This window comes from Pelophylax lessonae (genome assembly GCF_965119305.1).
Source record: "Pelophylax lessonae genome assembly, chromosome: 9".
In the NCBI taxonomy this organism is placed as follows: domain Eukaryota; kingdom Metazoa; phylum Chordata; class Amphibia; order Anura; family Ranidae; genus Pelophylax; species Pelophylax lessonae.
Genome location: NC_138776.1, coordinates 213,035,384 through 213,179,562, shown reverse-complemented (window position 1 = coordinate 213,179,562; position 144,179 = coordinate 213,035,384). Strand labels below are relative to the sequence as shown.

Sequence of the window (144,179 nt, the reverse complement as noted above, 5' to 3'; positions counted from 1 at the left end):
TACTGGCCTATTTTGACTTACTTACCATAAGGTATTGTGAGTCCATATATTGCGGTAAGCGCATATTATTACATCAGTATGAGATTTCCCCATCTTCATCTGTTTGCAGTGGCTTGAACTTCACACCTACAACAGAAGTTACACCTTGCTGGCTGTACTGTGTGTTCTCATTTGGTTATATTGATTTGTATGGACTCATTGATTTACATCACTTCCACATGTGTAGACCAATTTATGTTACTTCATTTATTGGTCTCTTGAATCAATCTTTTAATCACAATTGTAAATTTTTCACTATTTACTTTTTAGCGCTGCACTTTTTTTTTTTTTCATTATTATTTATAAAGATTAGACAAGACCTTATCGAGAGAATTGTCTCAAAGCACAGACTCTAGATCCCCCTCCTGCAATTTGAGTTCCACAGTACCAAACTGAGAATTATATGCAATGACAGAGCTGCAGATAATGAAAAAAGTGAGAGTTAGGCAATTTAAATTTGGATTTCAGAGCATCAAACTGCAGGAGTTTACCATTCTCAGCAACATCTCCCATCCTTTTTATACCAAATTTGGTCCATGTAATAGGGTCAAAGTATGAATAACAATGTGATAGCTGGAGATTTTTCCATAAAGGTGTGTTGGAAGAAATTATTCGGCGATCCCCTAATTCAGCCTTAATAGTCACCATCCATGCTCTAAATAGTGATGGGGTATTGAGCCCTTCTTCCTCGATAAAAAAGATGCGCCATTGCTTTATAGGAGCCCGCTATTGCAGCCTCTAAAGCGATCGTGGCATCATCATTCGGGAGAGTTAGCCACCTATGAACAAAAAACAGTTGGTCTGCCAGGAATAACGGGCAAAGTCTGGGACCGCTAGCCCCCCCCCCCCCCCCCTGTTTCCATGGTTGCTGGAACCTGCAGTTTAATCCTGGGATTTTGCCCTTTCCACAAGAAGGCTGATACTATGTGATCTATGTTCTCAAATATATATTTTGGAATCCAAACAGGTGAGTTCCGAAATACATACAGGAAAAGGGGCAGGGATCTCATCTTCAGCAAGTTATCTTACCAATGAGCATTAGAGGGAGATTTCGCCAAGCTTGTAGCCTGCTCTTTAACTTTAGTGGAGTGGCGTTTAAAGTGAGGAAATCAGAGACTGAACTAGTAATATGAATTCCCAGGTATTTAACCCTATCAATCTGCTGCAATGGGCAATTCGCTGGAACCCTGCAAGAAGAAGGTATTTTAAGTGGAATAATCTGGGACTTACTCCAGTTCACTTTCAGACCAGAGAATACAGCAAAGGAATTCAAGATAGACAGAGCTGCCGTTAAGGACTTATTAGAATCGTGCAAAAATAGGACCATATTGTCCGCGTATAATGTCTTATCTATCAGGCTTCCTACTTGAATATCCCGCAGACCCGCAGAGCTACTGCCAGTGGTTCATATACTGCCAGTCTACAGAATCGAAAGCTTTTTCTAGGTCTAGAAAAACCAATCTGCCTCCACCAGAGGTATCTGGTCCCAGCTGCGTGTGGGTAAAAACCCTACGTAGGTTAATGTCTGTGCCTTTTTTTGGGCATAAAACCCATCTGATCAAGGGAAATTAAGTGTTCTAAGACAGGCATAGTCTAGTAGCTAACAGTTTGGTAAGTATTTTGAAATCCATATTAAGTAGGGATATAGGTCTGTTGGAAAAACATTGAAGGAGATCCTTATCGGTTTGGCCAATAACATTTTATGTGCTTCGTAAAAGAAGAAGGAAGGGAGTCGTTCTGAAAACAGTCATTATATAACCAGAGTAATCTTGATGAAAGAATATCAGCATATTGTTTATACCATTCAATCGGTAGTCTGTCCAGGCCCCATGCTTTTCCATTAGGAAAGGAACCTATCACTTAGGTCACCTCCTCCTCTTTAAAAGGAGCATCCAATGTCTCCCTAACCTCCTAAGACAAAGTAGGAAGATTTAGGGTGTTGAGGACAGTTATTAGATCCTCTGTATTATGGGATGCTATGGGCGAATATAAGCCTCTATAAAGGGAAGCAAGCGTCCGTAGTATGTCCTCCCTGTCTGTGAATACCTCTCCCGATTATGAGAAAATGCAGGGCATCACTGTCGGGGGTTTAGCCTCAGCTGTCAATAATGCTAACAACTTCCCGTTTTGTCTCCTTTTTCAAATACACGTTCTTACTTTGTCTCATGGAACAGTGAGCAATGTCCTAGTAGTGGAGGTATAAAGTCCTCCTAGCATATTGTAAATTCACCAATGACTTTGGGGAAGGTGCATCAGCATGCACCTGTGCACATTGCCCTTGCTGCCTTAATGGCTGATATGTACAACCCTCTGGTTGTGGCCTTAAAGGCACCCCATTCTATTTGACCAGTAACTGACCCCTCATTAGTTTGCCAGAATAATTCAATGTGTGATTTTACTATCTCATCCACTACGGACTCCCCCACCCAACCAGGTGACAAATTCCAAGTCCCTTTGGACCTTTGAGGCCCAATCTGTAAAAAAAATCTGTAATGGGGTGTGGTCTGATATATCCCCAGGGAGATATGTAACCTCAGTCACCATAGGCAGTGAGGCCTCATTGGCATATACCAGATCTATTCTGGATGAGGAGGTGTGTACTGGAGACAAATAAGAATAACACCTGTCTGTAGGATATTTCCACCTCCATAGTTCAGTGAAACTAGCAGCCCCAGCCCAGTGAGATGAGTCATGATTGGGAGCCCTTTGTGGATTTGTAGTATCAAGTTTGAAGTATCAAGATTATAGTCTAGGATGCTATTAATGTCTCCTGCAATCAATAACTTAGACAGAGAATAAGGTGCTAACTTTTCTAATATGTCATATAGAATGGCACTGGAAAATGGAGGAGGAATGTATACATTCACTAACGCCAAGCGAAGTAAATGGATCACGATCAGTGTTGGGATAGTTACTCAAAAAATGTACGGTAATTAGTTATTAGTTACTAGTTACTTCTGTAAATTGTAATGAGATTACTTTACTAGTTAATGCATTTGAAAAGTAACTTCACTACTTATTACTTTACTTTCCTCTTTCTTAATTGACCGTGTAGAAGAAGATACATGGACAAACATTTTACTCTTTCTGCATAGAGTTTATTGTATAAATATTGTATAAATATTGAACCATATGAAAGAACAATATCCCCTTCTGCACAAAGAAATATGCCTCGCTGTAAAATCCAGAAACAACAGGATAAAAAGGCCATTTTAAAATGATCAAACAACAAAGGAACTTCCAGCGCTAACTGTGATATCTCTCACTCTCAGGAATGAATAAAGTCAAATTACCGTGTGGTGCTGCTGCTAATTAATGCTGATTCAGCATAAGTCAGTGAATGGGGGGGAGGGGCAGCAGCGCTATCCCACGGTACATAGTCTACAATGTAACTCAGGCAGGCTTGATGGAGAACCTTGAAAAGTTTATTTATAAAAATTATATATAGTGATGATGATTAAAACATAATAAAATGTATTCCAAACCAGATCTGTGGCCTTGCTGGGGGTCACAGGATGACCGAGCCGCTGGGTGAGCCGGAACTGTGTAGATGATCACAGCAGGGAACCAGGCATAAGGGAGAAGGATCTTATGTGCCAAAAGCAGACCGGACCAGCCGGTAAGGTGGCGTGGCTTCCTCCCACCCGATAGCGTGGCTGCTCGCACTGAAGCAGTGTAGACGTGCCGCGGAGCCGCCAACCAGAGGTATCCACAGCGGAGGCCGCTACTCGTAAGCGGCGTCAGCAAGCGTCGGGACCTGGCCTGGAAAGCATCAGAGTTGCCGTGACGACATGTTTCGCACTGCTGTGCTTTGTCAAAGTCACGGGAGGAACAGCAACCTGAACATTTAAGGTGGAGGAGGGGGCGGGCACCCAGTGTCTCGATATCATCATTAACCCCTCAACATCCACTCTTATAAAAGATTTTTTAAAAAGGAACATAGATAAAAGCAATTGCTACTGCATAAACAGTTGGTAATGCTAGTGGACATATGCATTCAGTACTGGTACAAACATAAAACTGCAGATATGAGAAAGAATAATAAAAAAAAAAAAAAAAAAAACGCATAATAAAAACGCATAAAAAAATAATAAATAAATAAATGCAAAATAGAAACAAAAATGATCGGATGCAAGGACAACAACAACAATGATGAAATATATGTATAACAAAGGAAAAAAAAAAAAAAAATTCATAATAAAAACGCATTAAAAAAAAAAAAAAAAAAAAAACCACAGACAGATTACACAATTGTGTGTACCTCCAACTCCTCATTCAAGCCCCCAGGGGCCAAAGACCCAAATTTAAATATCCAAAAAGTCTCCCTCTTACATAGGAGGGAGAATCTCTCATTGTCAGTCAAGGTGCCTTTAGGGATGGATTCTATAGCCATTACCTCAAGCGCCTTAAGATCTTTTTTGTGGGCTTGTAGGAAGTGGTGAGGGACGCTATGTTTATCGCACCCTTTGTGGATTAACCTCCGGTGTTCACCTATTCGGGTTCGCATTGTTCTTATAGTCCGTCCTACATATAATAAATTACATGGGCACTTCAAAACGTACACCACATAGTCAGTGGAGCAAGTGATGAACTGCTTGATCTGGTATTCCCTGCCTGACCCATCGCAGATCATGGTCCGTCCATGTTGGATGAACTGGCATGTTAGACAGCCCCTCTTCCTGCATTGGAACACCCCTGTTCGATTGTCAAAGAATGTTCTAATGTCCGATAGGGGGCCAGTCGTTGTGCTCTTGAGTTTGCTTGGTGCCAGAATGTTTTTTAACGTTCTGGCCCTGCGGAAGGTGATCTGAGGTGTAGGTGGTAAAAGGGGAGCCAATCTCTGATCTAATTTGAGAATGTTAAAATGTTTCTTTATAATTTTACCAATTAAAGAGAATTGGTCATTGAAGGTTGTGATAAACCTAACGCCATTGGTGTTCTTATTGGACGCTACAGATCCCTTGGGACGGCTGGAAACAATCTGTTCGTCAAACGCCTTCTTAACCAACCCAGATGGATACCCTTTCTCTAGGAATTTTTGAGACATATGGACTCCCTGAGAGAGGTACTCACTATCTTTAGAACAGTTTCTCCTCAACCTATTAAACTGGCCTCTCTGAATGTTATTCTTCCATGATGGGTGGTGACAGCTGGAAAAATGGAGGTAAGAATTACCTCCCACCGACTTCACATGATTCTTACTGATGATGTTGCCATCCTCATGCGATAGGACCAGATCAAGGAACACCAGCTCATCCGCATCCAGAACATGGGTAAAAGTCAAACCCATATCGTTGTTATTGCAATGGGCCACAAAGGAGGAGAAGACATCCGGACCTCCATCCCAAATGAGCAGGACATCATCTATGTATCTGCCATAGTACACGAGATGTCGAGCAAAGGGATTGTTGGCCCAGATGTACAACTCCTCCCAGTGGCCCATGGTCAGGTTGGCATAACAGGGGGCAAAATTAGCCCCCATCGCTGTTCCTTTGAGTTGGAGATAGAAACGGTCCAGGAACGTAAAATAGTTATGTGATAAACAAAAATCCGTGCAGTCAACTATAAAATTGGCCTGCTCGGAATTGATGTTACCACAGCTAGTTAAAAAATGTTGAATAGCCCTCAGACCTATGTTGTGCGGGATCGAGGTGTACAACGAGGATACATCCAGGGAGGCCCACATGTAGTTATCCTCCCACTTGTAGTGGCTCAGGGTATCAATCACTTGACTGGAATCCCTAATGTAGGATGGCAGGTAGCTGACAATCGGCTGAAGAAAATGGTCTACATATACTGACAGACCCTTGGTAAACCCATCCGTGCCCGCTACTATCGGTCTGCCAGGCGGGTTTGTCAAAGATTTATGGACCTTGGGCAGGTGATAGAAATACGGAGTACTAACAACAGGGGGAAGCAAGAATGCTCTCTCTTTTTTGTCCAAAAGACCCTCTCTCCATGCTTTGTTGACCAAGGTCTGGATTTCAAGTTGAAAGGCAGGGAGGGGATCAGATCTAAGCAACATATATGTATCAGGGTCTGACAGCAGACGATAACTTTCCTGTATGTAATCGAGTTTATTCATGACCACCAGGCTGCCTCCCTTATCTGCCTGCTTGATAATGATGTTTTTATTAACTGTAAGGTTTTTAAGTGCTTGTTTCTCTAGGTTGGTTAGATTTGGAGATCTTCCATTCTTGTGCGAATCATCACACAGCTGGGCTAGGTCTCTATACACAGCCTGATAGTAAGTCTCTATATAGGGACCCTTGGAACGGGAAAGAAAGTGGATGCAGGCTTGAGATTGGTGTGAACAACCTCTGGATCCAAACTAAACTCGAAAGAACCCTCTACATTCCCTTCTACCCATAGTTCCTGTAGGACGGACAAAATTTCATTATCATTTACATTGTTAGGCTCTGTGATTACCGGAATTTCTGATGGTATATCCTTACCTTTCCCATATTCAGAGTAATGTCTCTTTAATGTCAAGGTACGGATGAATTTATTCAGATCCTTAAACAGACCAAACTTGTTTGGTGCTGCTGAAGGGGAGAAACTGAGTCCTTTTTTCAGCAACGCCAGTTCAGCACCTGTAAGAGAATACGATGAAAGGTTGTAAATTTTCATCGTATTTTCTATCCCTTCACCTCTGTTTTTTCTTTCTTGCTTCCTCTTTTCTCGTTTACCTCCTCGTCTACCTCGTCCAACTTTCTCCATTTTTCCAGCTGTCACCACCCATCATGGAAGAATAACATTCCGAGAGGCCAGTTTAATAGGTTGAGGAGAAACTGTTCTAAAGATAGTGAGTACCTCTCTCAGGGAGTCCATATGTCTCAAAAATTCCTAGAGAAAGGGTATCCATCTGGGTTGGTTAAGAAGGCGTTTGACGAACAGATTGTTTCCAGCCGTCCCAAGGGATCTGTAGCGTCCAATAAGAACACCAATGGCGTTAGGTTTATCACAACCTTCAATGACCAATTCTCTTTAATTGGTAAAATTATAAAGAAACATTTTAACATTCTCAAATTAGATCAGAGATTGGCTCCCCTTTTACCACCTACACCTCAGATCACCTTCCGCAGGGCCAGAACGGTAAAAAACATTCTGGCACCAAGCAAACTCAAGAGCACAACGACTGGCCCCCTATCGGACATTAGAACATTCTTTGACAATCGAACAGGGGTGTTCCAATGCAGGAAGAGGGGCTGTCTAACATGCCAGTTCATCCAACATGGACGGACCATGATCTGCGATGGGTCAGGCAGGGAATACCAGATCAAGCAGTTCATCACTTGCTCCACTGACTATGTGGTGTACGTTTTGAAGTGCCCATGTAATTTATTATATGTAGGACGGACTATAAGAACAATGCGAACCCGAATAGGTGAACACCGGAGGTTAATCCACAAAGGGTGCGATAAACATAGCGTCCCTCGCCACTTCCTACAAGCTCACAAAAAAGATCTTAAGGCGCTTGAGGTAATGGCTATAGAATCCATCCCTAAAGGCACCTTGACTGACAATGAGAGATTCTCCCTCCTATGTAAGAGGGAGACTTTTTGGATATTTAAATTTGGGTCTTTGGCCCCTGGGGGCTTGAATGAGGAGTTGGAGGTACACACAATTGTGTAATCTGTCTGTGGGTTTTTTTTTTTTTTTAATGCGTTTTTATTATGAATTTTTTTTTTTTTCTTTGTTATACATATATTTCGTCATTGTTGTTGTTGTCCTTGCATCCGATCATTTTTGTTTCTATTTTGCATTTATTTATTTATTATTTTTTTATGCGTTTTTATTATGCGTTTTTTTTTTTTTTTTTTTTATTATTCTTTCTCATATCTGCAGTTTTATGTTTGTACCAGTACTGAATGCATATGTCCACTAGCATTACCAACTGTTTATGCAGTAGCAATTGCTTTTATCTATGTTCCTTTTTAAAAAATCTTTTATAAGAGTGGATGTTGAGGGGTTAATGATGATATCGAGACACTGGGTGCCCGCCCCCTCCTCCACCTTAAATGTTCAGGTTGCTGTTCCTCCCGTGACTTTGACAAAGCACAGCAGTGCGAAACGTGTCGTCACGGCAACTCTGATGCTTTCCAGGCCAGGTCCCGACGCTTGCTGACGCCGCTTACGAGTAGCGGCCTCCGCTGTGGATACCTCTGGTTGGCGGCTCCGCGGCACGTCTACACTGCTTCAGTGCGAGCAGCCACGCTATCGGGTGGGAGGAAGCCACGCCACCTTACCGGCTGGTCCGGTCTGCTTTTGGCACATAAGATCCTTCTCCCTTATGCCTGGTTCCCTGCTGTGATCATCTACACAGTTCCGGCTCACCCAGCGGCTCGGTCATCCTGTGACCCCCAGCAACGCCACAGATCTGGTTTGGAATACATTTTATTATGTTTTAATCATCATCACTATATATAATTTTTATAAATAAACTTTTCAAGGTTCTCCATCAAGCCTGCCTGAGTTACATTGTAGACTATGTACCGTGGGATAGCGCTGCTGCCCCTCCCCCCCATCCATTTTAAAATGATGTCAACACACACGTTTCAAAACACAGGCTTTGGGAAACATGAGAACAAAACCTGAAAAATTACAATAAAACATAAAGTGCAACAAAAAGTCATAAACTTCATCCCTCTCTATTCTTCGAAATAACGATTGTATTGCATAAGTAAAAGCCTTTCAAATCTTTTATCCGACAGCCTGTTCCTCCTTGGGGTCAGAACAATACTGCCCAGGCTGAAAAGCCTTTCCACCGGTGCACTTGACGGTATTGGAGTGTTGTACTGCTTTGCAATTTCCTTAATCCTGGGGAACCTGGAGAGAACCTCCCGGTCAGATCCAGGCATTTTTAAGTACTCCATGACTTTAGTCTCTGCGGTGTAGGAAAACTCCTCTTCAAATTCAAAAAAGTCATTGTGACTGGAGGTGGCAGGGCTCTGAACTGCTGGTTTCATCAGTGGCTCTTCAGGAATCCGGGCACGACACTCAGCAATTAGCATGGTTTTAACAGCATCTCTTCTCTTCTCATCTTTGAGCCAGCGGACCTTTAATTTGGGCATTGTGGCAGCAGCCATCAGAGCATCCTTGCTGTCCAAGACAGATGCAAATCTGTCTTTGATTGCCTGTGATATGAAATAGTAGGCTACATTAGACAAACATATACAGTTTAATTAACAGCTTTTACAGCCTCATAAATGATTCAATATGTGTTTACCTGTACAATAGCACCAGGCATGCCTGCTGTCATCTGGGAAAGGCCATCCTTCAACACAAGCAACTTTGACGTGAGAATCTCTAAGGTTGGCAGGAGGGTGCCATAGTAGCAATCATCTTCTCCTTGTAGTATATCTAATGCAGCAGCTAGAGGACTTAACACTGCACAATATTCCTTCAGGAACTGATACTCTCGCTCAGTTATGCTCTTTACACTCAGTCTAGAAAAAATGGTGTTTAAATCTCTGATTGGGATTTCTGTGATGAGAGACAAGGCGTCATGAGTTGAGTTCCAGCGTGTAGCAATGGGTATGATGAGCTTTCTTTTTAGCACATCCTCAACCTGGTCTGAAGCCACAGTAGAGTGACTAGTTTTTGTCCAGAAAGCTGCACACTTGGCAAGAGCACTTCTGTAAACTGCTTTACAGTCATTGTTACTGGTCAGCCATTTCTCCAGGTCATTTTTTGTGATGAGGTTTAGTGTATGTGATGCACAGCGCAGATGAGGCGGCAATGAAAATGTCTCATCCGATTCTGTGGAGAGTGCTTCGGCAACATCAGTAAAAGTGGTAAAAGTGCAAGTGATGTTGGGACCGGCGCTACCACATAAATATTATGTCTGTGTAATTCCATAAACCGTATAATTCATATAAAAAGTGCATATAGTGCTTGAACCAAAGTGCTGCGTGCTAAAAAACTTTTAATACATTCGCATGGGCTGTGCTCAGTGTACCATATAAAATCACATGTGTACATATAAAGTGCTGAGTGCTATTGATAGCGTGCTATAACAAAGTTTGGCGCCAGTGGGTGTACCACCGATTGCACCGTTGCTTACCGCACTCTTAGGAAGGTGGCTCAGCACTCCCTGGTCACTAGAACAGAAAATAAGCCTCCATTGCGTAGTATATACTTGTTAGAGTGAAACAACGTAGCATCCACTCACATTTAGGGAGTTCACTATCAGCTTGAGGTGTTCGCCGGGTCGCTTCCGCGTTCCACCGGCTCAAACCACCGTTCCCGGAAGTGACGTACTGACGTACGCAAACCACGCCCTACGCGTTTCGTCATACGACGTCATCTGGAGCGTGCCATCTATCGCTACTCCCGGTCTTTTTATAGGCTGGGTCGGCGCCATCTTAGTGTACCAATTTGAGGCCGGACACGGCGGCCATCTTGGTGCACCCATACCGCAGCCTGAACAGTATAACTCATCATGTGAACTCCCTATTTGCTGCGTGTGCCGTATACATAAACATACATTTTATTTAAAACTTAGAATACGACTCCACATATTAAAACACTATAATATGTTAAAATACATTATGTTTTGTGCCATATTGTGCGAACCAGTGATGTGTCTGATTTGATCGTAGTGAGCCGATAATCAGTGCTGCCGATAAAACTTGTAAAATATGTGAATAAATAGTTTAAGTGATACAGTGATTAAGTGATAATGTTGACTTCTTCATATTTAATAGTGGGCCCAAGTGTCTGTGCGATAAATAATAGAAATATAAAAAATATTATAAAAAGTGCCCATACATGTAACAATAATATCGGTGAGATAAAAATCGTACAAAAAAGTTTTTAATTACTAAAAATTAAAAATGATAAAAACTTTGTAAGAGGAGGTCCTCTATACAAGTCCATCCATAGATATAAGTCCATATTGCTCCTGACTTTGTGTTTCTGGGTTTGATCCCATATTTTATGGGTAAAAACAAATGCAGTTCCAGACGAAAAAATATATATTAAAATTAAAAGGCTGAAAGATGAGACCCAATAGGATGAAGGATGACATAATAAATTGGTGAAACCGAAGGTGGTGGGATACTTGCAATTGGATATTCCCATGAGGATATTTTTCTTGGAATGAGGAATTTTCAGCGAGAAGTTAGATATATGTATATTAAATATGGCAAAAAAGGCTTCACTTCATATAAAAACTTGGAGGATGATAAAGTTAGATGCGTTAAAACATGCATTAATTGCATTAAAACTGCATCTAAAAATATTGAAGTCGAATAATTCAAAAAATTCCAAGAAATTACAAAAGATAAACGATAAAATGGGAGTGTGTTGATACTAGAAATATTTCTAAAAATATTTCTAAAACTATATATCCAAAAAAACATTTCTAATAAGGAGGATCCGAAAAAAGGATCTAAAAAAGGTCAAAGGAGACTCCTAAAAATTAGGGATCCTTTAAAACCAATAAGATCCTTTAAGATTCATAAAAAAGGCTCTTAAAAAATGTTCCTTAAAAAGGTTCCTTAAAAAAGGGGGGTCGGAGAGGTTTCCTTAAAAATCGGTGATGAAACAGTTCAAATCGATATCGATATTCAGGCCTTTAGGCTGAAGGGTCTGCATCAGATATATCCACTTCGTTTCGTTTTTAGATACATCTTTTTTGGATATATAGTTTTAGAAATATTTTTAGAAATATTTCTAGTATCAACACACTCCCATTTTATCGTTTATCTTTTGTAATTTCTTGGAATTTTTTGAATTATTCGACTTCAATATTTTTAGATGCAGTTTTAATGCAATTAATGCATGTTTTAACGCATCTAACTTTATCATCCTCCAAGTTTTTATATGAAGTGAAGCCTTTTTTGCCATATTTAATATACATATATCTAACTTCTCGCTGAAAATTCCTCATTCCAAGAAAAATATCCTCATGGGAATATCCAATTGCAAGTATCCCACCACCTTCGGTTTCACCAATTTATTATGTCATCCTTCATCCTATTGGGTCTCATCTTTCAGCCTTTTAATTTTAATATATATTTTTTCGTCTGGAACTGCATTTGTTTTTACCCATAAAATATGGGATCAAACCCAGAAACACAAAGTCAGGAGCAATATGGACTTATATCTATGGATGGACTTGTATAGAGGACCTCCTCTTACAAAGTTTTTATAATTTTTAATTTTTAGTAATTAAAAACTTTTTTGTACGATTTTTATCTCACCGATATTATTGTTACATGTATGGGCACTTTTTATAATATTTTTTATATTTCTATTATTTATCGCACAGACACTTGGGCCCACTATTAAATATGAAGAAGTCAACATTATCACTTAATCACTGTATCACTTAAACTATTTATTCACATATTTTACAAGTTTTATCGGCAGCACTGATTATCGGCTCACTCCGATCAAATCAGACACATCACTGGTTCGCACAATATGGCACAAAACATAATGTATTTTAACATATTATAGTGTTTTAATATGTGGAGTCGTATTCTAAGTTTTAAATAAAATGTATGTTTATGTATACGGCACACGCAGCAAATAGGGAGTTCACATGATGAGTTATACTGTTCAGGCTGCGGTATGGGTGCACCAAGATGGCCGCCGTGTCCGGCCTCAAATTGGTACACTAAGATGGCGCCGACCCAGCCTATAAAAAGACCGGGAGTAGCGATAGATGGCACGCTCCAGATGACGTCGTATGACGAAACGCGTAGGGCGTGGTTTGCGTACGTCAGTACGTCACTTCCGGGAACGGTGGTTTGAGCCGGTGGAACGCGGAAGCGACCCGGCGAACACCTCAAGCTGATAGTGAACTCCCTAAATGTGAGTGGATGCTACGTTGTTTCACCCTAACAAGTATATACTACGCAATGGAGGCTTATTTTCTGTTCTAGTGACCAGGGAGTGCTGAGCCACCTTCCTAAGAGTGCGGTAAGCAACGGTGCAATCGGTGGTACACCCACTGGCGCCAAACTTTGTTATAGCACGCTATCAATAGCACTCAGCACTTTATATGTACACATGTGATTTTATATGGTACACTGAGCACAGCCCATGCGAATGTATTAAAAGTTTTTTAGCACGCAGCACTTTGGTTCAAGCACTATATGCACTTTTTATATGAATTATACGGTTTATGGAATTACACAGACATAATATTTATGTGGTAGCGCCGGTCCCAACATCACTTGCACTTTTACCATTCTACTACCTCAGTGGTAGGTTGGGGGCAGCTTACACCACCATTTTTTGGTCCAAATAAGTCCAAAAAAAGTACTGAAACTCCATAGCGCTGGTATTTAAACCCTTTACATATCAGTAAAAGTGACCTCCTCCTCGCCTTCCTCATCAGATGGCTCGTCAGAGTCAGACCCATCATCAGGATGACATTCAAACATTCTAAAGGCTTTTACAAAATTGCTGCCATTATCAGTGACACATGCTGTTTCTGTACTTTATGTGATAGTCCAAAGGATGAATGAACCTGTTCTATTTCGCTAGCTATGACATCGTAAGTGTGTCTTCCTCTCACTCTCTTGCAGGCAAGAGCAGCCTTCTTGCGTTTTAAACTAATGTTGTCTATCCAGTGCACCGTCATTTCTAAATAGCTTTTGTTGTTGGCGGACCAAATTTCCGCAGTGGTACACACATGATCCAGGGACTCGAACGTTCTTTTAAGCTTCGATTCCATGTTGGAAAAACACTTATCCATGTAATGTGAAAATGTTTTCCTGTCGGACGTTGGCTTGCCACTGCGAGCAGTGGGTATTTTATCTAGTATTTTTCTAAACCTGGGAGATTCAATGGTTGACAGGGGAAGCATGTCTTCTACAATGAACCCTGCAACTAGCCTGTTCATTTTGCTTCGTGTTACCTGCTGTGCTCCAAGGCTTGAGGAAAGCTTAGCTTGTTTAGGCGGGGTCGGCTGAGTGACTCCTTCAAGTGACCGGTGAGCAGGATCTTATGCCACAAGTTTTGTATTGCCATGCTGGGCTGACAAATGCTTAGAAAGGTTGCTCATTGAGTTGGCAGCAGATGAAAGAAACTTGTCGCCTGGACATAGTGTGCATTTCACACGAATATTTTTGTCCTTTCGAGCAATAAACTGAAAGTAGTGTGAATATCGCCAGTGGTCGAACCCACCTGTCTCCGTCTCCATCTGATCTCCATTCCCTACCCGATCTCTACGGAAAATAAAGAAAGTTTGGGACTTTAAATGAGAGACATGACATGACAAATATGAAAATACCACATTTATTGATACATGCAAAAATGAATAGACATGATGTATGAAATACAGACATGAGTAAACTGGATGGTAAAAACTAGTAGATAACCCTCAAAATGGAAACTGGGGGGGGGGGGGGAATCCCCACATAACTTACACAGTAGATCTGGCAGTGAGGGGGCATGTAAAGTGTCTCCCACGGGAGCTGAGGGTGCATGGGGCCCGCAGATGGGGCGAAAAACGCCACACACAGAAGGGAGTGTGGATAAAGGTTGGATTGTTGCTGGTGGCCAGTTGGCCACATGGAGGCATGTATCTGTGTGAGATTAATGAAATAAGTATAAAGTAAGTAAGCATGTATATAAATATTATATAAAACGCTTCATGCCACTTGCATACTGACACTGTGAATGAGAAAGTGAGAGCATGAACTGATAGAAAGGGAAACTGGGAGGTAAGGTAAATGCAGGCAGTGTATGAAGAAAGTAAGAAATGAGTGATCATTCAGACTGGGTGTGAAAAAAAACTGAAAAACGAAGGAGGTGTCATAATCGACTAAAATAAGTGCCATAAAGAAAAGGAAGGGGCAGGGAAGGGACTCAAGGGAGTAAGTGATAAAGAATACACCCAACTAACCGCAGTGCCTGCCTGGGTTGTTACGGAGGAGGGGAAACTGCATAGAGAAGACCGGCAGGAGATGAAAATGAAGACTTACCAAGAGAGTGGATGATGATCATGCCAAGATAAGTATTCTGGAATCTGGATTCGCCACAGCAGGCCGCTGACCCTGATGCGCCCAGTGTCACTTCAGCGCGAGGTGCCAAACTGTCCAGCGGGCTGCCTCAAATGCACTGGGGTGGAAATGCGGCTAGACGGAGTGTTGGCACCAAAATGACGTCACTCGCCTGTGCAGGGCGTGGCACCGATGTGCGGCGGCGCCGCCCACCCTATCCCCCGCGCTCAGAGGAGATGTCAGAGGAGATGTCGATCTCTATGGCAACGGGCGGCGGCACACGCACCACGCGGCTTGGGTAACGCAGGAAAGCACGTTCCTATAGCCTAGTAAAGTAGTGTAGTTACCAATATTATTATTGTAATGCGATACGTTACTTCGTTACCCAAAAAAGTAATGTAGTTACGGTAATCCGTTACTTTGTAACTCGTTACCCCCAACACTGATCATGATGATCACCATCACATAGCGACCCCCGGGATCCATAAGCACAAAACATTTATTAAACAAGGTAAAGACTTATGCAAAAAAATTGAAAATTCTCTAGTGTAAGAGGAAAATTAAGCATGTATGGCTCGTTGGATCCAAGGACGTCACATGGTGGGTCTGTATATATTTTAACACCAATGCCCTTTTATATTTGGAATTGAGGTCTCTGACATTCCAGGAAATGACATTAACCAGTTCCGGACTGCCCCACATACATTTACTGCAACAGGGCAGCCTGGCTGCGCAAAATGATGTACAGGTACGTGATTTGTGCTGGCGGATAGGCTGTCCCCTCAGCAATCTGATTCAGTTCAGAACGGATCAGTCATTAGGTTCAGGCCAATGATTTATGGCCTGGACCTGCTAAATTGGTTCTGACCAATGGAAGAACCTCCTGTAATGTAAACACAAGCACATGAAATGATGCAATCTCCCCTCCTGGAGTCGTTTTTGGTTCCAGCAAGCGAGGAGAGAGCATCACAGTGAGTACACAAGCACTACACTGACACCAGTACGCATAGGCACACTTTCCACCCCCTGATCAATCTCCCCCCAGTTAACCCTTTCACTCCCTGTCACAATGTCACTATATGCAGTGTACAGATAATTTACTGATCACTGTATTGGTATCATTGGTGACGCCAGTTAGTGTCAGCTGAAGTTGGTGGTAGTTAGCGTCAGTCCCAGATAGGTTTAGGGTCCCCGCCATATATTCCCTAATAAAGGTTTAAACTCTTGATCACCCCCAGTTAACCCTTTCACTCCCTGTTACAGTTTCATTAGCACAGTGTACAGACTTTTTTTCTGATCTTTGTATTAGTGTCACGGGTGACGCCGGTTAGCTAGTTAGCATTAGTGTCAGTCTTAGTATAGCATCAGGGTCCCCCCACATATTCCCCAATAAAATTTTAAACCCCTGATCACCCCCAAGTTAACCCTTTCATTCCCTGTCACAGTTTCAGTAGTAAAGTGTACAGATCTTTTTTTCTGATCACTGTATTAGTGTCACTGGTGACACCAGTTAGCATCTGCATCAGCGTCAGTTACCGTCAATTCCAGGCAGCGGCAGATTTTAACCCTTGATTGTCAGTAACACTAACACACAGACACACACTATATACCTTCATTACTAGTATAGTTAATAAATATAGGATGGATTACTGCGCTTACTAAGAAAAAAAAGAGGCTGCAGGCACTCCAATACAACAATGTTGTTACTAACTTATTTAATCCTTATATGTGCCTCACTCAGAATTTAAAAAGTCAGATTCCTCCCACTTGTATAGCAATTATTAAAGTGTAAACACTTAAAAAAAAGTGCTGAGTGCATAAAGTATACATCAAACCAACATATGTATCATCGCATGAAAGCCTATACTATTCCTGGGTCAGAAATCCCCCTATTTACATGTAACGATGATATGTTTGTAAACAAATGAAAAAGTGCTTAGTGCAAACTGTGCAAAATAGGAAATAATAAAGTGCAAAATTAGACAGCTCACACAATGGCAGTGTGAATATGGTATTTCCACCAAAACAAATTAAAAACCTATGTTGAAGTGCAGTTATAAAGTCCACTTAGTGAAGAAAGAGAGTCCAAAGGGTGAGAATATTAATCTCCTAGTGTATGAAGTCCACCAATTACCGCAAGTGTATCTCCAAGGGAAAGAACTGGTAAATCTCCAACAGTGTAGCTGCCACCACAATAGACTCAGGAGCACTTACCGGAACATTTTGACTCTTTATGCCTTTGGCACAGAGTCATGCAAGCAGTAGATTAAAGGTCTCATAGGAAATGACCATCACCGGTAACCTTCTCCTCTGGTACGCCAAATTCACTCAGATTTGTGTCCTTTCCCCCAGGACTCAGGTACTCAGAAAACAAAAGAAAGATCTGCCTTCTATGGACATGTCAGTCCTACGACAATCCCTCACGTAGGGGACCTTGTCCTACCATCCACTGGCACCAGCAGATGACACCTGCCCTGACACCTGCCAGCACCTGCGTTTAGCCCCTCCGACCAGCCCACCCAAAGAGCCCACCCAAACAAGAGCAGTATCAACAGATCATTGTCACTTCCAATACACAGCACATAAAACCGCAGCGTTAGAAGAGTGAGGCCTGATCTCTGCTAGCACTAGCAGTTCATTTTTTTTTGTAGCGGTTCAAACAGTCCTCAACAACCAGGTGTTTTTTTACCTGTGAATCACACTAGGTATCTGTAAATTTAGTGGCCAAAATGTCAAACGAAAGGTACACTAGTGAAGAGGCCTATAGGATACAGAGCATGACAGATAAGAGCGATGGGGAGTCCTCTCTGTCAGAATCAGGTCAGAATACGAACCTGTAGGGAGCAGCAGCACCCTGACAGATAGTTCTGACAATGGAGTTAGAGGTCCCTGCTAAGGTCAGGTGTACCTGACCCCGTTCCTCTGTTGCTGAGGTGCAAAGACCGCATGATTCTTGTATGCAGCAGAGTGCCTGTACCAGTCTTCTGGTGAACTAGTGAGCACCAGCGGCCTAGTACACCCTGGTCATAGACAAACCAGCACTGCAATATCACTTGGTGAAGTGACGAGTCCCATAAGGGCAGTTCAACCTGGTGCGGTGGCTAGCATAAGTAGTGGCCGGCAGCCACCAAGAATTCAAACGCAGGCACGTAGAGCCCATAGTGCCCTTCCTGATGTGCTTGCAAATCCTGATTGGCAGCCCACAGATTCTGCAGCTCCTGTACTTCCCCCATTCACTGGCCAACCCGGGAATTCAGGTGGAAACAGTGGATTTTACTCCCCTTGATTTTTGAGCTGTTTTTCACGGAAGATCTGTACAGATCGATTGTGGACCAAAGCTATTTGTATGCTAATCAATTTATCACTGCAAAACTAAAATTTGACCCTTGCCAGACAATTTGGCTGGAAATCTATCACGGTTCCTGAATTAAAGACCTTTATGGGCCTATCCATCATGATGGCATTACTAAAAAGAGTTGCGGTCATATTGGTCTACTGACCCAATTTATCGTATGCCTGTGTTCTCTGCTGCCATGGCCAGGGTTAGATACAAGTAAATATTGCAGTTCATGCACTTCAGTGACAATGAAATCTGTCATTCTCAGGGTGACCCTGAACATGATACGTTCCACAAAATGCGGCCCTTCATAAACCACTTCAACCAAAAATGTGCAGCCTTGTTTATCCCCCACCAAGATGTCTGCATTGACAAGTCCCTGACTAAGTTTTCTGGCTGCCTTGCTTTCAAACAGTTTCTCCCCAGCAAGCATGTCAGATAATGAGTCAAGATGTATAAGCTCTTCGACAGGGCAACACTTTTTAGACACCTCTTTCAATTAGGAATTGTCACATGTGGCCATGTACGATCTAATCGCCTGGGTTCCCCCAATGGCTTGTATTTGCCCCACTTAGTCAGGGAGAGAGAGCCTGCTTGAGGTGCAATGAATTGCTTGCAGTGAGGTGGAAGGACGCAGATATGGCAGTCCAAATTACAACGGCGACTGGTCTTGTTGTGAAGCCCCTCTGTGTTCACCCCTACAACCGTAAAATGGGAAGGGTGGACTTCAACGACCAGATGATGGGGTCGTACGTAGTTTCCCGTAAGGCCAGACGCTGGTACAAAAAAGCGTCTGTATACTTATTCCAATTGGCACTTTTCAACGCTTATGTACTATACAAAGCATCAGGAAGAAGTCGATCCTTGCTAAAATTCCAGGAAGAGATCATCACAGCCTTTCTGTATCCAGGAGGGGCTGTGCCCCAATTTCCCAATCAAGATACAGGGACCCGGCTGCATGAGAGGCATTTTCCAGATGTCCCCCCTGATATACTTATCCAAAGAGCACCCCCAAAAAGATGCTGTGTCTGTAGCAAGCATGGATATAGGCGTGACACCCGCTATTTTTGTCCCTCCTGTCCTGGCGAACCTGGTCTCTGCATCGGTGACTGTTTCTGTATAGGGTACAGTACAGCACAGTCAAGGGCACACTTTCACACAGGGTCTCAAAAGATGTTAGATGGCTATCACATTATTAGAGACCCTAACCTGGAATGTTTATAGTTACAATAAAAGTGTAAAAAAAAAAACATAAAAAATGTAAAAAATAAATAAAAAAAATAAAAAAGCCAAAAATAGTTGTCATTTTATTGTTCTTACTGTTCTACTGTATTTTATGCTATGCTGTAATGTTTGTTACTGTGTTTTATTGTTAACCATTGTTTGCTTTGCAGATATGTCATTCTTCTGTTTTACTGTACTGTTACTGTGTTTTATTGTTAACAATTGTTTGTTTTGCAGGTACGCCATTCAGCTGCAGCACTGATTTGTTTATTTTGATAGCAACAGGGTTTGCTCTTACAATATGTAATATTAGCGACTGCAGCACTGTAGGAGACGATTTTACCACCACAGTTAAAAATAGAGCATATATGGCGAAGCATATTGGCTGGGGTGGACACAGGGGTGGATATTCCCTATGCTTCACCATATATTTTTTACTCTTTTTTGGCACAGATTGCAAAAAAAAAAAATTGTTTTATTGAGTTAATGTATTAAAGATACTGTGCCGTTGTTTGCTTTGCAGGTATGCCATTCAGCTGCAGCACTGATTTGTTTATTTTGACAGCAACAGGGTTTGCTCTTACAATACGTAAATCCATGACTCCAGCACTGTAGGAGGTGATTTCACCACGGCAGTTAAAAAAAAAAAAAAAAAAAAAAAATATATATATATATATATATATATATATATATATATATATATATATATATATATGCTGAAGCATAGGGGATGGGGTGATCACAGAGGGCAGATCTCCCCTATGCTTTGGAATATATTTTTATTCACTTTTCTTGGCAGAGATTTCTTCATCCACATCAATCAATGTTAATGGACAGAACATAAAAAAGAACAGTGCATGAATGCCCATCATTAGAAGTGGGTGGATGCAGGGCAGTATTCAAATGGTGGGCATACCACTGATCGATCAATGTGAATGGAGGAATCTGTTAGGTTCTCTTTTTTCATTCAGCCCACAGGCAGCATGGAAAAAAAGAACATTACAATATATGCCCAACAAGGACCAGCAACGTACTGAATGATGCCTGCAGGTTTAGACATCATCTTGTTGCAGAGTGCGATCACTGGGTGCAGCGGAGTCCATTCAGATCAGACATTGTGGAGTAAACAGGAACTGGCTTCTTTATTGGAACATAACACAGATATTAAAGATGTCACCTCATCATTTGTAATAAGAACAACAGGCAGGAAAAGATAACCAACAAGTACAGTGCAGTGTACAGGAAATACTCATCATAGAAAATGCATAGCATATCACTTAGCATTAGCGACATCTACTGTCCTATTTGTGAACTGCAGTTTATCAGATAAGCTGAAAGCTGTTGTATCTCCAACACCCCTTCTCAACAGCTAAGGCTTAGTCTATTAAACCCACCTTCTTTGTAAGCCTTGAGTGTCTTTCAGCGGTCAGAGGCTTTGTAAGGATATCTGCTGTCATATCCTCGGTTGGGCAATAAAGTAACTCACGAAGACCTTGCTCTTGAAGATCCCTAAGAAAGTGGAACTTCACGTCAATGTGCTTGGTTCTTGAATTAACTCCTTCCATGCCCGCAAGTGCAAGGCATCCTTGATTGTCCTCATAGATTTCTGTTGGTCCCAACTGTGGTAGACCCAAATCTGTTAATAGCTGTCTCAGCCATATGACTTCTTGACTTGCCTGCGCTTCAGCAACGTATTCTGCTTCAGTAGACGACAGTGAAACAGAGAGTTGCTTTTTACTAGTCCAACTGATGGCACCTCCTGACAGAAAAAATAAGTAGCCACTGGTAGATTTCCTGTCGCTGGTGTCTCCTGCCCAATCAGCATCCACATATCCTGTTAAGGTGCTTTCGTTACCTGCTGGTAACTTTAACTTGTAGTGCAAAGTCCCTTTTAGATAGCGAATGATTCGCTTTACAGCATTCCAGTCCTTTTGACTTGGCATTGAAACCTTCCTGCATAGGATTCCAACAGTTGCTGCAATGTCCAGCCTTGTAGCAGTGGTAAGATACAGCAATTTCTCTTTTGCCTTCCTGTATTGAGTATTGGTAATGGGTTATCTTGGCAATTCATCTCCTTTAGGTAGTTGGTTTCCATAGGAGACTTTACTGGTTTGGCGTCTTCCATTCCAAATGTTTCAATTATTTCTTGTATTTTGTGTCTTTGGTTCAGAAGAAAGCTGCCATCTTCCTCTCTCTCGATCTGGATGCCGAGGTAATTCTTTATGTTGCCAAGATCTTTGGTGTTGAAGTTCTGATTTAGTTTTTCTAGTATTTCTGCTTCATCCCCTTCTTGCTCAAAGCAAATCAGGATATCATCCACATAAATAAGCATATAGACCCATCTGTCTGCCAATTTCTTTGTGTATAAGCAGGGGTCTGCTTTACTCCTCAGAAAGTTTTTATGTGTAAGCACTTCATTTATTTTTATATTCCACACTCTGGCTGCTTGCTTTAGACCATATATACTCCTGCGAAGTTTGCAAACTAGGTCTGGTCTTTGTCTATCTTTGAACCCTGGCGGCTGTTCCATGTAAATATCTTCTGTTAGCTCGCCATGTAGAAACGCGGTTTTCACATCAAAATGTTTCACTTGCATTTTCCTTGTGACGGCTATTGTCAGTAAAGTCCTTATTGTAGTGTGCTTGACTACTGGTGCAAATGTCTCGTCATAGTCCTCTCTGTATTTTTGAGAATAGCCCTTGGCTACTAGTCTTGCTTTGTATCACTCAATTGTGCCATCTGCATTGTATTTCACTTTAAAAGTCCATTTACAGCCTATGGCTTTCCTTCCGGGCGGTAGCTCTGTAAGTGTCCATGTTTTAGTGTCAAGCATGGATTTTATCTCTTCATCAGCAGCCTTTATCCATTTACTTGCTTCTTGTTCTGAAAGCTGAGATATTTCTTCCCAGGTTGCAGGTTCGTTGATACTGGCAGTACTTGCTTTGTATGAGAGACGTACAGGTGGTTTACCGTTGTTTTCTCTTGTTGAACATCTCGGTTTTGTGTCTGAGCCTTCTTGTGTCTGCTCTTCAGTACTGGTAGAGTCTGCACTCACTTCAACTGTTTGTTCAGAAGTTACAGAGATGGGCTTGTCAATGTCAGTTTTCCCTTCTATTCTTTCTTCTACTGTTGTCATTACATTGTCTCTAAAATCTTCAACAAAAGTTATGCTGTTGCTAATGGTAACCTTGTCTGTTTTGGGATTAAGGATTCTGTAACCCTTGACATTGTCACTGTATCCAACGAAGATACCTTCAAATGCTCTGTTTTGGAGTTTGGTGCGTTTTTCTTCATGTATGTAGATGAATGCTTTGCATCCAAAAACTCTTAGGTGTTTTACATTTGGCTTCTCATTGTGCCAAAGTTCATATGGAGTTTTCTCTATTGTTCTGGAAAGAAGTCTGTTCTGCAAATATGTAGCTATTTTTGTGGTAGTCCAGAGTCTGTCAGCATACATCTGATCATTTCAGTCAGAGTTCTGTTCTTTCTTTCAGCTACTCCATTTTGTTCTGGTGTATATGGGACTGTCTTTTGATGTTCGATTCCATTCTGTTTTAAGTACTCTTGTATCTTATATCCTGTGAATTCACCTCCATTGTCACTCCGAAGTATGAGAGGCTTCCTCTGAAACTTGTTACTGGTCTTTATTATATAGTCTTGTAATTTGTCAAAAACTTCACTCTTGTGTTGCATTAGGTAGGTGACTGTGTATCTTGAATAGTCGTCTATGAAAGTCACTATGTACCTTTTGCCTCCAGGTGTAGTTGGGTTTAGGGGACCACACACGTCACTGTGAACTAAGTCAAGTGGTCTTGAAGATCTCTTCTGACTGACTTTAGGAAGTGTTGCTCTTGTAGCTTTGGATTTAATGCAACATTCACACTTAACAGTAACTGGACAAGGGGATATTGTTAGATCCCTTGTCAGATTCCTCCTCTGTAGTTCCTGTATGCATTCTGGGTGTCTGTGACGTAGATGTCTGTGCCATATATGTATACAGTCATTGTGCTTGTGTGTACATAGTCTCACCTTTTCCTTCACTGTAAAACAAAATACGGTGTTCAATGGACTGGAAAACCAGCCACGGAAACACCAAGGTAGTGGGACTTTGAAGGTGAATGGTTATGGCACAGACAGAACAACAAAAGATTGAGTTAAAAATACATTTTATTAGTTTCCATAATACATTAAAAAGATACGGGAACCGTATCCAATAATTTGTCAGCAAAAATTATTCCATAAGGAAAGAAATACAGTTGATGCAAATACAAATACTGTGTTGTTGTGAACCGAGGAGATGTAGGGGGTCACCGGGGTCCTACATGTTTTGCCATTTCAATGGCTTCGTCAGGGACCAAGTGACTGTGCCATAACCATTCACCTTCAAAGTCCCACTACCTTGGTGGTTCCGTGGCTGGTTTTCCAGTCCATTGAACACCGTATTTTGTTTTATGTTTATATTGGGGATGTGGTGTTATTGGTTAGGCAATAGGTGTACCCCTGTCAGTCACCCAATCTCATTTTGTCTTTTCCTTCACTGTGTTGAGGTGATATAGATGATCATCTAGCTTGGCACTTGCTACTGTCTGGTTGCCGTTTCGGATTGAACACTTGTCACCTTGGAATTTTACAGTGAGTCCTCTGGCTGTTAGACGCTTCACAGATAGGAGTCCTCCTTCTAGATTAGGAACATAAAGCACATCTTTCACTGGTATGGCTAGGTTGTATCCCGCATCATCAGGGCATACAAGGGTTCCATGCCCATATCCTTCTGCATGTATTTTGCTTCCATCTGCAAGATAAATAATTTCTTTGTTGTTCAGATCAAGTTCTGTGAAAAAACTTCTATCACTCGTCATGTGACTGGTTGCCCCCGAATCGATGCACCAGCCTTGACATTTATTGTTGCCTGTCACTTTAAATGTGGCATTCCAGTTTCCTTCCCATGGATCATTGATTGTGGCTTTGACCTTTTGTTTAGCATAAGATGGACGCTGTCTTATTTGCTCTGCTTTCCATATAGTACAGTCTTTCTTTATGTGTCCCTGTTTGTGACATCTGAAACACACTCTGGTCTCTTTCCTGTGTAACCTTGCGTCTGTAGCTTTAAGAGCGGTTCTGGTGTCGGTTTCTGTGGAGTCATGCACTAATTCCTTTCTTCTCTGATACTCATCTATGAGCCTGGTTTTTTCAAATGATAGTGTCAGATCTGTCTCAGGTCGTGTCTCCAGTGCATTGATCAGTGCAGTATATTTTTCAGGCAAACTGCACAACAACATTGCTGCTGCGTGGCTGTCTGTTATATTCTCCCCGATTGATCTGAGTTGTGCAATCACTTCCAGCATTGCATTTATATGCGCCTGCATGTCCTGTTCTCTGCTAAGTCTCATTCTGTAAAGTTTCCGCAGTAGAAACAGCTTGCTGTTTAAACTGGATCTTTCATGCAGTATTCTTAGTATGTCCCACATGCCTTTCGCTGTGTCCTCATGGCGTATATGTATGAGCTGATCATCCTCCACTAATAAGCTTATGGTGGCCCGTGCCTGTCTGTTTTTCTTGTCCCAGTCCTGATTATTGTCCTGTGGCCTCTCTGTAGTGGTAACCTCCCACAAGTCATCTCTAGATAATAGCATTTCCACTTTAAACTTCCATAGCTGATAATTGTCATTGTTCAGCTTGGCCACTGAGAGTTTAAGTTCTGAGTTTCCGGCCATTTTTCCCTCCTTTATATATGAACAGTCTTACTTGTCTATTGGAGATGTCACTGGAAACCTTCCTTATGTCAATCTCCGCATCAGTCACACTGTCTCCCGTTCAAGGCTTTGTTCTGCCTGGGCCGCACCTGGTCATAAGACTTTATCCGGATCCTGGGCCCATAACCTGTTGCAGAGTGCGATCACTGGGTGCAGCGGAGTCCATTCAGATCAGACATTGTGGAGTAAACAGGAACTGGCTTCTTTATTGGAACATAACACAGATATTAAAGATGTCACCTCATCATTTGTAATAAGAACAACAAACAGGAAAAGATAACCAACAAGTACAGTGCAGTGCACAGGAAATGCACATCATAGAAAATGCATAGCATATCACTTAGCATTAGCGACATCTACTGTCCTATTTGTGAACTGCAGTTTATCGGATAAGATGAAAGCTGTTGTATCTCCAACACATCTTGGTATTTTTTTTTTTCAGTTGATGGTTGGCTTTCATGTAAAAGCAATCCTAGTGACTAATTAACCACTAGGCTGCTTTTACAAGCAGTGGGAGGGGACATCCCCCCTCCCCTGCCTTCCATGTTTTTTTTGGGCTCTCCTGTCCCACCGGGGAACCTGAGAATGCAGTCGGTGGTTCCGCCAGCTCACCATAGAGCTGATTGGAGACCAGAATGGCTCCAATCATCTCTATGGCCTAAGAAACTGGAAGCTACGAGCATTTCATGACTTCAGTTTCGTCGGATATAAACAGCGCCATTGGGAAATTAGGAAAGCATCTTATCACACCGATTTTGGTGTGGTCAGATGCTTTAAGGGCAGAGGAGAGATCTAGAGTCTAATAGACCCCACATTTTTCAAAAAAGTGTACCTGTCACTACCTCTTGCTATCATAGGGGATATTTACATTCCCTGTGATAACAATAAAAAAAAAAAATGAAAGGGACAGTGTAAAAATAAAATAAAAAAGCGAAATAAATAATAAAAAAAAATTAAAGCACTCCCCCCCCCCCTCTCCCCCCTGTGCTCGCTCAAAGGAGATTGTAAGCTTCGGTCTCGTGTCAAATGTAAACAGCAATTGCACCATGCATGTGAGGTATCAGGTCGAGGGAAGTAATTCTAGCAGTAGACCTCCTCTGTAAGTCTAAAGTGGTAACCTGTAAAGGCTTTTAAAGACTTTTAAAAATGTATGTAGTTTGTCACCACTGCACGGGCGTGTGCCATTTTAAAGCATGTCGTGTTTGGTATCTATGTACTCGGCAAAAGATCTTCTTTTATATTTTACCAAACATTTAGGCAATATCGTGTGTTTTTGTGCATTACAATTCCAAAAAGTGTTTTATTTTTCCAAGAAAATTGCATTTGGAAATTTGCTGTGCCAATACTATAAGAAATAAAAAAAAATGCAATACCCACCATTTTAATCTGTACGGCCTCTGCTTTAAAAAAATATTTGCTGAGAGGCATGTTGAGTCCATGGAATATTTTATATTTTTCCACAAGTTTCGGGAAAGTTACAAAAAATGTCTTCTTTTTTTTTTTATACAAAATTGTCACTAAATGATATATTGCTCACGCATGCCATCTGTATATTTTGGGCAGTCTAGCTGCATGCAGGTTCCCAAAAACCAATCACCGCCTTCAGGTATTCTAATTGTTGATTTCACTCCTCACTACCTATCACAGTTTCGGAGGCCATGAAATGCTTTAACCTTTCTTCCTGTCCACTAAACTGAACTGAATCTGCATGAGCATAGATAGACCCAGGGAGGGAGCCCTGGGTCTGGTAAGAGACTTACATTAAACAAATTATTCTGTTGTCTGCTGGGAACTGTTATGCCGTCTTAAAGGGCCCCAAATTTTTCAAACAGCTATTTTTTTTCTTTAATCATTCATCGGTCAGTGTGACAAAATGGAGACTTTTATAGCAAGTTAGAACTGTCTATAAATATGCTGTTGCTAGGTAAATGCAGTTCAGCTCTGCTACTTACTTACTTATAGGCTATGCTTTGCCTAATACATGTTTTTAGATACCTCAAGGTGTGTCAGAAAATGCTGTCATGTTCAGGTGTGCAGAGGAATTACAAAGCAATTCAGCTACATCTGCAATCTCAGACCATCTCCCCCTGTAGCATGTCTGCAGTTTCAAAATCTGTCTGAAACATTACATTCACTGCATATTACGTGCAGCCCTTTGGTGATGTCATGGGCCAAACTTGAAGCAAAGTATCACGCGATTTCAATATACATTCAAGAAATAATCTGAACTGAACAAACTGCATCATGAAGGCCAAGGAAATCATAAATCTAGGATGAACAAATATACATACAGTATTTCATACAATTGTAAACCTCAAGTAATTTCCTTGTTTTTCCACTAGAGGGCATCTATGCTAAACAGTAAGATTACGCTATTAGTATGCAGAAAAGTTTGCATATGTGGCATCTGACACTAATATTGTACACTTACATTTCTGTTTTTTTGTTTACAAATCAATTTTCATGCAGTTATTTATATTATGGGCCTGCGTTATGATTTTTTGGTAACATACACCTAATGCTAAACATTTCTGTTCAGTCCTTATAACATCAGATATTGGCATTTAATTAATCAATTAGGGAAATGTTTCAGATTTTACTTCTGCCATGAATTTCTAAATGGTTCGTCCCGTCACATGACTTGACAAGGCGCAGGCATGCAAAACATGTCGTCATGGTGACGGGACCATTCAGAATTGGCTTGCCCTCCACTGACTTCACTGCTTCTGTGGCATAGGCCTATCTTCCTGGCGCAATGAGTGACGTAATCACCGGTTGCCTCCCCATAGAAACTGTCATCCAGTTTCTATCCACAGCCTCCAAATGCCGCTGCACCTCCCTTATCCAGCTTCTTCACCTGCCGTATTGCCACCCACACTTTTAAGGAGAACCAGTGGCTTTCTGCATGGAGCTCCAGCTCAGGGTGTGATACAGTATATGGTCACATACCTTCATCGGTTGGGCAAATAGACAAGCGCAGCCACAGTGTGTTGTTTTTCCATCCAGTCAGTGCCTCAGGGTTACAATAGCCCTGTTTTCCAAGTGTTTTAATGTTTTTATGGCTATCTATGGTAAATATAAACTTAGTTTTACCACACGTCTTGATGTGAAGTGTGGAATGTCCATATTGATCCTTGATACAGTGAATAATTAATTTATCTTTATACAAGCCTGACCCTAAGCACTTTCTGCTCTTGATGCTGACTTTGTGGCTCTCCTTCCTAAGAGATTTATATGAGCAGCTATGGATCCCAGGCTCTAAATTCCACCAGTTCCTCTCTACCAGACGCTTGATCTCTTTTGTGGACTGTGACGAAATCCCATTTGCTGGGACGTTCGCCACGGGCTACTGGAGGAGTGTGGAGGCCAGCCTCCTGCCCATGGACTACAGGCCCTGGCTTGTAGGGGAGCGCGGCTCTGTGTGGGGGTGTATGCTGGGGGACCCTTGGAGTACTGTTACTTTAAATTCAAGTCCCTGTCACCCCAAGTGACACAGACTCTAGGCCTAAGCTGCCTACAACCAAGGACTTTACACAATGAGAGACTAAACAGATGCTAATGACATAAGACTCAGCTATGGTATACTGGGGGGGATGTGAATGGACACTTATAATAAGGTGAGTTGAAAATGGAGATGGGCAGTCTGCGAGCCTATGTCTTCTGCTTTCATCTGTTTAGAGGTGGTGTGTGTTCACACTTCTAGGAATGCGTATTCGGCTATGTTTTGGGCTTGTTGTTTGTTGAGTCAATTATGATAATGCTAATCCTGTCTGAGCCTGCCATGTCATTCACCTAAGACTGTATATATTGGAAGTGAGTTGTTTAATAAAGAGTCTTTTTTTTTACCCTTCATCGAGCTTAGGCTGATGTTTGGGGGGGAATTGGGGGCCATAGTCACTGCATCACGTGGGATTCGGGAGACCTAAGATGGAAATACTTGGTCGAAGTATTGGGGGTCTGTTACATGGACTATCTTGGACTATCTTATTGGAATCGTAAATCGTAACAATCCCACCTCATACCCAAGCCTCTGGAAGAGAAATGAGGTAAGTCCCACCAGGAATTTATTTTAACTCAATTTTAAGGCACAGAAAACCTTGCAGCATGTTCCCAAATTTCAAGGAAGCTGCTTTCATTTTTCACCCTCAGTATTAACATCAATATGTGTTTATTTGTTGTATTTTGTTTAACTGTCTGTGTACCAAAAAGCCCCCGCGTCAGCACATTCGTAAACTGATCGTGCCATCTTTTAAATGTAATTATTTAATCACTTGTGCAAATCGACAGGGAAATTAATTATAGTGGGTCACCTAGGTGAGAACCAGACCATGGAGGATGGGGTGGGTGCCACAGCTGGTGTGACACTCAACTATAGTAAAAATAAAAACTGATTGGATGCTTCAAAAATACATCAGTGGCTCTGAAACAGCTACACCTGACTTATGCCAGACCACCCTATAATCATACTTACCCAGCAGAGTTTGAGTAGGAAGATTGACGATTGCCTTCAGAAAGATCTGGAGGGAAAGTCTGAAATCCAGAAGTTGACCCTGTGTGTCAGAGGTTGCGCTGGGACATGCAGGGTTAATAGGAAGGAGCCTCCTGCCTCAAGTGACACAGAAGCCATTTCAGAGAATCTGAGGCATGTCACTTGGGGAGGCTGTAACTGGTATTCAGGCTGAGGCAGGGATGCAAAAAGTTAATTTTGCAAAATGACAGCCGGGTGGGATTGTTGTCGTTTTTGGTGGACGTCAAATAATGTCCTCCCAACACGTACCTATCGTGCAGCCACGCTGTGAGCATGATTTGTCACCCTTTGTGACCACTGGACACAGTCGATGACAGATCACTCTACCAGCCTGCTGCCGGTACCATGTGATCAGTGCGACCAATCACAGCAGATCTCACAACAATTGAAAATAATGGATTGCTTCCTTTCATGCCATTTATCATGTGCAATTATGTTGCTAGCTGTGATTGGTCACGGTGATTACATGGTACAGCAGGGCTCAACAAATCCCAGGTGCCAGGGCACAATTGCGACTAGAAATTGTGTCTTGGCGCCTGGGCTTTCTAGCCCATTCACTGTTCTGCGCCCACTGTCCTGACTCCTGAGTTTGCTTTGTGCTCTTACTCCTGGCTTTCTGAGCAGCCAGCACCGATACAGCTTCCTTTATTTGGCTGGCGGAAGCAGGTGAGTGGGATGTCAGGGTAACGTGACTGCTGGTGGGGATGTCTCTTTGCTGCATTGGGCTGTCTCTTTGGTGCATTGGGCTGTCTCATTGCTGGAGGGGGTTGTCTCTCTAGTGGAGGGGATGTCTCTTTGCTATATTAATCTGTCTTTTTGCTGGATGGGGATGTCTCTTTGCTATATGGGAATGTCTCTTTGCTGAATAAGTTGTCTCTTTGCTGAATATATAGGGATGTCTCTTTGCTGGATTGGGCTGTCTCTTTGCTGAATATATTTGGCTATCTCTTTGCTGAATATATGGGGATGTCTCTTTGCTTGATTGGGCTGTATCTTTACTATATGGGGATGTCTCTTTACTATATGGAAATGTCTATTTGCTGGATTGGAATGTCTCTGAATATATGGGGCTGTCAGTTTGCTGTCAAATTCCCCACCCCAACACCCTGGAAATGCATTTCCTGGTGCCTGCCTCCTAACCTTTTTTGCTGGCTCCTAGATTCAAAGCAAATTTGTCAAGCCCTGTGGTACAGGCAGGGCCAATCACAGCCCATCTGTAGGAAAGAAAATGAAAATCTTTCTTTTTCATACAAAGTTGTCAATTAATAAGATATTTATAGCAAACAACAAGGACATACTTGGAAATACACCCTAATGGGCCATACACACTATAAGATTTTCTGAAGACTTTTTCCTTTAGACTTACCAAAACCATATAATATGAGGTCAAACCTAAACACTTTCAATTTGTATGCAATCTGGCAGGCCCTTGCACTACATAGAAAAGGTAAGTCTGAAGGAAATCTAACCACAAAAGTTGGATAGTGTGTATCCAGCTTAACCACTTACCCCATATCAACGTACCGATACGTCGGTACACTTTGCGGGTTTATACCGGGATGATGCCTCTAGTTAGAGGCATCATCCCGGTACCGTGGTTTGAAGCCGACGGTCGGCTTTCCGTCGGTAACGACCGATGCGGCTCGGGAGCCGCTCGATCGTTACCCGGGGGGCGGGAGGGGACGTCCCCCCCCCCTCCCGCCGCCTTCCGTGGCTTTGCCCGGGGCTCCCGTCCCACTCTACCTCTAAACTGGTAACCGTTAAATAAATTTAAAGCGTCGCAGATTGAGATCTCTATTGACCGTAGTTTTTCGCCATCCCACGGGGGGGCGCAATTTTAACCACTTAAGCCCCGGAGGATTTTCCTGCTAAAAGACCAGGGGGTATTTTGCGATTCGGCACTGCGCGACTAACGGACAATTACGCGGTCGTGCGACGCTGTACCTAAACGAATTTGACGTCCTTTTTTTTCCACAAACAGAGCTTTCTTTTGGTGGTATTTGATCACCTGTGCGATTTTTTGATCACGCGCTATAAACAAAAAAAGAGCGACAATTTTGCAAAAATAGCAATATTTTTCAAATTTTTTTATATGAAATTCCCCCCAAAAAAAATGTAAAAATCAAAATTTTTTAACATTTTTGGCCAATTTGTTTTATCCTACCTATGTTTGGTAAAAAAAATCGCAAAAAGCGTATTTTGATTGGTTTGCGCAAAAGTTATCGCGTTTACTAACAAAGGGAAAGATTTTTGTCATTTTTGTTGTTTTTTTTTAACGCGTAATGGCGGCGATCTGCGATTTTTTTTGCGGTACTGCGACATTGCGGCGGACAGATCGGACCCTTGACTGACATTTTTGACACTTTTGGGGTTACCAGTGACATTTCTACAGTAATCAGTGCTATACATATGCACTGTTACTGTAAAAATACACTGGCAGTGAAGGGGTTAACTTTATTTGGGAGGGAGGGGCTGTGTGTGTCCCTAGGGGCGTGATTCTTACTGTGATTGGCTGTGGCTCTAGCTGTAAGGACACTGATCAACGGATCTACATACTAGATCCGTGTAATCAGTGTCTTTACAGCGAGGAGAATGACAGGCAGCTTGTTTACACAAGCTGCCTGACATTCTCCCTCTTCCCCCGACGATCGCAGAGTGGCCGGCGGACATCGGGTCCGCTGGTCACACGCGCGGGGGGGTGCGTGACCGCGCGGGAGCGCGCCTCTGCGGGCGCGCGCTCGCTCCCCAGACCCTCCCAGGCTAGTGACGTTAATTAACGTCACTCTGCCTGGTAGGGGCTGACCGCCGCAGTAAATCTACTTGCGGCGGTCGGCAAGCAGTTAAACCGTAACATGTTGGGTATCTATTTACTCGGCGTGACATCATCTTTCACAATATACAAAAAAAATGGGCTAACTTTACTGTTTAGTATTTTTTAAATGCAGTGAAATGTGATTTTTCAATTTTTTCCCCAAAAAATTGCGTTTTAAAGACCGCTGCGCAAATACCGCTTGACAAAAAGTTTTGCAATGACCGACATTTTATTCTCCAGAGTCTTTACTAAAAAAATATACATAATGTTTGGGGGTTCTAAGTAGTTTTCTAGGAAAAAATACTGCTTTTAACTTGTAAACAAAAAGTGTCCGAAATAGGGCTGGGGCTTAAGTGGTTAAAACACATTCTACTACTTCTCCTGAGTGTGGCAATACCACATGCGTGAGACTTGTTAACAGCCTAGGCACACGGAGGGGCCCAACATCCAGGGGGCCCCTATCATATTTTTGGAGACCCTGGAGCACCAGAACAGAAGAAACACTCACAAAATGACCCTATGTTGGAGAGTAAACACCTCAAGTAATTTTTATAAGACATGGGGAGTCTTTTAAATACTTCATTTTTTTGACAAAAGATTTTGAAAAATGCAGGAATAAAAAGAAAATAATTGTTTTTACACAAAATTGTCAATTTAATAAGATATTTATCACACATGGCATGGGCATACTTAGAATTACACCCCAAAGCACATTCTGCTACTCCTCATCAATAAGGGGATACCACATGTGTGAAACTTTTTCACAGCCTAGCCACACAGGAGGGACCAACATCCAAGAAGCACCTAAACCACTTCCAGTCTGGGCCAATTCTGACATTGCTCTCCTACATGTATAAAACATCACTATGTAGAACCCCAAACACTAAACATTTTTTTAAAAAGAGACCCTAGAGAATAAAATGGCTGGTGTTGCACATTTTTACGTCAGACTGTATTTGCGCAGTGGTTTTTCAAATGCAGATTTTTAGGAAAAATTACACATTAATGAATTTTAATGCACAAAAACACAATATTATACCAATTTTTTTTGGTAATATATAAAAGATGATGGTACACTAAGTAAATAGATACCAAACATGTCATGCTTTAAAATAGCGACTGCCTGTTGAATAGCAGGAAACGACAGGACCTAAAAATCCCCATAGGCGACACTTTACAGGTTACCCATTTAGGGTTACATAGGAGGTCCGGAGCTAGAAATATTGCTCTCATTCTTGACATTCCCATCAATACCTAACATGTGTGGTGCAGTTCCTGTTTACATATACATTCGAGACTAGCACACGCATTTGCATTTGTGCATTAGCATGGGCGGACAGGGGGGCTTTCCTTTTTTTCCTCATTTTATTATTTATTTAATTTATTTAAAAAAAAACATTTTTACATTGTCTCTTTACTTTTTTTTTAAATCAACTTTATTGCTACCACAAGGGATGAACAACATCCCTTGTGACAGCATGGGCTGTGACAGGTCCTCTTTATGGAGAGATCTGGGGACCCCAGACCTCTCCTCTGACCTTCAATGCAGCTGATCAGACACAGATAAGTCTGATCAGCTGCTTTCCTGGCCGGTAATGGCCAGATAAACAAAGACCCAAAGCTCAATACACCGTTCATACATAGCTGTATGTCTGCTGCACTGTGTATACTGACATGTATGGAGGGTGTACTGAGCTGTATGTGTGCTGCACTGTGTATACTGACATGTATGTATGGTGTACTGAGCTGTATGTGTGCTGCACTGTGTATACTGACATGTATGAACGGTGTACTGAGCTGTATGTGTGCTGCACTGTGTATACTGACATGTATGAACGGTGTACTGAGCTGTATGTGTGCTGCACTGTGTATACTGACATGTATGAACGGTGTACTGAGCTGTAAAAAAAAATGAAAAACAGAATCACCGAGTTGGAAAAGATCACTCCCCCCCCCCCCTTTTATGTCAGTATTTCGTTGGACCACCTTTTGCAATGATTCCAGCCTTTAGTCTGTTGGGATTTGTCTCTACTAACTTTGCTCATCTAGACTTTTCAATATTTGCTCACTCTTTCCAAAACTGTTTAAGTTCAGTTAAATTTGATGGTGACCGTTTGTGGACTGCAGTCTTCAAGTCATTCCACAGATTTTCAATGGGGTTTAAGTCTTGGCTCTGACTAGGCCATGCAAGGTCATTCACCTTTTTCTCCTTTACCCACTGTGTGGTCATGTTTGCTGTGTGCTTTGGGTCATTGTCATGTTGGAAGGTAAACCTTCTTCCCATTGACAACTTTCTGGCAGCAGATGGACCTTCCCTCTGGCCCCTCCCCTGACCCTGCCTCAAAACAAATTGCAGTTTTATCTTTAAGTTGGGGGGGGGGGGGGCATATGGTGAAACGGTTGTGGAAGTGATTGGGCGGCTTCAGAGCTGCTCATATCACTTCCACTTAAAACCTGACAGTTTTCTTTATAAATATACACATTCCTCCTGACAGCTGACCCCTGCCAGGAATGTGTGTGTGTAAAAACACGTTTGCTATGTGTATTGTTACTGTAACCCTAACTCCTATTTCGCCATACTTATTGATCTGTATGATCAGAACCGTTACTGTTTTCTATGGCTCACAGCCACACTCCCTACTTTTATACATTGTTGATTACATTTGAACATTTGTACAGGTTATACCATGGATCTTTCTAAACTTTAACCACTTACCTCCAAATCACGTACCTGTACGCCTCCACCTGCCTCTCTCTTGTTACATTGTTGGTTACTCCATTGTAAGTACAGACATGCTGGCACTAAGAAACTTCATATGCACTACTTAGAGATAATTGTCTTCTATTGACATTGATTGTACTATTTTCATCTCATGTAGAACAAGTCAGTTTATTCTTGGAGCTCCCAAAGAAGCATGTCTGCGTGAATCAGGTCGAGCAGGACATCAAGCTGGATCTCACGCCCATTTAAGTGGTTACCCCCCCCCCCCCCCCCTGTACCAGTAGGTCTGGATATCATATCCTTATATCTATTCTATCTTTTTGGGGAGTTCCCCTCTATATTGGGGTTGATGGTGGCAACAAGACATTTTTTAGTTATGTGTGATGTAATACGCATATGAATTTTTAAAATTAATAAATTATTTAAATTTTAATGATATTTGAGTTGTGTTGTGCCATTAAAGTCCATTTTTCTTTACTTCAAACTCACACTATTCAATTTAGGACGAGGCGCTGTTTACATATTTATGTGCACAGTACCACTGTGTTGACATGAAACATTCATCTGATTAGGGATAGACCGGTTTTGGTCACAAAATATCGGTATCGGCCGATATGGACCGATATTTTGTAGATTTAAAGTTTTGAAAAATAAAGACAATTTTTTGACACAAATCTGGTACTGAACATGTTAATGTTTGTTTATTAACATTTGTAACATTAAAGGCTCGTTCTTCACACCTTACCTGCATGAAAACTGATAGGAAAACTGCACAGCTTTCACTCGCGGATAAATCAGTTTCACATCATGTAAACGAACGAGTCCTAGAAGAGTGGACAACTGTGAAAAACAAAGTGTTGGGAAAATAATAACTAAAGGTTTCCCAAAACAAAATTTACATAAACTGCTGCAGTAGTGCACTCACTGTCTGCAATGATTAAATCTAGTAGCTGCAGTGCAAAAGACAGTGGACTGAACACTAGAACTACTCACTTTCAATACTCCCAGTTAAGTAGAACAATATTATAGTGCAGAAAGCATAACATTTCAGCATGTTCACCAGTTAAACGGCTTCTATTTTTTCCATATATTGCTGCCACTTCACTAAAAACACGCTCACTGGGTACAGAGGAAGGAGGAGAAGAAAGGTATATTCTAGCATGAGAAGCAAGTCTTTTGTAGAGTGCCTCATTTTCTTTCCACCACTGAAGAGGATCACAACTTCTTCTGTCAATTACTGGTTCCTTCAAATAGAGATAAAGTTCATCATAGAGGGTAATTATTGCAGATTCAGAAGATTGCTCTGCATGAGGCCCCAATAAAACACTGAATATGACATCTATTCGACCACAATGTTTTTCTTCTTTCCGTTGTCTTTTTGGACATTTTTCTCTTTTTGCAGCATCCTGCTCTTCAAGATTAGAAACCTGTTCTTCCTGACTTGTCTTTTCGGCAGGAACCTCCTGCAACTCCTGTTGAATATCTTCTGTCAGCCATTGTTTTGCCTTGGCCAATATGTCATCAGAAGATAAAGCATGATTCTTGTATCGAGGATCCAAAAGACATGCAAGCAAAACATTTTTATTCTCTTCATGCTTCTCAAAACATTTGCTGAGACTGTCCCTCATGGCTTACCTATATGTTTTAGTGCCACGTGTGTTGGGTCCTTCATTCTCTTGAAGAAGCATCTTCAGCACTCTCACACATGGGATGACAGATGACACAGATGAGTCATAATGACTCACCTCTAGTGTCCCTTCCTCTATGGGGAGGAGGGTCTCAATGACATTGGCTACAATGTCCCACTGATCAGCAGTAGGACAAGAATATGCTCCATATTCACCTGAATAGATGGTGGGAGCTCGCTTCTGCTCCAGCATTCTTTGCAGCATGTGAAGTGTTGAGTTCCATCGTGTTGGAACAGTGTTAAACCAGTTGTTTTTGGGTAGGCCAAGGTCTTCCTGAATGCACCTCAGTCGCTGCTTGGCAAAGTTTGAATAATGGAAATGGCCTGCACAGCTCTTCAGCATGCTAATTATATCAAGAAAAGCTCTCTGGTTTGACAGACCATCATTTACCACAAGTTGGAGGATGTGTGCCATGCAACTGAGGTCTGATACTTCAGCAAGCCTCATTCCTTTCACCATGTTCGCTCCGCTGTCTCGAAGCACAAGCATCACTCAGTCTTTGGTGATTCCCCAGTCTTCAAGCATGCCTAGAAACCTTTCTCTAATGTACTCCCCAGTGTGGGATCCTTGCATAACTTTTGTATTTAACACCAAATGCCTTCTTGTCCATCCGCTGTCAATGAAGTGGCTTGTAAGACTCATTAGTGATTCTGTTTGTCCTGACCAGCAGTCCGCCATGAATGAGAGTGAGTTGCCAGCATTCTCTGGTTTCAGCATAGCCTGTACTTTCTCAATAACCTTTTGGTGAATCTTTCCCAGCATTTCGGTTTGATAATACTTGTTACTCTTCAGTGTGTACCTTGGCTCAACTATGGACATCAACTGCTTAAATTCAAAGTCAGACACCATTGTAAATGGCTGGTTATCAGTGACCATCATCTCTGTGATTATTCTGTCCAGCGGTTGGGATCTTCCATCCAAATTTAGCCACCTGTTTTTTTTTCTGAAACATATCTGTTATTGTTGCCTGGGATACTGGTATTTCACCTTGTGATTCATTGTGTTTTTTCTGTGCTGCATGATATAATTTAACATGACGAACTCTTAGATGGCCCACAAGATTTGACATATTTTTAGTTTTTGCAATTGCTGATTCCATACTTACATTGTTTGTGCACGTGTTGCACACTGCTGCTTTTCCTGGAGATGGAGACGAGAAATAGTCCAATATCACACTTTTACTTTTTCTATCTGCATCCATCTCCATTGAAATTCAAAAGACACTACTAAAATTGAGTATATAAAGTTAGAAAAAAATGGCTGGCTGGAACCCTGTGGTGATGAGTGGCTAGCACCCTGTGGTGGGTGGCTGGCTTGCTGGCACCTTGTGGTGGGTGGCTGGCTGGCTGGCCCCCTGTTGTGGGTGGTTGGCTGGCTGGCACCCTGTGGTGGATGGCTGGCTGTCTGTGTGGTGGGTGGTTGGCTATCTGGCAACCTGTGGTGGGTGGCTGGCTGTCTGGCACCCTGTGGTGAGTGTCTGGCTGGCAGTGGCACCCTGTGGTGGGTGGGTGACTGGCTGGCATCCTGTGGTGGGTGGCTGGCTGTCTGGCACCCTGTGGTGGGTGGCTGACTGTCTGGCACCCTGTGGTGGGTGGCTGACTGTCTGGCACCCTGTGGTGGGTGGCAGGCACAGGGGTTGTGGGTGGCTGACTGGCTGGTACAGTGCCTGGCTGTCTGCCACCCTGTGGTAGGTGGCTGGCTTGCTGGCACCCTGTGGTGGGTGCCTGGCTGTCTGGCACCCTGTGGTGGGTGGGTGGGTGGCTGGCTGGCACCCTGTGGTGTGTGGCTGGCTGGCTGACACCCTGTTGTGGGTGGGTGGCTGGCTGGTACAGGGCCTCTGGGTAGCTGGCTGGTACAGTGCCTGTGGCTGTCTGTCTGACACCCTGTGGTGGGTGGCTGGCTTGCTGGCACCCTGTGGTGAATGGCTGGCTGGCTGGCACCCTGTGGTGGGTGGCTGGCTGGCTGTCTGATACCCTGTATTGGGGGGCTGGCTGTCTGGCACCCTGAGGCAGGTGGCTGGCTTGCTGGCACCCTGTGGTGGGTGGCTGGCTGGTTGGCACCCTGTGGTGGGTGGCTGGTTGTCTGGCACCCTGTGGTGGCTGGCTGTCACCCTGTGGTGGGTGGCTGACTGGCACAGTGTGGTAGGTGGGTGGCTAGCACAGGGGCTGTGGGTGGCTGGCTGGTACAGGGACTGTGGGTGGCTGGCTGGCTGGTTCAGTGCCTGTGGCTGGGTGTCTGGCACCCTGTGGTGGGTGGCTGGCTTGCTGGCACCCTGTAGTGGGTGGGTATGGTTTTGGCTGGAATCCTGTGGTCGGTGGCTGGCAGGCAAAGGGGCTGTGGGTGACTGGCTGGTACAGGGCCCTCGGGGTGGCTGGCTGGTACAGTGCCTGTGGCTGGCTGGCAGGTATAGGGTCTGTGGGTGGCTGGCTGGCTGGCTGGTACAGTGCCTGAACTGTGGCTGGCTGGCTGGTACAGGGCTTGTGGGTGTGGGTGGCTGGCTGGCAACAGGCTGCTGTGGGTGGGTGACTGTACGGCTGTGTTACACTCCTGACTAGTCCCGACAGTTAGGCCCAGTGCACAGAGGCATGTGGCGCAAGATACGCAATGACGTCACGACAATATCAGCAAGTTTCGGGGCCGATACCTATATATATATATATATCGGGAAAAGTGAATATCGGCCCTCCGATAATCGGCTTTGCCGATAATCGGTTGATCCCTAGATCTGATATTTCTGTCTTCATTGTTCCATTTTCATGTATGACATACTATTAGAATGTTTCCCGGGTGTAGTCTGATGTAATTCAGAAGCAAAGCATTGCAAAAACAGACAAATTGCATTTACATTTTATATAATGCATGCATTTTAATGGTGTCACTTTAGAATGTACACCTACAGTAAAATACATCTGCCCACTAATATATTGCCTCCATTAAAAACAAATAATGTTCAACCTTCAGCCAATATTTCAGTCTACATCCGCAACGTGGTACTAAACTGTAGTTTGGATGCAGAAATTCTCTTAGTAGTTTTCAAAGCTGCACTCAAGGCAACCAGCTAAATACACTTGTAAAATACAAAAATATGAATGGGTTTACCTGCCACAGTATTTGCATTTCTGCCCAGCCAGTATGTGTATAGCAAGCTCAAAGACAGCCACATATGGCTATTTTTTCCCAAATGATGCCATTGTAGTCATTCATCATTCTCTGTTATAGTTGGGCAATATAAAGCTATCTGAAAGAAACACAAACCAGAGCGCTATATGGAAAATGACCACAAGATGGTGCTGTAATGTCTCTATGACAATCCTCTGTGGTAAGATCTCACAAATAAATAAAATGTTCAAACAATTCAAGATTAGATTAAAAGTTTATTAGAATTCAAAGACGGCATCATAAGAATGTAGGGTAAAATAATTTAAAACTGTAAGCTTGCGTAAGCCTGTATGATGCAGGAAGAGCATAAGATGTTGCATACCAGCCCATGGAGGTGGAGGAAACCCCACCTATGACCTAATGTAATGTAATGTAACCTGGTAGCATGGCATCCAAGCCTTGTTTTGGTCCAGCTGGTGTGGCATCCTCCCAACTCTCCAGCAGTTCCTAATTGGTCGCTTCAAGCACGCTGTGACATCTCCAGCGCTTCGTGGGTCGGCCACTGCTATTCTTATCCATCCATCCATCGGTGAGAACCCCCCCTGGAGCCCCCATCAAGTTTCCCTGGGCATATCATCGATAGAATCATACAACTGTCCTCCTGGGTTTCCTCCACCTCCATGGGCTGGTGTGCAACATCTTATGCTTTTCCCCCACCATACAGGCTTATGCAAGCTTACTGTTGTAAATGATTTTACCTTACAAGGCTTATGATGTAATCTTTGAATTGAAATTAACATTTTGTTTATTTTTGAATTATTTGAACATATGATTTATTTGTGGGATCTTACCAAAGAGAACTGTCATAGCGAGACATTACAGCACCATCTTGTGGTCATTTTTCATATAGCGCTCTGAGTTGTGTGTTTCTTTTGGATTGTCATTCCACAACTTCATGTGGAATAGTCTGAGCAGCTGGGTTAGTGACCTTTCTTCGGCTACATACCCTCAATCACATCCTCTTAGCGCCTGGATGTTGGTAGTTTCAATATAGAGATATATAGAAAGTAACTATCAAGTATCAAATATTCTCATTACTTCTCCCAAATGTTTTTCAACAGGTGGCATACCTCCCAACTTGAGAATGAGGGACACCTAGGGATGGAAAAGACATGCAGAGTGCACCGCCAAAAAATGGGCGTGGCTAAAATGCGCTGAATATTGAGATGGCTTAAATGAGCATGGTTAAATAGAGTCTAAAGCGCTATTAAACCCAAAAGCAAACATTTAGTATATTTTTGCTTACCAGTTCTTAGAAGTGATGGCTGCATTTGTTTTTTTTTTTTTTTTTTTTTAGGCTTTATTTTATTTTCACCTGGTGAGCCAGCCAGTACATCTTTAATTTTTCAAAAGAACAAGCTGCCCTGCAGATGTAGCAGTTAGAGTGTTGAGACAAACTATTTACCACTGACAGGGGTGCTTACAATGATCAGCTTTTATTTATTTATGTAAGACCTTTATCCTAAAAGAAAAAATCAGTTTGCTTCAACTGCTTATAAAGTGTTAGTGTATTTAAATCTGCTACTCCATCTAACACTCCCCCTCCCCCCATATTGACAATGCTGCTGTCCAAAGGTGCCCCCGGAGCTCCTTCATTCAGAGTGGGGGCACTTTAATACAGTGTGTGAGGTGTGTTACTGTTCAGATCATCAGGTGAAAATAGAGGGAAAAAGCCTAAAAAAGGAAAACGAATGCAGCCGCCAAATTTAATGATTGGTTAGCTAGAATATAATACATTTTTTATTTTTGGTTTAACCACTTCTGGACCGGAAGATTTTCCCTCTTAATGACCAGGCCATATTTTGCGATTCGGCACTGCATTACTTTAACAGACAATTGCGCGGTCATGCAACCCTGTACCCAAATTAAATTGATGTCCTTTTTTTCCCCACAAATAGAGCTTTCTTTTGGTGGTATTTGATCACCTGTGCGACTTTTATTTTTTGTGCTATAAATAAAAAAATAGTGACAATTCTGAAAAAAAAAAAAAAACAACAACAATACTTTTCACATTCTGCTATACAACATCCCCCCCCCCCCCCAAAAAAAAAAAAAAAAAATAATAATAATTTTTTTAACATCATTTTAGGCCAATTTGTTTTCTGCTCCATATTTTTGGTAAAAAAAAAAATCACAATAATCGTATTTTGATTGGTTTGCGCAAAGGTTATCGCGTCTACTAACTACAGAAAAGATTTATGTCATTTTTATTGTTTTTCTTTTTTTACTAGTAATGGCGGCGATCTGTGATTTTTAGCGGGACTGTGACATTGCAGCGGACGGATCGGACCCCTAACTGACATTTTTGACACTTTTGGGGGTACCAGTGACATTACTACAGTAATCAGTGCTAAAAATATGCACTGCTACTGTAATAATGACACTGGAAGGGAAGGGGTTAACACAGTGGGTGATCAAGGGGTTAAATGTGTACCTAGTGGCGTGTTTCTAACTATATGGGGGTGGGGCTTGTGAAATGATCACAGAGACCTGTGATCCTATATAGAAGGATCACAGGAGCTCTGTGATCATTCCAGGGAGAAGAACGGTCAGCTGTGTTTACAATAGCTGACCGTCCTTCTCTCTCAGCGGGGAGCAATCGCGGGTGTTAGGCGGCAATCGGAGCCACCTGCCCTGTGCATCGGAGTCCCCGCTGATGAGCAGGGGTGGGAGCGCGCCGCTAGCAGCGCACACGCGCCCCCTAGCTGCAGGTGCGCGACCTACATATACCTACGTTGGTTCATGCAGGATGGGCTGCCTGCCACAGTATAAGTTCAGTGGGCAGTCCGGAAGCGGTTAATACAGCTTTAAGTCTACATGTGGCATATACTATACACAGTCGGCATTCCTTGTACCCACAAAACACTTCCTAATTTCTGTGCAATGAGTAAGAGGCTAGCTGACATAAACCTTCACCATGTATACATGTTTACACTCAGATACAGTCAAGTACATCAATAGTTCCCCCTTACATCAGAAGACCCTCCACATCAGGAGTTTCTTCCTTCAAATCAGAACCCCCAACCATTCACATCCATAGTCCTCTCTTACATCAAGAGTTCCCCCTTTACATCAGGAGGCCAACCCCTTACATTAAAAGCCACCCTTTAAATCAGGTGTTTCCCTTTCACATCAGAGTCCCCCTTTAACATTGGCAGTACCCCTTTACATCTGGAGCCCCCATTACATTAGGTGTCTTCCCTTCACATCAGGAGTCCCCCTATGTATCAAGAGTGCCCCTTTACATCAGAAGCTGATTAGCATCAGGAGTCAGTCCAGAACTGGGCCAGGGATCCTTAGCCTAGGATGCAGACAGCTAAAAGGGAGATAGTGCAGGCTGGATTCCGGTGTTACGTGGAGGGAGTTGGGCTGTGGACAGGAGAAGTATCTGGGGAATGCAGGAGGTGGGGAGACAGAGCAGGCATTCAGGGAGAGAGAATGGATGTGTGCTGTGTCAGGACAGGAGTGACTGATGACTGGGAAGGGGAGATGTCTATCAGGTTCGGAGATGCTGCCGGCAGGGGAGGAGAGCTGTGGGACTAAAGTCACTGATTGCAGAAAGAGGAGTAGCGGAGCTGTCAGTGGTGGGAAAGGACAGGAGGAAAGCAGACAGGAACCCGGAAAGAAGAGCTTTTACTGCAGGGAGGAGAAAGTGTGTGGGTGCAGGGGGAGCAGAGTGATCAACCACCTGTCAAATGTCACAGAATCGGCACGTCGGGCAGTGGATGTTGGCACCCAAAATTGAAAATGACGTGGTGTGAGATACTGACAGACAAATGTGGAGGCGGGGTTATATTGTATGGTTGGCTCTGGGTATTCTGATTGGCATGAGATTGGCTGGAGGGATTGAGAATTGGGGGCAAAAATTGTAAAACACCTGAATTGTGGCAAAGATAGAGAGAGAAAAAATGGCTGTCACTTCTACTGCCTTGTATCTAATGTGCAGGAGAAGAGTGAGCGGGGCAGTGGGAGTGATGTGGAAAGTTGCTCAGCTGAGGCGGACTGCGGGACATATCTCAAAATCCGGGGCTGTCCCGCAGAATCCGGGACTTTTGGGAGGTATGAGGTGGGGTTCAATGAGAAACAATTACACCTCTGCCAGACAGCACAGCAGGCTTTTATTATGCATTGTTAAGGCTTTAAGCTAGCTCTGGGCAGGGCAAACCTAAATCCTAATGAAAGTGTAATTTAAACAATCTGCTAGCAAGCTTCAGCAAGCAACCACCATTTTCCTAAACAACAAGAAATGTGCTGAAGCTCCCCCAATTCTACTAGAAGCATTTTTAATGTGACAGTTAGCACTCTGTGATGTGTGTTTCACCTCTCTAAACTGGAGTGCTTTAAATGCATCAATAAAGCTGCTAAAAGTTGGGAAGAAGTTTGCAGCTCATACTGATCTTACTCAAGCTAATGCCTGTGGGAACAAGTCTTAAGCCAAAGGTCCCCAAACTATGGCAAGGTGGTTGCCATAGACCAGCCCCTGCGAGAAGGCCCTACGTGCAGAGCTTTCTCATTGCAAGCTACTGTATTCAGAAAGTGGAAGGCAGATCGTTCCAGCACCTGGAATAATATCAGACACCCTTAGGTGGTGTGAACTCCTTTCCAATGGTGCTTATAGGCCTGGTTGTGACCTCCCTATGAGGGAAAGCACAGAGCATGAAGTCTGAAAGTTGAGTCTCATAGAACACCAATGCTGGGCCACCTTTTCCAATTAACACAAGGACCCCATTCCTTCCACTGACATAATGGCATTCATAACTCCTATTGACCACTGATCTGGAAGTACTCAACCCAGCCTCAGTCAATGTCAATAACCACTTGAAGACCAGACCGATTCTGACAGTTCTCTCTTACATGTAAAAGTCTGTAATTTTTTACTAGACCCCCAAACATTATACATTTTTTAGCAGAGACCATAGAGAATAAAATGGTGGTTGTTGCAATTTTTTATGTCACAGGGGATTTGCACAGCAGTTTTCTAAACACAAGTTTTCGGGAAAAAATACTATTCAATAAATTTTAATGCAGAAAACACTATAGCCCAATTTTTTTGAAAAAATATAAAATATGATATTGTGCTGAGCAAATAGATACCTAACATGTCCTGCTTTAAAACTGCGCACGTTCGTGGAATGGCAACAAACTACGATACCTAAAATATCTCCATAGGCAGGGATAGGTGGCGCTTTAACATTTTTTACAGGTTACCAGTTTAGAGTTGCAAAGGAGGTCTAGAGCTAGAATTATTGCTCTCGTTATAACATTTGTGGCAATACCTCACATGTGTGGTGCGAACACTCATTACATATGCGTGCGCGACCTACGTATGTGTTAGTGACTGAGGCTGTTAGTGGGCCCTGAGGACCAGGGTTGAGGACCACTGTCCTAGACCATAGAGATGATCGGTGACATTCTGGTCTCTGATCACCTCTATGGCCAGCATAGCACCTCTATGCATCAACTGCCGGATCAGATGCCGGGCTCTTCGGAGGGATAGAAATGCCCAGGAAAAGCACAGAGAGCAGTAGGAGGGGATGACCCCTCCTGCCGCTTGTAAAAGCAACCAAGCTGCTAACTAGCCACTAGGATCGCTTTTACAGTGTAGTACATCCCAAAACAAAACAGTACTGGGATTATGGCTGACAGCTGCAGCCATGGCACCAGTATAACCGCTTGAACACAATGACATACATGTACATGACATCAAGTGGTTAAGGTCCTGTTCACATCTAGCAATCGCAGTGATTCTGCCCGCAATTCCAAATCACACTTTAATGTTTGCATGCTGGCAAAATGCAGCACATGTGTTTGTGTGGCAATTATTTTTTAAGGCACCTAAAATGTGGTCCATTTTGGCACAATTATTATGTGATTTATCATGCGGCAAGCAGCATCATGTAAAGCTTGTCGCTGAAAAAAGGAGCTTCTTTTTAGCAACAATCACAGCAAAACCACACGATTTGGTGCCATAAAAAATGAATGGCACAAATATGTATGCTGCGTTTTACCAGCATTGCAATGAAATTTGAAATCCACCCGCGATTCCAAATCGTTAGATGTGAATGGGGCCTGACATAACAGCAATGGAAGACTCATTCCAGCCTCAGTCACTAACATCGCCAGATGCCACACAATCTCTCATGGTTACCTAGTCTCCACGGCCAAATTGCCTGGGCAATAGCTGGTGTAGTCACTTCTATCATCACGGCACCATGGTTGGTATGGGCATTATTTTTATAATTACATTGTAATATAAAATGAAATAGTTCAACTCGCCATGCTACCAGATGCAGCTTGTCGCTCTGAAGAAGAGGAATTCCCTGAAATGCGGCAGTGACTGTTATATCCATACGTGTTGATACATTGGATGGAATTTACTGACACCTGTGATGCACAATTTTCTGTTGCCTTTGTGAGTACAATACTGACAGTATTAGGACAGGAGATGTACCAGGGGATTGGAAGAAAGCTAACGTGATTCCGATATTCAAAAAGGGCCAGAGGCATATCCCGGGAAATTATAGGCCTGTCAGTTTGACATCAGTAGTATGTAAACTTCTGGAGGGGATGATAAGGGACTATATCGTAGAGTTTGCGAAAGACAACAACATCATAAGCGGTAATCAGCACGGCTTTACATATGGGCGTTCTTGTCAAACCAATCTCTTAACATTCTACGAGGAGGTGAGCTGTGAGCTAGATAGGGGGAGACCAGTGGATGTGGTGTACTTGGATTTCGCTAAGGCGTTTGATACAGTTCCCCACAAGCGCTTAATTTATAAAATAAGGTCTGCAGGTATCGACAGCAGGGTTTGCTCTTGGATACGGAACTGGCTAAAAGGGCGTGTCCAAAGGGTGGTAATAAACAGCGCATACTCAGACTGGTCTGAGGTGGTAAGCGGGGTGCCCCAGGGCTCAGTCCTGGGACCAACCTTGTTCAATTTATTCATAAACAGCATTGAGGACGGGATCAGTAGTTCGATATCAGTTTTTGCAGATGACACAAAATTGGCCAGGGCAATAACTGCACAGAATGAAGCAGATATCCTACAGAATGACCTGGACAAAATAACGGTGTGGGCAACGACATGGCAAATGAGGTTTAACGTAGAGAAGTGTAAGGTTTTGCACTTGGGGACTAAAAACATAAAAACACAATACACGTTAGGAGGGGAACCCTTGGGGGAATCAAAAATGGAGAAGGATCTGGGAGTCTTGGTTGATGATAGATTAGGCAACAGCATGCAATGTCAAGCGGCAGCTGCCAAATCCAGCAGATTATTAGCATGCATAAAAAAAGGGATGTATTCCAGAGATAAGACTATAATCCTTCCACTTTATAAAACTCTGGTCTGACCGCATCTGGAGTATTCTGTCCAGTTCTGGTCGCCAGTCCTCAGGAGGGATGTGTTGGAGCTGGAGAGAGTCCAGAGAAGGGCAACTAAACTGATTAGGGGATTGGAGGACCTTAACTATGAAGAGCGTCTGCAATCGCTCGATTTATTCTCCCTGGAGAAGAGACGTCTGAGGGGGGACATGATAGCAATTTATAAATATCTTAATGGGGATCCCAGCTTAGAAAAAAAGCTGTTCATTCGAAGGGATTGCATGAGGACTCGAGGGCATACAATGCGATTAGAGGAGAAGCGTTTTAACCTCAGGCAACGAGGGGGGTTCTTTACTGTTAGGGCTAAAAGATTGTGGAATTCTCTACCACAAGAGGTGGTTTCTGCGGGTAGTATGGTGGCTTTCTAAAGACTCTTAGACTTACATCTCAAGGATGAGAACATTAAGGGCTATGTGAGATGATTACAGCCACACACACCTACACAGGTTGAACTGGATGGACTATTGTCTTTATTCAACCTCACCTACTATGTAACTATGTAACTATGTATGTAATACTTACCGTGTTTTTATACAATAAATCATTTGCCTCGGGATAATGCACTAGGTCGGCGCGCCCTCTGTGTGTTTTGTATAGTTGCAGCTTGTCACTTGTCACATTGCCTGCCACCAGATGCAGCTTGTCACCGATGCCTGCCACCAAACGCAACTTGTCACCGACATCTGCCACAAGATGCAGCTTGTCACTTTCCACGTCGTCTACCACCAGACGCAGCTTGTCACCGATGCCTGCCACCAGGCACAGCTTGTCACCGACGCCTGCCACCAGATGCAGCTTTTCACTTGCCACCAGATGCAGCTTGTCACTTGCCATGTCGCCTGCCACCAGATACAGCTTGTCACTTGCCACGTCACCTCCACCAGACACAGCTTGTCACTTGCCACCAGATGCAGCGTGTCACGTGCAATGTCACCTGCTACCAGATGCAGCATGTCACTTGCCATTAGTGCTCAATGCTGCCTGGTGGGGTGGGTGGAACCACGGGTGCCTCTAATGTTGTGTTCAAAGCTGCCTGGTGGTATAGACCTGTGTTAGCCAGTCTGAGCCTGGCAGCCTGGCAGTGAACAGCATGAGCTTGGCATGTGCCCAATCATCTATTAACCCTTGCTGTAGCACTACACATGCTACACTCTTCCACTGACAGGGACACCGTGTGTTTTCATTTTTGGCAGGGGGCTCTGGGGGGGTTCAAACCCCCCTGACCCCCCCCCCCATATCAACGCCCCTGCAGTCAAAATTACGTAAAGCCTTATATCAAGTTGAAATGGATAAGATTTGGATGCTGCTGCATTTAAGTCAAACTAAATGTAAAAGTTTATAATCAATTACACATCCAAAATATGTGATGCAAGAATACAGTTCTGTTAGAATCCTAATGTGACATAACAACACATAAAGTCTAAAGGCATCTCCCAGGCATGTCATATAAATGAGGACCCTGTCCCCTCTGTACAATATTTAATAAAATGTTTTTCTGCTCTGGTACATGTTCCTCATGGTATTACCCACCAGTCTCTTGCCATTTTACAATCCTTTGCCAATTAAACCTCAAAATGTCCATTATTTTCAAGTTTACCACCTCCAGGACTTTTTTAGGGTTCAATTTTTATATTTTTTGATTTCCTCCCTCATTTCTCATAATTCCCTCATCCTTAGCAATCAAAATCAGGTTTTTTAAAGTAACAGACATTAAAGCGGTAGTAAACCATATTGCATACTAGCACATTATGGCAAACTTACATGAAAACGAAGCCCTCCAGCGCCGTGTTGTTACTGCTGTAGGTGCTTCCATCTTCACCTGGTCTTCTTCCCAGGTTCACTTGCTTCAGCGATATGACTGGCAATGAGGTCACTCCTGCGCATACGCGCTGGAGTTACTGTTTATGGTAGAGCACAGGTATGCTGTTCCTTCAGAGCGCATGCGTCGGTGATGTCATCGGCTGCATCTGAAGTAAATATCTCCCAAACGGTGCAGAGTTAGGAGATATTTATTGTACCTATAGGTAAGCCTTACTATAGACTTACCTATAGGTAAACATCATACGTGGGAGTTTACTCCCACTTTAATAAACACATTTTAATTTGTTTTTTATGGTTTATTGATTATCATCAGTGCTTATATGTTATGTTTATCATGTTGCTTTGTTTTATTTATTTATTTTTCTGCACAGTGTATGTTTTCAAGGCATTACCATCATCCTCTTGTTCATTGGCATCCATGTGTAAATTGCACAAATTATGAGCATTTCTAGTACAGGATGTCCTTTGTGAATGGGCTTCTTACAATCCACCAGTGTGTGTTACTGTTTGAGAAGCTACTTTTCCCTGTAACTGATTGCCAGTGAATAGATCCACTTTTTTTTATTTAATCAAGTGCCCTGAAATACCATGCAAACACAGAGAGGTTTAGGTAGCGAGTATAATCTACTAATCCTTCATCAGCTTTAGAGGGTTTATTCATGCAATAGATTAATGTATGCTATAAATGTATGTAGGTAGGAATTTGAAGAAAATACACCACTACAGTTTCTTGTGATTCCAGATAGTTGGTGAAAAACTCTGGTTTTCCCTACTTTTTTGTTATGAGCTGGCTCTATTGAGTGGCAGCTAGATGAATCTTAAAGGGATTTCTCTGGTTGTTTTGTGCATTTTTTATGTATTAGGATCAGAACTTAAAAATAAAACTTTGTTCTTTTTCAGGTAAACATGAAATATTGGATTTTAACCACTTCTGGTCCGGCAGGATTTGCCCCCTTAATGACTCGGGCATTTTTTGCGATTCGGCACTGCGTTACTTTAATGGACAATTGCGCAGGCGTGCGACGCTCTATCCAAATAAAATTATTGTCTTTTTTTCCCCACAAATAGAGCTTTCATTTGGTGGTATTTGATCACCTGTATGATTTTTATTTTTTGCGCTATAAACAAAAAAAGAGCGACAATTCTGAAAAAAAAAAAAAAAAAAAACAATAATTTTCACATAATGCTATATAACATTCTCCAAAAAAAATAAAAAATAAAAATCAAATGTTTTTAACATTTTAGGCCAATTTGTTTTCTGCTACATATTTTTGGTAAAAAAAAATAGCAATAAGCGTATTTTGATTGGTTTGCGCAAAAGTTATTGCGTCTACTAACTATGGGAAAGATTTATGTAATTTATAGGTTTTTTTTTACTAGTAATGACGGCGATCTGCAATATTTTGCAGGACTGTGACATTGCGGCAGACACATCGGACCCCTAACTGACATTTTTGACACTTTTGGGGGGACCAGGGACATTACTACAGTAATCAGTGCTAAAAACATGCACTGTTACTGTAATAATGACACTGGCAGGGAAGGGGCTAACACAGTAAGTGATCAAAGGGTTAAATGTGTACCTAGGGGCGTGTTTCCAATTGTATGGGGGCGGGGCTTGTGAAATGATCACAAAGACCTGTGATCCTACAAAGAAGGATCACAGGCACTCTGTGATCATTCCAGAGAGAAGAACGGTCAGCTGTCTTTACACCAGATGACCGCCCTTCTCTCTCAGCAGAGAGCGATTGCGGGTGGCAGGTGGCAATCGGAGCCGCCTGCCCTGTGCATCGGAGTCCCCACTGACAAGTGGTGGTGGGAGCGCGCCGCTGGCAGCGCACACTCGCCTCCTAGCTGCAGGCGCACGACCGACATAGACCTAAGTCTAAGGTGGTCTGGAAGTAGTTTAAGTGTAACTAAAGTTCAACTGTAAGAAACAGTAAGCAAGCAGGCATTTATTGCAGAAGAGACATGCAATGTTTCTTCTGCAAAAGAAAATGCCCCTACATGCCTGCTCTCTCTCTTCTCCAGTGCTGTAAACTGAGCTGGGCATGCCCAGCTCAGCTTACAGCCCCATGCCAGTCTCTGAGTGCTGAGATAACTGGCTCCTGCGCACGGGCAGGTGTAACATCATCCTATACTAGCCAATGTAGCGGTCTGAACACCAGCATTCAGAAGAAGGTGCTGGTGATGGACTGCTGCTTAGGTGAGCATTCACCCTTTAGTTCCGCTTTAATATTTTGCAATTTTGGCCTGAAGGTGGAGCTCTCAGCTTCTTACATTTATCTCACAATCTCTCTTCATAATTTAAGCTGCAATTTATATCATGTACACTACTATACAAGTCACAGCAGTGACACAGTGAAGTGAGTCATTCCTTACTGGATGGCCTAGTTTACAGATTCAGTCAGAGAAATGGAGACCCTAGCTAAACCACAGTGCTCTAGGAATCATTTGTCATGTATTAGATGTTTATTTGTAAAATAAAGATACTGTAACATTTAAGAAACTCAAAACTTTAAGTGCCGGTTCACACTGATCCGACTTGTCGCGCTCCCATTGTTCGGTACAAGAACCGTTCTAATAGGACAGACACAAGTCTCTCCGACTTAGAAAAAGGGTCCTGTACTACTTCGGGGCGACCTGGAGCGACTTGCATAGACATTCATTTTATGAAGTCCGTGCAAATCGTACCGAAGTCGCGGTGCACGCGACTTCACAGGTGGCCCCCGAAGTCGTGCCGCTGTAGTGTGAACCGGCACTAAAACAAACACCTTAAATCAAATGGATCCAAAACCATTATATTTTCAGTTTAAAACTGAGTAGGCACATTTTAATTGAGCCAAGGCAAGAGTTTCGAAAGCTAATTTCCTAAGAAAAAAAAGAAGAAAAGAAAGAAGTTAAATAAGAATAAGATTGTGAATATTGCACAGATGGCACCTTTAAAGTGCCAAGGCATGTGACAATGATCCCACCTTCCCAGTGGCCTCCAGCTCCCAGATGAATGTACCTATCTTTTGGAATTGCGCCACTTTTATCACCAGGTGTCTTCTTTACCATCTGGATATATGTATTTCACAATTGTATTAGACATTCCATAAATTTACTACCGATTTTACACTTGACTGTGACCATACATTTGTTGAAGCAAATATAATATTTTACAAGACCCCGTGCACGAGGAAAGCCAGTGTGCCTTGTTGTTCACAGAGGTCATGATTTCAATTGTTTGTTACAATTTTATTGTTTCCTATTCCTTCCCACATTGTTATATACTGTAGCTAAGCAGGGTGAACAAAGAAAAATATACATTTGAATGTCCTTTGAAAGTAGCTTAGGAATTGCTTTTAACATTTGGTTTTGGAATTAATGGACTTTACAGAACGTTAACCACATACACTGTTAGAAACTTGTACATTTTAGAAAATGTTTAGATCCTACGCCTTTAGAGTTTCTCATTCCTGAGGTCAAAAACAAATGTCATTTTGACCCCATTATAGATAAAAAAAATGAATGAATGTTTCTACAACATTCTTATAATGAAAAATGTCAAACAAAATTCTACTAGTGTATACTAAGCTTAAGACTATCTTTTTTCATACTGTATCTCATAGGTCTCCTTAACCATTTAAGTACTACTACATGTTTTGCTTTTTCTATTGCTTTTTCTATTGAGCTGCAGGACCTATTTTTTATTAACTCAAAAAACTTCAAATTATGAAAACGTATTAACATAATATATAATGTGTGTATATATATATATATATATATATATATATATATATATATATTGTGAGGGATTAGCTCGGTAGCAGGTAGCAGTTGTTTCAGTATCTCCTCCATTTTGGGTTTACTTTAACTGCCCGCGGCACTGCACCATATGTGAGGGATTAGCTCGGTAGCGGGTGTGGATAACCCCTTTGGGGGGGGTTCGTCACACAGGGAGATAGCCGAGGAGTGGTTAAAAACAACAGTTTATGGTTTATTCTTCCAATTTCTTCAAACAAGTGCATGCATCAAAAACATAAAAAATCAAAATAAAACACAAAATAAATCCTGGCCGCTGTGGGCGTCTACCTTCTCACACACCGGAACCTACCTAAGAAGTCCTCCCAACCTACTGTTGGGCAGGCACTGCTGGTCCTACAGCAGATACTCAAATGTCCATTTGTGTTTTTTTTACACAGAAAAAGTTCAACACCTCACCTTTAGAAGTCTCTCATCTGACTGCTCTCCCCAGCTTACACAGCCTCAGGAGACAGCAATCAATAGACTCCCTTTGGACAAATTATAGAGGCCTTAATTGCCTCATTCTGAACAGCTGAAAGTTTTCTCAACTTCCGTACACCTTCCTGACTACCTCTGCAGCCGACACCTGATAGTAATTGGTGAATTGTCTAAACCAAGCAGAAATATATCTCCCGTCTGTGACAACACCCATAGATTTACCTGACTTCCTGTCACAATATATATATATATATATATATATATATATATATATCCTTTCTTTTTAAAATACCTAGGCGTTCAAGCACAAATTTTACATTTACATCACAAAGAAAAAAATCTACTCATGATCTCACAAGACTGTTGGTTCAGTTCTGAGGATCAAAATATTGCCACTCACAGAACCAGATCACATGTAGGTGTCTGAACACATTTTCCTTAAATATCGCATGCAATCCTGAAACTGTCAATTCACTATACCATTTTGCGGTATTTCCTGCAAAATGCTCAAAACTGTCAGTAAATACTGCATGAAAAGAGGTAAAGTCAATTCACAGAAGGAAATAAATAATTAATTGCATGCAGTGATTAAGTTGTGGTCCGGGCATGCAGTATTTAAAAAATGTAAAAATATAATAGCCAATTTTGAGTAGTCACTGCTTTTTGAGAACTGATCCAAAAAGACAGAAATGGATAAAAACCTAAATATGGAAATACGGAAATCATTGGGGTTGATTTACTTGGATTTTAGGTGCTGAAAGCGGTACCATTATTTTGCATGTAATTCCTGTGAATGAGCAGCCCAAACCAACTGTATACATTTATTATATATATATATATATACATATGTATGTATATATATATATATATATATATATATATATATGTATATATAAATATAATAAATGTATACAGTTGGTTTGGGCTGCTCATTCACAAGAATTACGTATATATATATATATATATATATATATATATATATATATATATATATATATATATATATATACAGGGCCGGCGCTACCTGTAAGGCGACCCAGGCACTCGCCTAGGGTGCAACTCAGCAGGGGGCGCCAGCATCCTGCTAGCTCCACTGGAATTAGTATGCCGGTGGGTGCGGGCGGCGCCCCTCATGCTGTGCTAGCCTAGCCTGTGTACCTGTGCCGGCACGGCGGCGCCCTCGGCTGCCTCTGCGCTTTTGAGCTGACTGAGTCATATCTGTGTCTCTCGCAGCCTGAGCGCCGGAAATCTTCCCAGCAGTGTGCCGCGCATGCGCATTAGGTTTCTCCTGCCGATGACGTCAGCCGGCAGAGGAGACGAGGTGGGGGAGTGGAGACCTAGTGTGCATTCGCGAGTCAGGAGGACAGCGGGAACAATTGAATCAGCGCCGACTTCGCCAGCTGCCAGGCCCCGAAAGAAGGCAGTAAAGTAGAAGAGGACCTGTGCTGAATGAACACATGACCACTGTGTATGGTGAGTGAAAATGGTCATTTTAAAATGGGTAGTCAGAAAATTTCTATTTTCATAACAGCGATCGGTGAGAGGGGAGTGAGGGAGGGGTTACATTTATCCTGGGGATGGAGTATAACTTTTTAGTATGGCTGTTTCTTGAAAAAAGTCTTCTCTACTTCTCCTGTGCTCCCTGTTTGTATTCTGCCTTTTTCCATGTTGCATTGCTATGCGTGTTTTACACACATTTTTAGGTGCGCTGCCATTAAACTCTATTAGAATGACCTTTTCATTAAAGTGCGTTATTGTCCTGCATGCTGCATCTTTGATATACTTTCATAAAACATGTGTTCTAATACAGTTTAATGGCAGCGCACCTAAAAAATGTGTGTAACGCTCATAAAAATGTGACATGGAAAAACCACAGCGCACAAATGTGAACCTAGCTGTACTGTAACCTGTAATAACTAAGCAAATGTGTCTGTCATAATATGGGCAGATCATATGGGTTTGTGATGTCACATCGTGGGACGAGCATATGGGGGGGGCGTAAATTTTTATTTTGCCTTGGGGCGCCAAAAATCCTTGCACTGGCCCTGTATATATATATATATATATATATATATATATATATATATATTTACAAAAAAAGTACAGTAAAACTGCAGGAAAGGGCACTGGGGGGCGAACTAATGTGATTTTTTTTTTATTTTGAATGGTATCAGTGTGTTTGGTGTGTTTTTACATTTGAATTTGCTGCCGGTTCCACCCCCCTGCGAACGTCACGTCGCAAGAGATGGAAGCCGGATCACGGAGAGGATCGGGAGGAAGAACCGCCGCGAGACACCGCCGGGACACATCGCTGGATCCCGGTGACAAGGTAAGTAACCTCTTTTACAGGATCCAGCGATGCTTCTGGCGGTACCCCGAGTGTGGCTTGGGGTTACCGCTTTTGGCTCTGAAATTTAACCCCGAGCCACGCTCGGGAATACCACTAAGAAGGTTAAAGCATAAATAAAGGAAAACTTTTTTTAGTTTTAGATAGAGTGGAGAGGAATTGGAACACCTGTCAGGTTTTGGTTGTTGTCCATGCCCCCATTAGGAAGATTCATGTTCTCGATATTTGTCCTGTTTACCATTGTCATTGAAAGTAATATTAAAAGAAAATCCCAAATTTTGAGGGGAATCTTCCAATAGGACACAGATGGCAAAAAAAAAAAAAAAATCCCAAACATATATGACAGGGGTTAAAACCCTCTTTATCCAAAATGAAAAAAAAGGTGTGGTTGCAGTTCTACCTTAACCTCCTAGGCGGTATTCCCGAGCCTGACTCGGGGTTGATTTTTCATATCAGGAGCGGTAACCCCGAGTCACGCTGTGGATTGCAGAGAGCGCAGCAGTGTTCTCTTACCTTATCCTGGCGATCCAGCGATGATCTCTCATTGCTGAGATCGCCAGCCGAGAGTCCCGCCGCTCCTCCGTCCCAGAGGCGTAACTAGAACCTTCAGGGCCACGGTGCAAGAAACCATGAAGGGCCCCCCAGGCCCCTGGCCGGGGCCCTTCCCTTCAAGCCTGGGGCTCTTCCCACTGATCCTGGGGCCTTTACTCTCGTTGAGGGGCCCTTTATTACGGTCCCGCAGTGGGACCCTTTCACAAGTTCTGCACTGGGCCCCCTTCCTGCAATCTTGGGGCCTCCCCACGGTGGTGGAATGCCAGGGCACGGTCACAAGTGTGACCTTTGCAATCCTGGAAGTTCACCCACTGGTGTCAGTAGTTTTTATTTTTTGGTATTATAATTGTATTCTTTTTTATCATTTTATTTTATTTTTTTACAATGTCACCGACTCTGTCCATTCAGAAAAGGAAGGAGCTGGTAAATTACATATTTACCGACCCCTTCCTGGTTCTCTATTGTGACACATCCCTTGCAGCAGCTGGCAGGAGAGGGGAGGGAGCACAGTGGGGGGACCAGGAGAGCACACAGGGGCCCAGAGAGAGCAGAACACAAGTAAACTTGATAGGGGGAGTGGCAGGGGCAGCATACAGAGGAACCAATCTCCTCCATTTTCCTCCTGCTGCTACAGGAGGAAAAAGGAGGACAGTGATTCCTCTACATGCTGCCCCCACCACCCCTCTTATCCAGGTGTACAGGGGAGCTGCATGGGCCCCCTGGAGCATGGGGCCCGGTTGCGATTGCAACCCCTGCAACCCCTGTAGTTACGCCCCTGCTCCGTCCCTCCGTCGGTCTGATCACTTCCTAGTTCCGTTCCCTGCAGCAGCAATGCTGCATGGGAGCGGAACTAGGCAGGGAAATTAAAAAAAAAAAAAAAACGTTGCACAAAACACATTTTATATTATATATATATATATATATATGCACACACACACATATATATATATATAAAATTATATTATTGATTCAATTATAATTCATGCGTTATATATTATATATATATATATATATATATATATATATATATACACACACATATATCTATATATAATATATAATGCATGAATTATAATCTAATCAATAATATAATTTTATTATATATATTATATATTAAATAATAAAATAATATTATTGATTCGATTATAATTCACGTGTTTGTGTTTCAAATTTATCACATCTGGGATGTCTACTAGAGTCTTGTTTTGGTCAGGTTTAAGTCAGTAATTACTAAGAATTGTAGGCCTATAATACATAACGCCAAATTTCCATGAAAAGAATTGTACCGCTTTTGGTATGTAATTCCTGACAGAATCATACCGCCAGGGAGGTTAAGGCAAATAGACTGTACAATATGCAAGTTGCTCCAGAGCTTAGTAAATGAGGTAAAGCTTCACTTTACAATGAATACCCAATCACATGCAAGGAAAAAAAAAAATGTTGTTTTCCTTTTTCCTTGCACATGATTGGGTGACAGAAGTCAGCAGAGATACTCCTCATTTACCAAGTTCTGGAGTAACTGTACTTGCAAAGTCCTCAGTCTATGTGTCTTTAATAAATCCATCCCATCACATGTAGTAAAATATATCTATTTTCTTCGGTAATTTTGCCAGATTTTGGACTTTTGTTTGTGAATATACAAGTATATATATATATATATATAATTTGCTGCAAATCCCTTGTTAGAACATGTCATATGTAGTTTGGATACTTTACTTATTCACAATTATTTTTAGAGATATCTTTGGCTCAAATATTTGCAAGAGAGAATGGGATTAGGAATAGACAAGTATTCTCAAAAAAGGTGTTAAACGTGAGCTGTTAGGAGAGGGGTGTCATCAATTTGAAGGTTTGACCAATGGATACCAGAGTTACACGTTCAAGAACATCAGAGAATGACAATGGCTATTTTCTTACAAGCAAAAACAGACCTGTCCAAGGATATAGCAATGACTTTGCCAAATAGCACAACAAAAATTACTTTAACCTCCCTGGTGGTATGATTCTTTTGGATTTTAGGTGCTGAAAGCGGTGCCATTATTTTGCAGGTAATTCTTGTGAATGAGCAGCCCAAACCAACTGTATACATTTATTAGATGTATTAGATGTATACAGTTGGTTTGGGCTTCTCATTCACAAGAATTACGTATATATATATATACACACGTAATTCTTGTGAATGAGCAGCCCAAACCAACTATATACATTATATATATATATATATATATATATATATATATATATATATATATATATATATATATATATATATATATATATATTATATATATATATATATGTGTGTGTGTATATATATATAATGTATACAGTTGGTTTGGGCTGCTCATTCACAAGAATTACGTATATATATATATATATATATATATAAGTGTATATATATATATATATATATATATATATATATACATAAAAAGTACAGTAAAACTGCAGGAAAGGGCACTGGGGGGCAAACTAATGGGATTTTATTTTATTTTGAATGGTATCAGTGTGTTTGGTGTGTTTTTACATTTGAATTTGCCGCCGGTTCCACCCCCCTGCGAACGTCACGTCGCAGGAGACGGAAGCCGGGGCACGGAGACGATTGGGAGGAAGAACCGCCGCTAGACACCGCCGGACAGATCGCTGGATCCCGGTGACAAGGTAAGCAACCTCTTTTACAGGATCCAGCTATGCTTCTGGAGGTACCCCGAGTGTGGCTCGGGGTTACCGCTTTTGGCTCTGAAATTTAACCCCGAGCCACGCTCGGGAATACCGCTAAGAAGGTTAAAGCAGAGTTCCCCAAGTAGGGTTCCATGAAACCCTAGGGTTCCTGCAGAGGTTACCAGGGGAAAATAGTATAAAAAATTACACGCATATATAAATACCCTTCTTCCACCAAATGAAAGACAACATTGTATTTTTTATTGGCGGAAGAAGGGTATTTATATACGTGTGTCATTTTTTATACTATTTTCATTCAGTGTCGGTCCACACTATTCCGACCCGAAGTCGCCCCGACTTCGGGCAACTAATGAAGTCACATAATGGAAGTCAATGCAAGTCGTTCCGACTTTGCAAAAAAAAGGTGCAGGAACCTTTTTCTAAGTTGGAGCAACTTGAGTCACTCCTATTAGAACGGTTCCATTGCACAGCATGGACCGCTACTTGTCGGGCAACCAAGTCGCCTGACAAGTCGGAACAGTGTGATCCGGCACTAAATGTTTGACATTTTTAAGGAAACTGTATATTTACTTAATTGAACATAGTTGTTTTTGATACACTACGTGTGTCCTATGAAAGCGGCTTCCCTTTGGTAATCTAGTCTCCTTTTTTCTTTTATATTAACCACTTGCTGACCAGCTGCCACAGTTATACGGCGACAGGACGGCAGGTTCCCGTGAATCGCAGCACCTGTACAGCGGTCCGCAGGAGCAATACTGGGGCCAGCGGGGAAGCGGATCCACGGGACCGGCAGCCGCGATTGCTGCCAGGCACCCGCGATCACTCCCCGTGAGGAGAGAATGGCGGTCCGCTGTTGTAAACACAGCACACCGTTGTTCTCTCTGCTATCAAGACAGAGCCCCTGTGTTCCTCATATTTAGGAACGCAGGTCTCTGTATTAATTTCACAAGCCCATCCCCCTAGGCTCACACTTAACCCTTTGGTCACCACTGGGTTAACCCCTTCCCTGCCAGTGTCATTATTACAGTAACAGCTTATATTTTTAGCACTGACTACTGTAGTAATGTCCCTGGTCCCCCCAAAAGTGTCAAAAATGTCAGTTATGGGTCCGATCTGCTAGCAATGTCGCAGTCCCGCTAAAAATCGCTGATCGCCGCCATTACTAGTAAAAACTAACTAAATAAATAAAAATTAAATAAATCTTTCCCCTAGTTTGTAGATGTGATAACTTTTGCGCAAACCCATCAAAATTCGCTTATTGGGATTTTTTTTACCCAAAAATATGTAGCAGAATACAAATTGGCCTAAAATTATCAAAAAATTTGATTTAATTTTTTTTGGGGGGGAATGTTAAATAGCAGAAAGTGAAAAACATTGTTTTTTTTTCTCAGAATTGTCGCTGTTTTTTTGTTTATAGTGCAAAAAAGAAAAATCACAGGTGATCAATTACCACCAAAAGAAGGCCCTATTTGTGGGAAAAAAAGGACATCAATTTATTTGGGTACAGCATCACTCAACTGCACAATTGTCTGTTAAAGTGACGCAGTGCCGAATCACAAACAATGGCCTGATCATTAAGGGGGAAAATCTTCTGGTCCAGAAGTGGTTAATACATATGCTTCGGGTACCACACTGACTGGCATATTTCTATGGTTTATACCATATTACCACTTTATTGGCAATAAAAACTGACTGGGGTTTTAATTCTTCTCCACTGTATCCATCCCACTGGATGGCACATGAGATATTTATCATGCAGTATTTTAGAAGCGTTTTTTTGTGAATTGTAGAAAATGCTATGAGCTATTTTACCGCAAGTTTTAAAGAGGAAAATACAGCTTTGTGAATGGAGCCCACTGTTGTTTATAGGTATTCTGCTTATTTATGGCTATATGGTCAGTGTTCTTATGTGGTATGTAAATTTTCTTTTCTTTACTTGTTAAAAAAATAATGTTCTTGCCATTTCAGTTTTAGGTATGCAGTCTGTGTCATTGCTGTTTGTGTTATATAGAGGGTAGTGGTGATTGCCCAGAATAGCTTGACAAATCCTTAGTCATGGGTAATCTATTATGGCAAAGAATAGAATTGACTCAGAATAGATTCATGCCAATAGCAGTGGAATGAAGCAGCAGACAGAAATGACACTAAAGCCCCGTACACGCGTACCGATTGTCGGCCGAACGATCGGCCGTCTTTTGTCCAGGACTGTCGTGTCTGTTGAAAACTGCAAAAGACTGCACACGAATTTTGTCGGCCAACAACAGCCGACTGCAGAAGTGATGTCATGTGATGGTTAACTTTCCTTGTCTTTTTTCTTTTCTGAGCATGCCCAGTCTTGCAAATCTGCTGTCTGTCTGCCGAATTCTGTACTGACTGGCGAACAATCGGCCGTTCTGGTGTTGGCCAACAAAAATTTTAATGCTTGCACGACAGATTCTGTTCGACCAAAAATGCGCTGTCGGCTGTTGGAAGCATCATACTAACAAGCCTACAATCGGCCAATCGGTCGTCGGCCGAATATTTACGGCCGACAATCGGTACGTGTGTACGGGGCTTTAGGCCCCATGCACACAGGGCGTCAGAAAAATCAAGCTGCAGAGACACTTCTAACGGCAGGAAAAAGCAGCTGTAAAAACGTGCTTTCAGTAGCTTTTTCCATTGGCGTTATTGCACGTTTGGCCACGTTGCTTTTAGCAGCATTTTTTCTGCCTCCATTCAAAATTAAAAATTAAATGGTTCTCTATGGGAGCCTATTGATTTGAATGGAAGGCGCAACGCAAGTCGGATCATCCTGATCCAGCTTGCGGTGCGACTTGCGCTCTGAGAATCTTGAGGGGGAACTCCACGTCAAAATGGGAAAAAAACGGCGTGGGGGTCACCCCCCCAGTTTCCAAACCAGGCCCTTAGGGTTTTGTATGGATTTTGAGGTGAGCCCCACGCCGAAAAAAACGGCGTGGGGTCCCCCCAAAATCCATACCAGACCCTTATCCGAGCATGCAGCCTGGCAGGCAAGGAAAGGGGATTAGCGAGCGGCCCCACCCTCCATGGACCATACCAGGCCACATGCCCACAACATTGGGGGGTTGGGTGCTTTTGGGCAGGGGGGCTCTGCACCCCCCCACCCCAAAGCACCTTGCCCCCGTGTTGATGAGGACAAGGGCCTCTTACCGACAACCCTGGGCGGTGGTTGTGGGGGTCTGCGGGCAGGGGGCTTATCGGAATCTGAAAGCCCCCTTTAACCCCCTCCCTATGTGAATGGGTATGGGGTACATTGTACCCCTACCCATTCACCCCATAAAAGGCAGTGTATGTAAATAATGACAGAAGACGTTTTGAAAAGTTTATTAAAAATCTTCATCCAGTCTTCTCCAGAGTCTGAGGTTTTATCTGAGGTGTATACACATTTCCCATAAAAAAAATAAGGGGGTGGTTATAACTAGTTCACATTCAGACTTTTAATGGGTACAGTTCTAAATACCTGAAGGCTTGGGTATAAGTGTTCCCTGAGCACCAGATTACTTGAGACCTAATGACATTATAAAGTAGGGTATCTTGATAAAATGAAATGATGCTAGGGTGGATAACAGTCGCCTGGATAGGTAGACTGTAATGTTTATGTATTTCCTGACTTCCTTTTTTGCTGTGATATGGCTTTCCTGAGCCCTATAGATGCTGATTTAGTTATATACTCCTGCCTGTTTAATGGCAGATACTTTTCTTCTGATCTTCATTCATTGCTCTGCCTTAAAATATTTATGCTGTTTTTTTGGGGGTTTTTTTTGTACATTTTGTCATCAGAAGTCCAAGTTTCACTGAAACTCTGCTTCCATATACATGAAATCTGGTCCCATTACTTTTTTCTCAGTTTCTCATGAGAGCTCAAATGTCACATTGCTGAACTCTTCTTAAGGATAGTACAGTGGCAAAATGGGGAAATCCAATAGATACAATTAGCTCTAAGCCTATCAATGGCTATTATTAGCTGACACTTCCTGGATTAGTTCCCTTAGCTGTGAATGAAACGGGAAAAACAATGCATAGAAGTGTCCCCAGCACCAGACGGGTTAAGGAAGCTTCTCTGATCCTGTGACGCATATGCTTCTGCATCATCTTTTGTTTTTACCAACACTTAATCACATTAAGTTCAGTGGGTTTTTCCTCCCTCCTACTTTGGCTAATGAAAGAAAAGCAACTAAGTCCAGGGTATACTCTGAACTGATCAAATCCTTTAGAGCAATACATAATGCTGTCACCTGCTAAGCCTTCTCTTACCTCATTTGGAACTATATTAGAAGGTCACAGAAGCAAGAACTGACTTCATAAAGATATGAAGGCATGGGCTTTGTGCTTTTCTGCAGGCCATCTAACTTTTACTTATGTATATTATTCTGTGTATTGGGCATATTTCAGAATTAAATAAAGATTACTTATCATAAAAAGGTGATTCAATTTGTTTTTTCTCCAAGTGAGGCAAGTCCTAGCCCCTGAGGAAAGGCAGGAAGGAAAAGTCCATCATTTATGACAGCAAATGTGGAAAGCAAGCTTTCTTCTCAGTATCCAAAGCAGAATGTTTTCAAAGCCCAAATAATTCGGATCTGAGAAGCAAATGACACAAAATATGTGCTAGACAGCATTTGCTAAAAAAAAAGTGTGCAAAAACAATATAAAAAACTATTACTGTATTTTAAACTTCAATAGTATGTGTTCAGTCTAAAATAGTGTTACTCCTATTACAGGATCCAAAAACAGCAATAACAGTCTGTGAAAGAGTGAAGATAGTGCTTGTGTCTGGATACCCCTTGCTGCAATATTTCACCACCTGCCCATATAAAACAACCCGTACTCACCAGATTGGGGATTATTTCATATAACAGGGAACAAAATTAACTAAAGAAGAGAGATCCTTTTAGGCTACGTTCACATCTCGGCGTTGCTATTACAGGCGTTTTTGCAGGCGTTTTACAGGCGTTTTTTGTGCAGGCGTTTTTAGATTGACTAGAGACCAATGGAAAACGCCTGTAATCTGCCCAAAAAGAAGCTCATGTACTTTTTTGAGCGTTAGGCGTTTTGCTCACGGCGTCAAAATGCTCAGATGTGAACAGGGGCCATTGAAATGAATAGTATTTGTCTTGTTGGGCGTTTTGAGAGCTGATCCTAGAGCAGAAAAACTCCCCCAAAACGCCCCAAAACGCCTACATGTGAACGGAGCCTTATAGTGTGAAAACTGCTTGTTTATTGATTAACCACTTCCCGACCACCCGCGGCAGGGTGGTTCTCCTGCGCAAACCGTTGTAGATCTACGTCAGTTGCGCGCGGGAAGCTAGGGGGCGAAAGCCGATGCGCGGGTCAGGTGGCTCCAATTGCCGCCTCACACCCGCGATCGCTCCCCGCTGAGAGAGAAGAACGGTCGGCTGTTGTAAAAACAGCGGACCGTTCTTCTCTCTGAAATGATCATAGAGCCCATGTGATCCTTCTATATAGGATCACATGTCTCTATGGTCATTTCAGAAGCCATGCCCCCCACAGTTAGAATCACTCCCCTAGGCTCACATTTAACCCCTTGATCACCCACAGGGTGTCATTATTACAGTAGCAGTGCATAGCTGAACCTGTGATATCTGTCTGTGTCACAGAACCCCCCCCCCCACACGTCCGTAAGCATGAGGCATACATTTAACTCTTTGATCACCCATATGGTTAACCCCTTCCCTGCCAGTGTCATTATTACAGTAACAGTGCATATTTTTAGCACTGATTACTGTAGTAATGTCACTGGTACCCCCAAAAGTGTCAAAAATGTCAGTTAGGGGTCAGATCTGTCTGCTGCAATGTCGCAGTCCCGCAAAAAATTGCAGATCACAGTTATTACTAGTAAAAAAAACAATACAAATGACAGAAATCTTTTCCGTAGTTAGTAGACGCGATAACTTTTGTGCAAACCAATCAAAATACGCTTATTGCGATTTTATTTACCAGAAATATGTAGCAGAAAATAAATTGGCCTAAAATGTTAAAAACATGTTGATTTAAAAAAAAAAATTTGAGAATGTTATATAGCAGAAAGTGAAAAATATTGTTTTTTTTTTTTTTTAAATTGTCGCTCTTTTTTTTTGTTTATAGCGCAAAAAATAAAAATTGCACAGGTGATAAAATAACACCAAAAGAAAGTTCTATTTGTGGGAAAAAAAGGACATCAATTTTATTTGGGTACAGCATTGCACAACCGCGCAATTGTCCGTTAAAGTAACGCAGTGCTGAATCACAAAATAGGGCCTGGTCATTAAGGGGGCAAAACATTCCAGTCTTAACCACTTGCCGACCGCCCACAGTATATTTACTGTGGCATTCAGCCTCTCCTGGGCAAACCGACGTAGTACTACGTTGCTCACCCAGGAGCCTGTATGGGGCAAGCGCGCGCCGCCGGGGACGCGCTCCCGCCCCAGCTCGCTTATGGCCATCCCCGCGCGAGTGACCGGCGGCTCCGATGTCCGCCGGCCACTCGCAATCTCCCGCCGGAGAGGGAGAAAGGCAGGCGGCTAATGTAAATAAAGCCGCCTGTCATTCTCCCTGGTGTAACTGCAGAGATCATACGATCCTGCTATGTAGGATCGTATGTCTCTGTAGTTACATCACAAGCCACGCCCCTTGATAGTTAGAATCACGCCCCTAGGGACACACTTAACCCCTTGATCACTAATAAAGTTAACCCCTTCCCTGCCAGTGTCATTTTTACAGTGCATATGTATAGCACTGATTACTGTAGTAATGTCACTGGTACCCCCAAAAGTGTCAAAAATGTCAGTCAAGGGTCCAATCTGTCCGCCGCAATGTCACAGTCCCGCAAAAAAAAAATCGCAGATCGCAGCCATTACTAGTTAAAAAAAAAACAATAAAAATGACATAAATCTTTCCCTTAGTTAGTAAACGCAATAACTTTTGCGCAAACCATTTAAAATACGCTTATTGTGATTTTTTTTACCAAAAATATGTAGCAGAAAACAAATTGGCCTAAAAGGTTAAAAATTTTTGATGTTTACATTTTTTTTGGGAATTTCATCTAAAAAAAGTGAAAAATATTGTTATTTGCATTTTTTTTGTTTATAGCGCAAAAAATAAGAATCGCACAGGTGATCAAATATCACCAAAAGGAAGCCCTGTTTGTGGGAAAAAAAGGACTTAAATTCTGTTTGGGTACAGCATCGCACGACCGCGCAATTGTCCATTAAAGTAAGGCATGTGCCAAATCGCAAAATAGGGCCTGGTCAGGAAGGGGGTAAAATCATCCGGGGCTGAAGTGGTTAAAGTCTTTCTTTATAGCATCGAGAAGGAAAGACTAAAAACTGACATGTTGTGTAAACATCTAGACAGGGCTGAGAATCATCATATCCTGTGAGCACGTAGACACAACAGATTTATCATATCCTGTGAGCACAAAATCTCTGACCCTGAACATAGTTTAAAAACATTTAAAACTACACATATACTCAACCCAGATAAATATATTTCTTTACTTAGGAGATCACATAGTTGGGGGAATATATGTGTTTTGGGGGGTATTTTGCATTTTTTTTTTAATGTCTGCTACTTATCGGTTAATTTATTTTAATCTTTAATACAGGAAATAGTTTTTGGGAGGTCATCTTTAATTGCAGCTGATTATAAGTGATTATTTACATACTACTCGTGCAACTTACTCCACAGGGACCCATTTGTTTTTCTAAATTGTAGAAACCCGTCTTCACAAAGGTCTGACCACTTAGAGTGCTAGCATGTTAGGTGACTTGGCTGTGTGATTTAGCCAACATAAAACTTTTGCTACAATGCATGTGCATGGAAAGCCACTTTATAAGACTTACATTTTTAAGAATTTTAAAGTAAGTTTCATGTAGTCCACAAATGAGTGCCTTTATGGATATTTTGGAGAGCTCTAGGTACTCTGCACATACCACAATTACAACAGTCAAATTTGAAACTTTTCATTTAAAACGTACTAGCCACAGTCTATCTGTATATTGGGTTATTGACTTTAAATATCATTTAGATATTAATTTGATGCAAGAGATTGTCTTGCTTCCTCCTTGGATATTGGTATTGTGTAAAGCCCTAAATCTGAGCTTGCAAAAATGCAGGCAAGCATATTCCTTGATTTCAAACATCACCCTTTCTAGCTTTTATATAGGGACGTTGCTTAGCACAAAAACATATAAGAGAGAGCTTCAACCCTCAATAGAAACACTGTTAAAATGTTGCTAAATCTAGCTCAGATCACCAGTATATTGATTGGAAATGTTGACTTCCTGTCTGGAGTTGCTTCATACAGCAAAAAATATATTACCTCTATTTAAACAATGTAATAGAAAAATAATCCTTTTCACTAAATTATAAAATACTGTGGTGAAAATTAAGACGTTCATGGTGTTAGGGTCAATTCTGACCCAGTTATAATATAGGATTTTAGGACACTAATAAGTGCCAAAACTGAAATCATAAACACTCTCTCTGCTTAGTAACACTGACAGCCAATCACCTCTCAACCCTGTGAGCTGTAGTTAGGGAGGGGCCTATCTCTTTTCCGGCTTGTCTGCTTCTCTAAATAAAGTGAAGAAACATAGGACAAATTCATTTCAGAGTTGCTGACTTTATTTTACCATTTTTTCAATTTGACAATGAGAGGTATGCTATCAAAAGAAAGGTCTAAGGGGTCACACCAAAAATATTAAAACCAATATTTTCAAGGATAAAGAAGCCTAACAAGGTAACCAAGAGGTAAGAAACAAATTGGATGATAAATAATTGTTCACAGGGTATTTTATGGCTGATTTAAAACACGGGTCAAAACTGACCCTAACATCATGGATAGTAACGGAATTCTAACATAAGAGGAGGGTTAAGAGAGTATTTTTTTGTGTGTGCATTGGCCTTATACCTGTACTTTTTTAATGTCTTGTTTCTGCTTTTTTGTGTGCTTGCTTAAAATGACAATGACAATATTTTACTCACACAATACTTTTACCAATACAACATACAGCTGATCACAAATCTAGTATTATCTTAGGTATCTATTTTTACAGCACATAGCACCTTTTTATTTTGAAAAGTGAACACAGATTCCTAATATGGAGTATAGAATTGCACATTGTAAGTATTGTAAATCTAATTCATACATCTCATGAAAACTTAGCATGTTATCTTCATTTTAGAGGTTTCAATATTTTTAAATCTACATCTTTAATGAAAACAGTACTTGGGGATCCTACCTTGAATGTCCTTGTTCAGGCATTTTCTGTAATAGGATGACAACCCTTTATCCTTGTCCCTGCTTGGTCACTCTATCACACAGGCTTCCAATAAAGGTATGGTTCAGCCTCCCTCCTGAACCATACCTGGCCACATGACCTTAACATGGGGATTCCTAGCCGGGGGAGCTTCCATGGCAAAGCACTTTATCCCCATGTTGATGAAGGAAAGGGCCTCTTCCCCACAACTCTTCCCTAGTGGTTGTGGGATTCTGCAGCTGGGCGGCTTATCAGAATCTGGAAGACCCCTTTAATATAAAGGGGATCCTAGATATCATCCCCATGTGAGTGAGTAAGGGTTACTCTACTCATTCAAACAATATTTAATGTGTGATGGTGGTGTAATGGTGGGGGGGGGGGGGGGGGAGTACTGCACTTCAAGGGTGGTAGATGTGTCATAAAATAAACTCTTAAGAGCCCATTCACACTAGCGTGGCACGATTCTGTACTACTTCGGGGGCAACTTGTGAAGTCCCGTGCACCGCGACTTCGGCGCGACTTGCACGGACTTCATATAATGAATGTCTATGCAAGTCGCTCCGAGGTCGCCCCGAAGTAGCACAGGACCCTTTTTCTAAGTCGGAGCGACTTGTGTCGCTCCTATTAGAACGGTCCTGTAGCAGTCAATGGACCGCGAGGGACCGCGACTTGTCAGGCTGACAAGTCGTCTGACAAGTCACGGTAGTGTGAATGGGGGCTAAATATTCACTAAATATATGCTAATAAATATGTGTACTAATATGAAAATATATAACACTCAATAAATAATCAATAAGATTTAGACTGTAAATAAAAATATCAATAGATGATGTGCAAACTTGATTAAAAAATTAAATGTGTACCTTGATTCATGTGTGACAAATCCTGTATCTTAAATAAATATATAGTGCAATAATATTCCTTATGAATAAATAATAAGGTGCACGTGCCAATAAATAACTTATAGTGTCATTATTCCACTTTCACATAACATATCAGAATAAATCAATCAACAATAGAAGAAAGGGCTTCAGTGTCCAAATAAATGTGACAATATCCCAATCTACTCCTGTGGATTAGAATAGATTTCTTCCACCTCTCAACCTTGTGATTAATAGTGCTCTTCAGTGCCAGCCACTTCTAGGTGTGCTAACCACTCACCTTAATGCTGTGCTAACCGCTCACCTTAATGCTGTGAATAATACGCTTTTGGTATCATAAGCCCGGTCTATTTTCCACTCATGTCACAGCTCAGCCTAGTGCTGGGATGTCAGTGCTCCTTTCGCCTTTCCGGGGTACCTCAGATCCTTGTACACCGGTATCACCTTTCCTCTCCCTCGTATCTCACAGCATTAAGGTGAGTGGTTAGCAGACCTAGATGTGGCTGGCACTGAAGAGCACTATTAATCACAAGGTTGAGAGGTGGAAGAAATCTATTCTAATCCACAGGAGTAGAAGATTGGGACATTGTCACATTTATTTGAACACTGAAGCCCTTTCTTCTATTGTTGATTGATTTATTCTGATATATTATGTGAAAGTAGAATGATGACACTATAAGTTATTTATTGGCACGTGCACTTGGAAGAATCACTATTATTTGCACTAAGATTAATAGAAATTATATTGGTATTATTTCACAATCCCACAATGTTTTGAATTCTAAGCACCTTATTATTTATTCATAAGGAATATTATTGCACTATATATTTATTTAAGATACAGGATTTGTCACACATGAATCAAGGTACACATTTAATTTTTTAATCAAGTTTGCACATCATCTATTAATATTTTTATTTACAGTCTAAATCTTATTGATTATTTATTGAGTGTTATATATTTTCATATTAGTACACATATTTATCAGCATATATTTATTGAATATTTAAGAGTTTATTTTATGACACATCTACCACCCTTGAAGCGCAGTACCCCCCCCCCCCCCCACCATTGCTTAACTAAACTGTTGTAGATACCAGTTACCGTACGAGCAGCATCAGGGGTAGAGAAACATAGAGCATTCCCACGACAGCGCAAGAATCATTTTTACAAAATATAATCTCTATATTTAACCGTTTGCCGACCGCCACATGACTATTTACTGCGGCGGTCAGCCCCTCACAGGATAAGCGACGTAGGGCTACGTCGCTAGCCGGTGAGGCTCTTGGGAGCGAGCGCGCACCGCCGGAGGCGCGCTCCAGCTCCCGCTCGGTCACAAACTCTTCCGCGCGTGTGCCCGGCGGACCCGATGTCCTCCGGGCACTCACAATCGTCCGTTACACCGGGAGAAAGGCAGGCGGCTAATGTAAACAAAGCCGCCTGTCATTCTCCCCTGTGTAAGAATGGAGATCACACTGTTCTGCTATGTAGGACCGTTGATCTCTGTTCTTACACCAGTAGCCACAGCCAATCACAGTTAGAATCATGCCCCTAGGGACACACTCAACCCCTCCCTCTCAAAAAAAGTTAACCCCTTCACTGCCAGTGTCATTTTTACAGTAACAGTGCATATGTATAGCACTGATTACTGTAGTAATGTCACTGGTAACCCCAAAAGTGTCAAAAATGTCAGTCAAGGGTCCAATCTGTCCGCCGCAATGTCGCAGTCCCGCAAAAAAAATTGCAGATCGCCGTCATTGCTCGTTAAAAAAAAAAAATGACAAAAATCTTTCCCTTAGTTAGTAAACACAATAACTTTTGCGCAAACCAATCAAAATACGCTTTTTGCAATTTTTTTTTTACCAAACATATGTAGCATTAAACAAATTGGCCTAAAATGTTAAAAAATTTTGATTTTTACATTTTTTTGGGGGAATTTCATATAAAGAATGTGAAAAATATTGTTATTTTTGCAAAATTGACGCTCTTTTTTTGTTTATAGCGCATGATCAAAAAATCGCACAGGTGATCAAATACCACCAAAAGAAAGCTCTGTTTGTGGGAAAAAAAGGACGTCAAATTAGTTTAGGTACAGCGTTGCACGACCTTGCAATTTCCGTTAAAGTCATGCAGTGCCGAATCGCAAAATAGGCCCTGGTCAGGAAGGGGGTAAAATTTTCCGGGGCTTAAGTGGTTAATGTGTAAACAAAGACAGAAAGAGTCTTTTATTTTTTAAAAAATGTCCTATGATGTACAACCACCCTCAGTAATGTCATCCAGCAATTTGGATCCACATCAAGCACGATGCCAACCAGTCATCCCAACGAAAAAACCTGCCACTCACCATCCCATTGCTTGATTCCCGCAGAATGACACATCCAGCAGAGGGTGACTGATTTAATCAAAAGGGACAAGGTCTCCCAGGCGATGCCATTGACCATATAGTGACATGACAATATTTGATCAATTTGGTCATGGGGATCCCTGTGAAGTAACTGACCATATATGGATTTTGTATCATTTTTTGGTTGTTGTGAAGGATTTTTGTATCTGGATCTTTGTGTACAGTTCCCCCTTAAATTTAATTGATCCATAATTTGGGAGGGCAATAGCCTTTTTTGGTGGGGTCCTACTTAAAATTCATATCCAACCTAAAAGGCATAATACAAACCATGAGGGAGCCCCCACAACTTTATTTGTTTTTTAACTATACTGGATTCCTTTGATCATCCCTAATAAATTCCATGTTTACTGATTGATAAATAGTAAATTGATCCTTTAGGATCATTTTTTGTAATAATGGTGTTTAAAACTCGTTTTATTTCCAAGCCCACAATCCTTTAGTTTTTATTGTGTGAATAACAAATAAAGTAAACACTATGGAGAGACAACAAACCCCAGCAGATCCTTGTAAGTACCACTAGTATTAGGCTGTACCTTTGGCTGAAAACATCCTGTACAAAGAACAACTTTGTGAAAGACAAAACATATTCAAAACTTAGTGTTGCTGCTCTCCTAAAATGCAATATGACAATGTCTCCAGGCCTCTCAGTTAGATGAGGCACTGCATGGTGGATGCAGTGACAGAGTATACCTAAGCATTGCTTTCAATAATTCTGCGTAAAGTTTAAAGCTGAGTTCAAGGTATGGATATTTTTACATGCTTACACGCTTGAACCAAGTAATTATGCATAAGCTATACCTGGCCAATCCCCCTGGTACTGGAAATTCACTGTAGTAAACCCTGGTAATACAGTGATCTTCACTAACCTCTGGGTCCCATGAGGAGAAGCTACACTGCGGCTTGCTGAACACAGAAGGTTGCCCATTTGGCACAGGCACCATTTGGAGAACATTTTCCATTTTTTCAATTAATGTAAAGTTTTTCACTAGTTGGACAAGGTGGAGATCAAAACATCCCTGCCTTGCCTTTTCACCTTTTCCTATCGCAGAATGCTTTGCATACACTGAGAAAATGCAAAACGTTAACTAAATGGCACCCATGCCAAACGGACAACATCCTGTTTGCACAATGAAGCAGGGCAGTCACTTGGTGTTGGACCCAGAAGCTAGCGGAGATCACTATGGTAGCTGTGCCTACTACAGGGATTTCCAGCTTCCAGGGGTATCAGATAGGCATAGTTACATTGTTCAAAGCTTGACCAATGCAATTGGTCAAAATGTATGTATGCATGTATGTAAAAATATCCATAACTGGAATTCATCTTAAAGTGGAGTTCCACCCTATTTTTATACTTACCTCCATCTTCTCGCTCCGGGTCACCTGAAAAAGAAATGGATAATCGCATATTTTTTTTTTTTTTACTTACCTCGTAGCGAAGAAAATATACTTACCTTACTTCCTTCTTCCTCCTTCCTCGGCCGCGGCCCGTCGTCACTTCCTGGCTCTGCAATGATTCCTGGGAGCTGGACGTCATAGCTCCCAGGAATCATTGCGCCTGCACCGGCCCCGACGTCAGTTCCGGGTCGCGCGCGTCATCCCCTTCTAAACAGCTTCTGGGCATGCCCAGAAGCTGTGGAGGGATGACGCGCGCGACCCGGAAGTGACGTCGGGGCCGGCGCAGAGCATCGTGGGACCAAAGAAGGCGGAAGAAGACGCCGAAGAGGACGCGCTGGCTTCAAGCTGCCCACATCTGAGATAGCAGCGCTGGACAAGACGTTTGCAAGGTAAGTATTTGTCCTAACAGGTAAGTGCAACCCGGGACAAATCAGAGGCTAGCCATTGTGGAATGCACTAGCCCTGACTGTCCCGGGGGTATTAAAAAAAAAAAATCCAGGGTGGAACTCCGCTTTAAGGGGTGCTGGAACTGTATTTTATAAGCTGATAGCATTGCCCGCATCAGCCAGTCCCTGTTGTCCTGCCACGAACACACGCGTCAAAATTCGGCCGGGAATTTTCGTCCGACGACCGATCCGCTGATTTTTGGCTTGTTAGTATGATGCTTCCGACAACCGACTCCGACTTTTCGGCCGAAAAAATTCTAGTGTGCAGGCTATAAAATTTTTGTCCTCCGCCAAAACACGGCCGATTTTCGTGCAGTCAGTACAGATTTCAACAGGGAAAAATCTTATGAGCAAGACTGGGCATGCTCAGAGAAGAAAGAACACAAAGAAAGCAAACCAACACATGACAACACTTCTGATGTAGAATTTTGTCGGTCGACAAAATTCGTGTGCAGTCTAGGCACATTCCAACCAACAAAACATCACTCTGGACAAAAGACGGACGATCGGGCGGCGGAAATTCGTTGCGTGTGTACTAGGCTTTAGATTGGGGCCAATACAGGGTCACTTTATTTAAAATCTGGTCAGCTAATTATTGGAATGTAATTCCCATGCCTCAAGCTACATTATTTATTGAGTGCAAACTTTGAGTTAAAAATATAATGCCTAGTGACAGTTTTTGTGAATCTTCTGTTATAAGGTTTTTTAATTGCTTGCTGTAAGGTCAAGAGTTCATTACAGACAGATTTCCGCTAGCTAATTCTAGGGGGATGAAAGGCAAAATCTCAGCTCTTTGTAAATGACGCTTTACGTAATACTGAGAACTAATTCTTATACAGCAACTACTTTCTTGCCTAATATATCCACCGCCTGCCAGATTTCCTTGTTGTCACATGTCTTGTATGTTTTAGGAATTACAGGAACTCCCAGGTAAACAGGTTTAAAAAATTCTAGTTTGCAGCTCACCTCTGTTAAAAATGTTTTTTTTTTTGTTTTTTTGTTTTAAAGCTGGGCTCCCCTTAACTTCCTCCACCCCTTATAACTAATTGCTAACATAAATAAAAATGAAATCCAATTGTTCCTTTTACAGAGTGCTATAGAACAATAGAAAGTGCACAAGCATCATGTGACACCTTCATATAACCTTTATTAGAAATAGAAAAATTCGGTACTCACAAATTTTTTTTAAAAGATTTGCTATAACACATAAAACGGTATCTAGGAAGACACCTGCTCAACCCATATAGCACAGAAGAAATCTCTGTAGTGGATCCTGTTAGAGAATATGCAGCTTCTGTCTTTAGTATGCATAACTGCTGACTGGTTTTAAGGGCAGATGAAGAGGGTCAAGAGCAATGATATTATTATTATTATAATTATTATTATTATAATACAGGAGTTATATAGCACCAACAGTTTGTGCAGCACTTTACAACATGACGGCAGAAGGTAGAGTTACAATAAAATTCGATATGGGTGGAATCCGAGGGCCCTGCTCATTAGAGCTGACAATCTAAGAGGGAGGGTCAAGAGATAGAAAAGGTAATAGCTGTGGGGGATGAGCGGATGGTAAAAATAAAAGTACAGTTGTTAGGTGGGGGTAAAAGATAAAAGAACGGAAGGGTGAAAAGGAAATTATGGAGTCTTACCTAAAATGTACTAGTAAAAAGGCAAATCCCTGATATGAATACAAATTACCAGGAAAAGACATGCATATATGGAAGGAGTGCCAGACCAAAAGATAAGAGTCCAAATTCATTTGATGATATTGTGTTAAAAGACAGTCAATGAGTTTCGGGGGTCAAAGGAACTCCCCCTTTATCAGGGTTTCAATTAAAAATGAGAACCTTGACTGGACTCAAAGTAAGGCTTTCCTGTATAAAACTGTGCAGGGAAGCTGACTTCTGAATTAAGATTCCTGTCCACAAGTATCTGAATCTGCAGTCAAAATAAGACCTTATAATAGTTGTGTATTTTTTCAACCTAGGTAAGGTAGGTAGCATTGCGGTCCGCTTCTGAGCTTTGGCAGCCCACTCAAATAAATGAGATGTTCTATGGCAACACACTTTAATATGTAAAATATACATTAATGCACTAGACCTGAAAAGTTTAAGTGGAGTCAAAAAGAAGATACAGGTTTATTTTAATATAGTAATGTCTTTAAATTCATGCTTCACATCATTAGAAGCTGCACAGATTCTGATGTTATTAATCAGACAGCTTCTGTCTGGTAGACCTGGAGTAAAATAGGAGGATCAGCGGCCGAGCCTACATATAGAGAGAACAAGAAGATATGCCCATAACCATGACTTATTAAAAACATGTATAAGAACAATTTAAAAACCTAAAATACACATAGATTGTTTATTATTTTTAGGGACCCCTTCACACTTTTGCATCCTAAAAGTTATGCATGTGTTTTTGTACACTGAGATGTGTTGCATAAAGGCACACTACTTCAGAATGGTCCATCAATGCACCTAAAAACCTGGACTACATTATTTTTGATAACACAGCGCACCACTATGACACGTGCTTTATGATATGCTGTAGCAACGATGCTTTGCGTATCTTTGCCTTCTTCTAGATCAACTGTGAGTATAGAATTGTATGTATGGGCGAACCTTCTGGTCCAAAGTACACGATACCCTGTCTACCATGTTTGGCGCCTCTCTTGCCCCTGACCCGGCATCTGCTCTCCTGAATCGCAAGCCACCTAACCTCACCCACCGTCAATTCAAACTCTACCTGTATGTCACGACTTCTGCTAAGCAAACCATCGCAAAAGTATGGAAAACCCCCACGCTCTGTCATCTGGCTATGCTACACAGAGTTACCCAAGCCATGCTACATGCTAAAATGGAAGCAATTTTGTTGGATAAACTGACCCCCTATGAACGGCTCTGGCGGCCCTGGATTGACCATTGCCTACCACCAGGCCTTGACGACAGCCTTGTACTCACCTGATTTGGCATCCTCATTACTGGCCCTCTTTTCCCACCTGGGCCCCTGGGGGGGTTCGAGGCTCTCTCCGGGCACCTGCTCTTACCTCCCCCCCACGACCCTCTCCTACTTACCCTGATTTCCTGTCAACCCAGCCCCCCCCTACACCCGGCCCCCGGAATACCTAATTAAGTGGTATACCTTTGTTTTGGCTGAGACCCCTTCTGTGGGGTGGTTCATCCACGCATTGAGACCTAGGCCACACCTACAGTTAGTGCGTACCCTCAATGCTTCTCAGACGGGACGCCGGGTCGATCCCATATACGTATCACATTGTTACCTGTTGCTTGATTGTTATATGCTGCAGTTCTATATTTCAATGCGACTTGTTTTATCACGGCATGTACCTAATCTTTCCACCGCATGTTACTGTACCGTATTTCTTTTGCTTTCAATAAAAACCGTTTAAAAAGAAAATAATTGTATGTATGGAGGTTTTATACTAATTGTCCTTTTTTTTTTTTAACCAGATGGACTTGTATCTATGCAGGCACCATATTTGCTTTTGATTAGTTCCAGAAATGATTTTTGTTACCTTTTTTAAAGGTTTAAATAATCTGTCATGTGACCGTACATCTCTTTTTCCTGATAGTGGGAAGGAGGGTTACAGGACTCTGTGCCGACACCCAGTGTGCATGTATTCTATACTCTATTCAGCCTGAGGCAAGATGCAGGCTGTGCTTGAGCTGGGGGCATGTTCATGAAGCTGGCTGGTTGGGGGGGGGGGGGTATTGTGGCTGAACAAACGACCCAATACAGGCATGCTGTGTGTCTGCACAGTGACCTAAATGGCCAGCCAAAGGATGAAAACTGGCCATGTTAACATAGATCAGCTTCTTTGCTTTGTGTTGTAAGTTTAGAAAAAGGAAGTAAGGTGACTGGTGGGATCTACTGGATACTTCAGATGGGAGAAGTACATGAAAATGATAGAGACTGATTTATAAAAAACACATATATGAACACACACTCAGAAAAAAACAATGAGGGTAACATACATTTTGATAATTCCGTATTACAATATGCTCAATATTGCTTTTGCACTTGTACTTGTTGTTGGAACACAATTATATGATAAACAAACTGAACACTAGTTCAAATTAACCACTTGCCGACCAGTCACGTTGACTGTACTGCGGCAAAGTGGTTTGTTATCGTCTGGCGACGTAGACCTACGTCATTAGACAATCCCCTCTCTCGGCGGTAACTGTATTCAGTTACAGCGGGAGTCGGGCATGGGGAGGAGCAGCGGTGATCACCGCTGCTCTTCCCCGATCGTCGGGGATCTAGTGTGGAAATCCGCCCGCTTATGTAAACAGAGCGGGCGGATCTCCTAAGTGACAGGCAGGGTCAGATTGCAGGGTTCAGCATAGCTGAACCTGCGATCTGTCCCTGTGTCACTCAGTCTCCTCCCCCCACACACGTCAGTAAGCACCAGGCATATATTAACCCCTTCCCTGCCAGTGTCATTTTTACAGTAACAGTGCATATGTATAGCACTGGTTACTGTAGCAATGTCACTGGTACCCCCAAAAGTGTCAAAAATGTCAGTCAAGGGTCCGATCTGTCTGCCGCAATGTTGCAGTCCTGCAAAAAAATCGCAGATCGCCGCCATTACTCGTTTAAAAAAAAAACACCAAAAATGACATAAATCTTTCCCTTAGTTAGTAAACGCAATAACTTTTGCGCAAACCAATCAAAATACGCTTATTGCGATTTTTTTATACCAAAAATATGTAGCAGAAAACAAATTGGCCTAAAATGTTAAAAAAATTAGATTTTTACATTTTGGGGGGGGGGGGGGGGGGGGATTTCATATAAAAAATGTGAAAAATATTGTTATTTTTTCAAAATTGTTGCTCTTTTTTTGTTTATAGCGCAAAAAGTAAAAAATTCACAGGTGATCAAATACCACCAAAAGAAAGCTCTGTTTGTGGGGAAAAAAGGGACATAAATGTACTTTGGGTACAGCCTTGCACGACTGCGCAATTGTCCGTTAAAATAACGCAGTGCCAAATCGCAAAATATGGCCTGGTCAGGAATGGGGTAAAACCTTCCGGTCATAGGTGTCCTTTTATGAAATGGAGATGATCCTGCTAATCACAGCTCATTTCCAATCATTCTCAGTTTATGAAACAGAAATGATCAGCGGAGAACATGTTCTTCGCTGATCATCTCTTCACATGGGAATCTGTCATTGACTGACACAGAAATGGCCAGGTCATGAAGCTGCGATCTCCGCACTTCACTGGCGATCTGTGCCAGAATTCACACTCCCGGATTCACCAGCCTGGAGCTTGTGAAGCGGGGAGTGAAGACCAAATCGGGGGAGAACTGAGGGGGAAGAAGGAAGATTATCGACTTCCTTCTTCCTCGTTCAGACCCCCCAACACAGTAGTCATGTCCCCCTGCCATATTTATGTATATATATACATGTATATATATACACACATACATGTAGATATATATTTAATGTGTATATATATATATATATATATTTATATATATATATATATTGTGTATATATATATATATATATATATATATATATATATATATATATATATATATATATTGTGTATATATATATATATAATGTATGCATGTGTGTATTCAGTGTATATATATATATATATATATATATATATATATATTTATGTAGGGGGACTATTATTTATTAACATTAGTGGGGATCGTGTACTCAGCAGTGATAATTTATCACTGCTTGTTAACCTCCCTGGCGGTATGATTCTTTTGGATTTTAGGTGCTGAAAGCGGTACCATTATTTTAGGTGCTGAAAGCATGTAATTCTTGTGAATGAGCAGCCCAAACCAACTGTATACATTTATTATACATATTATATATATATATATATATATATATATATATATATATATATATGTATGTATACATATATTATGTATACATATATTATATATATATTATATATATATATATATACGTATATATATATATATATATATATATATATATATATATATATATATATATATATAATGTATACAGTTGGTTTGGGCTGCTCATTCACAAGAATTACGTGTATATATATATATACGTGTATATATATATATATATATATATATATATATATATATATATATATATATATATATATACATATATATATATATATATACATATATATGTATATATATATATATATATATATATATATATATATATATATATATATATAATATGTGTGTGTGTGTGTGTATATATATATATATATATATATATATATATATATATATATATATATATATGTATATGTGTATATATATACGTATATATACATATATACTGTATATATATGTATATATATATATATATATATATACATATATTTACATAAAAAGTACAGTAAAACTGCAGGAAAGGGCACTGGGGGGTAATGTAATGTGATTTTATTTTATTTTGAACGATATCAGTGTGTTTGGTGCATTTTACATTCGAATTTGCCGCCGGTTCCACCCCCCGGCGGACGTCACGTCGCCGGAGACGGAAGCCGGGGCTCGCAGACGATCGGGAGAGAGCTCCGCCGCCGCACACCGCTGGCAGTCTTCGCTGGATCCCGGAGAAAAGGTAAGTAAAACCTCCTCCAGCATCCAGCGATCTTCTTAGCGCTACCCCGAGTGTGACTCGGGGTTACCGCTTTTGGCACTAAAATCTTACCCCGAGTCACACTCGGGAATACCGCTAGGAAGGTTAAAGCGCGCCAGGGATTTTCAGACTAGGTAATCTCGCTTTGTCTCACGAGATTACAGGCGCTTCCTTTCACTTCTACACAGATCTCGGCGAAAACACTTCTCCTCTGATCACCCTGGGAGAACTGAAGTTCTCTGCTTCATAAAAAGGGTGCCAGAGGAGATCATTTTCCCCAGAGAACTGTAGAGAAGCGAACAGAGAAAAAAATTCACCCTTTCATAAACGTACACCATAAAGCGGTTAAAAATACGCTCATTGAGAATTTTTTTGTCAAAGACATGTAGCTTAATACATTTTGGCCTAAATATATGACAAAAATGTAATATATTGGATATTTTTTAACTGTCAAAGTAGAAAAATATTGTTATTTTTTCAAAATGGTCACATTTTTTAATTAATATTGCAAAAAAATGAAAATTGCACAGGTAATCAAATGCCACCAAAAGAAAGCTCTGTTTGTGGGGAAAAAAGACGTAAATTTCGTTTGGGTACGACGTTGCATGACCGTGCAATTGTCAGTTAAAGTCGCACAGTGCCGAATCGCAAAAAGTGGCCTGGATGTAAGACAGCAAAATCCTCCGGTGGTAAAGTGGTTAAAGCGGTTACAGGGCAGCCTGAAGGGATCCAGGGATGAAACATTTTGTTCAATTTGCCACAATTCATCATTACCTAAAAGGCCGTTGTATTGTTTTTCACAACTTGTTTTAAAAAAGCTTATTGATGATTTTTAGGAACAGAACAAAAAAACATCTTACTATGCATAGCTTGCTTAAACAGCTAATCCTTGTAAAAGTGATATTTCAATTATGGGTGGAGGTTGCTAAATCACCTTCTGCCATTTGAGGACACCTGTCTATTTTCTGACAGTAGAACACATGCTGGTGACAGTTCCATAACACATACTAAAGGCAGCCATTTCATAGAAACATCACTATGTTTCAGAGTCGTGTTTCAGATGGAAATACATTTTTAGAAGCTACTTCCAAGGTTATTTCTCCTAAGCAAAGCAATAGTAATTTAAAATGAATGCCTCACTTATGTCATTACAATTTCTCAACATTTTCCCACTCAGAACGATTGATTTTTTTTTTTGTAAAGCTGGTATTGTGGTATCTTGTGAAGTGACTGATTGAATATTAGAGTAGTATTTGCACTTTGCCACTAATTGGATGTTGAGAAAGCTCTCTTTGTGAGTCGACGTACGCAGTTTGACAAAAAGAGCTACAATCCTATGAATCCAATGAGAGCAGTCAGCTGCCTGTAGCACATGTCTCCCCACTTAACAATCCAGCATTGTTCACAGCATGTGTGATTCAATAAGAACATCATCCAAAAGCATAAGAGGCAGGCTCGGCTCTGATCCTCATGATAGGCATGTAATGGGATTTCACTGCGTTCTGGGATACAGGACAAAAACAGAATGGCTTTGTTTTCAATCACTGTTTCTAATCCAATTTGACATAATTTAAATATCCTAATATGGTGTCTTTATATTAATCAACATGGTATTTAATGAGAAACTTATTCAGTTTATTTTATGTGGAATGTATTTAAACCCATGGTGTGGATAAAAGAAATGTGACAGATTCATTATTTAATAAGGCAGAGAAGAATGGAGTAACAGCTGCAGTAACCCATAAAAGACACTTCGATATGGCTTGCCTTCAAAGGATCAGTAAAAAAAGTAAAACTTGTATTCTTATGGAATATTGCACTTGGTCCTTTTTAAGATTTAATGCATTTTTTGTATGATATACGGATAAGATAGTAAGAAAATTATGGAGTTGAATTTAAATATTTTACTTGCATCCTTATAGCATAATGATCAGACATGAAATACCAAACCCTATGAGATTGGATGTAATGAACAATCAATCTAGTTGATTTTAGTTATTTAGTGATGTGTACATTTGTTCGGTTTATAAGATTTATTGTATGTTAAGCCTTGTACACACGCAACGATTATCGGCCGACCGATCGGCCGTCTTTTGTCCAGTGTTGTTGTGTTGGTTGAAATGTGCTCTAGACTGCACACAAATTTTAGCGGCCAACAACAACCAACTTCAGAAGTGATGTCATGTGCTGGTTTACTTTCCGTGTGTTTTTACTTCTCTGAGCATGCCCAGTCTTGCTCATCACATTTTTGTCTGCCGAAATCTGTACTGACTGACGAAAAATCGGCCGTTCTGGTGACGGCCAACAAAAATTTTATAGCATGCACACCAGATTTTGTTCGGCCGAAAAGTCGCAAGTCGGTTGTCGGAAGCATCATACTAACAAGCCGAAAATCGGCCGATCGGACGTTGGCCGAAAATTCACGGCCAACAATCGTTGCGTGTGTACGAGGCATTAGGAATTGCATGCATGACAAACCCTGCTCTGTACAAGCTGTTAAGAAAAAGGTACAGATGACTAAATGTACTCTACTATTGTATATAGTACAAAAAATGTTCAGTCTTTTTAAACAATGTTATTACTGTAAGATGTGCTACCTACCTATTGCATAAAGTATATTCTGTAAAATATATATATGGATAGTTTAAATTATATGAGTGTTTGTAAATGCACATTATACAGTATTTATGGTGGTTCCACTTCCGAGTTGTGCCTTGCTGGTTCTCTTAGGTTACTGCAAGACTCTTTGACAAGTGAAGGCCTCTTGATTCCTTTGGGAAAGAAACCCTTGACTGATGGCACATGGCCAGGACATGGGTGGAGGAAGGAGGGATTAGGTGGTTGCAGTGGATTGGTTAAGGGGTGTTTTGGGCTGGGGCCTGAGCTCAAATGTCCTGTGCAAGGGAATTCTGGCCCTTTTCATTACACGTGGATGAAAGAGATACCCACCTTCCTGCCCCCTTTATGGCTGGTCTGTCACAGCTTTCACGGCGGTTCTTTGACCTTGCCAGCACTCTTAGGTTGCTGTAGTTGGATATGCCCTTGATTTGAGAGTGGAATTGGTCTGTTTGTCCAGCACTTATGGTAAGGACAGGTCCTCTTGGAATTTGACCAGTTAACGTTAAAGCGTGCTCACAGTACAACTGTGACTTGGCACTGGTTAAACGTGTTATGTGTTGGAAGTTAAATAAAGCTGTTGCCTTGCCCTTTTTCAACTTGATGGTTGTAAGTGTGGTTTATTATACTGGAGAGCAAGGGGTGTTAGAGTATGTCGACAGTGGTCTTTTTTGAGTATTTGCTCCCCAGCTGTCATGGCCAAATACCATGTGTTATAGTCTTCTGACTTTAGATCATATAAAGGAGTTTTTCTTTTTCACTTATGACAAAATATTTCCCACTCAAAATTAAAAAATTGATTTAGCGATGTTTGCATGTGCCTAATTGTTTCATGAGAAGTGTGAATTTAAATTATACATTTAGTTTAAGAAAAAAACAGCAACTAGAAATTCTACTTGTAAACGACAAATCAATTTGTTTAATACTTTGTAGGCATTACAGACCAAAGACTTTAACAAGGAAGGCTGATTCAATGAGGTTGATTTACTAAGGCAGTTGAGAATGTTCACATGGGGGTTGATTTACTAAAACTGGTGAGTGCAAAATCTGGTGAAGCTCTGCATAGAAAGCAACCAGCTTCCAGGTTTTTTTTGTTAAAACCTAATTGAAAAAGCTGAAGTTAGAAGCGGATTAGCTACCAAGCACAGCTGCACCAAATTTTGTACTCTTCGATTTTGGTAAATCAACCCCATAATGTGTAAATATTCACTTTATTTATTCATGCCAAAATTACTGTTTTAATTTATATTTTTTCATCTGTACATGATAGGCTAACTAAAGTGAATATTTACTTTAGTTAGTTAATCATGTAAAAATTACTGTTTTAATTTATATTTTTTCATCTGTACGGGATAGGCTAACTAAAGTGAATACTTACACCATTTTTGTGTGTGAACATTCTTAACTTAATAAATTGGTGTTTTGCTTTAGCATTAATTGGGTATATTTTGTCATTGATGGATAACATTAATAAATTATTAATTAATACAATTAGTAATGTTAATTCTAGAACTGACATAGCAACTTAAATGTTAAGACCTGTGTATCTACATAATTAATATTTGCCCTAAGATGTCTTAGCGGATTATTCCAAAGATCTGCCTGTCGAATCTTTTGCACTAGTAATTTTCTGTGGCGTTTAATCCCAGCTTAGCTGACCTTTAATTGTGGTCTGTGAAGAAAATAAATCCCTTTTTCTGGAGAAAAGGATACCACTACTTATTGGACTGAGAGATTTTCTTTTTTTTTTCTATGCATTTCTAGTGCTTGCAGGTACTAGGTACTACCGCTCATATGTAATTCTCTTCATTAGGTTATTAATTCAGATAAGAATCCTTTGAATTTGCTTCTAGTATGGAAACACTAAGATTTTTATTTTGCTTGCTCAAGCATAGGTATATGTTATTTTTATAAAAATAGGTCTGTTATAATGGCAGAAAAAAGTGACATAGGAATATTTACAATCAAATTACTTCCCTTGCCATATTAATTCATTCTGCAGCAACTTATAACACCATAATATTTTTATTACAGTGCTAGGCAAGGCAAATTATCTATATTTGATAAAAAGTCTCTTCGGTAAAAGTGACAAATACATGGAATTCAAAAAGCTTAATGAAACTCATGCACTGCACTTTTTTTTGCAAATTATATTTATTTGTCCATGACATGAAATATAATACTTTAACAAACTAGAATTAATTTAATGCACATAACCCAAATATTAAATATCAAATACTCTGCCTTAGCTAAAAGCTTGAAAGGCATATGTTGTATCTGAATTATTGAAATATATATATCTTTTTTTCATCAACTGTGGGAATATAAAGCGGAGTTCCACCCGTTTTGGTGTTTATTAAAAGTTAGCAGCTACAAAAAGTGTAGCTACTGACTTTTTCAATAAACACACTCACCTGTCCCAGGATCCAGCAATGCGGCCGGCAGGAGCCTCGGTTCTCTCCCTCTTCTCCCCACAGCGCCGGCATCTCTAGTGTGGGCACCGGGCTGTAACAGATTGCAGCTTCACAGCCGGGCACGCACTGCGCATCCTCAGTGGACAGGCAATCTTCTGGGACCTGTGACATGTCCCAGAAGATTGCAGGGAGGGAGGGGGAGAGGATAACTTCTGCTCGAGCCGCCTAGGCTGCCCGAGCGGAAGTGGAAGCGGGTACCTGTCAAATCTAGGTACCCGCCCCCCCCTAAAAAAAAAATGACATGCCAAATGTGGCATGTCAGGGGTCAGGAGCACTTAAAGAGGAAGTTCCACTTTTGGGTGGAACTCCGCTTTAAGTATCTATGTGTATCTAAAGGTATACATTACTATAAGTAGCAATATCCCATCAACTGAGTTTATGCTCTCATGCATGTAATTACATTTTTTAAAGCAGAGCTTATGAGAAGCTCCTTTTTAGACAGTTATCCTACAATTTGTTACAGTTACAGATGTTGTGTCTGGTGACCTCCTTTTTGTGTCTAACCCATTTCTTAAACAGATGGTAACGCACAGACTGTTCGCAGCCTAATCCATCGAGAACATCTGCAAATAAAAAGTTCTTGGTTAAATATGTGTTTAACCTTGATTAATAGATCATATTATTTACTTTGTGTGTAGCTTGACAGTTTTGACATATACTTTAAAAACACATACCATATATTATACATGTGCAGTTTAATCATTAATGTAGTATATGTCTGTTTTTTTTCACTTTTCTATAGTTTTTTTTGCTATTAGTTAAAAAAAATGAAAATGCCTTTCACAAAGTCTTGTGACAAGTTCAAGTCATAAAGGTTTTCATAGAAGCAGAATTATTCTATATGTGATTGCATTTTGTTCTGTACATTAGGATCCTATTAGGAATATCTGTAGCGAGGACAGAAAATTGTCAGCCCTGACTTAAACCTTTATTATGCCTCTTGGTTACAACTTTCCATACAACAATAAATGTAAAGTCATATAGAGCTTTCTTTATTTTTATCTCTCTGTGCCCTATTTTGACCAAAAGGTCCCTATATTTGGACTTTTGAAGGAACAGATTATACTGCTGTATGGTGGAGCATAGGTGTATATGGGTTAATCTGATTGTGGTTATGGTAAATTAGATCCAGAATTTATAATTGACCGTATTCAAAATATCAGAACATCGAGCAATATGCACCCTACTTCAAGCAGAAACATGTGATGTTTTGGTTTTAGTGGCAAAATAAAACAAAAGAGCCCTCAACAGAAGAACTTTTCTTAGCTGTTGGTAATGTTTGTATAGCCATGAAGATCCAATATATAATAAGGTAACAAAAATTGTAGTGTGTAGAAAACTGTTCTTCGAAAACTGAATTGAAGGGTTCACAGCAATAAGGAGACTAACTTCTGGAGACTAAAAAAATGGTTTACATTGTTTTTTCAACTTGAGTTTTAAATATTATTTACTTGTAGTCTATGTATTACCACATGATTCAGCAACGTAACCGTATAAAAATATATTTTTTTATACAGCAGGGTGAAATTTAAAATGTTGGAGCTAGCTCATTCTTCCATCCAACATTCTAGATAGGAAGCTCCTTTTTTTAAAGGAACATGGGAACCAATGCAGAGCTTCCTAATTTTTGCACCAATTAAAAGCGCAGATTTTTCGGAACAAAATAGAACAGATCTATACCAAAAAAAGGTCAAAAAAATGGAGCTGCCTTCTTTTTGCTGAAAACCCTTCATTTGATATTTTAAGACTAGATTGATTGCATATTGGCAAAAATGTGCAGCACACAATGAAAGATCTTAGTGAACTGAAAATTGGTCAATCCAGTATTGTTTGCTAAAAAATGAGAACTGTGGGAGGATAATGACCCTATAGGATTGACTTGGACAGTCCTGATTTAAAATATTTAAAAAAAGTCTTCTCTTTTTCATTAATATTGGAAACATTTAGATAAAGCACGTAAAAAAAAATTAAGATTTTTAAATATGTTTGGGAAAGTAGTTTGACTGCTGATGTTTTAATGCAAAAAGTTAATTTATTTCAGTAATTCAATTCAAAAAGTGAAACTCTTATATTTTATATAGATGGTTTACGCACAGAGCGATATATTTCAAGCATTTCTTTCTTTTAATTTTCATAATTTTCCAAAAATTTTATGGCTTGAAGCTAGTAAAAATCCTAATTCAGTATTTCAGAAAATTAGAATATTATATAAGACCAATAAAAAAAGGATTTTTGATACAGAAATGTTGGCTTACTGAAAAGGATGTCCATGTACAGTATAGTATGCACTCAATACTTGGTCGGGGCTCCTATTGCTTGAACTACTGCATCAGTGAGGTGTGGCATAAAGGCAATGAGCCTGTGGCACTACTGAGGTGTTATGGAAGCCCAGGTTTCTTTGATAGTGGCTTTCAGCTCATCTGCATTGTTGGGTCTGGTGTCTCTGATCTTCCTCTTGACAATACCCCACAGATTCTCTATGGGGTTTAGGTCAGGCGAGTTTGCTGGCCATTCAAGCACAATGATACCATGATCATTAAACCAGGTATTTGTTCTTTTGGCAGTGTGGGCAGGTGCCAAGTCCTACTGGGAAATTAAATCAGCATTGCCATAAAGCTGGTCAGCAGAGGGAAGTATGAAGTGCTCTATCATTTCCAGGTAGAGAGCTGCACTGATGATGGACTTGATAAAACACAGTGGACCAGCACCAGCATAGAGGCACACAATCCAAGTTGCATGAGGTCCAGTGTGAAGTTTCCACAGTCAGTGATGATTTGCGCAGCCATGTCATCCGCTGGTGTTGGTCCACTGTATTTTATCAAGTCCAAAATCAATGCAGCCCTCTACCAGGAAATTCTAGAGCACGTCAAGCTTCTCTCTGCTGACCAGCTTTATGGGAAAGCTGATTTCATTTTCCAGCAGGACACCTGCCCACACTGCCAAAAGTACCAATACCTGGTTTAATGATCATAATATCACTGTGCTTGATTGGCCAGCAAACTCATCTGACCTATATCCCATAGAGCAGTGGTTCTCAGCTCCGGTCCTCGGGGCCCACTAACAGGCCAGATTTTAAGTATTACCTTGGGGAGATGCAGACTAGAATACTGCAATCACTGAGCAGCAAATGAGATCACCTGTGATGTCATTTAGTTATCTTGCAAACCTGGCCTGTTAGTGGGCCCCCAGGACCAGAGTTGAGGACCACTGCCATAGAGAATCTGTGTTGTAGTGTCAAGAGGAAGATAAGAGACACCAGACCCAACATTGCAGATGAGCTAAAAAGCCACTATTAAAGAAACCTGGGCTTCCTTAACATCTCAGCAGTGCCACTGGCTCATCGCCTCCATGCCACGCTACATTGATGCAGTAATTCATGCAAAGGGAGCCCCGACCAAGTATTGAGTGCATACTATACTGTGCATGGACATACCTTTCAGTAAGCCAACATTCCTTTATTAAAAATCCTTTTTTTTTTTATTTGTCTCATGTAGTATTACTATTCTAATTTTCTGTGATACTGAATTTTGGGGTTTCACTAGCTCTAAACCATAATCATCAAAATTAAAAGAAAAAAAAATGCTTGAATTATACTTTTTGTGTGCAACACATCTATATAAAATATTTGAGTTTCACTTTTTGAATTGGATTACTGAAATAAATTAACTTTTTGATGATATTCTAATTTTATGAGATGCACCTGTATATACACATTTCCAAGTAAATAAGGTAGTTTGTGTTCTTAACAAGATTTAAGTAAACTATACTTCATAAACCTATCTTAAGATATATTTCTTCAGTAAAAGTGCTATGATGAGTGCTAAACAAAATATTGAAGACCAAATATATCCGTAAAGTGAGAGTAAAGCAAAACTCCAGGGAAACAGCTAAATAGGCAGACAACATACATACAGTATTATATGTAAAATCTGAATTACCTATCATAAATGTTGTATTTCTGTTAATCCAGTTCAAAAATGTACACTGCTCTTCCACCCAGCACAGCCCTGTCTGTCAGGACAAGATACCTGTTTATTTTCTGTTGTATTTCAATAAAAATTGTAGATCCTGTCACTTTTCTAGCTTGTGACTGGACAGAAAATGAGAAACAGCAGACATCTGAGCTTATCTCTCTGTTACTTTCATCTCTCCTCCAAATAGCATTTCCCTTACTAGCATGAGCACTGCAACATAATGAACTAGGTCCTTGTGCTATTTTTCTGTCTCCTGGTCTGAGCTCTGCTTTCCACCATTGGCAAAATTCTGATATCAGGTGAAATTAAGGTACTTACGCTGCTTGCATAAAAAAAAAAATATATATATATATATATATGTATAAACATGTATATATACATATACATAAATGTATATACACACATTTAACAATATTTGAATGAATACATAACTGCATTCATTTGTGTATATTATATGAGCCTAGAGTTCAGCTATAATTAATGTTGTTCAATGATTGTGGTCTTTTTCATTACTTGTTATTATTACATGCCTAATTTTGTTTATTTTTAAGGATGTTCATCTTTTTTTAATAAACCACAGTATATTTTGATTAAGGCACATAGTCATTCTTACATAACATTAATATATTACCCAAGCACCCTTTTTATTTGTACATATTGGTTGTCTTTTAGTTTAAGATACAGAAACATGATATGAAGTAAACTGTAAGTAGCTCCTCACTGGCGGTAAAGTTGCACACTACAAACTGTTTCAAGGCACAACAATCCAAACACTTTTATAACACTGATTTTTGTCCACTACAGTGTAAAACAGAACAGGGGCTTAAATATATGTTAATTAGCTTTATTGTCAGTTTCTGTTTTTTCAATTTTTTGTCCAGTGAGGAACTGCCAAATTCCTCCTCTGTAGTTCTCATTTCCAAGTCCATACACATAGGCATTCACAGCAGGGGACATCTTGGCCAAAAGAGCAGGCATCTGCAAAAAAAAGATGCGACCTGGGCTTAGTTTGAACAAAATAAAGTAACAAGCTGTTTTATATGCTATAGCAAATGTTGTCAATGTTTAAAGAAAAAAAAAAAGTCTTACCTACCATTGATTTTATCAGTGTTGGATTGGGTTACCATCATCCCTTGAATTGTAGAACTTATTGTACAAAACCTCCTATTTGGGACTTTTACACAGCAACCAAATATAGCAGAAAACAAATGGATATAAAAATATAAATGTTTATTAAGGTTTCCTAAAAGGAAAACCTCACATGAGGCTTTGTCATTAAAATTACAAGCGGACCTGAACAAAATAATGGGGTGGGCAACTACATGGCAGATGAGGTTTAATGTTGAAAAAGGTAAAGTAATGCACCTGGGTGCCAGAAACTATAAAGCAAGCTACTCACTAGGGGGCAGGGGGGGGGGACCTCTGGGTGAATCTAAGATGAAAAAGGACCTGGGGGTACTGGTAGACAACAGGCTTGGCAGTGGCATGCAATGCCAAGCTGCTTCAAGCAAAGCCAACAGAATACTGGGATGTATAAAAAAGGGGATTCACTCCAGAAATAAAGAGATTATTCTCCCGCTCTACAAGACTCTGGTCCGGCCACATCTGGAGTATGCTGTCCAGTTCTGGGCACCGGTCCTCAGGAAGGATGTGCTGGAACTGGAGAAAGTCCAGAGAAGGGCAACAAAAATAATTAGGGGAATGGAGGACATCAGCTATGAGGAAAGACTACAAGCACTGAACTTATTCTCTCTGGAGAAGAGACGATTGAGGGGGGATATGATATCAATGTACAAATACTGTACTGGCGACCCTAGCATAAGGAACAAACTATTCAGAGAAAGGAGATACAATAAGACACGTGGCCACTCACTAAAACTAGAGGAAAGGCGGTTTACCTTAAAGTACGTAGGGGGTGTAAAATCAATGGAAATTGACATTCAAGATTGACATGATATACATATGATTAGTGGTAATACCCTATACCGGTGATGGCAAACCTTGGCACCCCAGATGTTTTTGGAACTACATTTCCCATGATGCTCAGCTATACTGCAGATTGCATGAGCATCATGGGAAATGTAGTTCCAAAACATCTGGGGTGCCAAGGTTCGCCATCACTGTTCTATACCATAGATGGCTGCACACTCTCCAAGGTAAGGTCAGCCTTCCTGAGGTAGATAACAGCTATGCATGGAAGTGGCAATCCAATGCCGTTTTGAATGTATTCATCAGGGGTAGTAATCACCACCCTGGAATGGAAAATATTCTACCATAGTTTACATTCTAAATCAATATATTCCAGTAGAACAAAGATAGTTTGAAACTGTACTTACATATTTTTAAATATGTTGCTGTTCTGCCATCTTTGCTTACAGTTCCACTGTATGTATTTTTCCAGGGAGGACACTCTGCTCTGCCTCAATAAATAAGCCCCACTTTTGATTGAGGACTATATATATCCTATACTTAGATATAACTAAAAGATATGTGGTCCTGTTGGGTTCTTCTCTGTCCTGGCCTATTTGAGGGCTGCTGACCCCACAAGGAAACTAGCAAATTATTTAAACATATGTAAGTATAGTTTCAAACTATCTTTGTTGTACTGGAATATATTGCTTTACAATGTAAATTATGGTAGAATCTTTTACATTCCAGGGTGGTGATTAATATCCCTGATAAAGACATTCAAAACTACCTTGGATTGCACCTTCCATGCATAGCTGTTATCTACCTCAGGAATTGTGCTTACCTTGGGGAGTGTGCAGCCATCTATTGTATAGGGCAGTGATGGCGAACCTTGGCACCCCAAATGTTTTGGAACTACATTTCCCATGATGCTCATGCACTCTGCAGTATAGTTGAGCATCATGGGAAATGTAGTTCCAAAACATCTGGGGTGCCAAGGTTCGCCATTACTGGTATAGGGTATTACTACTGATAATATGTATAACATGTCAATCTTGATTGTCAATTTCCATTGATTTTATTCACAAAGCCTCATGTGAGGTTTTCCCTTTAGGAAACCTTAATAAACGTTTATATTTTTATATCCATTTGTTTTCTGCTATATTTGGTTGCCGTTTAAAAGTCCCAATAAGAGGTTTTTTACAATAGGTTCTAAAAAAAATCCTAACTAGCAGTTTTAACAGACAAGGTTAATTATGCACTTGAAAGTTTTTTATTGTGTGCTCAATATTGGGGTTCTCTGTCCACAGGTAATGTAAAATTACAGTAGAACATAGCATGATATTTTTTTGTCCCAAGGTAAACAGTCTGAAAATAAAATTTGCTACCTCCGAAGAGTTGTGCCCTTAGAGGGTGATCTAAATTACTAGTGCGGTTTTGTTGAAATCTCTGTTCACTTGCATTTTCAGTCTTTCCAATTTTCTCAAACTTTTTGGCCGGTTTTAATAACTTTTTTGCTTTATGGCAGGTGTGTGTGTATATACATATATATATACACACCTGCCATAAAGCAAAAAAGTGATTAAAACTGGCCAAAAGTTTGAGAAAATCAAACACTTTTTTGCTTTATGGCAGGTGTGTGTATATATATATATATATATATATATATATATATATATATATATATATATATATATACAGTATGTCATAAACCAGTTAGTTGGGATAGTACGCAAAGTTTACCTTATTTCGAGGTACATAACCTGTGAGTTTGGACTTCGTTTATGGTTCCATATTTAAATATCTTGAACCTCAGAGTGTTAGAAGTGTGCATTACAATTTATTGATAAATACACTTGTGAATAAAATGACATAGAGGTGAAACCAGTACACTAACATTTATAGAATACGTCAAACCAAAATCTTCTTTGAGTGGGGAAGGAATAACATTCAGTCTGGCCCTTACTGCTATCTGGGGCTCTGTTACAGAAGTTCTCCCTCACTTTCTGACCTGTTGACAATTAATTATTATTAATTAATTAATTATCAGACATGGAGTGAGGAAAAATCAGCAAAGGGACATTTTCCCTACTCTACTCTACTACAGAAAAGTATTTTTTTTTTTAATACATGTCTGTGTTGATGTTGGAGAGTTCTGTTTTGTAAAACATTGTCAGCAGAACAGAAAGGGAAATCGCTCTGATGGAGCCCCAGATAACAATAAAAACCCCACTAAGGCTGCATTCACATGTCAGCGTCTGATCGCAGGCAGAACCGCCGCGGTTCCGCCCGCGATTCGGAGATTTATTGCAAATCGCGGGACGCCTAGCGTTGCCCGTTGATTTGCAATAGCCCCCCAAACGCCGAACGATGTTGCCGCGATTTACGCCCGCCGAATCGCGGCAACATTGCGCAAACAAAATCGCGGGACGCAATACGCTCCAAAAAAGTACAAGAGCTTCTTTGGAGCGTATTGCGTCCCGCGATTTTGTTTGCGCGATGTTGCCGCGATTCGGCGGGCGTAAATCGCTGCAACATCGCTCGGCATTTGGGGGGCTATTGCAAATCAACGGGCAACGCTAGGCGTCCCGCGATTTGCAATAAATCTCCGAATCGCGGGCGGAACCGCGGCGGTTCTGCCCGCGATCATACGCTGACATGTGAATGCAGCCTCAGAGTTCTAACCTACCCAAAACAATCAAACAGTAAACAACATGCTTTACAAATACTTTAAGGATAAAAAATAAAAAAGATTAGAAGAAATGTTTAAAAGCATTGAGAGAGACAGTCTGAAGAAGACACATGCACATTGTTTGGACCCCCTTTAAGTCCTATCCATGTTCCTTTACCAGCAAGCACCTTGGTCAGTTTATGTTTTCATAAACTGGAACTTGATTTGGACTATTGAATGTACAAGTTCCTCTCCAGGAATACCTCTCTATAATGTCTATGCTACTTGCCACCTCATGTGTGCAAAATAAAATATGAAATAGTGCTCCCTTTTACTACTATTGATTTACTTTTAACATGGTTTCCATCGCCTAAAAAGCTAAACATCTAGTCCTTCCATAGCCCATGGAGCATACCTCCCCCCTGCATACCCTCCCCCCGTTTCACAACTTTCTAGGATCTAAATGGTGCACTTTTTCACCACCCTGTGTAGCTACTTCTTATCTAAAGACCCTGTCTAATGACACAGGCATTGCATCTACCACTAGGAAAAATGCTTATTGCACATTCCCTCAATACATACGCGATATTGTCAAAAGTATTGGGATGCCTGCATTTCCATGCATATTAACTTTAATGGCATCCCAGTCTTAGTCCAAGGTCCATAAAGACATGGAGGAGCGAGTTTGGGGTGAAGGAACTTGACTAGCCTGCACCCTGACCTCAACCCAAAAGAACACCTTTGGGATGAAGTGGTGACTATGAGCCAGGCCTTCTCGTCTAACATCAGTGCCTGACCTCACAAATGCGCTTCTGGAAGAATGATCAAATATTGCCATGGACACACTACTAAACCTTGTGGACAGCCTTCCCAGAAGAGTTGAAGCTGTTATAGCTGCAAAGGGTGGGCCAACTCAATATTGAACCTTACGGACTAAGACTGATGTGACGTGAGTCACTTTGGTTGGGGGGCTTGTGCAACTCAGATTACTTTAGAGAGGTCAGGAAACTCCTTGTCCAACTTCTCTGGCCCCTCTTATCTGTAAGTCACCCTGTGTCTATTAGGGTCACAGGGTGACTAAGAACCCCAGTCGGGTCTGCACTAATCAGACTCGCTGTACAACCACACCGGACTCAGTCTTTCATGTTATCCTGGGTTCTATATGTGTGGTTTCTGTTGAAAGAGTGAGGGGCTCTTTCACTTGGGACAATAATATTTCTGAACAGGTCTTTCAGGAAATATATGAAGATGAACGGTTTGACTGACAGTTTGCTAGAATATTGCAGGAGTGTCTCATAGGACCTTGCTAGATAGTGAGGTGGGGTGGGGTTTGTTATTGTTAAGTACCTGTATTCCATTGTTCTATTGTTTCTGTCTGCCTTAAGATCAAGTTATTATGGGATGTATATGTGTATGTGGATTGGCTGCTAAGGGGGCGGGGGGATTGTCCCACAGTGTATATCTTTTTGTGATTGTGTTTCAATAAACAGTTGTAATTCTGGTTCACTCCAAAGCTAGAACTGCTTAGTTCTTGGGGTAACTACAGCCAGATTCATGGGTCTAATGTTCCAGAGCTTAGGAAGCCGCTTCTAGGTGGAGATACCCAGTTGGGGTGTCCGGAGTCCATCACAACTGAGATGCCGTTAAAATTCATGTATGTGTAACGGCAGGCATCTTCTTTTGACAATATAGTGTATTATTCCTTGACTGGTCCCCATCCTTAACAGTCATTTGTTATGTCTACAATCTCTATAGAACCATTACTTGTAGTTGTAATACTTTTTAATATTATACAAAATGTTTCAAGCCATTTTCTTACCATCCGTAACTTTGGCGAAAGGATTGTTGCATCTTGAATAATTGCATAAAAGCACAGCAGTGAGTATGGCCCCCAACATATCATCAGTGATTTTACTGGTAATCCAGAGCTCATCTGTAAAAAAGGAAAATGTATTAATTCTAAGAATTTATAACTATGCAATACATTGTTACATCAAGTAAAATTTTAGTTTTAAAAACCTGGATCTTATTAATCATTTGACATTTAGGTTCACTTGTTGCTATTCTTGAAACTGCATATAATAGAGTATTGATCATTTACCAATGCAATAAGCTAAGCCAAACTTGTATTTCAACATTTCTGAATAGCAATTCATTCTAATAGTTATAACTATTTATTCTTCTTTCCAGTCTGTTTAAATGTTGAATTTGAACATTTGAATGAATACAAAGTGCAGATTTGCTTTGCAACAAACTTGTGTTGGAGCAAATAAGTCACTCTATAGGGTTTTTTTTTTTTTTTTTTTTGCCGAAATCACTTTGCGGTACTGATTCATATTGTGCATACCTTCCTCCCAGTGGAACAGAAATAAACAGTGGCAGTCCTCAGCACACCATCACATCAGAACATGATCATGTATATGACCTCCTCATCACCTTGTTTTTCTAGGAACAAGCTTATATTTGATAACGTGACCATCAAATTCAATTTACTAGGGCTTACAGCTAAGCTATAGCAAGCAATTTTGTCTGAATTTTAAGGTACTCTCAAATACATGAATCAAGTATATACCTAAAGTTATACATTATATATTTTCCTGTTCTTGTTATTTCCCTGCACACCATTCGGCTACAAGCCCCCTCTGCCCCCCCCCCAACCCCATTTTTTGCTATTTTCCTATAAAAACGTCCTATACTTACCTTTTTCTTTGCAGTCTCTTAGCTGAAAAATGTTGTTGTCTTTGATGGGAAAGGGAAGCAGTTATTCTTCCTGAACTGAGCAACGCATGATAATGTACCCCTAGGGAGTGCGTCATCAATTGCCTAGGCTCAAAGGAAGAAAGTCGAATGACACTGTGACTGTCTTTCAGCCTGGATAAGGACCAACAGCATTGGGCAAAGGGAGAATATAGAGGCACTGTTGGCCACATCATTTTAATGGGGGGAGGGGTAGTTTTTGGAAAAACAAACATTCTGGAGTTCTACTTTAACCACTTCAGCCCCGGAAGGATTTGCCCCTTTCTGACCAGGCCCTATTTTGCGATTCGGCACTACATTACTTAATGGACAATTGCGCGGCCGTGCGACGATGTACCCAAATAAAATTGATGTACTTTTTTTCCCAAAAATAGAACTTTCTTTTGGTGGTATTTGATCACCTTTGCGATTTTTATTTTTTGCGCTATAAACAAAAAAAAGAGTGACAATTTTGGAAAAAAAAAACAATATTTTTCACATTCTGCTATATGACATTAAAAAAAGAAAAAAATTAAAAATGTAAATTTTTAAACATTTTGTTTTCTGCTACATATTTTTGGTAAAAAAAAAAAAAATAGCAATAAGCGTATTTTGATTGGTTTGGGCAAAAGTTATTGCGTCTACTATCTACAGGAAAGATTCACGTCATTTTTATTTTTTTTTTACTAGTAATGGCGGCGATCTGCTATTTTTGCGGGACTGTGACATTGCGGCGGACAAATCGGACCACTAACTGACATTTTTTACACTTTTGGGGGGACCAGTGACATTACTACAGTAATCAGTGCAAAAAATATGCACTGTTACTGTAAAAATGACACTGGCAGGGAAGGGGTTAATACTGGGGGTGATCAAAGGGGTTAAAAGTATGCCTCTATGCTTACTGACTGTATGTGTGTGGGTCAGGTTCTGTGACAGGCACAGAGATAGAGCTTAGCTGAAACTTCTGCTCTCTCCCTGCCTGTCTGTGAGAAGATCCGCCTGCTTTGTTTACGGTGGATCTTCTCTCCGTTTTTCAGACGATTGCGGGAGGGCAGTGACAATCGCCGCCGCTCCTCCTGCGGCCCGCCTCCCCCCTGCTGGATTCACACATACAGTAGTACTACGTGACTGGATGCAGCCGAGTCGCCCTGCCACAGTAAAAAGCCAGCAGGCGGTCGACAAGTGGTTAAGGTAGTTTCAATACAGGGCACTTTCACCCCCCTTCCTACCCAGACCAATGTTCAGCTTTCAGCCCTGTCACACTTTGAATGACAATTGCGTGGTCATGCAACGTTGTACCCAAATTCAATTTTTAGCACTTTTGTCCCACAAATATATTTAATCACCACTGGGTTTTTTATTGTTTGATAAAAAAATTAAAAAAGACTGACATTTTTGAAATTTTGTTTTCCTCTTCACTGACAGGCACTGATGAGGCTGCAATGACAGGCACTAAGGGGGCAGCACTGATAGGCACTGATGAGCTGGCACTGATAAGGTGGCACTGATGGGCACTGATGAGGAGGCAGTGGCGTACCAATGGGGGTGGGGGGACGGGCCGCCCCGGGTGCCACGCACTGGGGGGGGGGGGGTGTCAGACCGCTCAGGCCGGCACACATCTCCCTGTGAAGGCAGCTGTAATAGCAGCTCCTTCAGTCTGCACTGCTCACAGGGGGTGGGAAGAAGGTAAGTGCTATATGCTGGATAGGAGAAGTGGCCGGGACAGCTGCATAAAGAGGAATTGATCCTTTCATATATCTCCTACGCCCGTTGAATGCCTGATTCTCCTCCTCTCCCTCCTGCAGGCATTCAACGGACGCAGGAGATATATGGAAAGATCAATTCCTCTTTATGCAGCTGTCTTACCGGCCCTAATATACAACAGCTGGCCCCCCAGTGCTATCCAGCATCCCCCCCACCCCAGTGCTCTTCAACTCCCCCTCTCCAGCCCCCCCTCCCAGTTCTCTTTAGCTCCCCACAGTGCTTTGCAGCTCCCCCAATGCTCCCTGGCTTCCCCAGTGCTCTCCACCCCCCTGTGCACCCTGCCCCCCCTCAGTGATCTCCAGTTCCCCCAGTGCTCTCTACCCCCCTGTGCACCCTGGCTTCCCCCCCTCAGTGATCTCCAGTTCCCCCCAGTTCTCTCCACCCTTCTGTGCACCCTGGCTCCCCCCATCAGTGATCTCCAGTTCCCCCCTCCCCCCAGTGCTCTCCACCCCCCCTGTGCATCCTGGCTCAAATGCTAAAGATCCTATGTCATAGGCTCTTTATCAAGATTAGAGATGCAGTTTGTCAGAGCAACATGCAGCACCACCGATCACCACTCTGGACACCCCCCCCCCCGGCGGCACGCACAATCGGCTTATCCTGCTGAATGTCATATGATGCCCAGTCAGGATAACTGAGCAACCTTGCGGACGTCATTCGGCAATAGGCTGGTAGGAAGTGGTTAAGGTAGTTTCATGAACTGATATACAGTGTCTTTAATTACTTCATTGTTTCCTATCTCATCACAATTATTTAATTATAATTGTACATTGAATTAATTTTCACATAAATGTTCCCACAAGAATTTGAATAGTGGGGTAGATATTTACCAAGTCTACTTTCCATAGTTCACAAGCCAGGTGGGAAAAGAATCAACATTAATTTTGCGAATTGTTAATTTGCAGCCATATGCAGTAGTAAATAATTTAAATCACAGGGACAAATTTCAATTCTAAAAAAACTGTATAAAGTAAAATTGGAAATAAAAGGACTGTTGTTTGTAATGTAATCATTACTTATTTCATTTTAGGGAATGTAAAAAAAAAAAGAAACTATTGGACACTATCAGATACAGCCCCATTACTGCTCCCCTTTACTTTTCTCTATTTTTTTTTAAATAAATAGTTCCTGTGTTAGGAATTAAAAATCTTCCCAACACAGCTTACAAAAAGTAAAATGGCAAACACAGAATATGCAGTTTGATCCCAAAACAGACTGGCAATATTTAGTGTAGTCTCACAACCCTAACTCCAAACATTACGTTGAGACCTTTACGATGGTGGGTATGGTAGATGGGGGTAATTCCATCTTCTACAACATGACTGCAAGTTTTACTCTGGAATAGAGCACATTTGGATATATTCATACATGTCTGCCAAAAATAATTACCACCAGTAGAACCTTGGCCCGTGGTCAGACCATGATCCCACTATAATGTTATTCTGGTCTCTAATATGTAAACCAAGAAACGTCCACATAGTTGCTGAAAGATTCCCTCTTTTCTTACCAGGAAATAGTCAACAAACTCCAACATCTCACTACTGACTACTTCAACCTTAACACTAACTTTGCTGATTCTTGGATCATATTGTGGGAGTCATATATAAGGCGGTGCTTGGGGGTCATGTAACACATATGATAATAATAATAATAGCTTCCCAATGCTGTTGGAAATAAGATAAATGCCAGCTTACACTGTTCCTTTAAGTATAAAGTGTCACAATGATGGAATCTCAGTGTAGATAAAACAACATCATATAAAGCAAAAAGATATAGTCAAAAGACTGTTAAGCACCAATTGTATAAAACTTAATTTTATATACCGTATATATTGTTTTACAGTATGCTGTTTAGTTATGCTTTAAGTTCTCTAGTGGCCTTGCCTCCCCCACCTACCATTTGCTAGTATAGTAAATTGTCCCCTCTTTTCCCCAGCCCATAAAGATTTATTGACTTTTCAAAGGTGGATATGTAAAGAAATACATTTGTATGTAACTTGCTTACCATTGATGTAATTAAATCAATCCAGTACTTACATGACAAACTGCACATGCCATCTGCTCTTTCAAGCATACATTTACCCATATAATCTCAATAAGCTTTGTTATATGGCAAAATGTGAATCAGACTTTAGAGTAACACAAGACTCCCCAGTATGAAACCAAATATGGATGGCCATAGCTAAATGTTCACCTAACACAAAAGCCCAGGAAAATGCCCAGAACTTAATTTTATGCTTGTGCACGGTCCCATCACTCATTGCTAAATGTATTTCAAATTACTCATTGACAAATGAATTAACATTGTTTTAGTGGGTGTAAAACCTTAATCTATATTGACGTTATTAATTGCAAGCTCCTGAAAGTTTTCAATCATCTAACTTTCCTCTGTAATCTGTGGACCATAAAAACTGTCTGGAAACACAGTTTTTTATTTGTGCTTTTAAAATTATTTAACCTCTTCTGGTCCATGCTATAGCCGAAAGACTTCTACAGCATGGACCTTAATTGCCGGGAGGGCATCCATATATGTCCTCCCGTGCATGAGCTGCCTGCGCACTCCCTGCAGAGCGCGTGTGGCTTGCTCTGTGATCAGTAAGTCCATGAGGGTCCCGGCCCCTTACCACGTGATCAGCTGATCATATGATGTAAACAGCAGCCGACGATCAGCTGTGTTTTTCTTCTCACACTGTCAGTGAGTAAGGATAAAAAAAAAAAGCCGATCGCTGCTGCTGTCAGAGGGACATCGGTCCGAAAGAGGAGAGGGGCATTTGTGCCCACCAGTACCACTTACCAGTGCCCACTAGTGCCATCTACCAGTGCCCACCAGGGCCACCTACCAGGCCCCACCAGTGCCACCTATCAGTGCCAATCAGTGCCCCATCATGAGTGCTGCCCATAAGTGTCACCTACCAGTGCCTATCATTGCCCATCAGTGCCACCTATCAGTGCCCATCAGTGCTGCCTATTATTGCCCTTCAGTGCCACCTACCAGGTGCCCTTCAGTGCCGCCCATCAGTGCCCATCGGTGCCACCCATCAGTGCCACCTATCAGTGCCCATCAGTGCCACCGTATTAGTGCCCATCAGTGCCGCCTTATCATTGCTCATCAGTGTCGCCTATCAGTGCCCATCAGTGCAGCCTATCAGCGCCCGTTAGTGCAGCCTATCAGGGCCCCTCAGTGCCGCCTCATCAGCGCACATCAATGAAGGAGAAAAATTACCAGTTTGCAAAATGTTATAACAAACTAAAAACTGTTTTTTTTTTTTAATTTTCGGTCTTTTTTTTGTTTGTTCAGCAAAAAATAAAGACCCCAGTAGTGATTAAATACCACCAAAACAAAGCTCTATTTATATGAAAAAAATGTAATTTGGGTACAGTGTTGCATTAACGCCAAATTAACATTCGAAGTGCGACAACGCTGAAAGCTGAAAATTGGCCTGGGCAGGAAGGGGGTTTAAGTGCCCAGTAGGCAAGTAGTAAAAATATAATAAAGATATTGTGGAAGAGAGATTAGTCTAATAAAATTATATTGCTTGATTTACAAGCTTTTGTTGATGATTAAAAATCTACACCCTTCTTCAGTAAGGAATATTAATGCTATAGTAGCCATAGAAGCACTCTACTGAAAAAAAACAATACAAGATGATTACTAATTAGTTGCCCTAATATAAAAAAATCTTTATTTAATTTCCTCTGTCAATTTTTTTTCTATGTCAGAAAATCTCCCTAATAGGGGTTTACATACAACTCTGTTAGAAGCAATGTGTGCAGTGTTCTTTACCCAACAAAATAATGCAACCTCGAGTCTGGTCACATGTGTTGGTAAGCCTACAATAAGATTTCCTTTCTATTTGTAGACTCTCTTTATCCCAGTGTAAGATTCATTGCCATGCTTTAAAAAGTCTTTTTTTTTGCGCTTTTCTATTACTTTTTAATTTAAACCTTTAAAGTAGTTGTAAAAACGGAAGGTTTTTTATTCTAATGCATTCAATGCATTAAGATAAAAAGCCTTCTGTGTGCAACAGCCCCCCTCATACTTACCTGAACTCATCTCAATGCAGCGATGTTGCAGGAGTGTCTCGGCTGGCCGGGGACTCTCCCTCCTCATTGGCTGAGATGGCAGCACAGCGCCATTGGCTCCCACTGCTGTCAATCAAAGTCAGTGAGACAATGAGGACAGGGCAGGGCCAGCCTGCGGCTCCGTGTCTGAATGGACATAGGGAGCTGCGGATCACCTTGGGTGCCCCCATAGCAAGCTGCTTGCAGTGGGGGCACTCGTCAGGAGGGAGGGGCCATGAGCATCAAAAGAGGCACCCGAGAAGAGGAGGATCGAGGCTGCTCTGTGCAAAACCAACTGCACCACCCATTACCTCTGACATATCAAATCCTTATTACCAGAGTGACTCAGGTGTCCTCTTTCTTCTTATTTCTTCCTCTCTTTTTGCAAGATAACAGATCTAATGTGGGCGGAAACATCCCAGGGCCCACGTCTATGTTTATTCTCAGTTTATTGCGCTTATTACATGCCATGTCTTTTAAAATTTGAATATAATTTGCAAAGTTGTATGTAATGACGGTGAACAGATGTGTAATCTACCAGTATTGGGCCATTGTTGTTGGCTCCATTTTCTATTGTTCTCCTATTGTCCACCGCTACTTTTTATGCATACCGTTTGTAGTTTTGTTGACTTTGCAAGAATAAAATAAAAATTAAAAAAAAAATGCACAGAGGAGGTAAGTAGAACATGTTTTTGTAAGTAGAACAACTGAGACTTTGGCTACGTTCACATGTTAGCGTAGCGGATCGCAGGCAGAACACCACAATTCTGCCCACGATCCAGAAATCATTGCAAATCACGGGACGCCTGTGTATTGCCGTTGATTTGCAATGGCACTGCAAACGCTGTGCGATGTTGCCACGATTTCCGCCTGCCGAATCGCGGTAACATCGCGCAAACAAAATCGCGGGTCGCATGACGCTCAAAAAAGTTACAAGAGCTTCTTTGGGGCATCATGTGACCCGCGATTTTGTTTGCCGATGTTACCGCGATTCGGCAGGTGGAAATTGCATCAACATCGCACAGCGTTTGGGGTGCCATTGCAAATCAACGGCAATGCACAGCCGTCCCGCAATTTGCAATGATTTCCGGATCGCGGGCAGAATCGCGGTGTTCTGCCCGCGATCCGCTACGCTAACATGTGAACGTAGTCTTTAGTATCACTTTAAGTCATATGAGATGCTCTGTGGTTGAAAGATATTTTGTATTTATTTCCGAACAATAAACAGATGAAAATGCAATAAAATGGCCAAAATATATCAATAAACTAAGCCAAATAATTATCTTTTCATTCTTATATCTCTAATTTTATTGATATACAATTATTTATTATAATTACTGTATATAACTCCCGGTTTCTGATTTATGAGAACCATGGCGTATGACATTGGATTTGTTAAAATTGGTAAATATTTTTGTTTGCAATATGACTTAACCCTCTACTACACTAACCTTTCATATAATGTCCCTTTTATTGAAAAACAGCTTTCTAATGTAGCAAATGATCTGTAGATAGAAGTTCTCCTTTGCAGTAAAAACAGTATCCTAGCATGATCTAAATATATTTTGACATAAATCTTTTTAGCCATAATTTTTAAACATTCACTAGATAAAAAAGCTATTTGAAGTTTGCTTTAATGCGCTGTCATTTTTTTTTACAACAAAACTTTAGCCTTTCCTTACCATCCTTCTATCTCCGTCTTTTGTTTTCACATGAATAGACAGAACATCTCAAGAACCGCTCAGCAAGCCAGCTGGCTGAGTGTTGGTCAGACTTTAAAGTCATTTTATTCTGAGCTGCTATTAGGATCTAAAACCACATTCAAAGCTTTGCTTAAATGAACAAGTTACATAAATGTTCCAGCTATTACATCAGCATAATTTCAGATGCTTAGAAGTTTCTCAGTAGAAACAGTTGATTGTGTTCACCTAATACAGAATCAGGGATAATCCCTTGATTTCCCAACAAGCTTATTATGAGCTGCCCCCAAAATTAGGGGCCACATTCAATGTGAGAACTTAGACCAGTTGAGCATTACCTTGATCTGGCCACTTTTCTTCAGCTTCTGATGTATGGACTGGTAAGCAGTCATCATAATAAACAGAGGGATTAGATACTCAAAGAATGCCAGAGGGAAAAGGAAAGAGATAAAATTTCTGTCGAAACAAATGTTTGATTATTTTTTATTGATGAATTAATGATCACAGTAAAGCATTATAGTCACATTTTATTTCTGCATCTCTCAAAGAACATATCCATATCTTTTTGCTTATCCATATAACGATATTCTCATAGAAGTAGAATTTGGGAAACTATTTTGGCAAAATTAGTACATTTGCTTTTAGAGAAAACTCACAAGTTCCCAAGAAATAGTCATACCTTATGGCACTTTTCCACTGCAAGTACCGGCTCGGCTCTACTCGCCCCTGCTTGGCCCGGTTTGCTTTTCCACTGCTGGTACCGCATGGTACGGTGTTGGAACGGTTCGGTACGGTACGGTACGGTTTGCTTTTCCACTAAAGTAGTACTAAAGTTAAGTGGGTGGGATAACACAGGGTGGGTAGGATTCTCTGACCAATCAGTGGCTAGTAGTGACTGTATGCAAAGGATTGTGGGATATGGTACCGGGTATGGTACCTCTTGGAACCATTATCGAGGTGGTACTGTTTTTGAGAGCCTTACCGTTCGGTTCCATGCAGTGGAAAAGCACCGCCGTACCACACCTAACCGTTCCTACACCATACCATGCGGTACCAGCAGTGGAAAAGCACAAAAGCGAGCCGAACCGTTCGGTTCCATGCAGTGGTGACCTGAGCTTCCTGATTTAGATTGAGCTCCTGTTGCAGCCCAGCCATCCTGTTTTGTAAACCCAATGTTTCATATTCCTGAAATGTTTCTGCTGTTCCATGTACTTGTATATAAAAAAAAAGTATCCTGCTGTCTTTGTATTGCTTCCTTTGTGTGAAATCCCTGGTGTTCCTGCCAGGCCCTCTGCATTCCTACCCAGAACTGACCACACTCTGCAGGAGATCACAACGTGGTCAGTTCTCTAGCTGTGCTGGAAACTCACTGTGCTCTCCTCCAATGTTCAAACCTCTGCCCCCCTGTCCCGCACAGCCATTAACTGAGAAGATCAGTGTTCTGCTGTTTCTCCTCCCTGAGCTCATTATACAGCTGAACAGAACAGAGGTTATGTGATCACTATTTTTTTATATATAAATATATGCACAAATGTTTTGCCTTTCATTTTTATTTTAAACTTAATGGTTGTTTTACGAAGTAAAGGTTTACATATACTTTATTAGTTGTTAAAGGGGACCTGACCTGGGGAAGAAAGGAAAAGAAAAGAAGAAGACAAATAACTAGTCACCAGTATTGCCTGTAGTTTCCCGAAACCAATATTTTCCCCATTTCTGTTGTAAAATGCCTTTCTCCACACTGTGGTTCTGTATGGAGATGGCAGTCTTGGTAGAGGCTATTACACAAACACAGCAACACCGGCTGAAGTCGGTGGATCAGCACTCACTGGTACATACAAATAATGGTAAATGTATAAAAACAGATGGGCAAGAAACAGATAATAAGTGCATCAATGAAAACCATAAAAACATGAACATGAATGTAAAAAACAAGGCTGGCAAACCTCCAAACCAAGACAAATGGAGGGGGGAGAAGATAAGTATCTATTGATAAAATAGTCAAGGGCACTATCAGGATACAGTGCATTGCAAAAGTATTCAGCCCCCTTGAACTTTTAGACCTTTTGCCACATTTCAGGCTTCAAACATAAAGATATGTAATTTTTTGTGAAGAATCAACAACAAGTGGGACACAATCATGAAGTGGAACGAAATTTATTGGATATTTCAAACTTTGTTAACAAATAAAAAACTGAAAAATTGGGCGTGCAAAATTATTCAGCCCTTTTACTTTCAGTGCAGCAAACTCTCTCCAGAAGTTCAGTGAGGATCCGATGTTGACCTAAATGACTAATGATGATACATAGAGTCCACCTGTGTGTAATCAAGTCTCCGTATAAATGCACCTGCACTGTGATAGTCTCAGAGGTCCGTTTAAAGCGCAGAGAGCATCATGAAGAACAAGGAACACACCAGGCAGGTCCGAGATACTGTTGTGTATGTAGCTCATACAAGGTGAAGACTGATCAGAGATGCAGCCAAGAGGCCCATGATCACTCTGGATGAACTGAAGAGATCTACAGCTGAGGTGGGAGACTCTGTCCATAGGACAACAATCAGTTGTATACTACACAAATCTGGCCTTTATGGAAGAGTGGCAAGAAGAAAGACATTTCTTAAAGATATCCATAAAAATTGTCGTTTAAAGTTTACCACAAGCCACCTGGGAGACACACCAAACATGTGGAAGAAGGTGCTCTGGTCAGATGAAACCAAAATCAAACTTTTTGGCAACAATGCAAAACGTTATGTTTGGCGTAAAAACAACACAGCTCATCACCCTGAACACACCATCCCCACTGTCAAACATGGATGGAGATTTGTCTTCCAACAAGACAATGATCCAAAACATAAAGCAAAATCTACAATGGAATGGTTCACAAATAAACATATCCAGGTATTAGAATGGCCAAGTCAAAGTCCAGACCTGAATCCAATCGAGAATCTGTGGAAAGAACTGAAAACTGCTGTTCACAAACGCTCTCCATCCAACCTCACTGAGCTCAAGCTGTTTTGCAAGGAGGAATGGGCAAAAATTTCAGTCTTCAGACTTAAAGCTGTAATCGCAGCAAAAGGTGGCGCTACAAAGTATTAACTTAAGGGGGTTGAATAATTTTGCACGCCCAATTTTTCAGTTTTTTATTTGTTAAAAAAGTTTGAAATATCCTATAAATTTCGTTCCACTTCATGATTGTGTCCTACTTGTTGTTGATTCTTCACAAAAAATTACAGTTTTATATCTTTATGTTTGAAGCCTGAAATGTGGCAAAAGGTCGAAAAGTTCAAGGGGGCCGAATGCTTTCGCAATGCACTGGATATCCAAAGGAGAGATGTAGGTGACCGGCAGCTCGTATGAGAGGTATGGGATCCCTCCGGAACAAATATGCAATAAAAGACAAAGGGTGCCAGGTCAGTAGAGGAAGTGATAAAAGCACATCTTTAATTTGCGCACTTACATTAAGAATGACACGAATCGGTGTGGTAACAGGCAGATCATCTTATAACACGAGATCCCCAGGTGATGTTGTGGGCTGGAGGGTGACACAGAGATCATAGTGCCAGCACAGGCAATGCTGTGTGCAAGATGCCGAATGCAGCAGCAGGAGGTTGTATGTACAAATGGCACTGTATACTGCCGTGTCTCCCCCCCAGAGACCTGGCGCTCTATGTCTTTTATTGCAGTCTTGATAGAGGAGCAGGGCTGAACTATGAGCTTAGAGCTCTGCATTTTAATGCATTTATTTACTACTACTGTTTCAATGGTACATTGCTGTTACATATTTCACAAAATTATAACAGGCTCAATGGTGACTTACCTGTCAGCTTTGGAATAATCCAATGTACAACAAGTTCTTAAAGGTTCGTAGTCATATTCACCCCAACCAAACAATGGCATCATAGACCAGAATGCAGAGAAACCCCAGACAAACATCACCACTGTAATTGATGTGCTCCAGTGTAGTTTGCTACCTGAAAAATGATAACTGTATTTTAAATGTTGCTTTTACTTTACCGAAATAGACATCAATGCAATTTTTACAGGAAGTCTAATGTACAGTTTTTTGAGATAAGGAATGCTGCATTGTCATGGTTATACAAATGTTTTTCACGTGATCCCATACACAGGCCAACAGCAAGACTTTTTTGGGTGTACAAAAATACACAGTGGTCATTTGTAAATGCTTTGGCACATAATGATTCACTTGTGTTCATGTTCTCTGGGGCAGTGACTACCCAACATGCTGCCACAGTACTGTACAGACATGAAGGGGCCATCCTTAAACATATATGCAGGCTTGAGCGTGAATGCATATACTGTACATGGGTGTGTCGGAGTATGTATTTGGGTGTGAGTATTTAATATGTATATAAGTGGGTGTGGTGTGCTGTTTAAAAGCCTCTTAGAGAGCACTGCTTTTGTATAAATAAAGGAGTTGGAAAGAATTATAGGGTTGCTGTACACAAGTACATTATTCACTCATGACCTCTGCTATCTGTACATTACACACTCCTCCCTCGATCACTCTGTACATAGTTAATAATGTTAAAAAATAGCACAGGTCCATCTGATTTAACCAATAAAAGACCCAATACCTACAGTTGATCCAGAGGAAGGTAAAAAAACATAAAAAACGGTCCAATTTGCTCCAGCATGGAAAAAATTCCTTCCTAACGCCCCAAGGCAACATGATATAGTCTGAATCAACAATCTCTGAAGGTGTTACCTTTAAAGGGTACAATTCAGTTATATTCAGTGTATTTAGGAATGCATTTAGCTCTTTTTAAATGAATGAACTGTGCCGAGCAGGACTACCTTCTGGGGGAAGTCAATTCCACATTGTTCAAGCTCCTACTGTGAAAAAGTCTTTACATATGGGCAGGTTAAAACACTTTGCGGTTGAGTTACTAAAACTGGAGAGTGCAATATCTGGTGCAGCTGTGTATGGTAGCCAATCAGCATCAGATTCAGCTAACTTCAGTTTGCTCAGTTAAAGCGGAGTTCCACCCTCAAATTAAACTTACCTCCATCTTCATGCCCGGGGTCACCTGAAAAACAAATGGATAATCGCAATTTTTTTTTTTTTTTTACTTACCTGGTTTAGAAGAAAATATACTTACCTTACTTCCTCTTCCTCCCCTCGGCGGCCACGGCGATTCGTCACTTCCTGGCTTTGCAATGATTCCTGGGAGCTGAACGCCATCGCTCCCAGGAATCAATGCACCTGCATCGGCCCCGACGTCAGTTCCGGTGCGGGCGCCGTCATACCTTGCTAAACAGCTTCTGGGCATGCCCAGAAGCTGTGCAGGGATGACGCTGCGGCACCGGAAGTGACAGCGGGGCCGGTGCAGTGCATCGTGGGACCGCAGAAGACGGAAGAGGAGGCAGAAGAGGATCGCGCTGGCTTCAAGCTGCCCACACCTGAGATGGCAGCGCTGGACAATACATTTTCAAGGTAAGTATTTCTTCTTGCAGGTTAGTGCGACCCGGGACAGATCAGAGGCTAGCCATTGTGGAACGCACTAGCCCTGACTGTCCCGGGGGTATTTTTATTAAAAAAAATGTCCCAGGGTGGAACTCCGCTTTAAGTTTTGGCGAAAAAGACTAGAAGCAGATTGATTTCTATGCAGAGTTGCACCAAATTTTGCACTCTCCAGTTTTAGTAAATCAACATCTTTGCCTATTGACATTAGGTGTCCCCTTTTGTCCTTTGTATCGACTTTAAAGTGAATAACTCTGCACCAAGTTCACTATGGGGTTTATTTACTAAAGCTAGAGAGGGCAAAATTAGTCACAATTCTGCATAGAAAGCAGCTTCCAGGTTTTATTGGCAAAGCTTAATTGAACAAGTTGAGGTTAGAGGCTGGCTGGTTTCTACACAGAATTGTGACTAATTATGCCCTCTCTAGCTTTAGTAAATAACCCCTATTTGACATTACATTTTTCATCTGCAGACACAGAAATGGTGCTTTTAATTCTACAGTCTATATAATTTTTAAATAGGTTAAACATTAAGGGCCCCAACACTGAACCTTGTGGTACACTACTAATGTCCTTAGACCTTCCAGCATATGAACACAGTCATTTAGTCAGTTTTCTATCCATTTACAAACTGCATTTTTGAGGCCTATAGACTTTAACTTACACATTAATCCATGCGTGGGAAACTATGTCAAATGCTTCTGCAAAATCCACATATACTACAGTGGCAAGTAACCGTATGTGTACCCTTTGCAATTAACTGTTTTTCTTCAGTAATTTGCCAAAAAAAGGGTTTGATTCTCATCTAAGTAACAACAATATACAAACACAATGTGCTTAAGCTGAAAATGCACAAACAATTCTAAATTCTCATGTCTTTATTGAACACATCAGGTAAATATTCACAGTGCTGGAGGAAAAGATAAGTGAACCCATAGATGAATTACTTCAAGTCCAAATCCAGAGATAAAATGGCAATCCTGACACTTTAAAAAACTCTGGTTTAGCTACATCTTGAGTATTCCATCCAATTCTGGTCACCAATCCTCAGCACATCCTGGAGAGAGTCTAGAGCAGAGCAACAAAATGACTAAGCGGACTGGAGGACCTCAATTAAGAGGAACGACTACAAGCATTACATTTATTCTCCCGGGAGAAGAGACGCTTGAGAGGAGATATGACAACTATATACAAATATCCCAATGGTGATCACAGCATAGGAAGAAAACTCTTCAGTCTCAAGGAGTGTAGAAAGACATGAGGCCACTCAATGAGATTGGAGGAGAAGCGGTTGAAACATAAACTGCGTAGAGGGTTTTTCACTGTCGGGGCAATAAGAATATGGATCTCTCTTCCACTATCGATGGTATCAGAAGGAAGTATTGAGAGTTTTAAAAGACTCTTAGAGGTGCATCTTAGTTAACATAATATAAAGGGATATGGAAAATGATTATCCACATGTAAAGATCAGCGCTCAACTTTTTAACAGGGGGACCACTAGATCTAATATAAATGTATGTAGAAAAGACGTGCCTTAAAAGAATATTGAATGGTGATCAAATTAATAAATGTGTCAATAAAAGTGTGTTCAAAAATGCTGAATGTATAGAGTGATGATAGAATAGATAAATGTATACAAAATAAATCCAATCAAAGATGCAATGCTGAGTGACTGTTCAAGTAAACCAAACTCATATGCGACTCTATACGATAAAATAAATCCAACTCGTAAAAGTGTAGAACATAAGTGACAGTGACAAAAATAAAAACAACTAAATATAGCAATATTAAGCTAAAAAAGTGCTTCAATAGTCCATAAAGTGCGTATATTAATTTAACAAATATTCATGATAGCAGTCCCAAATGAAGTAAATAAAGTGCAGTGTGCCAAAACAAATCTTTCTATATATGGTGATCTTTCCAATCAACTCAAAGAAGTGAAAGGTGCTCTTCAAACACAGCAAGGTGAGTGTATCCTGGTGAGCATACAATCCAGACACCGAGTGCAGTGGCCGCTCACCTCCACAACACTCAGATTGAGCGTTAGATATAACAATCCTGGCAACCCTTTTCAACTTGTTCGCTAACAACCCAGCGTGCTCCAGCAGCAATGGATACAGTAATGGAGATATCGCAGCATAGGAAGCTCAGAACTGCCTTAATTCCTGTGTTGGTAACTTAAAAAGAGAGGCTCTCATGGTGCAGAAACGTAGGGTAGTATTTATTAACAAACAATAGTAGTGCAGGCTACTCACATTACAGTCGATAAAACAAAGCAGGTAGTGTCACAAACCGCCGATGCGGTGCAATCCGAAGCTTCCGGTCACGGCCGAAGACCGGAAGTGACGTCGGTACGGCTTACCCTGACGCGTTGCGCTACGTTATTTGAGATGGAGGGGTTAAGTGTGTCCCTCGGGGCGTGTTTCTAACTGTGATTGGATGTGGCTACTTGTGTAAGAACAGAGATCAACGGTCCTACATAGTAGAACCGTATGATCTTCATTCTTACACAGGGGAGAATGACAGGCGGCTGTGTTTACATTAGCCGTCTGCCTTTCTCCCACTCTAACGGACGATCGTGAGTGCCCAGTGGACATCGGGTCCGCCGGGCACACGCACGGGGGGTCCGCGAGCGAGCGGTGCGCATCTTGCTCCCCAGAGCCTCACAGGCTAGCGACGTAGACCTACGTCGCTTTGCCTGTGAGGGGCTGACTGCCGACGTAGATCTACGTTAGGCAGTCGGCAAGTGGTTAAATGAAATTCAATGAAATTAAGTTATTATTAAATGATTAATAAATTATTATTAAATGAAATGAAAATAAAAAAACAATGGCTTGTAATTAATAGAGCTCAACTCTTTGAGTACACGTGGGTGTAAGCAATCCGGTCTACCTATTTACCTTTATTTTTTTTAACCATATCAATTTTGATACATACTGCCTGTGCAACCTCTATAGGGTTCAGGTATCGCCTCATGCTATCAGTAGTGACACTGATCCTAGCCAAATGCAAAACTAGTGAAAAACAGTCAGAAAAGATGAAATTTTAGCAAAATGGACTAGCCTGCTGCATCATTTTTTCATGTTGATTTTTGAGGTGTCTTTGAATTTAGCCCGCTGTAGGTTGATAATTTAATTTCCATCAAATGATGTGGCATCCTTTTCTTCCTAACACATTACCGAGTCCATATCAGTATAATTATCCAGCATTATATTTTTCGCCATTGAGATTTGATGTGTTTTCAAAGTGTTCAATTGTGTTTTTTGAGCAGTGTATATTATATCTTATCTGTGTTATACTGGTTGATGTCTATCACTATCATAATTTAAATGTTACAAGGAATATAACAGAATATGTAAAAAGGAAATCAAGGCTGCAAAAATTCAAAACGAACGACAGATTGCAAATGAAAGACCCCAAAAATTCTTCAAAAATATATTAATAGTAAAAAGATCAGGTCTGTGCATGTTGGCCCTTTACAAAATAATCTAGAGTGGGTAACTGGGGACAAAGGGGATACAAATTTCCTAAATACCTTCTTCAGCTCTGTGTATACAAAGGAGCATGGGGGAGCTCATGTCCAAAATGTGGATGGTATTGACACAGCCCCAAGTGATCCACAACGGCTCAAAATTGATATAGTCCAAAAATATTTAGACAGAATAAGGGTGAATAGAGCACCTGGATCAAATGGCATCCACCCACAAATCTTAAAAAGAATTAGGCTTTTTCGTTTCAAAGCCATTTTCTAATTTTTAGGAACTCTTTAATGACTGGAATATTACTACTGGAATGGCATAAGGCAAGAGTGGTATCTATATTTAAAAAGGGTTCAAAGGTTTTACCAAAGAACTACATTAATAAAAGACCACATAGAAGATTTATCGCTAAAAAAAAACATTTTAAGCAAAAGTCAGCATGGAGTTATGAAAGACAGAACTTGTCAAACAAATCTGATTTCTTTTTATGAGGTGGTCAGTAAAACTTTAAGCAGAGGGGTAGCTGTGGACATAGTATACTTGATTTTTGCAAATTCCCCACACACAGCTAATGTGTAATGTAAAGTCTACAGGCTTGGAAAAATCAGTTTGTAATTGGATAATAAACTGTCCAAAAGACCAAATTCATAAAGTAGTGGTTAATGATTCATACTCTGAATGGCCTAAGTATTTGGGGTGTACCCCAAGGTTCAGTGTTGGGACCCTTACTTTTGAATTTATTTATAAATAATATAGGGTCTGGAATTAAAAGCATTGTTTCAGACTTTGCAGATGACACCAAACTACGCATTGGAATAACGTCCTTCCAGGATATCTCCAACTTACAAGCCAACCTTGATGCACCGTTTAATTGGACATCTGTGGGGCAAATGGGGTTTAAAGGTTGATAAATGTAAAGTTATGCACTTGCCACTTGAGGGCTAAGAATATGCATACATTATTATAGGGAATATATGGTGGAGAAGGATCAGGGTGTTCTGGTAGATCATAAGCTTAACAATAGCATGCCAAGCTGCAGTTTCCAAAGCAAAATCCTTTCTTGTATTAAAAGAGGTATGGGCTGCAGAGAGAGAGAGAGATAAAATTTTGCCCCTGGACAAATTATTGGTAAGACTTCCTCTCTAATACACAGTTCAGTTTAGGGCACCAGTTTACAAGCACCAGTGCTCCCCCAGTTCTGCCTGCTGCCTGGCTCTCTGTGAGTGAGATGGAGGAGCAGCAGCAGATCAGAAGTGAATAGGGGGTGAGCACAAGTGCAGTGCATAGCTGGCTGTGTCTGTGTCCCTGGATCTATCCCATGTGCCCGGTCCACGGGCCCCTTCTTTGCGGTATCGACTCCCCCCAGCCAAGTGAATGTCCTGCTACCCAAATCATAAGTACGAGCTGCCCGCCTCTCTGCTCTGCCCGACTCCTCCTGGCTCTGATTAGCACAGACAACTTTGATCCATGTTCCCTCTGGCCATACAATTTATCTGCACCCTGCCCCCATCTCCCACACTGTCCTCTGCCCTCTACTCCCCTTCTGACTCTATGCAGGAGCCCTCTCCTCTTCCTGCAATACTTTTAAAATACTTTAAATCTCAAGTACCATCCTTTGAAGTACTCAATATTACTGATTATTTTCTAGGGTTTACTGTATATTGCATTAGGCGTAAAGCTGGGCTGTCACAGTTGGGTTCCTCTCAGTAACTCAGTAACAGCATAATACAAGTTTCATGTAGGTTAAATGGATCTCCCAGAAACCACAATATAGAGCACAAGAGCACTGACGGATGGGCTTGTGGGTGGAGTGGAAACCAGTAATGATTGTCCATAAGGTTTTAAGCCGAGAGGAGATGGTCCTGTTACTATGGCAACATGTTTCATGCGCCTGCGCCTTGTCAAGTTGGTTTCTTTTTGCTTTCTGGTGCGGTGATTGACGTCATCACAGCGCACTCCCTGGCCTGTTATGGTCATCCAGTGCATTCCACGGCTGTGGAACGCAACCCGGCTTCTTTACATCTGACTTCCGGCTTTGGTCTATCTGCCGCTCGGGTTCCCCCGGCAGAACCTGTGCATCCCCCAGCCAGAGCCTTGCATCGGTTCCTGCCCCCACATCGGCCCTAGTGGACAACCATCTCCACCACTGGTAAGGATGCACACAAAGCCACAGTGACAGAGTAGGTCTTTGAGGCTGTCATCTTATATTTTATTGACCCATTGACTTTCTTTAAGCGTTTTATAATAAACACTGGTTTCTTATGACAAACTGTGTAGCTCCTGCCTGTCATTTACAACCTTATAGACAATCATTACTGGTCTCCACTCCACAAGCCCATCCGCCAGCGCTCTTGTGCTCTATATTGTGGTTTCTAGTTACTGGCTCTCCTCCCCATCATCTTTTCAGCAGGCACCAGATCTATTTTCTGTGGAATCAGATTGAAACGTCTGACCATCTTTGCCTATCTACAAACAGCTAGTGTGATTAAAAAGGACTAAGCTGTGCTCAGGTGTTCATATGCATTTTAGCAATGCAGTTTAGAGATTCATACAGATACACCCAATTATATACTGCTGAGGCTTTATATCAAACACATTATTACTCTCATGCAGCTATCAAGTAAAGACATACTGAGTTGAATAGAAACAAGCAAATATACTGACTATTATATAGTAAATTTCAGCAGGGGGTCTTGCTGGAAAGAAACTGTAAAAACAAAAAAAAGCGAGTGCTGTTTTAAACCCAACACTTACGAGTACAATATTGGTGATAGCGGTCCCATGCTATTGCAGCACATGAGCTTATACTGGAGAGAGCTGCAACAAATCCCTGGAATCCATGAATCTGACATCCTTCTGATCCATAGGGCCAATATCTGTTAAAAAGGTGTTTATAATGTAAAATAAAATAAAATTGTTATTGTAAAATACTGCAATATGTAACAATAACAAAACTCAGAACAAGGTTGACTGGAAGCAGTTTTCACATTGCCCGCATATACTGAGTTCAGAGCCATTCTGCAAGTTTAGATAATATTTTCTGTCTAGGTAAAAGCTCTCAATGAACTACTAACTTGACAGTATGCCAGGTTTTTGACTGCAGTAACAATTACATTCAGAAATAGCTGTGGTTGAAATTGGCTATTTGGATTTTGTTGTGACAACAGGCCTACAATTGTAAGGCTCAGAATAATTATCTGCTGTGGAATATTGGCAAACAGGGGCACAACTGTAGCTGTCTGCTTTTTATATTTTGAAACGGTGGTAATTTTGTGGTATTTAATTGTAGTAAAGATGGATTTTTTCACTATGACATTGATACGAATACTCTGGCAATGATGAACCTATTGATCATGGTAGTTACTTGTTCCCTGGGTTCATGAGATATGCATTCACACGCCATGGCCATAAATTTGGCCTGATTGCTGTTCTTAGGGATTTTTTTTTTTCAGAAGGAATGCAGTGGTATGCCGTTCTGACACCTCCAGCACTGAAGCTATATACTGGCAAGGGGTGCTTGGGCATGCTGGAGTGTCTGTTGTTTCTATTGGGGGATCTATTGTTGCTGGGGGGGGGAGCTTATGTTGCTAAGAGGTATACTGTGTTGGGGGAAATTATTGATAGCTTCTGGAGGACCAATTGTTGCCAGGGGTAGTCTATTGTTGCTGAGCATCGATTGTGGGCATGTTTGGGCATCTATTGTGGCTGGAGAGGATCTTGAGTGGTCTACTGTTGTTATGGGTCTATTGGGAGGAGAGTAGGGGGAAGGGACAAGGGATAGTGTTTGGAGTTGGACTGGGAGTGGGAACAATGGGTGATTTGGGGGAGGTACCTGCACCTATTCTCTGGGTATAAAAAACCCTGGTTGCTCTACTATGTTTAAGTGTACAGTATCTATAGCCAAAACATTTATTCCAGTTTTGAGTAGAGTTTTTGTATATATAGAGGTATCTTCTCTTTGGGTGGGATTTTTAGGGCAATTATATGACAATATGTATAAAAAATATATCTCTTTATTGTTCACTTTAGAAAAAAAAATGTTAAAATATTATATCTATTTCTTTTCAATGAAAAGTGAACTTTTTACACATATATTTGGTATTTTTTTTACGTATCTTTGACACAATTGTTTCTAAGGCAAAATTGTTCTATTTTGCAGAAGTGGATACAATATCCCTGAGGAAGAAGTTATTGATGTTTAACAAGAAACGCGTTGGATACCCCCACCTATTGGAAACCATCCATGGTTGTAACTACCACCAAGAAACGTAACAAGCAGTAGTTGGAGAATACCACTTCTTTGGCAACCTAAATATTTCATGATCTATGATGTGTAATTACAGGTAGTATAATATGGTGTATGCATTGTTTTTAAAAAAGATTTCTAAAGTGAACGATAAAAAGATACATTTTTTATACATATTGTCATATAATTGTCCTAAAAATCCCACCCAAAGAGATTTCTCTATATATACAAAACGTCTATTAAGGGATGTTGGCAATTGCAGCCTCAACCATCTGAGAAATTTCAAAAGTTTTGAGAAGAGTAGGAAAGGGTTAAAACCCCTATCATATTTGTATTGCTGTCTATGTCCTCACTGGGACTCACCCTCTCTATATGTCCTGTGAAATATTGCCACAGGGACAGAAAATGTTACTGTTTTCCCCAGAACAAGAACTGTAGGCAAATAATCCAGTAAGGATATTTGTTCCTAATAAACGGTCTGAGAATGTACTTCCCCTCATTTTGGAAAGTCGCATATCACAGCTCTGTTTTTAAAAAGAGGGAACCTGATCTTTTGTTCCTGCAGTTTTAATTAAGTTCCTCATCCACACCCCCACCATGTGACTGGACAGTGAAAAGAGAAACAGCACACTGATGAGCTCTTCTCTCTGTCTCTCTGCTCTATCAGCATGTTTCGGCAATTCTGCACACCTTTGTAGCTTCTTAGGTTGTTTCTTCATTCCCTTGTCTGAGCTTTAGGTGTGCAGTAGACTTCAAAGGGTTGATACCAAGGCATATTAAGGTACTTTGACTTGCATTTTAAAAAATAAATACATTTACTGATAAAAAGCTGCATTATTTGTGCCTTATATATCTGCATAGTATTCAGTCTGTAATGATTATGTCTAGACATTGTAACAATCCCATATCAAACATCTAGAACAGCTTGAAAAATGTATACCTAAAAAAAAAGAAGATATGCATAAAAACAAAATGCTTTGGAAATAGAAAAAAAATACTTTTCACATGTGATATATACAAGATTATTGCAAGATTTCAAAGCTAAGCATCTGTTGGACAGGATTGTGCTGAGAGTTTGAATTTGCATTTGTAATACTATTATTTTATGTTCTTTATGTCTGCCCTACAGAGCCCTGATATTCTTTTAAAGGGGTTGTAAAGGCAGAAGGTTTTTTATCTTAACACATTAGGATAAAAAGCCTTCTGTGTGCAGCAGCCCCCCTAATACTTACCTGAGCCCCATCTCTATCCAGCAATGTCCACGAGTGCTTCAGACATCTGGGACTCTCTCTCCTGATTGGTTGAGACACAGCAACAGCGCCATTGACTCCAGCTGCTGTTAATCAAACTCAGTTAGCCAATCAGGAGAGAGAGAGGGAATGGGGCCGAATTTGTGTCTGAATGGAACAAAGGAGCTCCAGACAGGGACCCAAGATAAGGAGGATCTGGGCTGCCCTGGGCAAAACTACTGCACAGAGGAGGTAAGTATAACATGTTTGTTATTTTAACCACTTGCCGACCGCCTCACGACTATTTACTGCGGCAGTCAGCCGCTTACAGGCAAAGTGACAGATCTATGTCACTTGCCAAAGAGCCTGTAGGGGGCGAGCGTGCATGCTCATTCCCTGCCTAGTCAGTGCGTGTGACCGGCGGCTCCGATGGCGGCCGGCCACTTGCAATCTCCCGCAGGAGAGGGAGAAAGACAGACGGCTGATGTAAACACAGCCATCTGTCATTCTCCTTGAAGTAAGCACAGAGGCTGTGCGATCTTGCTATATAGGATCTCATGTCTCTGTGGTTACTTCAGTAGCCACGCCCCGTAACAGTTAGAATCACTCCCCTAGGGACACACTTAACCCACTGATCACCAATAAAGTTAACCCCTTCCCTCCCAGTGTCATTTTACAGTAACAGTGCATATTTATAGCACTGATTACTGTAGTAATGTCACTGGTACCCCCAAATGTCAGTCAGGGTTCTGATCTGTCTGCATTCCCGCAAAAAAAAAACAATCGCAGATCGCCGCCATTACTAGTTAAAAAAAACCAATAAAAATTACATAAATCTTGCCCGTAGTTAGTAAACGCAATAACTTTTGCGCAAACCAATCAAAATACGCTTATTGCTATTTTTTTTACCAAAAATATGTAGCAGAAAACAAATTGGCCAAAAATGTTAAAAAATTTTGATTTTTACATTTTTTTTTGAGAATTTCATATAACAAATGTGAAAAATATTTTTTTCAAAATTGTCGCTCTTTTTTTGTTTATAGCGCAAAAAATAAAAATCGCACAGGTGATCAAATACCACCAAAAGAAAGCTCTGTTTGTGGGAAAAAATGATGTCAATTTGATTTGGGTACAGCGTCGCACGACCATGCAATTGTCCATTAAAGTCACGCATTTCCCGAATAGCAAAATAGGGCCTGGTCATTGAGCAGCCAAATCCTCCAGGGCTTAAGTGATTAATACAAAAAACAACAAAACTTTACAATCACTTGAAGGCCTGCGGTCAGTTATTTTGTATTTTTTACATGTGAGATAAATCTTAGCATTCATGTAAATTAGAGGCAACCCCAAGCTAAATAAATGTTGCCTTTGTTTTTTTTGTAGCCTTTTGACACCCACGACTGTGCGTGAGTTCAATTCCTGGCTGCATGCAACCAATCATGGTGTGGTTTCTGGATGTTGACAAGAGTGGAACTTGCCTGTTCAGTGAGCTTTGGAAGAGGTAATTATGTTCCAAAAGTGCATGTGACAAGGTGACAATGCAGGAAAGAAAATGGGAGATAGGGATAATATTGTCACTCTAAAAAAGGTAGCGCTAAAAGTAAACTGGAATGGAACAGAAAATGTTAAAAGTGTACAACTAGTGTCAAAAAAGCCTAGAACACAATGGGGTTGATTTACTAGAACTGGATAGTGCAAAATCTGGTGCAGCTGGAGATGGTAGCCAATCAGCTTCTAACTTCAGCTTATTCAGTTAAGCTTTGACAAAAAATCCTGAAAGCTGATTGGTTTCTATGCAGATTGTGCACTCTCCAGCTATAGTAAAGCAACCTCAATGTTTGTATTAGACTACACATTGTAAAGTCTTAAGCCCCGTACACACGTACCGAATGTCGGCCGAACGATAGGCCGTCTTTTGTCCAGGGCTGTCCTGTCGGCTGAAAAGTGCTAAAGACTGCACACGAATTTTGTCGGCCAACAACAGCCGACTGCAGAAGTGATGTCATGTGATGGTTAACTTTCCGTGTCTTTTTTTTTCTCTGAGCATGCCCAGTCTTGCTAATCTGCTGTTTGTCGGCCGAATTCTGTACTGACTTGCGAACAATCGGCCGTTCTGGTGACGGCCTACAAAAATTTTATAGCCTGCACACCTGATTCTGTTCGGCCGAAAAGTCGCTGTTGGTTGTCGGAAGCATCATACTAACAAGCCGACAATCGGCCGATTGTTCGGCGGCCGAATATTTACGGCCGACAATCGCTACGTGTGTACGGGCCTTTACGACATCTGTCTGACAGATGTAATCCTTTTTTTGTTTTGCATTGGCAAGAGTCACCCATACAGCATATGCACATGCCACCTTGGGAATGTCCAGTCTCAGAACAGGAAATAAAAAACACACTCTGGTTTTATCTTTCTTTATCATGGGAAGTGCATGAAAAAAGACCTTCATGGCAGGATTACCAGGTATTATTGAAAATAAAGTTGCAGAATTATGCTAACATGCTAAAGGTTATATGAGATTTAAGCTAATGAGTTTACATGTACATGTAAACATCTGTCTAAGGTAAATGTAAATGGTCCATGAGGTCATGAAGAGGCAGACACGACTAAATGACTGAGCATCAACAACTAAGGTAAACGCGTAAACCTTCCATCCTCTAACACAGTGGTTCTCAACTCCTGTCCTCAGGACCCACTGACAGGCCAGGTTTGCAAGATAGCTGAAATACATCACAGGTGATATAATTTGCTGCTCAGTGATTGCAGTACTCTAGTCTGCATCTCCCCAAGGTAATACTTAAAATCTGGACTGTTAGTGTGCCCTGAGGACTTGTGTTGAGAACCACTGCTCTAACAGTACATTTACAGCTTGTGGACGGCACAGCCAGGCAGGTATGTCATGGTGTACTTCCTGGTTTAGAGGTGCATGTGTGCTCCCCCTGCTGACCTGTGATGTGATGTCAGCAGGTTAAAGCCAATCATTTTGGGTGTATACCTGCTGATCAGCTGTGGCCAATCACAATATAGAGCTGAGTGTTTGTAAACACAGGCAGGCTCTGGCTGGGTTTCTCCATGCTGTTCAGAACTGAAAATAAGGAGAGAAACCCATACAGATCTGTGAGTAGAAGTAGCACATGTGCCTAACATGCATACACTTGTTAGGCACACAATTAATCCTTTGATTGCCCTCCTGATCACCCCTGCCACCCAGCCAATACCATTAATACAGCGTCAGTGTACAGAATTATCACTAATCACTGTATTAGTGTCCCTAGCGATATCAACCTCAGTCCCTCCCAGCCCGTGTCAGTTAGCACCAGATCCCCGGCATTACTAGTATAGTGTCGGTATGGATCAGTATATTCATTACGATCAAAACTATACTAGGATCCCCAATAATATAGTGTCGCCAAAAATGCAGTTTTGGATCAGCCCCTGATCACTGCCAGAATGTGCGACATGTAGTAGAATACATTTTGGCCTAAATTTATGAAGACATTTAATTTAATGGATATGTTTTATAACAAGTAGGAAAAGTGGCATTATTTTTTTTATATAATAAAAAAAAAAAAACCCAGGTGGTGATCAATTAGCGCCAAAAGAAAACTCCTTTTGTGTGAAACTCTATTTGTATGAAAATATATATATACCCTATATATTCGAGTATAAGCCGAGATTTTCAGCATGTTTTTCATGCTGAAAATGCCCCCCTCGGCTTATACTCGAAACACTGTCTTTTTAAAAATGGCCCCGCCCCGGCGCCGACGTGTCACCACGCATGTGCCGCATTCCCGGGAATAGCCGAACATGTACAGGCTTTCCCGAGCATCGGTGGCGCATTCGTGGTGACGTATTGGCGCCAGGCGGCGCAATTTTTAAATCGAAGGCGCCTCACCGAAAGGTAAGTGAGACTCCTCCACAGCCCCTGAATTTCCTCATGCAGTGCTGCGATCATGGTACAGGACATTCTCCTGTACCATGCCCACAGCACTGCATCTCCTGTGCCATACCTGTACATACTGTGCCATGCCTGTACATACTGTGCCATGCCTATACCATCAACTGCGCTATGCCTATACCCTCTCCTGTACCATGACCTGTGCCATGCCTGTACCATGACCTGTGCCATGCCTGTACCATGACCTGTGCCATGCCTATACCATCACCTGTGCCATGCCTGTATCATGCCTGTACCATGACTTGTGCCATGACCTTACCATGACCTGTGCCATGCCTATACCATGACCTGCGCCATCTCCTGTACCATGGCCGCAGCCCCTGTTTTGTGTCTCGTGGTGGTCCAGTTGGGTCCAGTAGCTGCTGCATTTCCCACCCTATGCTTATACTCGAGTCAATAAGTTTTCCCACTTTATTGTGGTAAAATTTGGGGCCTCGGCTTATATTCGGGTCGACTTATACTCGAGTATATACGGTATATAGATTGAATTTGCTTACAGTGTTGTATGACTGAGCAGTTGCTAGTTAAAGTAGCACAGTGCAGAAGAGCAAAAATGCCCTGGTCATGAAGGGGGTCAAACCTTCCAGAGGTCAAGTGGTTAAAGTGGTTATAAAGGCTGAAGGTTTTTTACCTTCATGCATTTTATGCCTTCGGTGTGCAGCTCCCCTCTCAGCCCCCCAATACTTACCCAAGCCTGATCCTGATCCAGCGATGTGCACGAGACCCCAGGCTCTCCTGGGTCTCTCCCTCTTGAGTGGCTGAGATGAAGCAGTAGGAGCCAATGACTCCTGCTGCTGTCAATTACAGCCGGTGAGGAGGGATCGGGGGGCAGGACTGAGCCTTGCTCTCTGTGTCCTATGCAGAAAGTCGGCTCGGGAGCTACTATGCGGGCACTCGGCAAGGGGGAGGGGCTCAGAGCGCCGGCGGGGGACCTGAGAGTATGACATGTTTGTTATTTTTTTTAAATAAAAAATGTTCCTATAGAATAAATTTAAAAAACTTTGCATACTTTCTACCAATCTTTTACTTTCTCACCAGTGTCGTATATGCATAATGGCCAAATCAGAAACTGAAATTACTGAGTATTATGTGATTTCACATCAACTGTCATGGGCACAACAAGCACTGTAAATCATAGCACATGGTAAGTTCCTTCCATAACATTTGGGGTTTTGTAAAACCTCTCAACTTTGTCCATTTACACAATGGCTAACAGACTTATCAGTACATTTACACTGACACTATCCAAACTAAAAAATGACATATATGAAACAGTCTGTAGCATTAACACAGCAGTGTTTGCTTTTCTGTGTTCCACCTGCAACCTAGTTTAATTACCTTGTTATCCAGCCAGTAAGTCTGTTGTTTTTCAGCTTCGTTTACCAGACCAAGCTGTCCAGCAAGGATGGCAGTTAGAAGGTTGAGACAAACTATTTACCACTGATAGGGGTGCCTACAGTTGCTAGATTTTATTCATTTGTGTAAAACCTTTATCCCAAAAGAAAAAAAAAAAAACTATTGCTGTAGCTGCCTTATAATATTAGGCTGGGTTCACACTGTTGCAAATTGGATGCAGGTTTCCCCGCATACAATTTGCATGAAAGGAGACTGTGCCACAGCTTGGTGTCGGCTGCGGAGCGGTTTGCAGAAAAGCCTGTTGAGTCCTCTGGTCCGTTTTAGGTCCGAATTTAGTCATAAATTGGGACCTGAAATGGTGCACCGGGACACCCTGGACCCCCTTCTATGAAGAGCTGCTCCGAATTCAGTGTGAACACAGCCTTAGCTGGAGTCAGGCTTTAAACTGTGAGTACATATAGAAAGTCTCCACCATGGTCTCATCTTCAGAAGCTGGTCCTTAATTCACAACAGGGTAGAATCCTTTACAGGAAGACACTTTTGTGTCTTAGCTTACACAACCTTATACATAGTTATGATAGGTAGAAAAGTAAAAAAGGCGCTGGTATAGATATATTATTTACACTGGATTAGGGGTTAGAGTGCTTAGTACTAGTGTATAAATGATGCTGTGAATGCTCAAAATAAAGTGCTAGCTTTTCTGTGCAAAATTGCTGAGAATGTTACCTATGAAATAGGTGCTGATTAAACATATATACTTTTCTCAGTATTAAGCCTCGTACACACGCAACGATTGTTGGCCGACCGATCGGCCGTCTTTTGTCCAGTGTTGTTGTGTTGGTTGAAACGTGCTCTAGACTGCACACAAATTTTGTCGGCCAACAACAACCAACTGCAGAAGTGATGTCATGTTCTGGTTTACTTTCCGTGTGTTTTTTCTTCTCTGAGCATGCCCAGTCTTGCTCATCACATTTTTGTCTGCCCGAAATCTGTACTGACTGAAGAACAATCGGCCGTTCTGGTGACGGCCAACAAAAATTTTATAGCATGCACACCAGATTTTATTCGGCCGAAAAGTTGCAGTCGGTTGTCGGAAGCATCATACTAACAAGCCTACAATCGGCCGATCGGACGTTGGCCGAAAATTCACGCCCAACAATCGTTGCGTGTGTACGAGGCATTATAGCAGTGCAATCAATAAATAATAATTCTTAAATATGATTTCTTAAAGTGCTAGACAGTGCAAAAAATTCTATATAAAAATAAATATAATTCATAAAGGTATTTTTCAATAGTGCTGTGCTTCTTGAAACTTTAAAAATGTCAAAACTTTCAATAACTTAAATATAAATACAAATACAATGCTCCGTGAATAAATAAATAAATAATAAAATGGTGCTTCAATGGTGTTATAATGGTGAACTGTGATCCAAAAAGTTCATGCAAAAATGGTGAAGGGGTTAATTTTCTATGGATCAGGTGCTCCAGTGAGAAAAGGTGGTAATCAATGCCTCTTACCAGAAATCACTAGGTCACACAGACCTCAAACGCCTTTAATCCTATTATATAGGTGGATCAGACCATTAGGACTCCTTCATTCCTTATTAGTTATTTGTTTGGTCAATTATCAAAGGATAATATAAAGATAAAATTCTCCTTCTCCTCACTCCTCCAATTGTTTTCTCATATAGATGAGTATATAGCCCATATGCAGGGAAACAAATATAAAACTAAAAAATAGTGTAATACTGTTTTTTTATTATGAAATAAAATAAATCATAAAAATTGTCTGCTTACATATTGTTGTGCCCGCCTGGCACAGGGCAATACTCATTGGTTGCTACCAGATCTTATTAGTGTTGGGAGCACAGGATCTGCAGTTACCTGCTGCTCGCTCTAGCTTCCCTTGCAGCGTGGCAGTGCTCTGGCGTGCGTTCCAATGTTAGTGTAGAGGTGACGTCAGTCTTACTCTGGACTTCCGGGTTTAGCAGGGACCACGGTGCGTTTCGCTAGTATAGGGTCATCAGGCAGTCTGTACATAGTTATGGCTACAAATAAAGCTGGCCATACATTATTCAATTTTCTTCCACAAGTTTAATTTAGATTTACCAAAACCATATAATATGAGGTCAAACCTAAACACTTTCAATTTGTATGCAATCAGGCAGGCAAATCCAAAGGAAATTGAACAAGTAAATTGTATAATGTATGGCCAGCTTAAGACAATACCATGTAATACCTAACTTCTGAAGACGTGACCATTGTCCGGGTTTGTTTTCTGTCTATATGTGGTATTGGGAACTGTGCAGTCACCCCTGGTCTTTCCATCCCTGCATGTTTTAAAAGGTAGGGTCCTTTCATACGGGCTTTCCACCCAGCGGACTCCATTTTGCTCAGATGGGATCGATCCGCCGATCCCCGCTGAGCAGGCGGATGACAGCTCCGTTACTTTGCATAGACAGGCCTGTCAGATCCCCGCTCTCCTCTATGGGAGATCGAATGAAAATGGACAGCCTGTCCGTTTTCATTCAATCCTATCCGAACTGATCCTCCAGACGGATGGAAAATAGGGTTTCCATCCGTCTGGATTTCATGGACCACATTCGATCGGAAATGTCACAGCTGACATCCGCTACTCCATAGAGGTGCATGGAGCATCTGATCAGGTCCGCCTGAAAAACTGACAGGCGGACCTGATGGGAAAGCCCGTGTGAAAGGGGCCTTAGAGTGCTGCAATCTATGTATCTGTTAAATTGTTAGTCACTTATTTAAAATCCATCAAAACTTACTACTCCATTTAACACAACCCTCTCCACCTTTTGGCTATATTGCTGTCCAGGGATGGCTACATTGTTCCTCCATAGACGTAGTGGTGGAGTGAACATCCCTAAGACAAGATGTATGTTACTGGCCAATAACCACATGACAATAAAGAAAAAAAGCTTGGAAACAAGAAAACAAATGCAGCCATCACATCCAACAACTGGTAGGCTACAATTTTTTGTTTTTGGGTCTAGTTACATTTTATCATTCAAAATGGTATACTAATATATCGCAAGATGTTGCAAAATTTACACCTACATTGTAAATATACTCCATTTAAATCAATTGTACACATAATAATGCAAGCATCTCTTTATAGTATTAGTAACACTGCAAATCTATCATTAATGTTTATTTTACCTCAAGAAGCTGGAAAAAGCAGCGACAAAAGCATTGATGCACAATCCAGTGTCTGCCACTGCCAGGCTTATTATGAGCAGATTGCTGGGTGTCCTGAGCTCTCTTATTTTGTAAAATGAAGCGATTGTCAGGGCATTTAAAATAAATCCAAGAAGAGCTGTAAAATAATGTTGGTCGTTAGAGGTGAAAAGAACTGTTAAAAAAAATCAGTTTTTATTAATAATAATCTCTTTACCTGGAGTTCCATGACTAACACAAAACCAATCAGTAATTATCAGAATGCTGTTTTGATTGCCCGCATCCTCCACCAAAAAAAAAAAAAAAAAGAATGCTGTTTTGGCACAAATATGTCGCTAGTGACATAAACGTTACTGGCTCTGTCTTCTAACCACTCAGACCACCAGCAGCCCTTTTTAGCGAAGGAATATTCTTCACACATTTATGAAATCTAGCTGTCCAATACCAAATAGTTATCATTTGTGGCTATAACAATTTCTTTGCAAAATATGGCTATATACTGACTGCTCGGGATATTTATGTCATGCATCTGCCTATAGAATGAAGCTGGATGTATACAGTAAAAAGGCCTTAAACAGAAGGGACATTCGGTGAGGTCAGTGGCTGGTGAGGCACTGGATATTTTTAGAGCCAGATACAACCCCCACATTATTTAGAAAATAATGTGTAGCCGAGCGCTTTGAGATGAAAAATGTAATGTTAAGCCAGTTGGCTTACGCTTAAAAATCCACACGTCAAGACGCAGGCAGCCAATCAGATTCCCCCAGACAAATAAGCGTCTGGTGAATATAATCTATTGGACAGCAGATTTTTATTTTTTTTTATTTTTTTTATTTCTGCATTCTGCAACAGCCCTGTAAATGCTGAAATTTCACTGGGGCTGTTACAGAATGCAGAAATAAAAAATAAAAACTAAAAACGACACTGTGCTCTATATAGCTACCAACAGTCCTGATTTTATTAAAACAAGTCCTTATGTTGGTTAAAATAGTAAACTATGAGAACTAATGACCGTACCATATATAATCTATATAATAAAAGAATAGAATCTGAACCATTCATTATTTATAGATTATACACTGACCAAAATGATAAACGCAACACTTTTGTTTTTGCCCCCATTTTTCATGAGCTGAACTCAAAGGTCTAAGACTTTTTCTATGTACACAAAAGGCCTATTTCTCTTAAATATTGTTCACAAATCTGTCTAAGGTTGGCCATACATGTTCAATTTCCTTGTACAATTTTCTTTTAGATTTACCAAAAAACATATAATATGAGCTCAAAACTAAACAACTTCCAATTGTATCCAGTTAGGCAGGCCCTTGCACTACATAATTTAAGGTAGATCTAAAGAAAAATTGTACAAGAAAATAGAACATGTATGGCCAGCCTAAATCTGTTTTAGTGAGCACTTCTCCTTTGCCGAGATAATCCATCCACCTCACAGGTGTGGCATATCAAGACACTGATTAGACAGCATGATTATTGCACAGGTGTGCCTTAGGCTGGCCACAATAAAAGGCCACTCTAAAATGTGCAGTTTTATCACACAGCACAATGCCACAGATGTTGCATGTTTTGAGGGAGCGTGCAATTGGCATGCTGACTGCAGGAATGTTCACCAGAGCTGTTGCCCGTGAATTTAATGTTCATTTCTCTACCATAAACCGTCTCCAAAGGCATTTCAGAGAATTTGGCAGTACATCCAACCGGCCTCATAACCGCAGACCACGTGTGACCACACCAGCCCAGGACCTCCACATCCAGCATCTTCACCTCCAAGATCGTCTGAGAGCAGCCACCCGAACAGCTGCTGCAACAATAGGTTTGCATAACCAAGGAATTTCTACACAAACTGTCAGAAACCGTCTCAGGGAAGCTCATCTGCATGCTCATCGTCCTCATCCGGGTCTCCACCTGAATGCAGTTCATCGTCGTAACTGACTTGAGTGGGCAAATGCTCACATTCAATGGCATCTGGCACTTTGGAGAGGTGTTCTCTTCATGGATGAATCCTGGTTTTCTTAGATCTTTGAGTTCATCTCATGAAAAATGGGGGCATAAACAAGTGTTACATTTATAATCTGTTCAGTATATATACCAGTGATGGTGAATGTTGGTACCCCAGATGTTTTGGAACTACATTTCCCATAATTCTCATGCACTCTGCCATGTATTTGATCATCATGGGAAATGTAGTTCCAAAACATCTGGGGTGCCACGATTCGCCATCAATGATATACACTGTAGCACCTTCATTCGTTCTCAAAGTTTACTAATTTAACCAGCATAAGGATTTATTTTAGCATATGAAAATGGCTCTCAAACCACACATGTGAGGTATCGCCGCGAACATTAGAGCGAGAGCAATAATTCAAGTACTGGACCTCCTCTGTAAATGTAAACATGTAACCTGTAAAAATGTTTAAAGCGTCATCTATGGAGGTTTTTAACCACTTGCCGTCTGAGTACCGTAGTACTACTGCGGCAAAGTGGCTCTTTATCGTCTGACGACGTAGTACTACGTCGTCAGACACTCCCCTTTCTCAGGGGTGCGCACGCGCCGCCGGAGGCTCGCTCCCGCTGTATTCAGTCACAGCGGGAGTCGGGCCAGGGGAGGAGCAGCGGCGATCGCCGCTGCTCTTCCCCGATCGTTGGGGATCTAGTGGGGAGATCTGCCTGCTTGTGTAAACACAAGCGGGCGGATCTCCCAAGTGACAAGCAGGGTCAGATTGCAGGATCTGTCCTTGTGTCACGAAGTCACCTCCCCCCACACACGTCAGTAAGCATTAGGCATACATTAACCCCTCCCTGCCAGTGTAATTTTTACAGTAACAGTGCATATATATAGCACTGATTACTGCAGTAATGTCACTGGTACCCCCAAAAGTGTCAAAAATGTCAGTCAAGGGTCCGATCTGTCCGCCGCAATGTCGCAGTCCTGCAAAAAAAAATCGCAGAACGCCGCCATTACGCGTTAAAAAAAAACCCATCAAAAATGACAGAAATCTTTCCCTTTGTTAGTAAACGCAATTACTTTTGGGCAAACCAATCAAAATACGCTTATTGTGAATTTTTTTACCAAACATAGGTAGCAGAAAATAAATTGGCCAAAAATGTAAAAAAATGTTGATTTTTACATTTTTCTGGGGGGGATTTCATATAAAAAAATGTGAAAAATATTGTTGTTTTTTCAAAATTTACGCTCTTTTTTTTGTTTATAGCGCAAAAAGTAAAAATCGCACAGGTGATCAAATACCACCAAAAGAAAGCTCTGTTTGTGGGTAAATTTTGTTTGGGTATGGCGTCGCACGACCGCGCAATTGTCAGTTAAAGTCGCACAGCGCCGAATCGCAAAAAGAGGCCCAGACGTAAGACATCAAAATCCTCTAGTGGTAAAGTGGTTAAGTACTGAAGTTTGGCGCCGTTCCACAAGTGTGCGGAATTTTACAGCGTGACATGTTAGGTATCTATTTACTCAGGGTAACATCATCTTTCACATTGGGCCAACTTTAGTGTTTTTTTTTAGTTATGAAAGTTTTTTCCCCCCAAAAAATGTGTTTTAAAAATTGCTGCACAAATACAATGTGACATAAAAAGCTACAACGACCATCATTTTATTCCCTATGGTGTCTGCTAAAAAAATATATATATTAAAATGATGATTTTTACATGTAGAAGTCAAGTATCAGAATTGGCCTGGGTGGCAAGTGGTTAATTATCATAATTAAGTAATATACAAATAAATATTATATATTGTTTTTAAGGTAATTTACTATATTTTTATAAACTGCACTCTTTAACTGTGTGAGAAAAACATGGGATTATGGGTAAACCTTATACCCATAAACCCATGTTTTTTACATGTATTTAAGAGGGCTGGGCTGGAAGGGAGCATGCGTCTTTTTAGACACATGCCCCCTTCCATGACACTGCAGTGAGAGGAGAGCCTCCACTGCAGCATTTTTATTGGACAGCTTGGACCAATGGTGCTTTACCATTGGTCCAAGCCTCCAAGCTGTCCATTGAGCTCAGTGCCTCTGACAAGAATTTAGCTCATCCTCTCAGTCTGCTGCAAACAGCGTGTGCCAGCTTGAATTTAAACTGGCTGCACTGTATGTAGCTTCTGATAAGCTGTGCAAGGAGCCTCTTATCTCTGGAACCATCGGTGCTAAAAGCACCCAATTTTGACCAGTGGTGGGGTAGGACTTTGGCTATCAGGTCACCAAGCTACAACCCTCAAAGTAGGGATGATCGAACGGTTCGGGTCGACCATCGGTTCGACCCAAACATTGACTGTTCGAAGTTCGGCCGAATTCCGAACTTTTGCTGAAAAAGTTCGGAATTCGGCAACCAGAACCGACCAAATTGCAATGGAACAGGAACTGGGCTTTAAAAGCCCGTGATTGGACCAGAACCATCAGTAAAAGCCAATTGAGGGGGCAGGAGAATGCTAGGAATGTGATTGGAGTGACTAGGGGGTCCAGAGGCCAATCATTAGTGAATACGCCCCCCAGTATATAAGATAGCCCCGCCAAATCTCTAGCATTGTAATACAGGGACGTGGAAGAGAGTGGAAGCAGTTCTGTTACTTCTGCTCTCAAAGTGTCATTTAGCAATTATTAGTGTGAGAAAAGGGATATCTAGTGTAGTTAGGGTACTATTTTCCACTATAGTTAGATTTAATAATCTAGTTTCTGTAGGGAAAGTGTTAAGTGTAAGGGGACCGTAGTGTAGTGTAGGGTTAACTGACTCTGACTGCTATGACAGGGTGACAAAACCCTTCCATGTCAGGGTGACCGCTATAGAGAAAAGTTTGTTTCTCTTAGAACACTTACAGAACAGGATGGTGGCTTCTCCCCTGTCACCCTGCTTTTTGTTGCAGGCGTTTATAGGGCTTTTTTGAGGACATGTTTGGAGTCAGGCATGACATCAGAACTTCTGTGTAGGGGTATATATACACACACACACATGTATGTATATATACACATACACATACAGTATATAGGTGTGAAAATAGCAGAAACCTATGCTTGCGCTAATGAAATAATTAACAGGCATATGGCTTCTCTGCTATAACACCTATATATGTGTATGTGTATAAATACATATAAGTGTGTGTGTATATATATACCCCTATACAGAATTTCAGATGTTTTGCCTGCCTCCAAAGACCCCCAAAAAATGCCCAAAAAAAACGCCTGCTACAAAAACACACCTGGGCGTTTTTGTAGCTGGCGTTTTTTTGGGCATTTTTTGGGCATCTTTGGAGGCAGGCATAACATCAGAACTTCTGTGTAGGGGTATATATATATATACACACACATGTATGTATATATACACATACATATATATAGATGTGAAAGTAGCAGAAACCTATGCTTGCGCTAATGAAATAATTAACAGGCATATGGCTTCTCTGCTATAACACCTATATATGTGTATGTGTATAAATACATATAAGTGTGTGTGTATACACATAATTAACAATGATGGGAGGACGGTTACAGAGAACACTGAAAAAGCAATCGTGCTGAATGCTTTTTTCTCGTCAGTCTTTACACAGGAAAAAGAGGGGTACACTGACCATGACTGTATGGTTAGTAGTAATACACAGGACTTGCCACTATGGCTAACAGAGGGTGAAATCAGGGAAAGGATGGATAAACTTAACACAAACAAATCACCAGGCCCGGATGGCGTACATCCGAGAGTACTCAAGGAACTCAGTAAGGTTGTATCTAGACCACTGTTCCTGATCTTTGCTGACAGTATTAGGACAGGAGATGTACCAGGGGATTGGAGGAAGGCTAACGTGATTCCGATATTCAAAAAGGGCCAGAGGCATATCCCGGGAAATTATAGGCCTGTCAGTTTGACATCAATATTATGCAAACTTCTGGAGGGGATGATAAGGGACTATATTGTAGAGTATGCTAAAGACAACAATATCATCAGCAATAATCAGCACGGGTTTACAAATGGGCGTTCTTGTCAAACCAATCTCTTAACATTCTACGAGGAGGTGAGCTGTGAGCTAGATAGGGGCAGATCAGTAGATGTGGTGTACTTGGATTTCGCTAAGGCGTTTGATACAGTTCCCCACAAGTGCTTAATTTATAAAATAAGGTCTGCAGGTATTGACAGCAGGGTTTGCTCTTGGATACGGAACTGGCTAAAATGGCGTGTCCAAAGGGTGGTAATAAACAGCGCATACTCAGACTGGTCTGAGGTAGTAAGCGGGGTGCCCCAGGGCTCAGTCCTGGGACCAACCTTGTTCAATTTATTCATAAACAGCATTGAGGACGGGATCCGTAGTTCGTTATCAGTTTTTGCAGATGACACAATATTGGCCAGGGCAATAACTGCACAGCATGAAGCAGATATCCTACAGAATGACCTGGACAAAATAACGGAGTGGGCAACGACATGGCAAATGAGGTTTAATGTGGAGAAGTGTAAGGTTTTGCACTTGGGGACTAAAAACATAAAAACACAATACACATTAGGAGGGGAACCCTTGGGGGAATCAAAAATAGAGAAGGATCTGGGAGTCTTGGTTGATGATAGATTAGGCAACAGCATGCAATGTCAAGCGGCAGCTGCCAAAGCCAGCAGAATATTAGCATGCATAAAGAAAGGGATGTATTCCAGAGATAAGACTATAATCCTTCCACTTTATAAAACTCTGGTCCGACCGCATCTGGAGTATTCTGTCCAGTTCTGGTCGCCAGTCCTCAGGAGGGATGTGTTGGAGCTGGAGAGAGTCCAGAGAAGGGCAACTAAACTGATTAGGGGATTGGAGGACCTTAACTATGAAGAGCGTCTGCAATCGCTCGTCTTATTCTCCCTGGAGAAGAGACGCCTGAGGGGGGACATGATAATTTATAAATATCTCAATGGGGATCTCAGCTTAGAAAAAAAGCTGTTCATTCGAAGGGATTGCATGAGGACAAGAGGGCATACAATGCGAGAACACATATATAGGTGTTATAGCAGAGAAGCCATATGCCTGTTAATTATTTCATTAGCGCAAGCATAGGTTTCTGCTACTTTCACACCTATATATGTGTATATATACATACATGTGTGTGTGTATATATACCCCTACACAGAAGTACAGATGTTATGCCTGCCTCCAAAGATGCCCAAAAAATGGCCAAAAAAACACCAGCTACAAAAACGTCCAGGTGTGTTTTTGCAGCAGGCGTTTTTTTTGGGCATTTTTTGGGGGTCTTTGGAGGCAGGCAAAACATCTGAAATTCTGTATAGGGGTATATATACACACACACTTATATGTATTTATACACATACACATATATAGGTGTTATAGCAGAGAAGCCATATGCCTGTTAATTATTTCATTAGCGCAAGCATAGGTTTGTGCTACTTTCACACCTATATATGTGTATGTGTATATATACATACATGTGTGTGTGTATATATACCCCTACAGAGAAGTTCTGATGTCATGCCTGACTCCAAACATGTCCTCAAAAAAGCCCAATTAAACGCCTGCAACAAAAAGCCGGGTGTAAAAGTAGCGAAGCTACTAACAAACTTTTTTTTTTTCTGGTTCTGGACATGCTACAGAGCTGAAACTTCACAGGTACACTTTTTAGACCCCCCCAGACACTAAATCCAAAGAAATCTCTTTTTTTTTTTCAATAATTTTTTCAATAATTGGCTCTCTATCAAAAATGACAATTTTTAAGAACCTTTTTTTTGTGATTAATAGTCCCTGGGGCATGGCCTAGAACCCTAGGCACTTTTTAGGGGCATTTATTTGGTTTTAGGGCTTCAAAATGGTGTTTTTTGATTACCGAAGTTCGGGTCCCATTGATTTCAATGGGGTTCTGAAATCCAGGCCGAACTTTCGGGAAGTTCGGGTGTTCTGGTCGAACCGAAATTTTGAAAAGTTCGATCATCCCCACCTCAAAGCTTGATAATTTATTTTTATGTTCATGGCTCTACCTCACCTACCTCCCCTGACGGCACGGCGTTGTTAAACAGCCTCAACCATGCACATTGTAATTGCTTATGAAAACATGGTAAGTATTATACTCACAAATTTGCAATAGTAAAAAGCGACATCACAGATTTCAGCATGTTCCATCCAAATGCATCAACATGTGCAGATACAACAGAAACTGAAGGCTGACACGTTTCAAGGAGTTCCTCTTCTTCAGATGTCTCAAAATGTTTGAAACGCATTAGCCCATGGGGGTCTTCAGTTTCTGGTGTATCTGTACATGTTGATGCATTTGGATGTAACATGCTGAGATCTGTGATGCACTTTTTGCTATTGCAAATTTGTGAGTATAATACTTACCGTGTTTTTATACAATAAATTATTTGTCTCAGGATAATGCACTAGGTTTATATGTCCTCTGTGTGTTTTGTATGGTTGTAGTATTATAGACTTCCTCAAGACTGTGGTTATCTGCTTTCAAGTGTAATGAAGATCTAAGCATATCCATCTTGAGGGGCCATTTTCCTAAGCGCAGGAGGCATTGTGTGTGTGAGACTATTTCAGTGCACATTGTTATTGCCTAAGTGTGAATATTTATGCTCATTGATGTCAGTTGCCTATACTATAGCCAGACGCTATTTCTCCCCAAGATTAATTTGGCTGGGGGTGTATGGTATTATCTGTTGGTGCCTACAAATAAGGGAAAATTTCCCAATCCAGTTGACTTATTATAACAGTCTCATTTTGGTGGGTAAATTAAAGTGTAACTAAAGGAAAAACTTTATTTTCATTTTGAATAGAGCATGGAAAAGTTAGAAGAGATTTTTTTTTCACCATCTGTGTTCCATTGCAGAGATTTCTGGTCACTTCCTGTCCCATAGCCAAACATGAAGTGAGAGGAAATTGCTGCAAATGAACGGAATTCCCTGGGGACCCACATATCAAAAGAACCCCATTAAAAGCTTTCCCCTCTATTACTTGTCCGGGGACAACCCAAAATGTGGGATTTTCTTTTACTTTCACTTTCAATGATAATGGTAAACAGGAAAAATAGAGATAGGCTGAATTGGGGTGTTTTTTATTTTTCTCTCCCCCCTCCCGTTTTGGGTTTTGGTTTGGGGAATGTATGTATTGGTCGCCCTATATAGGGTGATTGTATGTATGTATTGAAATTATTTGTATTGAAATCAATAAGTTGTTAAAAAAAGTGGTAGTAAAGGCTTTTTTTTATTTATACCTACAGGTAACCCTATAATACGGCTTACCTGTAGGTATAGTAAATATCTCCTAAACTTGCACTGTTTAGGTGATTTTTACTTTAGTGAGGTCACCGACGCATGTGCACTGCACTCTCAATGGATGGCGTGCCGTCCATAGAGAGAGCCATGGTGCGGGAGTGACATCATTGCTGCTTGGCCAGCCAAATGGAAGACTCGGTGAAGATGGAAGCCCTGTCAGTGGTGACAGTGCGCTGCTGGAGAGCTTCATTTTTAGGTAAGTCTCTTTTATTGTGCTAGTATGTGATGCATAGCGCATTATGCCATTAATTTGCAAGGAGACGTTTTTTTTTTTTGACCGCTTACTACCATTTTATTATTCCATCTTGTACTTATAATATATGGTAACCTTTTGACAGATTGCAAAAGATTACAGCATTTATATGCAACAAAAATGACAAAATGTGATCAGATCACATAGGATGGTTTTTCCAAGCAAAGCATTTCTGAAAGATGCGTAGATATTTCTGCTCTGATTAACACCAATGATAAAACATCTGATGTCATTGGTGCCAAGGGTAGGGATTACAATTAATTAAATGAATGCCCTCCTCATATATGCCAGAAAGTAATAACTGATCTTTAGCCATATATGAAGCAAATACACTAAATCATGTTTATTGGTATTAACCTTTATTTTAATCTGAAAGGCAAAGCTGATGTCTAGTAATAGCTTTCTTTATATATTAGAAATCAGCTACTAACAAAAACAGCGTTCTAGTTCAAAGAATCATTTGTACATGCTCATTGCAGTGATCTAATGAATAATGATGGGCAAAGTGTGGTAACCCAATTCTGTCAATCAGATTTTAGTTGAAGGTTAAACTATTTATGAAATATTATTTCTGACCAGTTGCTATATACGAGTTGCCTTTGCACACCATTTTTCACAATATTTGCAGGTGAAAAAAACAATGTGATCCAGAGCAGAGAAAAGCCTTGTAACAAATGAACAGAACTTGCAAGATTACTCAGTAAAGCATTGTAAAGAGAAATGATAATATGCAATAACTCCTAGTAACCAACCAAATTTCTGAGGCAGATCAGGGAAATTGGTTTCAGAAAGTAATACACTTAACATTTGCATAAATCAGCAGGCTTAAAATTAAAACAGAATATTGCATTTTCTATGGAACTTAATTTTGTGATATTGTCTAGTGCAAATAGGGTAACAGTTTTTTATATATATTTATGAAACAATAGATAGATAGATAGATAGATAGATAGATAGATAGATAGATAGATAGATAGATAGATAGATAGATAGATAGATAGATAGATAGATAGATAGATAGATAGATAGATAGAGAGGTAGATAGATAGGTAGGTAGATAGATAGATAGGTAGGTAGATAGATAGGTAGGTAGGTAGATAGATAGGTAGGTAGGTAGATAGATAGATAGATAGAGAGGTAGGTAGATAGATAGATAGATAGATAGATAGATAGATAGATAGATAGATAGATAGATAGATAGATAGATAGATAGATAGATAGATAGATAGATAGATAGATAGATAGATAGATAGATAGATAGATAGATAGATAGATAGATAGATAGATAGATAGATAGATAGATAGAGAGGTCGATAGATAGGTAGGTAGATAGATAGATAGGTAGGTAGATAGATAGATAGGTAGGTAGATAGATAGATAGAGAGGTAGATAGATAGGTAGGTAGATAGATAGATAGGTAGGTAGATAGATAGTTAGGTAGATAGATAATGAGGTGTGTGTGATAATCTGGAGAGAGAATGAGAGAGAGAAAGAGAGAGTGAGAGTTCCGAAGGTCTTAGCAGGTGTCTCTTGTGCACAGGTCTCATTTGACAAACACTTTTTAGATGCCATCCTTTCTACATTTTTGTTTGCGAACCGAAATCTTTGAACAGTTTATAAATAAAGACTGAATTAGGTATCATGTGTCTTGTTAAAATTGTTCTGAAGGGTGTGACAGGGACACTGACATGTACAAAAAATGTCTTACCTTCGATTAGAAGTGTTGTGCCAATGCCAAAGACTTCAATCTCAGTAAAACCTTCAGGAAGGGGGTAAGATGTAACCATGTTTGCAAATCTGGTGTAGACACCCTGCTGAACTGTCTGCTGCTTGTCCTTCACACACGCACACACACACAGTGTAAATGCCTCCTTTTAAAGGGTCTCTTTCACATTTAGCATCGTGCAAGTGATTATGTAAAACCTTTTTTTTTCCCTCAGTAGTTATGTCTGAAACATCACAATCCCCTGAAGAATTCTCTAATGATGTGAATGAAAGCAGCCTGCACTATGCAAACCCCCCCCACCTTATCCTATTCCACCTTTCCTAAATCGTATTTGCATACCATGCTATAAAGACTGCATTCATGGCATTGACAACAAGGGTTTTGTGAATACAAGATTATGAAAACTGTCTCCTCTATTTGTGAACTACAACATAATTATCAGACAGAGGCGAAAAAAGGTCTGAGGGGGTCTGTACAAAAGAATAGAAATCATCTATGTAGCGTCTAATTGGCAGAGATATTTGGTGTTTTGGGAAGGTTGTTGTTTGTTGGTAAATAACAAGCAATGAAAAGAAACACAACAGGAGAATTATAGTCACATTTTTTTTTCCTTTTACAGGAAATAATGGAGTCTGAAATATCCAAATTAAATGGACAGTATATGTGAAACAGGAGAGGCATTATAATGCAATTATACAACATTCAATTGACGTAAATGTAGAAGTTATTTTTACAGAATAGTGGACATTTTCCGAGTCAGGTGAGATAATCTAAGAAATAATGAGGAACAATGAAGGAGAAGGAATAAGGTCTCTAATTAATTTATATCAGTTTACAAATATCAACACAGTGCTCCTATCTATAATAACATTCCACTGCAGCTTTGCCACCCTCTTGTTGATCGCTAGAGGGAGTGTGGACCCTCTGGGTCATTTGTACATTTGGTGGAGGTGTGAACCCTAAAAAGAGCAGATTCTAGGAAGCTGCCTGGTGTTTAACCAATGCACCCCCCAAGAGGTGATGGGCTTTGCTATGGTACATCTCTCGGATTGCAGGCCCTCAAACATACACATGTAGGAAGCAGGTGATCTGGCACAAAAAAAAACAGAATGAAGTACCAAATAAGCAGTCTCAGTAAAGGGGATCTGAAATAGGACCTCTTCTGTGTCTGGTGGTAACTCTTTTTGCTGAGCCACCTAAGATGTTGGACAGCTCACTGTCTGATCTCTTATTTGTGTTAAATCTTGAACCTTTGTTCCTCCCATTAACTTACTATCAAAACCATGGCTTTGCACTTTCTGTTTGCCAGATTATTGTCCTTTCTCCAGCACATATCTCACTCCTGTCACTCTTGCTGCAGTCAGTATCTCCAACCTTTGGCTTGTTCCTTGACTATGCTTCTTCTGGATCCCATCACAAACAAAACAAAAGATTTCCCAACACACTTACCAGCTAGTCTACACAAAAACAACCAAACCTTTTTTGTTCTGCTTGAACCCAGTCTGTAACCACTTGTTACTGACCGTAGGCATGTTTACTGACTACGCTTCTGCTTGATCCCTACCTTCTTTATCTGCTACCTGACCCCTAGCTTGCTCACCACCTGGTGTTGCAATCCTGAGGGCCAGCATCTTGTATAAACGCAGCAAAATCCATCTCCACTATCAGGAGCTCTGGTGAATAATGGTTAGTAGCATGCCACCTGCCAGGGTGACCTGCCTATATACCTATCCTACTGCTCATTGGCGGTTTATTCACTGCTATAGCTACTGATCTTTGAGCCTGACCCTGGACTGTGACAGAATAATCTGGCCCAAACATGAAGGCCGCTATAGAAAATGCTGTTGCTCCTTGTAGGCAGCAAATTGCAGAGCTGCAAGAGTTCAGTATTACCTACCAAGAGAAATTTGCCAAACTATACATTTTGGTGTAAGGGCAACAGAAAGAAATGAATGCTCTGCATAGACAATTGCTGGACTTGCGTTCCCGAGATGAGGTTTCCTTAATAAATGCCAAAGATATTTTCAAATGCAACCCGCTGCATTTAATTAGAAAGAGAAAAATACTGATAAAAATAAGGTATTGTTTGTTATCAATCTCCTGACTGTGGAAGCCCTAGCTTGGGCCTCCCCTTATGTAGAACAAGACAGTGCAAATCTAAATAATTGTGAGACCTTTGTGACTGCGTTGAAATACGTTTTTGATGATTCCAACCACTGTGCTACTGTCAAAGCAAGTTTTCATTGCTGAGTACACATCGGAGTTCGGATGTTGGATCTTAGATACCACTTGGAAACCAACAGCGAAAAAAAGTCAGTTCCACCAAAGCATCCATGAACAGGTAAAGGATGGGCTTGCCAGAGTAGAGACACCTAAGGATATTGAGGCTTTCATCCAATTATATATCTGAATTGATCAGAGATTTACAGAAAGGAGGAAGTGGAGGCTGGAAATGTTTGGAAGTAATACCCTGAGCATTCCTTGTTTTTTTACCCATAATCTCCCCATTGACAGGGGAGCACAGACTATACAATTTACCCCCCCCCCCCACCATTGCAACATTGTAGAGAGTGTATAAAGAGAATAACCGCGCTAAGCGAAATAGAAGCTGCAGCTTCAAGTGTGACAACACCCAAATCAAAAATAAAATAAGCAAGCTGCGCTAAAAATATATTTAAGTGAAAATGATGTCACCCAAACAGAATCTATAAAAATAATAATAAATATAGATAAAGTGTGCAAATTAATTGTACAAAATAAATATTCATAAAGTGAAACACATTCCAGTATTCACCAAATTGTGCAGTGACCACCACCAGTGGTATATACTGCTTACCAGACATAAATTAATTCAAGCCAAAAAGGGTATCACTCAGGATCTCAAGAGACACTGAGGGCAATCCAGGGATGGATCTCCACTATGCCTCCAGGGCTTAGACAATTGGTCAGCATGAATAATGGGGGCATCCACCATCAAACCCCATAGACCTGTGAATGAAAATAAATGGCCCAATAGCGTAAAACTGATATTTTATTAAAAGGAAAACAAAGTAATGCACTTACAATCTGAAGGTTGGGTATGCGCATATACACTATAGCACACAAGCCGCCGGCCGGTCGGCTCTTCCGCCTGCCCTTCGTCCCGCTCTGGTGACGTCAGCACAGGATTCATCACACACATTTCTTTCTTTTATTTTGATGACTATGGCTTACAGCTACTGAAAACCTAAAATTCAGTATCTCAGAAAATTAGAATGTAGCACTTGCTGTGAGATCACTTGTTGGGCCTCCTCTTAATTTCCAGCACACAGTCACTTAGGGTACAGTTCACACATCCCTCCTGACTCGCGATGGCTCGTCACTCAATAAACAATCCAGGAGTATTGGTTTTTAGTGTTTATTTTGGAACTTGGATGGGAGAAGGGAATAGTGGGATACTCCAACTGCAACTATTCACAATGGATAAGGACAATTCTCCCCAGATTTCTTGTGGAAGCAGCTGCACTGCTTAATCCATACTGCCACATGGGAAGGGATTAAGTTTCCTTGCTCTTTCTCTCCAGCAATAGACTTGGTGAACTATATTCTCTTCAGGACACTCACTAGAATCCCCTTTACTGACACCCGTCCACTGACTCTTCTAGCTGCAGGGGTAGCCCCTCTCAGGGTAGGCTCCTTGACTCAGATCTGTACTCACTGTACTGCAGAATCAGATCCTCCAGTGTTTCTACTTTCAGTCAGCTTCACAGGACATCTTGGTTCAGTTCCTCTCTTGCTCTCTCCAGGCTCTCGGGTCGACTACCTGAGGCTGCATGGCACCTCTACAGAGGAGGAGGCAAAGACGAAAGACCCCGAGCATAAGAGGCATTTATACAGTATTCCAGCATGCAACAAGGCACTTTCCTCTGCCAAATTGCCAGGGCTGTATCAAACACCTGTGCACTGATTTGGTAGGTTTCCTCCCACTGTCCAACATGCCTCCCTATTGGACCAGTGTGAAACACTCTGCAGACAGAATGAGTTGCACCTGAGCACATTAAGCAGACCTCACTAACAGATCCTGCTCTCTGGTAGGCAGGGAACAATATAGATTTTACTGCAATCCCTCTGGTAAGCAGACAGTATTCAAAACTATACTCTCCCTCTAGCACCTACCTAGGAGGGTGCTACAAGAATATTACATAAGACCAAAAAAAAAAAAAAAGGATGTTTATTACAGAAATGTTAGCTTGAAGTAGATAAACACCAGAAAATAAACCCCTCTTATTGGCAAGGAAAGTGAATGTTAACGAGGGCTGCTCAAGGGCTAAGATTCTGGAGCCAATCAAACGTGTCTCCTGAAATTGAAATGTAAAGTTTGCTCCACTTAATTTGGTCAACACTAGGGACTGCTTCATTTTGGTGACAAGAGTCAAAACCTAATTCTTTGACATTCCAGGTCAAAATTTTTAGTGTAGTGGTCATCGGGACTGGGCCAACAGATTAATTGCCCACCATCTTCCCTGGAATAACTACAGTTCAGAGAGCATGCAGACAAAGTATAAGAACAAGGGCATACATGTCTGAATTGGCACACACTTTTGAAGCTGCAAAGAAAAAGCCAGTTGAATATTAATACTAAAAATAAATATCCAATAAATATCCAATAAGATCCAAAATGGATCATCCTCACAATGAGCCGGGATGTCAGCAACAGTAGCAGAACCGCATTGGTGGATGAGCCAGGGTTCCACTCATCAGCTGTGATAGAAGGACATTCAGAAACAGCGTGGAGCATGGAAGAGTGATGTCATACCAGGGACAATACATTGCCTAGGTAACACATTTTTGGAGCACCAATCAGCCCCTTTTTCAAAAGGAGTTTGACAAAGGTGGTTCCAGATGTCCTTCCATCACAGCTGATGAGTGGCACCCTGGCTCATCCATCAATGCCGTTCTGCTACTGCTGCTGACATCCCAGCTCATTGTGAGGATGATCCATACATAGATGCTTCTGCTGTTATATTACAGGCAATCCTTCTTATGGATTGAGTGCACATTTAGCTGCCTATAAAAATGTGTTTTAATACTGCACTTAGTGGCGCCTCCCTCTGTCCCTTTGTTGTCATTTCAGAGATTTGTTCCTGTCGGTTGGTGGAGCTGCCTTTCGTGCCTAAACATTTATTATAGACTTTTGTCATTATCATAGACTTTTTTCTTTTATTTAGCTCATTGTTATAGGACTCAATAGGGATACTGTGTTTGTGCACTCTTGTGATAGAGCCATATACCCCTTGGTATAAACTAATATACAATAGGGCCTAATAAATTATTTAAACTAGTACATCAGACATAGTAAAGAAAATCAACCCAAATACTCCTTATGTAATCACAAGGGGCAAGAAGCCGCTATCTAAGTCAGGGAAGATCCATACAAGGGTCACATTTCTGGTCTTTCAGAAGTAATTCTCTTTACCCCCCCCCCCCCCCTTCATGACCAAGCCATTTTTTGCTATACAGCACTATGTTACTTTAGATGGAAAAACGAAAAATTAATGCTGCGCTATGGTGATATATTAGTGCCTCAAAAGTGCTGCTGTGCATAAAATCAAAAGGATTTTAAACATGAAAATACAAGGGAACAGCGCAGATTTGATATAATGAATATTAAAGTGCTTATCGTGAATAAATAATTATATATAAATATGAATATGGCAAAAATGCATTCAATCACTAAAAAACACCCCGTGAAGTGAATAAATAAAGTTCATGAATATTAAAGTCCATAAATCTCAAAAACAAATAATATTCCAAACAAGTGCTT

The 144,179-nt window shown here is 41.0% G+C and overlaps 1 protein-coding gene across 1 annotated transcript; it reads right to left on the bottom strand.

Moving 5' to 3' along the window:
• Nucleotides 1-89,845: 89,845 nt before the first annotated feature.
• RGR (retinal G protein coupled receptor) lies at nucleotides 89,846-138,613 on the bottom strand. The gene is made up of 7 exons (XM_082266824.1): nucleotides 138,359-138,613; nucleotides 127,107-127,263; nucleotides 115,888-116,009; nucleotides 107,991-108,144; nucleotides 104,514-104,631; nucleotides 95,731-95,844; nucleotides 89,846-90,310 (listed from the first exon to the last, which is right to left on the bottom strand). The coding sequence occupies exons 1-7, from the start codon at nucleotides 138,435-138,437 to the stop codon at nucleotides 90,167-90,169; spliced, it is 888 nt and encodes a 295-aa protein (XP_082122950.1). The 5' UTR covers nucleotides 138,438-138,613; the 3' UTR covers nucleotides 89,846-90,166.
• Nucleotides 138,614-144,179: the final 5,566 nt, after the last annotated feature.

Excerpts from the sequence above, each read along its gene's own strand:
- RGR (XM_082266824.1), bottom strand. The coding sequence starts at position 138,437 with ATGGTTACATCTTACCCCCTTCCTGAAGGTTTTACTGAGATTGAAGTC. Across the intron at positions 116,010-127,106 it reads GCTTTTTCCAGCTTCTTGAG|ATATTGGCCCTATGGATCAG; the intron begins GTAAAATAAACA and ends CCTTTTTAACAG. Across the intron at positions 108,145-115,887 it reads CTATCACCAATATTGTACTC|GTAGCAAACTACACTGGAGC; the intron begins GTAAGTGTTGGG and ends ATCATTTTTCAG.